Source organism: Chlorocebus sabaeus, chromosome 27, assembly GCF_047675955.1.
Source record: "Chlorocebus sabaeus isolate Y175 chromosome 27, mChlSab1.0.hap1, whole genome shotgun sequence".
NCBI lineage: Eukaryota > Metazoa > Chordata > Mammalia > Primates > Cercopithecidae > Chlorocebus > Chlorocebus sabaeus.
The window spans coordinates 6,681,872-6,826,050 of record NC_132930.1 but is presented as its reverse complement, the minus strand read 5'-3'; positions in this window follow the sequence as shown (position 1 = coordinate 6,826,050).

Genomic DNA, 144,179 nt, shown 5'->3' with positions numbered 1-144,179 from the left:
CTGACGGCTTATCTACTGATCAAAGCAACGTCTACCTCACCACCAGGTACAGAGGCAACTTCTTCCATAGATTTCTTCACCAGTTTTCCTTAGCCATCTTCTTGGTAAGTGACTTTTCTCTGATGCTTCAACCATCTCCTGGAACTTTACTTCACCCACTTTCCCCAGAATTTCGTAAGCCATAAATCCGTCTAATGTGTTTTATTTTATATCACTTACAGTTGTTCCGTGATTGACTCCTAATCCATACTTATGCTAAATAATTAAAAATGTTCATCTAGCAACTATAAATAAATGGTGTGTCGGGAGGAGAAGATGAATGTGGAGAGTAGCAGAAAATAAAGCCAGAAAGAAATCACATTATAATCTATTTTTAGAGTAGGATTTTTATTTCTATTTTCTACAAACCTCATTTGCTGCTTGTGAAGAGGGACTGGAGTGGCTATATCTATAACAGAAAAAAAACAGTAGATTAGACTATTGTACATTCAAGAAGATAATGTTAGAAATCTGTACACAGGTAAGAGGATGGGTGGAGAGGCGGGGAGGGATCAGAGTGAAGTACAAATAAACCTGAATAAATATTTTAAAGCATATTTGGTGCTTGTCTTGCCATCAGTCTTTGCACTAGCGATGGTGTCCCAAACTCAAATCCTTGGTTCTGTTTTTCAAAGTGCCTATAAGTCATAACATAGTGGATGTATTAATTTTATAACTTATTGAATGTGAGTGAGTATGGATAGGCATACTGAATAAAAATATATTTCTTAACTCCTGTTTATCAGGAACATTTGAAATCCTCTGGATCTTTGGCACCAAAATATGAAGGTCATTTCATTGAGGGCCCAACATTTTCATACAGAGCATTTGAGAAGGGAGATCTCAGTAAAATATCAAAAAAAAAAAAAAAAAAGAAAAAGAAAGCTACAGTAAAATAATTATTGCTACTTATATATGCAAATGAAGACTGAGGACAACTATTATCAGCTTTCTACTCTTAAGAAGTATTTAAGTTGCTACTCCTACAGCTACATTTGGACATTGGTTTACCATGCCATTTTTCCTTACATATATATAAAAAAGACTTTAAAATTAAAAATGGTAGTATGCATGTTTTCAGGCCAAATATATATTTCCAAACTGTTCTAAATTTGTTACTATCATGTTTTTACTCCTGAGTAATCAATAACATTGAGTAATAAAGACAGAATTATTTTTGTGTACATAAAAATTCTCATGATAATTTTTGTCTATTTTTCCTTTTCTGAGTTGAAAAGCAGCCATTTTCAACATAGCTAATTGTTGTTACAGTATCATTTTAAATTAATGTGGTACAGTGTATACTGAAATAGCAATGGAAAAATATTTAAGTTTTAACAATGCTCTATTCAGGTAAATATCCCTGCAGGAATCAAAATTAATAAATATTATCTTCAGTAGACATAATAAAATATAATATTTTTAAGAGGAGTTGTTATTGTACCCAATATCTTCCATTTGATGTTTGTGAAAAGTTCGTTCATTGCCATAGCTCAATAATAATCCATTTTACAAATATACCACAATATTAACCTATTCTTCTGTAAATAGACATATGGGTTTCTTTCCTTACTTTACATCATATTAAACTTTTATATTATGAACAGTTCATTGAATCTACTAATCCATGTGTGTAGAATTTATATCTTTATGATATTGATTTTTGTTACTAGAGGTATAATGTGTCTTTCCAATTATTTGAATCATTTTTAATGTTTTAAAATTTAAATACATTTAATTAATATATATGTATGAAAGCTTACTGCAATGCTAAACAGGTAAATATTCAGAACAGCCAGAAAAAATAGTTGAACTGCCACTTTAATTACTGACTTTTTAAAAAATTAATTTTAAGCAGAACTAGGATACTGTTTCCTCTGCCACATTTCTGTCACCCATGGCCATAATCTCTCGAGTTGTATAAGGGAAGTGGTCTGTTCAAATCATGCAGTGTTCTTATGTCACAAACCAAAACCTGAGTCTATTAGGCCGAGCTAATCTACTTTGACCTGGGTAATTTCCATCCTGGGATGATCTGATCTGCCATGGCTGTCAGATTTTGGTGACTTCGACTCCTGAAAGAATTCTCAGAATCCCAAATTGCACCCCATCTCACTAAGAGTGTGGAGAGGAAAAGAGAGAAGGATAGAAAAAGAGAAGGAGGAAAAGGAAGTATCTATTTATCTACATGTTTATATCTATACCTTTATTTATACTCACAGTAAAGGACGTTTGTCCGAATAGCCCCCAAACACTATTGCCACACCAACATCTACTAAAATATAAACCATCTTTAATAAATACTGAGCTGTGTAAATATTTATTTGCATGCAAAGTAAAAGCTCTTTAGTATTCTTAAGCCAGGCTGAGCAATCAACAGATGATTTTGATAAATGTCTGTTCATTACCTGAACATTTCTACTGCAATATAAAACAAATATTTCATCTACATTTTATTTTTGCTCCATGAATGATTCTAATCAGTGTTATTTTTAGGATTAAATTTGGAAAGTAATGTAAATATGGGAGGGGAATGGGTGTCTAAGAGGATTTGCTGGTTCATAGTCATTATAATAGTCTCAATATACAAGATAATTTGAAACTCTAGGTCCCCTTTTGCTCAGGCAGTCTAATTGTTTATGTCTAAGAATTTTGCTCTAAGTAATGTTCTTCATGTTAATAAATATAATAAAAACATACCTTTTTCTTGTAGTTGTTTTCTTTTAATATTAATATGTCCTTTTTCTTCATGATTCTAAAACCAAATACGAACTGCTATGTAAATATTGATCAACAAATACTTCATGACATTCCCTTTTGAAATGTGTATGGCTTTATGGCCACTATTTAGACATTTCATTTATGTCATGGGTTTTGTTTTCTATTTTTGTTGCTGTTCCTGTTTTAAATCAGGGCTTGATATTGATGGGGCCAGATTAGGAAGTAAAGAACCACAGTAGTCCTCTCTCCTTCATCTCTTCCTGTGTTAATAAATACTTCCATGATCTAATAAAAGAGCAAACAGGGAAAACAATAAGAGGAATCAGAAAGTGAAAATAAAACAAACAAATCTAGAAACAAACAAATTTTATCTTGAGTTTTGGGGACTTCCTATAGAGATTTCTCAATTCCTGTTTCTACTCCAAATGCATTCATGTAACTAGCATGCTCAGTGAATTGGGCATCTTCTGCTCTTTAAAATCACTCATTTAAGAAAAATTTATTAATACTCTGATCCTCTTAACTCTATTGTATTTGCAGGTTCAGCATGGCCTCTGCTGCTGAAAAGACTGTGTGTAATGTAAAAAGTGTGTTTAATTCAACCTTATATTAATTCATCTATAACTTTGAAATCCAGATTATCATTTTATTGACTAGTTAACATCTGCAAGTCACCGTTAAACACCGCACATGTATTATTTTCTTCACTTTTTACAGAAACCTCATTCTGAATTTACATGTTATAAGTGACATAGCTAAGGTGTAGAGAAGGTGTATGCATGCAAAAAGTTACACAATTCGTATCAGACTGAGCTGGGACACAAATTCTAGTTGCTTCAAACTTCTTAATGTACTGCCACCACAAATTAAGTATCTTATTGGTAATTTACAAGGAACAGAAACTTATTAACTTACAGTTCTGGAGGCTGGAAAGTCCAAGATCAAGGTGTCCCTAGGTTAGAGCCCAGTTTCTCTGATTCCAAGATGGTGCCTTGCATGTGGTGTCCTCTGGAGAGCAGGGGAATGCTGGATTCTCTTGACCCTCTGCAGGAAGGAAGAGGGTCAAGAGAAAAAAACTAACCCTAAAAGCCCTTTTATTAATGCACTAAATCCACTCATGAGGGTGGAGCGCTTGCAGTCGAAACACATCTTACTGGCCCCACATGTTAATATAGTTGCAATGGCAATTAAATCTCAACATGAATTTTGGAGGAGACATTCAAACTACAGCAATCTAATCTGGCCTGACCACCCAAAACTTACACCTTTCTCATATACAAAATACATTTATTCCATCCCAGTAGCCTCTAAAATCTTACATTGTTCCAGCATCAACTCATAAGTCCGAAGTCCAGAGTCCCATCTAAATTAGATATGAGTGAGGCTCAAAGCATAATTCACCCTGAGGCAAATTCTCTCCAGTTATGAGCCCATGAAATTAAAAAGGTTGCATACTTCCAAAAGGCAATACTGGGATAAGAATAAAATAGACATCCCCATTCCCAAATAAAGAAATAGTCAAGAAGGAAGTAGTAACAGGTACTAAGTAAGCCCAAAACACAACAGGGCCAGCACATTAAATCATAAAGCTTGGGAATAGTCTTTGACTTTATATGCCATCTTCCAGACACACTGGGGTGTGAGCTGGACTCCCGAAAGTCCCCAGAAAACCCAACCCCTATGACTTTGCTGGGCTTAACCCAAAATGCAGCTCTCATGGTTTGGAGTCAGGCGCCTTCATCTTCTCCAGGCTGGCGTGGCATACTGGTACTTCTACAGTTCTGGAGTCTCAAGACTCCAGGCATTATCCTAGTAGGTCTCTTTGCAATGTTTCCTCCCCTGAAAAAAAGTTTGTTTGTACGTCAAGGTTCTTTATGACACCCTTTGAAATCTATGAGGAAGAGCCATGCCTCCATAGTTTCTGCATTAAAATTAGATGCAGTTTGTGCCTTAAAATTAGAACCAACTGGATGCGACCAAGGATCACCACTTGCACCATCTGGAGCAGTGGCTCAAGCGTGCCCTGGGCGTACCCTAACCACAGCTATAATGGCTGAGGAGCACTGTGCCAGACTATGGGGAGCAAAGACCCTAGGTTACACTGGACCACAACGCTGAGGTCCCAGGCATACCCTGGGCCCATTCTCCAAAACATTTCTGCCCTCAAGGCAGTAGGACCCAGAGCCTATGATGGGAAGGGCAGCCTCAGACATATCCAAAATGCATTTGAGGGGTATTTTTCCCATTGGCTTATTGCATAGCACCTGGTTTTCTCCTATCCACAGTAATCTCTTTCTCAAACAGTTGGTTGGCCACACATTTGGTATTCCCTCCAGAACACACTTATTCTTTACATTTTCTGGCTGAGAGTTTTCTAGATCTTTATGTTATGCTTCCCTTTAAATCATAAGTTGTCTTTAAATCATTTCTATATGCTTACATCTTAATATACACAATTAAAAGAAGCTATACAGCACCCTGAATGCTTTGTTGCTTAGATATTTCTTCTGACAGATACCTTAGTTCATCAATCTTAAATTCTGCCTTCCATAAAGCTCTAAGTCATCGACACAATTCAGTCAAGTTGTTTGCCACTTTATAACAAGGATGACTTTTACTCATTCATCTGAGAACTCCTCAGAATTGCCTTTACTGTCTATATTACTATCAATATTGTTTTCACCAACTTAAGTAATCTCTAAAAAGTTTCAGACTTTTCCTGTAACATTCCTCTTCTTCTGAACCCTCACCAGACTTTTCCAAGCATTAGCTTAAAAACTGTTTCAGCTTCTATTCCACCATCCAGTTCTAAAGCCACTTTCCCATTTTGAGGCTGTGTTATAGAAACACTCTGCTTCTCTGGTACCAATTTATTTGTGATGCTATAATGGCATACTGGAAATTGTGCAATTTATAAGAAACTGAAATTTATTGGCTCACGATTCTCGAGGCTGGGAAGTTCAAAGTCAAGGGATCAGCAGGTCATGGCCTAATTTCTCTGCTTCCAAGATGGTGCCTTGCATGTTGGAAATGCTGGATTCTCACATTTCAAGATGGAAGGGGGCCAACATAGAGAGTCCACACCAAAACTATCTTTTATTAAGACATTAAACTCACCTATAAGAATGTATCTCAATGGCCTAATCACTTTGTAAAGTTTCTATCTTTTAATGCTGTTACAGTTGCAATTAAATCCCACCATGCATTTTGGAGGGGATGAATATTAAAACAATAGCACTCATATACTGTCCTTATTGTTAAAGTACATATTATAATATTTATTTCACAAACTTCTTAGAAGGAGTAATTCCAAATAATTGTAGGCACAATTCAAAAATAAGGACAAAAATAATCACTGGAGGAGTGATTATTCAAATACAATCTTATGGAAATTCAGTAGTAAAATAGCCAGAGCAAGATAATACCATTAATTACTAATGTTTGGAATATTAATTGCTTGGCTTTTAAAAAACTTTCCTGTTCATTTTTACTTTTGTTTACTTTTCTGTTCATGACCCACTATTTGTTAGCCAGAGACTTCCACGTGCCTTTTAGAAGAATTAGGATTGCTGCAAAAGAAACAAAAACAGAAGCAATGCCCAGTTTATGACTTCTAAAACAAGCATTTATGTACTTATTTTTTAAAGTCAAAGTTTTTTCTTGTTTTTGTTTGTCTGTTGGTTTGTTTGTTTGTTTTGAGACAGAGTCCCACTTTGTCTTCCAGGCTGGAGTGCAGTCGTGCGATCTTGGCTCACTGCAACCTCCGCCTCCTGGGTTCAAGAGATTCTCCAGCCTCAGCCTCTTGAGTAGCTGTGATTACAGGCACTTGCCACCATGCCCGGATAATTTTTGTATTTTTAGTAGAGACAGGGTTTCACCATTTTGGTCAGGCTGGTATCAAACTCCTGACCTCAGGTGATCCACCTGCCTCTGCCTCCCAAAGTGCTGGGATTACAGGCGTGAGCCACCATGGCTGGCCGAAAGCCGAAGTTTTTAATTGCATTTATGTTCTCTATGATTTATCAAGACATGGAGTAAGAGAGAGTGTTTATGAAATGATAATGGAATTCAAGAAGAGATAGCATCCCCTTTTCTTAAGAAATCAAATAAAAATTACCTAGAAATCAAGTAAGAAAGAAGAGCTGGTTTGGGCTTAGCCTTTGTAAAGTTCGCAAGGAACATCCAGGATGCAAAATGGTGGCACTGAGTGAGGCTCACTTAAATTTCATACAAAATACATTCAGGGTTAGGCTACTGCAGTTATCTGACTTGTTTTATTTGTGAACTTCAGGTTTCGCACTTGCCCATGTTATAACCACATTGCTATCTCTCTGCCTCTTTCAGCTAGGCGCAGTGAAATTGGTGGCAGGCATTTTTTTTTTTTTTTAAACAAAAGATAGCTCAAGCCAGCCACCTAACTTTACAATTCAAGGAACCAGAAAACATAAACTATGCTGAAAAACAGCAGAAAGGAGGAAATGATAGAGACTAGAAGATAGAACAATAAAGTAGGGAAAACATCAATAGAAACTATCAAGGAAACCAAAAGTTGGTTTTATAAAAAGACTGTTAAAATGTAAAAGCCATTACTTAGATAGACTAAGAAAATAAGAGAGAAGGTTCCAATTACTAAAATCAGAAACTGCCACCAATTCTACAGAAATAGAAAGGATTATAAAAGCACTACGAACAACTGTACACCAACAAACTGAACTTAGATTAAATGGGCAAACTGCTATTAACACAAAACTTACCAAGGCTAAATCACAAAGAAATTTAAAAATCTGAATATGCCTATAGCTAATAAGGATATTGAACAAGTAATCAAAAAATACCTTCCAACAAAGAAAACCCTGGGCCTGATGGCTTAACTGGTAAACTCTACCAAACATTTAAAGAGCTAACACCATTATTTCATTTTTTTTAAAGAAATTGAAGAGGAAATACTTACTAATTTTTTTTTTCTCTGAGGTCAGTGTGACCCTGACACCAAAGTCAGAAAAAGACACTATACAAAATATGAAAATACAGACCAATGTCCCCTATAAATATTAATGCTAAAATCCTCAACAAAATACTAGCAAATCAAATCAGCAGCATATTAAAAGGAATATATACATCATGTCAAGTGAGATTTATTCCTGGAACACAAAGATGGTTCAATGTATGAAAATTAACCAATATATCATACTGCAGTAACAGAATGAGGTAGAAAAAAAGACATGATCATTTCAATTGATGCAGAAAATGCATTGACAAACTACAACACCCTTTCATGATAAACACAGTCAACAAAGTTGGAATATAACATAGCTGCCTAAATATATATATAAAAAAAGTTATGTATAATAAAAAAACACAGTAAATGTCATATGTGATGAGAGAAAAACCTAAAGCTTTTCTTCTAAGATGAGGAATAAGGCAAGGATGTCTGCTTTGGCACCTCCTGTTCAGTGTAGTACTAGGAGTTTTAGTGAAAACGACTGGGTAAGAAAAATTAAAAGACATTTAACTAGAAAAGAATAAAAAAAAAAAAACTGTCAGTGTTTGCAGATGATACGATCTTATATGCAGAAAACCATAAAGAATCTACAGAAAAACTTTTACAACTAATAAATTCAGCAAAGTAGCAGGATACAAAGTCAACACATGCAGAAATCAGTTTCATTACTATACACTGACAATAAACAATAAATAAGCTAAAAAGAAAATCAGGAAAAGAATTTTGCATCCAATAGAATAAAAAAGAACAGTGTTTTGCAATTAACTTAAACAAGAAGGTACAAGACTCGTGCAATGAAAACTTGAACATGTTGCTAAAAGAAATTGGAGACATAAATAAATGGAAGTGTATCCCATAATTACAGTTTGGAAGAGTTAATATTAAGATGTCAATACTGCCCAAAACAATCTACAAATTTAATGCAGTCCCTATAAAAATCCCAATAATGTTTTTTGTAGAAATTAAAATAAAATCTTAAAATTTGTTTGAAATCCCAGGAGACCTAGAGTAACCAAAACAATCTTGAGAAACAAAGCTGGAGAACTTAAAACACAACAAAACAATGCTATAATAGTCAAAACAGTGTGGTACTAACATAAAGACAGACATATAGACCAATGAAATAAAATAGAGATCCCAGAAATAAACCCTTACATATGTATCCAAATAACTTTTGACAAGGGTGCCAAAAACATTCAATAGGAATGACCAGTCAATTCAACAAAAGGTGTTGTGAAAACTGGATATCCACATGCAAAAGAATGAAGCCAGACCTTTATTTAACACCATATATAAAAATTAATTCAAAATGGATCAAAGACTTACACTTAAGAGTTAAAAATATAAAACTCTTGGAAAAAACAAGGCAAAAGCTTCAAAGGTTGAATCTGTCAATGATTTCTTGCATATAACACCAAATTTTGTTTTCCTTTTGGCAAACAAAATTTGGCAAACAAAAGAGAAGCTAGAAAATTTGGACTTCATGAAAATTTGAAAATGTTCTGTGTTAAAAACCACAAAAAGCAGAACAAAAAAACAACCTAGAGAGTGAAAAATGTTTGGAAATCATGTATCTGATAAGAGATTAGTAGCCGGATATATTAATAACTCCTGAAAACTCAACAAAAAACAACCAACCTCAAAAAATCTGATTCAATAATGGACAAAGGACTATTAAAAGTGATGCTTGGCCGGGCGCGGTGACTCACGCCTGTAATCCCAGCACTTTCGGAGGCTGAGGTGGGCAGATCACCTGAGGTTGGGAGTTCAAGACTAACCTGACCAACATGGAGAAACCCCATCTCTAAAACTACAAAATTAGCCAGGCATGGTGGCACACATCTGTAATTCCAGCTACTCAGGAGGCTGAGGCAGGAGAATCACTTGAACCCCTGAGGCAGAGGTTACGGTGAGCTAAGATTGCACCATTGCACTCCAGGCTAAGCAACAAGAGCGAAACTCCGTCTAAAAAAATAATAATAATAAAATAAAATAAAGTGATGCTCAACATCACTAATAATTAGGGAAATGCAAATCAAAACTGCAGTGACATAATACATCATAAACATTAGTATGGCTGCTATTAAAATAACAGAAAAGTGTTAGTGATAATGTAGAGTACTTGAAACTCTTGTGCATTGGTTGTGGGAACGTTAAATGGTAGTCACTGTGGAAAACATTATGGCGGTTCCTCAAAACATCTAAAAAAATTACCATGTGATCCAGCAATTCCACTCTTGGGTACATACCCGAAATAATTAAAATCTAGGTCTCCAAGAGATATTTGCACCCTCATTTTCATAGCAGCATTATTCAAAATAGTTAAATTGTGAGAACAACCCAAGTGTTCATCAATAGATGAATGAATAAATAGAATGTACTATATACGGAGACAATGGAATATTATCCAGCCATTAAATAGAAGCAAATTTTGACATATGCTACAACATGATTGAACCTTGAGAGCATTGTGCTAAATGAAATAAGTCATTACAAAAAGATCAATCCTTATGATTCCACTCCCATGAGGTAGATACTTAGAATAGTCCAAGTCATAGAGGCTAAGGGTAGAATAGTAGTTATCATGGACTGGAGGAAGGTAGAAATGGGGAGATCTGCTTAATGTGTACAGAGTCTCAGTTTTGAAAGATAAAATGATTTCTGGAGATGGATAGTGGTGATGGTTACACAGCATTATGAATGTTAACACAATACAACTCCACTTAAAAATGGTTAAGATGGTAAATTTTATATTATGTGTATTTTACCACAATAAAAAAATTGAAAAAAGAAATATAGATTCAGCCATTCCCAAAAACCAGCTGACACTTGGTACCCAGCCCATGGAAGGGTTGAGGTGATGGCTTTGGATACCAGCAGGGGAATGAGGTGTTGTGAACAAGGTAAAGGATGCCTGTTTGGGTAATGTGGTGTGGAAAACAGGGATTCAGCCAGCATTATCAGATCACAAGCTAGGAATATAGTAATTGTGGCCTAAAGAGTTCTAGAGAAGATATGGCTGAACAATGTGTTTTTCTGTGTGTACAGTATTACATTAAAAATAAATTTAACATAGTCATGAAATGAATTATTATTTATCTTTCCCTGCACAATCTAGCTAAGACTTGAATTTGTTGTTGCTGTCAATGAAGCATAGTAACAACCTTTGAGAGCCATTTGATGCCAATAGTCATGGGTGTCATAAAGGATGATGCTGTGCCATGAATAAAGATGTAATCTGCGTTACATAAATGACATTAGGAAACCACAGAAGCAAGAAGACCAAATGTTTTAATACAAATAGATTCTGACAGGCCATGGCATTGTAATAGTGGCATTGTTACATTTTTCCTCTGGGTTAAAGATATGAAATTAGCCAGGTAGATTGCATATGAAAATAAAGAATGTGAAAAGATGGCTCCTGGACAATAACAGAAAGTAATGGTGACTGGACATTATAAGAATATTTGTGTGTATTCACTGGAAAATAAACAAATACAAAAGTACCTCTCTCCACCCTCAATTTTTTTAATCTTCATTGACATGGACCTTAAAATTATAAAATATTTTAAATCAAATTGTTTCTGTTTTAATTTTTGTTTTGAGATGGATTCTCATTCTGTCACCCAGGTTGGAGTGCAGTGGTGTGATCTCTGCTCACTGCAAGCTCTGCTTCCAGGGTCCTGATCCAAGCAATTCTCCCACCTCAGCCTTGCAAATAGCTAAAATTACAGGCATGCACCACCACGTCTGGCTAATTTTTTTTTAATTTTTAGTAGAGAGGAAGTTTCACCATTGTTGGCCAGGCTGGTCTGGAACTCCTGACCTCAACTGATCCACCCGTCTTGGCCTCCCAAAGTGCTGGGATTACAAGCATGAGCCACCGCCCCTTGAGCCACAGCCCTATCCACCAAATTGTTTATATAAAAAGAGCTCCACAAAAACAGTTGCTTATGTAGTGAGCCATTATCGCGGCATTGAACTACAGCCTGAGTGACAGAGTGAGATTCTGTCTAAAAAAAAAAAAAAAAAAAAAAAACATTGCCTAGTGTCTGCACACCCTATAGAAGATGTTGGTCATATAATCAAAATTATTTCTAATACAGATAGAGGTATGGTACAAGTTAGACTTTCTAGTACTTAAAAACACTCTTGTTAATTGCTTTTAATTGTTATATATCACTGGATTTCACTGGATAGTTGGAAATTTGGACTTTATGATTCTACACTACTTTTTAAAAATCAACAGTAATGAAAACCCAAATTATTTTTATATTACTTGTTAATTGGAAAGACACAACTTTTTGTTATTAATTGGACATTGTGTCAATTTTTATTGGACTATTACATATTTACTAGTTAGTTTCAATAATATTTTATATTGATTTTTAAAATAGCATGTGATCCTTAAAAAATTATTTAAAAAGAATAAGAAATAAAAGAAGTTAATCCTCCCTGCCAAGTATTACTACCAATGGCATATTGCACTTTATTTGATATTTTATTTTATGCATTATTTGGATGCTTTTTAAATTTTTTTAAAATAAGAATGAATCGCAGATAGAATGTACCTAATAATACAATTGTACTCTATTTAATAGCATGGTAATGATATTTTGTTAATATATATCATAAACAGTCAACAAACATTCAAACTCGCAAGGAAGTTGTCATTGGATCTCCAAAGACAGACAAAGTTTATGTTTAAGGATTTCTAAATTCAATGTAAATATGATATTTTAACAAGGAAGTACAATATTTACATTATTTCACCAACGCATGGATGTGACAATAGACAGTAGTTACATGTTTTTCCAAACAAATTAAAACCAGCTATTCAAATACCCTCTGAATTTTATATTCGACTTCTTAATGCAAAGATGTGAAAACCACAAAAATTAAAACAGTTTTAAAAAATAGCATATGCAGAAATTATTTTCTTTAATTATTAAACTCCTTAAATAGCGGGCAATTTAACATATTTATTGATCAATAAGCAAATCCATTGCAAATTTTAAAACCATTTCAAAATATTTCATATTTTTAAGGTACTTTTTTTTCACTATACATCACCTATTTCTACAAATATGTAAATTAAATAATTCAAGGTAAATCTCTTTTTTCTACCAATAGGTGGCACTAAAAATGTGTATATGTCAATAATAAAGTATGTTCACCGCCATGTCGGTTTAAAATGACTTTTCCTATAAGGCAATTTCAGCTGTAATTTGAGTTAAGAACACTTATTAACAGTAAGATTACTCTGATATGAACAGGAAGATTTTCATTAGACAAATACAATATAAAATGATTATAATGATTGACCATTACATGAATATTTTACTTTGCTGGTAATATAAACTTTGTATTGTGATCAACTAAAATTACATATTATTTAGTAAATTAGATATTATATTTTCCTTTATTATTACGTTATTATTATTGGGTAAGTTTGCCATTTTCACCTTACTCAATGTTGTTAATGTTTATCTGAGTAAACAGTGCATATAAAAGAATTCTACAGGATTTAGAAGCATCTTCTATTTGCTTTGACTATTTATAAATATATTCTTTGTTTTGTAATATTTAGTAAAACTAGGAGGAAAATATCTAAGTATTCATATTTGTATTAATTGCTTTACTAGCACTCTTCATTTTACCCATGTTTATATACTTAAAATTATTTTCATCCTAGTATTATAAAAATCTATAGGGCCAGGCACGGTGGTTCATGCCTGTAATCCCAGTACTTTGCAAGGCCAAGGCAGGTGGATGACTTGAGGTCAGGAGTTCAGCACCAGTCTGGCCAACATGATGAAACCCTTCTCTACTAAAAAATACAAACATTAGCCACGCATGGTGGCGGGCGACTGTGATCCCAACTACTTGTGAGGCTGAGGCAGGAGAATTGCTGGAATGTGGGATGTGGAGTTTGCAGTGACCCAAGATTGCACCACTGCACTCCAGCTTGGGCAACAGAGCGTGATTCCGGATTAAAAAAAAAAAAAAAAAAAAAATCCTATATCTCAGTCTTTTAGAATACTTTTTAATGTAGCTTGTGCAAGAAGTTTATTTCAAGAACTCCTAGGGGGATATAAAACCTTATGCTATTCAGTGTGCATTGTTAACAGCATTTTTATTAAAATGATTTATTGCTATAAGACAAATTCTAATGATATTCTTATAACTGTATTTTATTCTGGGCCTGGTTGGTGTGATTTATTCAGATTTTCTCAGAAAGTCTGAACCACTGTGTAGCTGTAGCTATTAAATAGCAAATGTGTTTTATATTATAATAATAAACATGCATTTTTCATTGTTCAACTTTCCAATAATCAGATATTCTTGAGTAGTTTTAGTGCTTTTATTGGATCCCATTGAAGTCTTATTATCTTTTACAATTTGTCTCCACTGTACTTCTGATTCCTATTTTCTGCTCTTAAAGCCTACGTGGGAAAATAAACTTAACATGACATACAGTTTGCTTTAATTCGATGTCCAGTGTCTCATCTCTGATCAGAGATAGATCAATATGAAACACCTTTATTTGTCCTCTTTGCTGGCAGGAATTCAGCTTACTTTCATTTCTTTCTTGAGCTGCACAAATCTTATTTCTTAATGCCCTCCACCCCACTTGACTACTTATAGAGACTAACACACACTCCTGAGTTCCCTCCCTTGATCATCCTCTTCTCTTCAAATCGCCATAACTGGATTTTGTGTTTTTAGGTTTATAGAATAAGGAAAAACAAACAAACAAACAAAAACACATTAATCACTATAGGGGACAAACAAACTTAAACCAGAAAGATACTTGTTACTTTAACCTTTAAATGCAGGGAAATATTCAGGCATATTTAAAGATGGATGTATCTAGGGCTTTGGAGTAGTCAGTTTCCAAGGTAACTCCCAGTGATCTTTGACTCTTAGAATTCACACTTCTGTGTATTCCCCTCCCACATTGTACCAGGGTTGGCACGTGTGACCAGCAGTACATAGCAGAAGGGATGTTACTTTCAGAATTATGCTATTAGAAGTCTGTGGTTTTGTCTTAGGCACTCACTTTCTTGCTCACTGGGTCTCTGTCATTTGTTCTGAAGGAAAGCAGATACCATATTATGGAAATGCCATGAGGAAAAGAAGTGAGGTCTCCAGTCAACAGACCAGATGGAATTGAAACCTGTCAACAAACAAGTAGTGAGTTTGGAAGCAGATCCCCCAACCCCAGCTGAGCCTCATAAGAGACCCTGGGACTAAAACACAAGCTAAGCCACTTCTGGATTCCTGACAAACAGAAACTAAGAGGTAATAACTGCGTATTGCTTCAAGCTGCTACTTTTTAGAGTAATTTGTTATGCTGCAGTAGGTAACTAACACAGATCTCAAACAACATTATCAGAGTCTGCATCTCTCTGGTTTTGGCTGTGATAACATTAAGTTGCATCACATGCAAATAAATAGAAATGAATTCTGGTGCTCAAATAATACAATCATGATCTATCTCTTTATCATGTGGATTCTAAATCAGGAGTTTATAAAGTACAAATTGCTTATCAAAAACTTACCATCTGTTTTTGTAAATAAAGTTTTATTAGAACACTACCACTTCATTTACATTTTGTCTATGGCTTTCATGCTACAGTTGCAGAGCTGGGTAATAAAGACAGAAAGCAAATGGCCCACAAAGTCCAAAATGTGTGCTGTTTAGCTCTTTACAGAAAAGTTAGCCAACCCTTGTCTACATGGTGGACAGTATACACATTGACTTGCATGATTCCTGATTAGTAGCAACTGAAAAATAAAAAATAAAAAAATCCATAACTTGACAGAGAAAGCTTAAGAGAGAACTCTAAATTACCTGTCTTGGACCATGTGCCTTTGTGCCAATCATGTGGTCATGTGGAAACGTTCCTGTATTGGCCAAACCAGTTCATGTGGTCATTCTTACTCTTTAAAGAATAGGATAAGATACATTCCAGCCAGATGAAATTGGTTCCCCCAGAAAAGATGCATGTTGTTACTAGAAGAAATGTATTTGTATCTAGGTGTACTTAGGACTAGATGGGAAGTTGAGTGAGATGTTCACATTAAAACACTATAGAAATACACTAAAGAAAAATATTACTATAATGAAAATGGTAAAGTAATAGAGATTTCAGAAATTCTCCAAAGAATCAGGTCTCTCTGGCATTATTACATTTTGTAATAATGTTACTATATTATGCAAAACAGGAGCATCTTTTATTGCTGCAGGAAAAGAATGTCCTCATGCCTGTCATGGTGATGTGGGAACAAAGAAGAAATGACATCTCCACCCTCAGTTTTTATAACAATAGTCTCTCAATTTGATTTCTAGATAATCCTCCTCTAGATTTCATGTTCCCTCCATAGGCTTCTTGCTCTCTCTTGAGGCTTTAATTTGCCTTCCCTAGGTTTTTTATGACTTTTGAACTACCACCCTCTATGATCCTCAGCACGGAGCTCCTCTCTGCTCATGGTTTTGGTCATTCTCGGTATGCTGACAGCTACACAGGAAACTCTGGGGCTCAGATATCGCTCATCTTTCCTAATCTTCTCACCTGTCTACCTATATCTCTGTTTAAACACATGATAAAATCTTAAACCAATGTATCTGAGAATTATAAAGCATCTACAGAGCTTACTGTCCACATAGGTATGGTTTTACTATTCCGTTGTCTTCATCAATATGACTTTACTTTTTGAGAAAATTCTTGACCAGGAAGAGAAATGTTGCAAATAATGTTAATGTTTTACTACAGGAAAATTCTGGAAGACCCGTCAACTCCCCTATGAAAAGCTAGAAAAACAGTTTATACTTCAAGATTCTTTAATTTTTGCTTTCACATCCTCAACTTGCTGTGTCCCCCAATCGTTAACTATTATATTATGATTCTCACCCACTCCTAAGCATGCCCTGCACCTCCTCCACTGCATCCCTGAACTGAAAGATTCACCTTAATCCAGGCTCTAAAATCGCTTAAATATGCCAAGTTTGCCCTTTCTGCTCTAAGATGCTACCAAGACTGTGGTAGTGTTGTTCTCCCTTACTGTAGTAACCAATAAACTCACCTGTCTCATAAACATGCTTTTGGTGATATTTTATTAATCCAGTATTGAGCTTATCTAAAAGCAAGTATTTCTCCTTTGAACAGCTCCTGCTTCTCTTTGCTATCACAATTCTATTAATGAAAGATTTGCCTTTAATTTCATAGTAACTGGCTTTTCTCAGGGTTTGAAGAACTAGTGCACTAATTATGTTCATAATGAAAATCAAACCAGATCACTTTTAAAGTTCATCTTCTTAAAGGTACTGCACTAAAACTGTACCTTTCATAAATAATTCAAATATTATTCTTTTCTTCTCTCAAACTGGCATGCTGTAACTTTCTATTTGTCTTCTATTTGTTTATAATATTGATATCAACATTCACTAAGAACAGACAGAAGAGGAAATATCCTTGCCATCTTTCTCTCCTTAACCATCTATGTGCAATCAATGCTCAGATTCTGTCATTTCTATTTTGGAAGTATAATTTAGATCTTTTTCCACTTTCACAACAGCTTCAGTAAATTTTACCCAAACTAATGACAATAAATTCTTAGTTTTCCATGTCTGCCTTTAGTGGTCATTGTTAAAAATAGTAACACCACAGTGAGTTTTTATAAGAAACAAAACCTTAATTTTTACTTATATGTATAAATATCAGAAGTGTTTTATTGATTTTGAAAGGGTAATAAGAAAAAATACTTACAATTTGATAAAGAATAACATAACATAATAAATAACATAACAGTTCCAAATCCTGGTGCCATCAATAAAAAGTATGTGCACAGTACCTGGCCCATAGTAGTAGTTTAATAAACGTTTGTGGAAATGAATACAAGAATTGCTCTTCTGGCAGACATTGTCTACCTTACCATCAACAGTGCCCTTTCCTCCTTATTACTCTCACTGTAACACATCAGTCATGACCAGGAAGAAAGGTCTTCCTTTGCTTAGGACATTGTTGGCCTTGTGACTAAATTTCACTCAAGGGTATACAAGTATCTATATATTCATATAAGTTTCAACTTACAATTTAGACTCTGTTTGTGTATTTATTTTGAAAAATTATATATCTATGTACACACACAGACACATATAATTTTACACAATATAATACAATTATATATTTATTTTAAACAATTATATATGTACACATATGTAATATAATATATGTGTGTTTAAAATAAATATAAGATTATATTATATTTTATAGTATATATTATATTTGTATAATATAATTATGTCTAAAAAGAATTATTATAGTCACATTTAATATGTATGTATTAATATAATATAATTATATATCTATGGACACACACTATATATTATATTATATGTAATATAACATATACAGATACATATAATTTACAGAAGTGGTCCTTGGAAATGAGTGACACGGAATGAGCAAAATTTTATATAATATATAATTATATATTATATTATCATATATAATTATATTATCATTATATATTATAATATATGATATAATGTATATATGTATTTAGATATATATCTGTATATATAATACATAATTATATTATAATATATAATAACATATGTGTGCATACATATACAATTATATTAATACATGCATATATTAAATATGACTACAGAAATCCTTCTTAACACCTGGAATTCTTTTTAGACATAAAGTAACCTAAAAGCTAATAAAGCTTAAGCTTCAGGATCTCTCATTTGCGAGAAACACTTCTGTAAATTACTTCTTTGTAAGTAAATTTTCAAATTATCTAGATTTAAGTGTACCATTTATTTTATACCAGGATCCTGACTGATACTATATTTTCAAACAGAGTTCATAATTTGTCATCTCTTTCTCTCAGGTTTATCTCTGAATGAGTTTACCTAGTTTAAACTGAACAGCCGTTGCTTTCAATTCAGCTTCAGTTTATAATATTATAACTTTTCAGATATGTTCTATAATTCAAAACAAGCAACGTTTTATGCCTATTATGTTTGAAACTTGTGACAATTTTGCTCATCTAGTCTTATTAGAGACATTAAATGGATTATTTTTAAGCAATTATATTCTATAATTCTGTGAACATTTCAATAAAAAATGCTGATGACTAAGCTCCGAATCAAACAAACATGGTAGTATCATCATGTTGACTAATTAACAGTAAAATACAACCAGTAGAGGGTACTACACACATCACAGTACAATATATTTCAAGTGGTCCATAAATACAGCAGTAATAGAGAGTGAATTATAGAAACCAAGTAGTTAAGTACGGATGTCCTGAGAGATCCATGAGGGAAGTTTGTGGCTCCAGAGCTAGACTATTCCTACACTGAACAATTAATCAATTACAAACTGATAATTGCTGAGTCAGATAAAGTCGAATGCATACGCAGAGCCTACAACATGAAGCATTTAAAAGACATGAGGCAAATATAAAATAGAGCTCCCGCCCTGAGGATTTTAAAATCTAGTTAAGATGAAAGATATTTAAACAGATGGAATATGAATTACAGTATATAAGCAAGACTATTATATTGTGATAGACATTAATCATATCAGTTAAATGAATGTAAGAATATAAAAAACAGACTCAAGGAATTATAGAAAATAAATGAGAACAAAGATGAGAGAAAAAAATGAGCTTTTCGTAGTGTAAGGAAAAGTTAAGAAAAAAATATGGATTTGTAAGTAAAGAAAACATTTTGTTCTTAACTTGCTTTACTGATTCCTTAAATTAATTGTTTAAGTAGATTAAAGGAACACTTTTAAAGTTTAAACAATGGGCAAGAGATGCTAGGAATAGTTGAGACGTAGTCTCACTCTGTCACCCAGGCTGGAGTGCAGTGGCTGGATCTCAGCGCACTACAAGCTCCCCCTCCCGGATTCACTCCATTTTCCTGCCTCAGCCTCCCCAGTAGCTGCGACTACAGGCGCCTGCCACCACGCCCCGCTATTTTTTTCTGTTTTGTAGAGACGGGGTTTCACCGTTTTAGCCAGGATGATCTCGATCTCCTGACCTCGTGATCCGCCAGCCTCGGCCTCCCAAAGTGCTGGGATTACAGGCGTGAGCAACTGTGCCTGGCCAATGTTTATTTTTCTAAAACTCTCTTATCTGGAGTTTAATATTAGGAGTTATTTTTTATTTACAAGTGTGTGAGTTAAATTTTTCTTTTTTTTTTCTTTTTTCAAGAACAAATTTTATTTATGTTTTATTTATATTTTTAGTCATATCCTAGGCATTGCAGCTTAGCAATTTATTCATGGGGTAGCACCTTCTAAATGGACATTAAGGGTTTAAACTTTTTGTCTTTCTTCTTTTTTTTTTTAATTATACTTTAAGTTCTAGGGTACACGTGGATAACGTGCAGGTTTGTTACATAGCTATACTTGTGCCATGTTGGCATGCTGCACCCATCAACTCGTCAGCACCCATCAACTCATCATTTACATCAGGTATAACTCCCAATGCAATCCCTCCCCCTGCCCCACTTCCCATAATAGGCCCCGATGTGTGATGTTCCCCTTCCCAAGTCCAAGTGATCTCATTGTTCAGTTCCCACCTATGAGTGAGAACATGCAGTGTTTGGTTTTCTGTTCTTGCGATAGTTTGCTAAGAATGATGGTTTCCAGCTGCATCCATGTCCCTACAAAGGACAGAAACTCATCCTTTTTTATGACTGCATAGTATTCCATATGTATATGTGCCACATTTTCTTAATACAGTCTGTCACTGATGGACATTTGGATTGATTCCAAGTCTTTGCTATTGTGAATAGTGTTGCAATAAACATATGTGTGCATGTGTCTTTATAGCAGCATGATTTATAATCCTTTGGGTATATACCCAGTAATGGGATGGCTGGGTCATATGGTACTTCTAGTTCCAGCTCCTTGAGGAATCGCCATACTGTTTTCCATAATGGTTGAACTAGTTTACAATCCCACCAACAGTGTAAAAGTGTTCCTATTTCTCCACATCCTCTCCAGCAGCTGTTGTTTCCTGACTTTTGAATGATTGCCATTCTAACTGGTGTGAGATGGTATCTCATTGTGGTTTTGATTTGCATTTCTCTGATGGCCAGTGATGATGAGCATTTTTTCATGTGTCTGTTGGCTATATGAATGTCTTCTTTTGAGAACTGTCTGTTCATATCCTTTGCCCACTTTTCGATGCGGTTGTTTGTTTTTTTCTTGTAAATTTGTTTGAGTTCTTTGTAGGTTCTGGATATTAGTCCTTTGTCAGATGAGAAGATTGCAAAAATTTTCTCCCATTGTGTAGGTTGCCAGTTCACTCTGATGGTAGTTTCTTTTGCTGTGCAGAAGCTCTTTAGTTTAATGAGATCCCATTTGTCAATTTTGGCTTTTGTTGCCGTTGCTTTTGGTGTTTAAGACGTGAAGTCCTTGCCCATGCCTATGTCTTGAATGGTATTAACCAGGTTTTCTTCTAGGGTTTTTATGGTATTAGGTCTAACATTTAAGTCTCTAATCCATCTTGAATTAATTTTCGTATAAGGAGTAAGGAAAGGATCCAGTTTCAGCTTTCTACTTATGGCTAGCCAATTTTCCCAGCACCATTTATTAAATAGGGAATCCTTTCCCCATTTCTTGGTTTTCTGAAGTTTGTCAAAGATCCGATGGTTGTAGATGTGTGGTAATATTTCTGAGGACTCTGTTCTGTTCCATTGGTCTATATCTCTGTTTTGGTACCAGTACCATGCTGTTTTGGTTACTGTAGCCTTGTAGTATAGTTTGAAGTCAGGTAGGGTGATGCCTCCAGCTTTGTTCTTTTGACTTAGGATTGTCTTGGCAATTTGGGCTCTTTTTCGGTTCCATATGAACTTTAAAGCAGTTTTTCCAATTCTGGGAAGAAACTCATTGGTAGCTTGATGGGGATGGCATTGAATCTATAAATTACCTTGGGCGGTATGGCCATTTTCACGATATTGATTCTTCCTATCCATGAGCATGGTATGTTCTTCCATTTGTTTGTGTCCTCTTTTATTTCACTGAGCAGTGGTTTGTAGTTCTCCTTGAAGATGTCCTTTACATCCCTTGTAAGTTGGATTCCTAGGTATTTCATTCTCTTTGAAGCAATTGTGATTGGAAGTTCATTCATGATTTGGCTCTCTGTTTGTCTGTTACTGGTGTAGAAGAATGCTTGTGATTTTTGCACATTAATTTTGTATCCTGAGACTCTGCTGAAGTTGCTTATCAGCTTAAGGAGATTTTGGGCTGAGACAATGGGGTTTTCTAAATATACAATCATGTCATCTGCAAACAGTGACAATTTGACTTCTTGTTTTCCTATCTGAATACCTTGATTTCTTTCTCTTGCCTGATTGCCCTAGACAGAACTTCCAACACTATGTTGAATAGGAGTGGTGAGAGAGGGCATCCCTGTCTTGTGCCAGTTTTCAAAGGGAATTTTTCCAGTTTTTGCCCATTCAGTATGATATTGGCTGTGGGTTTGTCATCAATAGCTCTGATTATTTTGAGATACGTTCCATCAATACTGAATTTATTAAGCGTTTTTAGCATGAAGGGCTGTTGAATTTTGTCAAAGGCCTTTTCTGCATCTATTGAGATAATCATGTGGTTTTTGTCTTTGGTTCTGTTTATATGCTGAATTACGTTTATTGACTTGTGTACATTGAACCAGCCTTTCATCACAGGGATGAAGCCCACTTGATCATAGTGGATAAGCTTTTTGATGTGCTGCTGGATCCGGTTTGCCAGTATTTTATTGAGGATTTTTGCATCGATGTTCATCAGGGATATTGGTCTAAAATTCTCTTTTTTTGTTGTGTCTCTGCCAGGCTTTGGTATCAGGATGATGTTGGCCTCATAAAATGAGTTAGGGAGGATTCTCTCTTTTTCTATTGATTGGAATAGTTTCAGAAGGAATGGTACCAGTTCCTCCTTGTACCTCTGGTAGAATTCGGCTGTGAATCCATCTGGTCCTGGACTTTTTTTGGTTGGTAGGCTATTAATTATTGCCTCAATTTCAGAGCCTGCTATTGATCTATTCAGGAATTCAGCTTCTTTCTAGTTTGGTCTTGGGAGAGTGTAAGTGTCCAGGAAATTATCCATTTCTTCTAGATTTTCTAGTTTATTTGAATAGAGGTGTTTATAGTATTCTCTGATAGTAGTTTGTATTTCTGTGGGTTCGGTGGTGATATTCCCTTTATCATTTTTTATTGCATCTATTTGATTCTTCTCTCTTTTCTTCTTTATTAGTCTTGCTAGGGGTCTATCAATTTTGTTGATCTTTTCAAAAACCAACTCCTGGATTCATTGATTTTTTGTGTCTCTATCTCCTTCAGTTCTGCTCTGATCTTAGTTATTTCTTGCCTTCTGCTAGCTTTTGAATGTGTTTGTTCTTGCTTCTCTAGTTCTTTTAATTGTGATGTTAGAGTGTCAATTTTAGATCTGTCCAGCTTTCTTTTGTGGGCATTTAGTGCTATAAATTTCCCTCTACACACTGCTTTAAATGTGTCCCAGAGATTCTGGTATGTTGTATCTTTGTTCTCATTGGTTTCAAAGAGCATCTTTATTTCTGCCTTCATTTCGTTATGTACCCAGTAGTCATTCAGGAGCAGGTTGTTCAGTTTCCATGTAGTTGAGTGGTTTTGATTGAGTTTCTTAGTCCTGATTTCCAGTTTGATTGCACTGTGGTCTGAGAGACAGTTTGTTATAATTTCTGTTCTTGTACATTTGCTGAGGAGTGCTTTACTTCCAATTATGTGGTCAATTTTGGAATAAGTGTGATGTGGTGCTGAGAAGAATGTATATTCTGTTGATTTGGGGTGGAGAGTTCTATAGATATCTATTAGGTCTGCTTGGTGCAGAGATGAGTTCAATTCCTGGATATCCTTGTTAACTTTCTGTCTCGTTGATATGTCTAATGTTGACAGTGGGGTGTTGAAGTCTCCCATTATTATTGTATGGGGGTCTAAGTCTCTTTGTAAGTCTTTAAGGACTTGCTTTATGAATCTGGGTGCTCCTGTATTGGGTGCATAAATATTTAGGATAGTTAGCACTTCCTGTTGAATTGATCCCTTTACCATTATGAAATGGCCTTCTTTGGCTCTTTTGATCTTTGATGGTTTAAAGTCTGTTTTATCAGAGACTAGGATTGCAACCCCTGCTTTTTTTTGTTCTCCATTTCCTTGGTAGACCTTCCTCCATCCCTTTATTTTGAGTCTATGTATGTCTCTGCATGTGAGATGGGTCTCCTGAATACAGCAAACTGATGGGTCTTGACTCTTTATCCAGTTTGCCAGTCTGTGTCTTTTAATTGGAGCATTTAGTCCATTTACATTTAAGGTTAATATTGTTATGTGTGAACTTGATCCTGCCATTATGATATTAACTGGTTATTTTGCTCGTAGGCGATGCAGTTTCTTCCTAGCCTCAATGGTCTTTACATTTTGGCATGTTTTTGCAATGGCTGGTACCAGTTGTTCCTTTCCATGTTTAGTGCTTCCTTCAGGGTTTCTTGTAAGGCAGGCCTGGTAGTGACAAAATCTCTAAGCATTTGCTTATCTGTAAAGGATTTTATTTCTCCTTCACTTATGAAACTTAGTTTGGCTGGATATGAAATTCTGGGTTTAAAATTCTTTTCTTTAAGAATGTTGAATATTGGCCCCCACTCTCTTCTGGCTTGTAGAGTTTCTGCCGAGAGATCTGCTGTTAGTCTGATGGGCTTCCCTTTGTGGGTAACCCAACCTTTCTCTCTGGCTGCCCTTAAGATTTTTTCCTTCATTTCAACTTTGGTGAATCTGGCAATTATGCGTCTTGGAGTTGCTCTTCTCGAGGAGTATCTTTGTGGTGTTCTTTGTATTTCCTGAATTTGAATGTTGGCCTGCCTTACTAGGTTGGGAAAGTTCTCCTGGATGATATCCTGAAGAGTGTTTTCCAACTTGGTTCCATTTTCCCCCTCACTTTCAGGCACCCCAATCAGACATAGATTTGGTCTTTTTACATAATCCCATACTTCTTTCAGGCTTTGTTCATTTCTTTTTCTTCTTTTTCCTTTAAGTTTCTCTTCTCGCTTCATTTCATTCATTTGATCCTCAATCGCTGATACTCTTTCTTCCAGTTGATCGAGTCGGTTATTGAAGCTTGTGCATTTGTCATGTATTTCTCGTGTCATGGTTTTCATCTCTGTCCATTCGTTTATGGCCTTCTCTGCATTATTTATTCTAGTTATCAATTCTTCCACTTTTTTTTCAAGATTTTTAGTTTCTTTGTGCTGGGTACGTAATTCCTCCTTTAACTCTGAGAAGTTTGATGGACTGGAGCCTTCTTCTCTCATCTCGTCAAAGTCATTCTCGGTCCAGCTTTGATCCGTTGCTGGCGATGAGCTGCGTTCCTTTGCTGGGGGAGATGCGCTCTTTTTTTTGAATTTCCAGCTTGTCTGCCCTGCTTTTTCCCCATCTTTGTGGTTTTATCTGCCTCTGGTCTTTGATGATGGTGATGTATTGATGGGGTTTTGGTGTGGGTAGCCTTCCTGTTTGTTAGTTTTCCTTCTAACAGTCAGGACCCTCAGCTGTAGGTCTGTTGGAGATTGCTTGAGGTCCACTCCAGACCCTGTTTGCCTGGGTATCAGCAGCAGAGGCTGCAGAAGATAGAATATTGCTGAACAGCGAGTGTACCTGTCTGATTCTTGCTATGGAAGCTTCCTCTCAGGGGTGTACTCCACCGTGTAAGGTGTGGGGTGTTGGTTTGCCCCTAGTGGGGGATGTCTCCCAGTTAGGCTACCCAGCGGTCAGGGACCCACTTGTGCAGGTAGTCTGTCCATTCTCAGATCTCAACCTCCGTGTTGGGAGATCCACTGCTCACTTCAAAGCTGTCAGAGAGAGTCATTTGCGTCTGCAGAGGTTCCGGCTGCTTTTTGTTGTTGTTGTTGCTGTTGTTGTTGCTGTTGTTGTTCAGCTGTGCCCTGTCCCCAGAGGTGGAGTCTACAGAGACAGGCAGGCCTCCTTGAGCTGCTGTGAGCTCCACCCAGTTCGAGCTTCCCAGCCCCTTTGTTTATCTACTTAAGCCTCAGCAATGGTGGGGGCCCCTCCCCCAGCCTCGCTGCTGCCTTGCCAGGAGATCCCAGACTGCTGTGCTAGCAATGAGGGAGGCTCCATGGTTGTGGGACCTTCCCAGCCAGGTGTGGGATATAGTCTCCTGGTGTGCCCGTTTGCTAAGATCCTTGGTAGAGCTCAGTATTGGGGTGGGACTTACCCGATTTTCCAGGTGTTGTGTGTCTCAATTCCCCTGGCTAGGAAAAGGGATTCCCTTCCCCCTTGCGCTTCCCAGGTGAGGGGATTCCTCGCCCTGCTCAGCTCTCGCTGGTCGGGCTGCAGCAGCTGACCAGCACTGATTGTCAGGCACTCCCTAGTGAGATAAACCCAGTACCTCAGTTGAAAATGTAGAAATCACTGGTGTTCTGTGTCGCTCACACTGGGAGTTGGAGACTGGAGCTGTTCCTGTTTGGCCATCTTGCTCCACCCCCATTCGAGTTAAATTTTTCTAACTTCTTTGCAGCACATAAATCATAACTTTTTGGGGTTTTGTTTTGAAAATATCCTAGCAATGTACTTACTTTATAAATTTGTTTATTTTGAAAAATTTCATCCCCTGAAATCCAGATAATTTTCTTTTGCATAGTTTTTAACCGTTATTCAAGTTAAAACTAGGTAGGTTTAAATATCATTTAATTTAAAATTTAAGTAAGAATAGAATACATGTGTGATTGATTATATTGAAGATTATACTTTTACTACAAAAATGTAATTATATCAGCAATGAAATTCCATGCTGTGCACAAAATTAGCTTTTATCACAAAGTTATCATTTAATGTATGTCCAACACCAGAAATTCCGAAGGCGTGAAAAGAAATATACATTTCTGACAGGTAATAGACCACAAGATTAATTTTGGAGGGTACAAATATTCAAACCATAGCTGATACCATAGACCCACTAGACTCATTTCTCCCTGGTCCACCCTGTTAAGTACAGCTATACATCCTGAACAGAATGGAGTCGGCAGACAAAAGGGAACTATTAAAGGTGAAAGGAGGGAGGCAAACTGGATTGGGAGTTCATGTCTGAAGGAAAAACACAGCAACAGAGTGTCATGTGTCCCCTACTCTAAAGAAGGAGGTAACCATCTATAGTCAGCATTTTCAGAACCCTGTTCCAACATGAGAAGTTAGCAGATATGACAGAGGATAAAATGAATGAATGTGAGAATGGGTCAATAATGTTACCCACTCTGAGCGATGATGTGGTAGGCAGAATGGGAATGGATTTAAGGAGGTATCTATATTAAGCAGCATGTAAGTGTGGGAGACAGACTAATGGTCCCCAAAGGACATCCACGTTTTAATACCTTGAATTTGTGGATATTTTACCTTTCAGGGAAAAGAGATTTTGTGGATGTGATTAAGTTAAAGATTTGAGATGGAGGAATTATTTTAGATTATTTAAGGTGTGCCCTATGTCACAAGAGTCCTCATAACAGAGACTTAAGAGAGTCTGAGACAAACAAGGAAAAGTGACAATAGGAACAGATATCATAGTGGTGTGACTGCTGACTTCGAAGATAAATGATGGAGCTGCAAGCCAAGAAATAGAGTTGGCCTCTAGAAGCGAATGAATTCTCTCCTACATTCTCCAGAAAGTGTACAATTCTGCCAACATCTTGATTTTAGTCCAGCGAGAATTCTGTAAGGTAACACATTTGCATCATATACTCTAAAGTGTGTAGTAGTCAGAATAATGTCTCCTCAGAGTAGTGATTTGGTATACCAGTACTAAAAAAACCAATAGAGGTTTTGGAAACTGAAATTAAGATGCTGCTCTAATATGTATCTAAAATGTGGAAGTCATTATGGATAGAGCCAAAAATGATTTTGAGGAGCCTAAGAGAAAAAGCCTAGATTGCCTTGATCAAATTATCAGTAGAGATAAATGGTCATTAATTACTTTACTTGAAAGAACTCAGAAGGAGGGGAGGGGGAGTGGGAAAGAGAAAACATACGTCATCATGGGAAATACCAAAATCATCAGGAACAGACTGTGGTAAAAATATGGTTGTTAAAGGCGCTACCAGTGAGGGTTCAGATTGAAATAAGAAACATGTTACTGGAAACTCAAGGAAAGGAGGTCTTTGATATACAGCAGTGAAAAGTTTACCTGAATTGTGCCCTTTAGTTATTTGGAAAGCAAAATTTATTTAACAACCAACTTTAATATTTAGCTCAAGAGGCTTCCAAGCAAAGTTTTGAAGGCTTGGCCTGATGTCTTCTTCCCTCTTACGGCAAAACAGAAAACAAAGATAAATTGAGAAAGAAAATCTTAAGCAAAAAGGATCGAGTAATTCATTATTTGGGAAATTTTCAGCCTATCTAAGCAGCAAAAGATGCTAAAATTGAGAGATTCACTAAAAACATGCTCTGGAGAAAAAGCAAAGGGTGTGACTCCCCCTGCACCTTTTTTTTTTTTTTTTTAGCTCTTTCTAGTACCTTGGGAAAATCAAAAGTTCAAAGTATTCCTCACACAAACATCTCTTTGAAGAGATTAGGCATGTGACTCCTGAACCTTTTCAGCAATCTCAGCAAAGGCCAGAATAAAGATGGGATTATACAGGAAAGATCTGTGTAGGACCACTCTCTTCTCTAATTGACTGACTCGCTGTGACATGCATGAGAGATCCGCAAGGTCTTTGAGTTACTATGCAAGCAGAAATACCGCCAGCTTGGACTGAAAGAGGCAAAGAAAAAAAAAAAAAAAAAAAAGGACCAAATAATATAGGCAGGAGGAAACAGCCTGATAAAACTAATCAGCTGCAAATGTGCTACCTTTCATTAAAAGGAAAGGAGACAGGTAGGGTGTGGTGGCTCATGCCTGTAATCCCAGCACTTTGGGAGGCTGAGGCAGGTGGATTACCTGAGGTCAGGAGTTCGAGACCAGCCTGACCAACATGCAGAAACCTTCTCTCTAATAAAAATATAAAAATCAGCCGGGCATGGTGGTGCATGCCTGTAATCCCAGTTACTTGAGAGGCTGAGGCAAGAGTATCTCTTGAACCCGGGAGATGGAGGTTGTGGTGAGCCAAGATTGTGCCATTGCACTCCAGCCTGGGCAAGAAGAGCTAAACTTTGAAAAACAAAAGAAGAAAGAAGAAAGGAAAGAAAGAAAGAGAGAGAGAGGAAGGAAGGAAGGAAGGAAGGAAGGAAGGAAGGAAGGAAGGAAGGAAGGAAGGAAGGAAGGAAGGAAGGAAGGGAGAGAGACAGAAAATGAAGCCGGAAGCTATGGAAGATTACCTCCAGACTTACAGGAATTTGCCACTTTTGATTTCAAAATTGCTGAATACTGGTGATTTTTTTTCTTCCATTTTCTTCCTTTTGAAATAGACATTCCCATAACTGGTATCCTGTGCCTGGCTCACAATTGTATTTTGGGAGAAAACACCAACATTTTTCTAGTTTCAAAAACTTACACTTAGAAAAAAATTTTGTCTCATGATGCATTATACTGAATCTTATTTATAACTGATTTAGAGTATGAGATTTGGGAATTTTGAACTGATGATATTTACATGAGATCTTTGGACTTTGATGCTGTAATGGGTCAAAACTTTTGGGAATGTTGGAATTGGGTTGTGTGAAAACATTTTGCATGTGGGACAAATAAAAACATTTAGTGGCCAGTGAGTGGACATTAACAGACAGAATAATGGTCCTTCGTTCATGTCCCAATCTTTCGAACCTGTGAATATGTAAATTTACATTGCAAAAGGGACTGTGCACAAGTGATCAAATTATGGATCTTAAAATGGAGAGATTATACTAGATTATCTGGGTGTACTCAATATAATCACAAAGGTCCTTATAAAGGAAAAAAGGAGGCAAGACATTCAGGTTCAGAGTAGATATGATGGAGAGAAAAAGTATTCCTCCCTAGAGCTTCCAGAAGAAACTTAATCCTGCCAAAACCTTGATGTTAGCCGAATGATATTTGACCTCCAAAAACGTAAGAGAATAAAACTGTGTTGTTTTATTCTATGAAATTTGTGGAGATTTGTTACTACAGCAATAAGAAAATAGTGCAAGCAGATAAAAATGAACACAACCTCAGGGACCTGTCAGACAATGACAAATGGACCCACATTTATATTATCAGAGTTCCTGAGGAGTGGAGAAAAAAGATGAGTTAGAAACGTATTTGGAGTAATAATGGCTGAAAACTTCCAAAATTTGGTAGAAGACATATAGCAACAGAGTCAAGAAGCTGTGTGAACCTCAAATACATTTACATCAATATAATATTATAATTAAACTTCTGAAAACTAAAAACAAAGAAAAAAGTCTTGAAATTATTGAGAGAAATGACCCATTACTTATAGGAAACAAAAAATCTATTAATTTTGAATTATCTAAATGGTAAACAGTAGGAATAAAAGGGAAAATATATTGGATACAAGAAAACTAAAATAATTCGTTGCCGTAAGACTTACTATTAAAGATTGGCTAAAGAAATTTCTTTTAAAAAAAGAAATGATAAAATAAGGAAATTTGAGAGTAAGACAGATCAGTGGAAAGTGGAGAAATATTAATATAAAAAATAAATTTATTGTATGAGTTTTATAAATCATACCTAATCAAAATCTAATCATAGGTATACAAATTACAATACCATCTGATACTCAAGGTAATGGTATTTAAAAGTTGGAAAGGTAAAGAAATCTAAAGGGAAGTAAGCTTTTCCCACTCCACTTGAACAAATAAAATGCTGATACCAGTAGTCTCTGATAATTCACACATATACATTGCAGTACTTAGAGCAATCACATTCAAATATAGAATAACAAAATCAAGAAAGGATCCTGGAAAATGTTTAGGTAATCTACACAATGGGGAGGAAAAAAAAAAAAAAAAAAAGGAATAAGAACCAGAGAAAACAAATAATACAAAGTAACAAAATCAAGTTCTAATATATCACTAATTGCCTTAAGTATAAATGACCTGAATATGCCACATGACAAGAGATTGACAGAGTGGATTAAAAAAAAAAAAAGAAGAAGAAGGACATAACGCATGATGTATCCATTTACTGTCTACAAGAAATTGCCTTCAAATTCAATTACGTGGGTTTAAAATTAAAGGGTGGAAAGTCATATACTAGCCAAACACTAATTTACAAAAAGCAGAAGAGGCTACGTTAATAAATTAGTATAGCCATTATGGAAAAAAAAATTGACAGTTTCCTAAAAACACTAAATATGCAATGACCATACTACCCAGTAATTACACACTTGGCCATTTATCCCAGAAAAATGATAATTTATGTTCACACAAAAATCTGTGCACAAATATCCATAGCTTTTTTCAGAATAGTTAAAAAAAAACCCAAAACAGCCAAAATACTTTAATTAGTAAATATAATTAAGTGGAAAAAAGTTAACTTAAAAAGACTGCATATTGTATTATTTTATTTATATAACGTTTTTGAAATGGAAAAATATATATAGAAATGGAGAACTATGAGCTAGAGGTTTACCAGTTGTAAGAAGGAGGAGGGGAAAACAAAAGAGAAGTGGATATGATTATAAAAGGGCAATGCAAGGCATCCCTGTGGTGATAATAGTGTTTTGTACTTTGATTTCATGGTGAATATATGAACCTACACATGAGATAAATTTGCATAAACACGTAAATGATTAAAAGTAAAACTGGAGAGAGTTGAGTAACATGTGCATTCTGACATTGTTAATATCCTAGTTATGATACTGCACTATAGTTTTTCAAGATGTTACAAATGGGGGAAACTGAAGTCTAAACAAGGCTCACCTGTATTATTTGTAAAAACTGCATATGAGTCTACAACTTTACAAATAAATGATGTAATTAAAATTAAGTGGGCATATGTGTATATTTTAAAAATTCTCCCATTTGCCTTATTGATTCATGTACCATTTAAAATTCTGATGTTTAATTTTAAAACAATTGAAAGTTTTGTAGGTATTTTAATATCATTGATTTCTAGCATATTTTATGTTATTTCAGTGTTTTTAAATATGTTGAGATTTGTTTCATGGTCCAGTTTTGCTTTTTTATGGCAGGAGGACCAATCCTTCCCATAATTTGAGCTAATATGTTGTTATTCAAGAGTTCTCTTTATAAGTACGTAATTTCAGAAGCCTTTTTCAGAATTTCTAATCAACTAAACTGTCATAAGAAAGAGTCAGTACGCTGCAATAAGCAATTGGATATAAATCCTGGTTTCATCATTTTTTAGGTGTATAGATATAGCTTACGATTTTAAGGTGCTATATTTTTTTCTAGTGAAAAATATATCACTACATTTACAACATGAAGAACATGATTTTGAAATGTATAAAACAGTTACACTAAGCATGTAGTGTTCCTAAAGATGTTCCTAAACAGACAGCTAAATGAGAGTCTCTTTTGAGGTATTAATTTCATCTCACAAAGCATTAATTTGCCACTTTAGGATACTAGATGCAAGATTCTATGCACTTCTTTTGTCATCTGGGTTTTGAAATACCTTGCTTTTCTAAAATTCTATTCTGATTTGATTAAACCATAACTCTAATGTGTGTTTCTTATTATATGTCTGTCTTCATTTTCATTTATGTTGTGGAAGGCTGACAGATTTTCTTTGCACACATCGATATATCTCACTACTAGCATTACTGCTGCTTATCCATTTTGCTCCAGTACTCATTGCTGTTGCACTTTTCTCATCTGCTTCCTTCTTCCTTCTGCTAGTACTGCTGATTCTCCCTAATCTTACCAATGAGTTACATCCTCAAGGTGCTGCCATATTTCACATGACTCTACCTTATTCAAGACTTTTCAATTTTATAAATTTTGATCAGCCCTACTTAACTTCATAGTGGGCAGGCTTTAACTGGCTCTTATAAATGTCTATCTTTCAGATGAGAAACACAGGTTCCCAGACAGCACTGCCAAAAAATCAACCAGAAGTCAAATGTAATTATATTTATTATTTCAAATTTTTATTATAAACATTTTTAAAAACACAAGTAGCAGAGAATAATGTAGTTAAATTCATATAACCTTCACCCAGCCTCAACAAATTTAAACAACTGACCAATTTTGTTTTATCTGTTATCTACATGCACCAAATTATCCTTGTTTCCCATTCAATTTGTTTAAAACAAATTCTAGCCACTATATCATTTTACCCATAGTACTTTAGTATGAGAACTATTGAAGAAAAAAAACTTTTACTTAATATAACCCTATTTGGATTAAAACAATTTACAATAATCCTTGAATATAATCAATATAATCAATATATGTTATATCATCCCTGATTATAAAAGCGTAAGATATAACCAAGGGAAGCATATATTATCATTTTTAATTTTAAAATTTGTACTAACCTATTATAATACATTTTATACACACTTACTGTATTCAATTTCAAATCATGGGGTTAGTATTAAAATGTACCAAATATATTACAGACACAAATTCAAGTTTTGTAAAAGATTTCACATCACTATTTTAATTTTGTGAGGTGAGTTATATATAACTAAGAAAAATTTAAAGTCAATCTAATTTTATCTAGGCTTGCATTCATATTCATCTTTCACTCTTAACACCACTTGGTAGCAAGGTCTTTAAAACGTGTATTTCCTTAGTATCTTAGTAAAGGATATGTTATTTGTTTCATTTTGCAGATGAAGAAACTGAGGCTCAGGAAATATTTGATATAAGTCATAAATGGAAAAGCCAGCTTTTATGTCCTGATGTCTTTTCAGCCCATTATGATGACTTTTTCCTGTGTAATTGTGATGGTAATATTGAATCTCATTGTTTCTTCTACACTAGCCATGGTACCAAATGTCACCAGAGAGAAATTAGAGATGGTCATAATTTCAAAGATAGAAACTCTGAAGTTAAAGCAAAATTCTTCATCTCATTTTACCTTCCACTATTTTTTCCTTAAAAGTATTCAGTAGAGACGTTAGTCTATCACCCAAAACTCCTTGATTCCGCCTAAACTCTATTAATGACAACAGTGATCAGTGCATACTTTTCCTCACAATGAGGTGTTTAAACTGATTTTAGAATCAACTCTGATGCATCTCCAAGGAGTTCCTAAATCTTCTCAATTACATCTTTTCTACGTCTTATGAATACATCCCCCATTTCAGTGAAGTTTTTAAAAAACAACTCTATGCAAAGGAAAACTATATGTGTTACGTGGTACATAACAATGATTAAGTATTTTCAGTGCTTTCAAGAGAGTTCACAATACAAGGGTTAAAGAAATGTGTGTACATTATTACAATAAAAGTGAAAATGAAATGATGTTAAGAAAGACACACACAAAAAAGTAATATGGGAATTAAAGAGGCCCTGTAACATTCAAAAAAGTATAGAGAAGAGATATAAGACTGAAGAGATACACCTCTCTGGTCAGGCTCAGCAAGTGACATGGGGAACCCAGAGTTTAAGAGGCAGATTTTCAGCATATAAGAAAGATTTATATGTTTAACCTATTCCACCCATGGCCTTGCTCCAATGTTAGTCCCAATACCTCTACTTTTCCCATAGGACTCTTGACATTTAAAGTAGAGTGTTTAGTCATGCTAAACAACTCTGATCTCAAGTGGTCCTACTAACCTATTTGTATTTTATGCATAGTTCTGCATGTAAACTTGTTCAGCAGCATTTATACATTATTGCAAGTGCTTTCATCAGTTTTCCAGTATAGTTAATGTTGTATGTCTGCCTTTCTTTAATATAGCTATAAAATCAGCTTCTATTTCATAAGATGTTTTAATCTGCATTAAGATTCAAATACCTTCCTCAAGTTCAGTGTCTAGCCAGGTAGTACTTTCTTTGAAAATTGTAGAGAGAATTATGCCAACACATTCCTCATTTCTGGAGATGAGTTCGTGAGTTAATATGCCATTTTAACATTTCCCAAAAAATACTTGCTCAAATAGACGTGAGAGAGGGAGAGAACAGGTGGTATCAATGATTTGCATGTCTCACAGACAACTGTAAGTCGGCATGCAAGGAAACCCTCATGTCTTTTATAGTGGAATTTTTTAACCCTGTCAGCCTGATCTGAGCACCATTCTACTGTGGCTCCCCAATCACAATAGCTCTTTAAGTAACTCTGCCAACATATGGGTCATTTATCATGACAGACACAACGAATACACATATAAATAGGTAAACAGAGTAAACCTGTGGCTTATAAATTGTTTACATATTACTTCAAGCAGCCTTTAATGTTTAGCATACATTTTTCCAAAACCTATTCGTGGAGCTTTAATCTTATGATTGAGATTAAAATTTAGAAGAATAGCTATATGCTAAGACCTAAGCAAATAAAATATTCTCTTCTTTTTAGAGTTAAATTTAATTTGTTTGACCTAATAGTTTCATCATGTATTGTTTGATGGGATAACCAGTGATAAATGTTAGGACTATGGTACTTTTTAATGGATAATAATTTTTTAATTGAAAAATTTTGATAATGAAGCACAGGATTCATGATATTGGATTAATTCAGAGCTCATGTTGTTAACACAAAGGAAATTTTTAAATACTCAGTTCAAGAGTTTTCTTGCTTTAATTCTGTTAAACAGTGTTGATTACTTGAGACTTTAATTAAAAGCACTGCTTTGATTTTTCTTCATGGAAAATTCAAATGGCAGAATAGAAGCGTCATTACCAAACAGTTGTTCCCAAAATGATGATTCTCTTAGTTCTTCCCTTAGTCATCCAGAGATATATCAAATTGGACAGCTTATAATAAAGAATTCACTTTATGAGACCTAATTTTAAAACTTCTGTCTTCTGCACCAGACGTGAAGTAAAATTTTATTGGGATAATAATTTTTTTAAAAATTAAAGACTCTTCTTAAAATTATAATTGTGCTATTAGTAAGCTTGCCACATGAGTACACCTGAAAAATTAAATTTCCATCTTGAGGAGATGAAGACTTGAGAATGTATATAACTAAACACTATTAACCTAACGAAAGTCACATTGAGCAATAGTTTCAGAATTTGAGAACAGCTTTAATTTTATTCTCCAGAGCCTCACATATTATTGTTAAAATGTTAAACCTAAACCAAGTATGAGGGAAAAAAAATTAAACAATAATTTTAAATTAGTCTAATAAATTATTGCAAATCAGAGAATAAAATAATTCTATAAAAAGTAAAATATTCAAAAACCAGTTTAAATTGTTCACATCTGACTGAATAAAAGGGGATTAGACATATCAAATAATCTGATCAAACATTTTCCAAGCTATACATTCACTATTTTCCCTTGAGCCATTTCTCTCTATTTGACAGCCATTGTCTCAGTGTAGTCGTTTAACATTTAATCCACTTTACGGAACATCTGCCAAATTATAACCTCTTCCTCATTCACCTCCCCCCCACACTGAATGTTTTCAGTCAATTATTTAATATTTCCAAAAACTTTTCCCATGGGAAAAAGATCTTTATCTCTGTTCCTTCTGTCCTTTGTCCTAGTCCCTTGATCTGGGGTCACAGAGATTATGAATTATCCTACATCTATGGCATTAACATTGAGCTTGAACACAATTACCTGTTCTCCAAGTCTTCTCAACTAAATCTTGCTCAAAAAGTGATTAGACAGATTTTTAATTAATGGTTCAATAGAAGCTTGAATTTTCATTTTTGGGATGAGGTGGTTCACCTATTGATATTACAGAGAAGAACATACAAGGAAGCCCTTGGTGACAATGTTGGAATCTAAATACTAACCTGAATGAATCATTAGTCTGACTCAGCATGGCCTTTCTGATGGCTATAAACAAATCTGCTCTCTGAAAATAAAAATATTCCTTTAGAGCTCAATCTAAAGCAACTGTTGGTTATACTTAATGATTAGTAATAGTTACTGAGACACTTATGCCGGTCATATTGTTTGGCATAAAGAAACAGTTACATATGATGCTTCTTTTTTTTTACAGTATTTTAATTTTTAAGCCTAGACATTAAAAATTGTGTTTTAAAAGGTTATACATATCTTACAAAAATAAGTTTTTCATGATGTATTTTTTTTTAAATACGGTATTAGCTCAAGTCTTTATTAGGGTAAGAACTAAAAAAGAATAATTCAGCTACTTGTTATATTTCCCCTGGGGGTTCAGTTCTATAAAACTTTTCTAATTTTATGAATACCAATGTAATTTAATGTCCATGTTTCCTAATACTTTCAGTGTTCTTTTTCAAACTATGAACTGAAAACTATTACTTCTCTGAGAATAAGAAGTAAAAGAAAAGAGGTTTCTATTCCTATTATTTAAAGGATGGTTTCTATTCCTATTATTTATAGCACAAAATCTCCAGCTTGTACTATAGCATGTAAAGCATTTTACAGTCAACTTCCGAAATACTTTTCCAGTTTCATCTCCATGTTTTCATCATATTCCCTCTTGCACAGGCCACTGTCTCTATAAAACATGCATCTTCCTTTTCTGTTTGCCTAACTCATACACACGCTTGTGAGATCCAATTCAAACTTCCCCACTTTTCCCTATGCATAAACAATCCCTCTCTTCTCTGATCCCAGAGATTCTAGCATTCGCATCCATAAAGAATTAATAATACAGTTATATTACAGTAGACTGAGATCCCCTCAAGAGTAGGGAATGTGTGTCATTTATCTTTGTATCCTTCGGGGTGCCTGATACTATGGAGGAACTGGACTTGGAGGTTTTTAATCTCAGTATCTAATCCTATCTTTGTCTTTACAACTAACTCTTTAATTTTGGTCAAGTCCTTTCAGCCCTTTTGGGCTGCGAGTATCATGATCGTAGGCGTGTGTCCCTTCAGGCAAGAAGAAGACAATAAATATGATAAAAGAACATACAGTTTAGAGGAAGAGAGTCATGTAATGAAGATATTAATTTATTGTTAGATAAACTCTCTTTTATCCCAGTTATCTTTAGAGCAAATACAAAAGGGATTAATAATAACTACATCATGGTTTTGTGGTAAGGATTGAATGAAATACAGCATGTTAAAAGACATCTTGCATAAATTTGACTAGTTATCTTCTAAAATACATTAGGAGCTCTACTAATCTATGGATTAAAAAAAGCTTTTAGAAAGTTTTTCTAAGTACAAGAATAGCTGAATTTTTATCCTAGTTACTTTTTTATCAAGTGAAAAAGTGGTTAAATTGAAGTTTGTCAAAGCAAAGCAATAAAAATTCTGAATGACCGAAAGGACAGGATCTTGAATTGAAAGTATTAATTGGAATTGTATAAAAATTTGGTTCTAATGGGGATGTTATTAAATGCCTTCAGAATTTTAAAATTTAAGTAGGATAAAAGAAGAAGAATTTATTCAAAGTTTTACATCTGAATAGCACTATAGGACAAAAGAACATTTTAAAAAATACTGCGGTGTGAAAATTGAAGTTTCAGACTGGAAATGGAATGTCAAGGAAGAAAATAATGTTTATCAGAGATCTGCGTAATTTTTTAAACAATGTTATGGAAGGCGAGACCTTAAATAACTTTAAAATTCTTGTAGATTTAATTTTAAAGCAATGAATTACAAATTCATTTATTTAGATTAAATAAAACAAATTGCTAATGTATTGCTTAAAATTTGTGAATTAACATTGAAAAACAGTGACTTTTTCTCATGACAACAGTTTTGTAGTTTTCACTTAAAAAAAATCAATTCCATTTACAAGTGATTATTTTTGTTTCTATTTAAAAATATATTTAAACTGTATTTCAGAAGTACATTTATGAAGTGCTTTTCTGAAATCAATAATGTAACTATGGTGATTGAACTCATCTTATTTCTGTTGAAATTTATTTCAAAGACCTAAACATTTTTTCCTGGTGTTCTTATAAAAAAAAAAAAAATTCTAAACATTTATGTCTTGAATTTTTGGTTAAGAGAACAATTGTGTGTGTATGTATTAGCATATGTGTATAAACATCGTGTTTACAATGCACACAAACACATATCTATTTTTGATTTTTTTTTTTTTTTCTTTTGAGACAGACTCTCACTCTGTTGTCCAGGCTGGAATGCAGTGGCTCAATCTCAGTTCACTGAAGCCTCCACCTCCTGGGTTCAAGCAATTCTCCTGCTTCAGCCTCCTGAGTAGCCAGGATTACAGGCATGGGCCACGACGCCTGGCTAAATTTTCTATTTATAGTAGAGACAGGGTTTCACCATGTTGTCCAGGGTGGGCTCGAATTCCTGACCTCAGATGACCTGTCCGCCTTGGCCTCCCAAAGTGCTGGAATTACAGGCATGAGCCACCACACCCAAACTGATTTCATTTCCAAACATATTATGGTATCGAACAATCTGGTCTCTGAAAGACATTGATACATTATTGATTTCAGCTCCACCAATCTACTGAAAGTGTATAATAGCGAGATATCGGCCAACAGTAAGCATATATTCAAAACAAAATTAAGTATCCTTTTCATCTTTTCAGGAGTCCCATCAAATTTTAGTCACAAAATTAAAGGGTAAAGGAAAAAGGAAGGAGCAAAATGGTGGAGTAGAAGACTCCACTGTTCACCGTCCACCCCCGACAAGGACACCAATTTAACAACTACCTACACAGAAGAAATTTTTAAAAAAGAAAGAAGGAAGGAAAGAAACACCTTCATGAGAATCAGAACCAAAAATCAGATGAGCACTCATAGTCGCTGGTTCTAACTTCACAATGTTGAAAGAGGCACTGAAGAGTAGAAAAAACACTGAACTGCCTATGCCACCCCACCCCTGCCCCCACCTCCTGCAGTGGCAGCATGGGACGGACAGTGTCTCTGGGCCCTGGAGGAGACAGAACACAGTAATTGTGAGGCAATGAACTCAGTGCTATTCTGGTAGATCAGAAAGGAAATCTGGACCAAACTCAGCTAATGCCCATCCACAGAGGGAGGATTTAAACCAACCCTAAGCAGAGGCGAATTACTCATCCCAGCTACCTGAACTTAAGTTCCTGAAAACCTCCCCTCCAAAGGCTACAGTGCTCTGTGTCTCCAAGTAAACTTGAAAGGCAGTCTAGGCCACAAGAACTGCAACCTTTAGGTGAGTCCTAGAGCTGAACTAGGCCCAGAGACAGTGGACTAGGGGACACATCACATACTGAGACATAAATTGGGGCCAGCAAGGGAATGTTGGCATTATCTCTCCCTAACCCCAGGCTGCACAGCTTGTGACTCTAAAAGAGACCCCTTTCTTCTCTTGAGAAGAGGACAGGGAAGGACTTTGTCTTGCATATTGGTTACCAGCTCAACCACAGCAGGATAGGGCACCAGCCAGGGTCATGAGGAAACAGTTCCAGGCCCTAGCTCCCAGGTGCCATTTCTAGACACACCTGCTGCCTTTAAGGAAAGGAGTCAGTCTTGGCAGCATTCAACAGCTGCTAACTGAAGAACCCTTGGACCCTGAACAACCAGCCTGGATACCCAGGTACTATGTCAAGGGTCTTGGGTAAGCCTCTGAGACTTGCTGGCTTTAGGTACAGCATGGCCACAGGTGGGTAGAGCACAAAAGCAGCCTTGTGGTATCCCTGATTCCAGGACCTGACCCTTGGATGACATTTCTGGACCTACCCTGAAGCAGAGGGGAACCCACTACCCTGAAGGGTGAGACCCAGACCAAGCAACATTCACCAAAAGATGACTAAAAAGAGCCCTTGGGACTTAAGAGAACATTGGCAGCAGTCTGGCAGTACTCCCCATGGTGAGGAGTGGCAATGGCTATGCGGTAAGGCTCCTCTGCCTTTGTAAAGGGAAGGGAACAGTAGAAAGGACTGTGTCTTGTCATTTGAGTGCCAGCTCAGCACAGTAAAATAGAACACCAGATACACTCCTAAGGTTTTTGACTGTAGTCCCTGATTTCTGGATGGCACTTCTGGACCCAACTGGGGTCTGGGAAACATTGCTGCCCTGAAGGGAAGGACACAGGCCTGACTAGTTTTCCCATCTGCTGATTGTTGTCCCAGGGCATTAAGCAAGCATAGACAGTAGCTAGGGAGTGGTTACAAGAGGTCTTGGTTGAGACCCAGTGCTGTGCTGGCTTCAGGTCAGACCCAGCACAGTCCCACTGGTGGTGGCCACAGGGATGCTTGTGTCACTTCAACCCCAGCTTTAGGTGGCTCAAAACAGAGAGAAAGACTGTGGTTGTTTGGGAGAATCTAAGGGAAGATTACAAGAGTTTCTGCCTGATATTCCAGAGAATTCTCCCAGATCTTTTCCAAGATCATCAAGGTGGTACCTCTAATAGTCTATAAGAACCACAGCATTACTGGGGCTTGGGGTGCCCTCTAAAACAGATATAGCTTAGATCACAATACCCAAGTCCTTTAAAATATTTGGAAAGCCTTCTCAAAATGAATGGCTACAAACAATCCAGACAGTGAAGACTAAAATAAACCTCTAAATATTTAATGCCCAGACTTTAAAGAACATCAGCTAGTATCAACACCATTCAGAAAAACATGACCTGACCAAATTAACTAAATAATTCACCAGAGACCAATCGTGGAGAAGCAGTAATGTGTGAAATTTCAGAAACATAATTCAAAATTCTTCAAACTGTATTGGGGAAGCTCAGAGAAATTTAAGATAACAAAAAGTATTCAGAATTCTATTAGATACATTTAACAAAGAAATTGAAATAATTAAAAGGAATCAAGTAGAAATTCTGGAGCTGAAATATACACTTGGCATACTGAGGAATGCATCAGAGTCCTTTAATAGTAAAATTGATTAAGCAGGAGAATTTATGAGTTTGAAGATAGGCTATTTGAAAACACATAGTCAGAGAAGACAAAAGAAAAATAATTTAAAAAATGAAACATGCTTACAGGTTCTGAAAAAGAGCCTTAAAAGGGAAAATCTAAGAGTTATTGGTGTTAAAGAGGAGGTAGAGAAAAAGATGGGGATATTAACTTTATTCAAAGGGATAACAGAGAACTTCTCAAACTTAAAGAAAGAAATCAATAAGGACCAAGTACTAGAATGTACACATACTAGAATGCTATAGAACACCAAGCAGATTTAACCCAAAGAAGAGTATCCCAAAGCATTTAATAACCAAACTCACAAAGATCTAGGAAAAAAAAAAGAGAGAGAGAGAGAGAGAGAGAATTCTAAAAGCAGCAAGGAAAAAGAAACACAAAACATACAATGGACTTCCAATACATCTGGCAGCAGACTTTTCAGTGGAAGCTTAACAGATTAGAAGAGAGTGGTAGGACATATTTAAAGTGCTGAAGTAGAAAACATTTAGCCTGGATTTGTATATCTGGCTAACATATCCTTCAAACATGGAGAAAGAAATACTTTCCCAGACAAACAAATGCTGAGGAATTTCATCAACACCAGACCTGTATTTCCTATAAGAAATGCTAAAGGGAATACTTCAATTAGAAAGAAAAGGACATTAATGAGCAATAAGTAATCAACTGAGGGTACAAAAACCACTGATAATAGTAAGTACACAGAAAAACACAAAGTATAATAACACTGTTACTGTGATATATAAACTAAGTAGAAAGAAAAAATAATGAACCCATCAAAACTAATAAGTATAACAAAGTTTCAAAACATAGTACAAAAAGATACAATAGAAACAAAAAAGTTACAAAGTAGGGAAGTGAAATTAAGGCATAAATTAAACTTCAAAAGTTAAAGCTAAGTTTTTATTAGTTTTCTCTTTGCTTATTTGTGTGTTTGTTTTTGTAAACAGTGTTAAGTTGTTATTAAGTTAAAATAATGGGTTATAAAATAGTACTTGCAAACCTTATGGTAACATTAAACAAAAGAAATTCAATGATTACACGAAACATAAATGTTAAGAAACTGAATCATATCATGAGAGAAAATCGCCTTCACTAAAAGAAGACAGGAAAGAAAGAAATAATAAAGAGAAGACCACAAAACACCCAGAAAACAAATAACAAAGTGACACAAATAAGTCCTTATTTGTCAGTACTAACATTGAATGTAAATGGACTGAACCCTCCAATCAAAGACACAGTTGCTGAATATATGAAAAAACAAACCCAATGATCTGTTGCCTATCAGAAACACATTTATCCTATAGAGGCACACATAGACTGCAAATAAAGGTTTAGAAAAAGATATTCTAAGTAAATGAGAAGCAAAAAGAAAAAAAAAAAAGAAAAAAACAACAACCAAAAACCAAAAACACAGGGGTAGCCATACTTATATCATACAAAATAGATTTCAAGACAAAAACTATAAGAGATTAAGAAAGTTAGTATACAGTGATAAAGGGATCAATTCAGTCAGAGGATATAGCAATTTCAAATTTATATGAAACCAACATCGTAGCACCCAGAAATATAAAGCAAATATTATTAGAGCTGAAGAGAGAGATAGGCCTCAATGCAATAATATCTGAGGACTTCAAAATTACACTTGCAACATTGGACAGGACTTTCAGACAGAAAATCAACAAACAAACATTGGACTTAATCGGTGCAATACACCAAATGGATCTAATAGACATTTTCAGAACATTTCACCCAAAGACTGCAGAATACACATTTTTTTCCCCAGTACATGAATCATTTTCAAGGATAGACCATAAATTAAGTCATAAAACAATTCTTAAAACATTCAAAAAATTGAAATAACATGAAATAACATCTTCTCTGACCACAATGGAATAAAAATAGAAATTAATAATAAGAGAAATATTGGAAACTGTATTAGTCCATTCTCACACTGCAATAAAGAAATACCTGAGCCTTGGTAATTTATGAAAAAAAGAGGTTTAATTGTCTCTTGGTTTTGCAGGCTGTCCAGGGAGCATGGCTGGAGAGACCTCAGGAAAGTTGCAATAATGGCAAATGGTAAAGGGGAAGCAGGCATGTCTTATGTGACTGCAGCAGGAGGAAGAGCAGAGAAGCAGGAAGTGCTACACACTTTTAAACAATCAGATCTCATGTTGACTCCCTCCCTGTCACAAGAACAGCACCAAAAAGAACATCTACCCTCATGATCCAATCATTTCCCATCAAGTCCCACCCCCAACATTGAAAATTACAATTTGATTGAGATTTGGGTGGAGACACAGACTCAAACCACATAGAAACGACACAAATAAATGAAAATTAAACAATACTCTCATGAATAACCAGTGGGTCAATGAAGAAGTTAAGAAGAAAACTGAAAAATTTATCAAAACAGACAATTGAAACACAACATACCAAAATCTATGGGATACAAAAGTAGTACAGAGAGGGAAGTTTATCCTTGTAAGTGTGATACATTAAAAAGAGAAACCTTAAACACTCTTTCAGTGCATCTTAAATAACTAGAAAAGCAAGAACAAACCATATCCAAAATTAGTAGAAGAAAGGAATAATAAACATCAGAGCAAAAATAAATAAAATCGAAATGAAGAAACAATACAAGAGATAAATAAAACAAAAAGTTGTTTTTGTTTTGTTTTGTTTTGTTTTGTTTAAGTGAAACAAAATTGGCAAACCTTAGGCAGACTAACTAGGAAAAAAGGAAAGAAGATACAATTAATTGCCATCAGAAATTAAAAGGGAGACATCGGGGGCACGCCCAAGATGGCCAAATAGGAACAGCTCCAGCCTCCAGCTCCCAACTTGAGCGACACAGAAGATGGGTGATTTCTGCATTTTCAACTGAGGTACCAGGTTCATCTCACCAGGGCGTGTCCTGTCAGACAGTTGGTGCTAGTCTGAGGGTGCAGCCTGACCACCGAGAGTTGAAGCAGGGTGAGGCATCACCTCACCTGAGAAGCCCAAGGGGGAAGGGAATCCCTTTTCCTAGCCAAAGGAAATTGAGACACACAACACCTGGAAAATCAGGTAACTCCCACCCTAATATGTGCTTTACCAAGGGTCTTAGCAAATCGCACACCAGGAGATTATATCTCACACCTGGCCCAGAGGGTACCACACCCACGGAGCCTCCCTCATTGCTAGCACAGCAGTCTGAGATCTAACTGCAAGGCAGCAGGGAGGCTGGGGAAGGGGTGCCCACCATTGCTGAGGCTTAAGAAGGTAAACAAAGCTCCCGGGAAGCTCAAATTGGGTGGAGCCCAACATAGCTCAAGGAGGCTGGCCTGCCTCTGTAGACTCCTTCTCTGGGGACAGGGCATAGCTAAACAGAAAGCAGCAGAAACCTCGGCAGAGGTAAATGCCCCTGTCTGACAACTTTGAAGAGAGTGGTGGATCTCCCAGCAAGGAGGTTGAGATCTGAGAATGAACAGACTGCATGCTCAAGTGGGTCCCTGACCCCTGAGTAGCCTAACTGGCAGACATCCCCCACTAGGTGCAGACCGACACCTCACACCTCACACCTCACATGGTGGGGTACACCCCTGAGACAAAGCTTCCAGAGTGAGAATCAGACAGCAACACTCGCTGTTCAGTGAATATTCTATCTTCTGCAGTCTCCGCTGCTGATACCCAGGCAAACAGGGTCTGGAGTGGACCTCAAGCAAACTCCAACAGACCTACAGCTGAGGGTCCTGACTGCTAGAAGGAAAACTAACAAACAGAAAGGACACCCACACCAAAACCCCATCAGTACATCACCATCATCAAAGACCAAAGGCAGATAAAACCAGAAAGATGGGGAAAAAGCAGTGCAGAAAAGCTGGAAATTCAAAAAGTCAGAGTGCATCTCCCCCTCCAAAGGAACGCAGCTCATCACCAGCAATGGAACACAGCTGGATGGAGAATGATTTTGATAAGTCGAGAGAAGAAGGCTTCAGTCGATCAAACTTCTCAGAGCTAAAGGAGGAAATACGTACCCAGCACAAAGAAACTAAAAACCATGAAAAAAGATTTGACAAATGGCTAACTAGGATAACCAATGTAGAGAAGTCCTTAAAAGATCTGGTAGAGATGAAAACCATAACATGAGAACTACGTGGCAAATGCACACAAGCTTCAGCAATTGACTCGAACAACTGGAAGAAAGAGTATCAGCAATTGAAGATCAAAGGAATGAAATGAAGTGAGAAGAGAAGTGTAGAGAAATAAGAGTAAAAAGAAATAAACAAAACCTCCAAGAAATATGGCATTATGTGAAAAGACCAAATCTACATCTGATTGGAGTGCCTGAAAGTGACGGGGAAAAGGGAATCAAGTTGGAAAACACTCTTCAGGATATCATGCAGGAGAACTTCCCCAACCTAGTAAGGCAGGCCAACATTCAAATTCAGGAAATACAGAGAACGCCACAAAGATACTCCTCGAGAAGAGCAACTCTAAGACATATAATTCTCAGATTCACCAAAGTTGAAATGAAGGAAACAATGTTAAGGGCAGCCAGAGAGAAAGGTCGGGTTACCCACAAAGGAAAGCCCATCAGACTAACAGCAGATCTCTCGGCAGAGACTCTCCAAGCCAGAAGAGAGTGGGGGCCAATATTCAACATTCTTAAAGAAAAGAATTTTAAACCCAGAATTTCATATCCAGCCAAACTAAGTTTCATCAGTGAAGGAGAAATAAAATCCTTTACAGACAAGCAAATGCTTAGAGATTTTTGTCATCACCAGGCCTGCCCTACAAGAGATCCTGAAAGAAGCACTAAACTTGGAAAGGAACGACAGGTACCAGCCATTGCAAAAACATGTCAAAACGTAAAGTCCATCGATGCTAGGAAGAAACTGCATCAACTAGCGAGCAAAATAACCAGCTAATATCATAATGACAGGATCAATTTCACACATAGCAATATTAACCTTAAATGTAAATGGACTAAAAGACACAGACTGGCAAATTGCATAAAGAGTCAAGACCCATCAGTTTGCTGTATTCAGGAGACCCATCTCACATGCAGAGACACACATAGGGAGAAAATTTTTGCAATCTACTCATCTGACAAAGGGCTAATATCCAGAACCTATAAAGAATTCAGTCAAATTTACAAGAAAAAAACAACTCCATCAATAAGTGGGTGAAGGATATGAACAGACACTTCTCAAAAGAAGACATTTGTGCAGCCAACAGACCCATGAAAAAATGCTCATCATCACTCGCCATCAGAGAAATGCAAATCAAAACCACAATGAGATACCATCTCACACAAGTTAAAATGCAATCATTAAAAAGTCAGGAAACAACAGGTGCTGGAGAGGATATGGAGAAATAGGAACACTTTTACGCTGTTGGTGGGACTGTAAACTAGTTCAACCATTGTGGAAGACAGTGAGGCAATTCCTCAAGGATCTAGAACTAGAAATACCACTTGACCCAGCCATCCCATTTCTGGGGATATGCCCAAAGGATTATAAGTCATGCTGCTATAAAGACACATGCACACGTATGTTTATTGCGGCATATTCACAATAGCAAAGACTTGGAATCAACCCAAATGTCCATCAATGACAGACTGGATTGAGAAAATGTGGCCCATATACACCATGGAATACTATGCAGCCATATAAAAGATGAGTTTGTGTCCTTTGTAGGGACTTGGATGCAACTGGAAACCATCATTCTCAGCAAACTATTGCAAGAATAGAAAACCAAACACCGCATGTTCTCACTCATAGGTGGGAATTGAGCAATGAGATCACTTGGACACAGGAAGGGGAACATCACACACCAGGTCCTATTGTGGGGAGGGGAGTGGGGGAACGAGAGCATTAGGAGATATAGCTAATGTGAATGACGTGTTAATGGTTGCAGCACACCAACATGGCACATGTATACATATGTAACAAACCTGCACGTTGTGCACATGTACCCTAGAACTTAAAATATAATAATAAAAAAAATCTACTGTCAGTTGACCTTAAGTATATAATAAAGATATTATTATATTCAATGAAAAAGAAAAGAAAAGGGAGACATCACAACAGATACTGTGAAATTTGAATGATTATTAGTGGCTTCTATGAGCAACTATATGCCAAGGTATTGAAAAATCTAGAAGACACAGACAAATTTCTAGACACTTACAACCTACCAAGATTGAACCAGGAAGAAATACAAAACATGAACAGACCAATAACAAGAAATGAGATTGAAGCTGTAATAAGTCTCTCACTAAAGAAAAACTCAGGATCCAATGGCTTCACTGCTGAATTCTGCCAAACATTTAAAGAGAAACTAACATGTATCCTACTAAACTATTCTGAACAATAGAGGAGGTGATACTTCCAAACTCATTTGATGAGACCAGCGTTATCCTGATAGCAAAACCAGACAGACACATCAAAAAAGAAAACTATAGACAAATATCTATGATGAATATTGATGCAAAAATCCTCAACAAAATATGAGCAAATTAAATTTAAAAATATATTAGAAATATCATTCATCAGGACCAAATGGGAATTATCTCTGGGATGCATGGATGATTCAACAGGCACAAATGAATCAATGTGATTCATCATATCAATAGAATAGAGGATGGAAACCATATGATTATTTAAACTGAGGCTGAAAAAACATTCGCTTAAATTCAACAATCCTTCATAATGAAAATGTTAAAAAAACTGGGGATAGAAGGAACATACCTCAATATAATAGAAGCTATATATGACAGACCCACAGCTAGTATCATACTAAATCAGGATAAACCAAAAGCCTTTCCTCTAAGATCCGGAACATGAATAGGATGTCCACTGTTATGACTATTATTCAACATATTACTGAAAGTTCTAGCTACAGCAATCAGAAAGGATAAAGATATAAATGGTATCCAGGTTGAAATGGAAGAAGTCAAATCCTTGTTTGCATATTATATGATCTTATATTTGGAGAAATCTAAACACTCCACAAGAAAGCTATTAGAACTGACAAATTCAGTAAAGTTGCAAGATACAAATTCAACATACAAAAATAACTAGAATTTCTATATACCAACAGTGAACAGTGAGTAAAAAAAATTTAAAAATATCTTGTTTACAATAGCCCCACATAAAATTAAACACCAAGGCATTAATTCAGCCAAAGAAGTAAAACATCTCCCTAATGAAAATTACAAAACAGTGATGAAAAAAATTGAAGAGGCCTCCAAAAAATGGAAAAAAATATTTCACGTTCATTAATTGCAAGAATGAATATTGTTAAAATATCCATTCTACCTAAAGCAATCTACAAATTTAATTCAATTTCTTTTGAAATACCAATGACATTCTTCATGGAAATAGAAAAAAAAAAAAAAAAGGTCTTAAAATTTATATGGAATCTCAAAAGGCCCAGAATGGCCAAGGATGTCCAAAGCAAAAAGAACAAAGCTGGAGGAATCACATTACCTGCCTTCAAATTGTTCTACGGAGCTATAGTAATCAAAACATGGTGCTGGCATAAAAACAGACACATAGACCAATGGAACAGAATAGAGAACTCAGAAAGAAATCCACATAACTACAGTGAACTCATTTTTGACAAGAACACATGTTGGGGAAAAGACTGTTTGTTTAATAAATGATGCTAGAAATACTGGACATCCATATGCAGAAGAATGAAACTAGACCCCTATCTCTTGCCTTATGAAAAAAATCAAATCAAAATGAACTAAATACTTAAATCTAAGACCTCAAACTCTGAAACTACTACAAGAAAACATTTAGGAAAATCTCTGGTACATTGGTCTAGGCAAAAATTTCTTGAGCAGTACTCCACAAACACAAGAAACCAAATCAAAAATGGAAAGTTTGGATTATGTCAAATTAAAAAGCTTCTGAACAGCAGAGAATACAATTAACAAAGTGAAGAGACAATCCACACAACGAGAAAAAATGTTTTCAAACTACCTATCTGAGAAGGGATTAATAACCAGAATATATAAGGAGTTTAAATAACTCTATAGGGAATAGTCTAATAATCCAATCAAAAACTGGGAAAAAGATTTGAATAGACATTTCTCAAAAGAAGACATACAAATGACATACAAGCATATATAACAAGATGTTCAATCTCGTTGATCATCGAAAAAATGCAAATCAAAACTACAATGAGATAACATTGTAATTTTGAATATAAGCCAAAGTAGCTTATATTCGAAAGACCTGTCTTTTACCTGTAATAAAAATGCTGGCGATGATGTGCAGAAAATGGAACCCTCATACACTGCTGATGGGAATGTAAATTAGTACAGTCACTATGGGGAACAGTTTGGAGGTTCCTCAAAAACTTAAAAATAGGGTTGCTTTATGATCCAGCAATCCCACTTCTAGTTATATACTCAAGGGAAAGAAAACCAGTACCTCAAAGAGATGTCGGCACTGCCATGGTTCTGACAGCACTAGTCACAATTGCTAAAATCTGGAAGTAAAATAATTGCACATCAAAAGACAAATTGCTAAAGAAAATGTGGCACATACATAAATACACAATGGAGTACCATTCAGTCATAAAAAAGCATGAGATCTAGTCATTTGAGATAACGTGGATGAACCTGGAGATCATTGTGTTAAGCGAGACAAGACAGGCACAGAAAGACAAACATCACATGTTCTCATGTATTTGTGAAATGTATAAATTAAAGCAATTAAACTCCTGGACACAGAGGGTAGAAAGATGGTTACCAGAGGCTGGAAAGGGTAGTGGGGAGCAGGAGGTGGTGGATATTAAGGATGGTTATTGAGTACAAAAAGTAAAGACAATAAATACGACCTACTATTTGGAAGCACCACAGGGTGACTATAGTCAGTAATAGCAATTGTACACTTTAAAATAACTTAAAGTATATAATTGGATTGTTTGTAACTCAAAGAATAAATGTTTGAGGGGATGGATACCCCATTCTCCATGATGTGCTTATTTCACGCTGCATGCCTGTATCAAAACATCTCATGTAAGCCATAAATATATACATCTACTATGTACCCACAAAAATTTTAATAATAATAATTAAAGGGTAATTAGGCTTATAGGAAACCCTTTTTAATGTCCTACTTGTTTAAGTTGTAGGATGACAACAATAAAATAATATTTTATTTCTTTCTTGCATATATTGTGGTTTAAACTATTTATCATGTGACTATTTAATCTAATGCCATCCTAAGGGTAGATGATCTAAGACCTCATTATAAATATTATTAGATCAATACATAACTACATAAATAAATTATATTGACTGTGAATTGTCTTAACTCTTAAACATGTAAGACAAGTAGAACTAAATTACTTCAAATGATAACTTTGGTGATCATTTTATTTCACTCAATTATGTAAATTTTGTGTAAGCTAGATTATGTATAAATGTAAAACCTACTTTTTATAAAGAGAATGTTCTAAAATTTTTTTAAATTCAATTTACTTATAGTTTATAATTTTTGGAATCTATTGCTGCACTTACATTTACATATTACATATCAAAATATTGATTTCTTGACATGTACTAGAAAAAATAATGGCAAAATATAAATTACTTGAGAATTGGAAGTTTGAGCATAAAAAGCTATCGTAGGTACTATGTCAACAATACTGACATCTTATTAGGGAGACTTTAAAGCATGAGTTCCATTTGACATATCTTCTAGGCAATTCAGTTGAGAGTGTCCTCTGGGGTATTACTTTGTGTTTGTATGATATAGTAAGAAAATTATTTCGTAGGGCAAAATAGGTATAGTTTAAATGATTTTATTAAAAATCTTATAAACTAAGGATTACATTTAAATCTTGGAAAAATCACTCTTTCCAAATGATATCTACATAATGATGTAATTTAGAAGTTGAGAATTCAATGCCGTCATACCAGTGACTTTTGGTCAACCAAATAGTGTACTTAACCAACCTCTTTCACATTGTTGTGATACAGAATCTGCCAGAGGTAAGGATATACATTATTATATTGAAAAATAATGTAGCATATTTTACTTTTTTGTTTCAGAGCTTTTAGGAACTTATTTGCAAAGAAGTCCATGCCATAAAGATCTATAATCTTTTCAACAACCTATTTGGGAAAATGGATGATTGGGCCATGAAAAACATTACGTTCTAAGACAAAGGCCTAATATTATCATGAGCAGCCTAGAGTGGTGGAGAGAACACTAAATGTTGACTGCGTGCTGTTTGCAGTTTGATCATCAAGTGGCCATGTGACCTTCAATGCATGGTAGCTTTCCATGAGGCTCCAACTCCTCATTAGCGAAACAGCAAAATAATACTTACCTCAACTTCTTTCTAGGGCTATAGAGAAAAAAATTGCTTGGAAAGAATGTAATATTTTAAGAGAGCATATTGTTCTTTACTGCCATAATAAAAGTAATCATAATCTACATTATGAGGATCACCTTGGTATAGTATTAAGCATGACACTGAGAAACAGGCGATGAGAATTTCAGTTATGCCTTCTGAATTTATTATTGGTTGACCTTGGAAGAGTTCCTTAACTTCTCTGCATCTCTTTTGCTGCTTTTGTAAAAAGCAAATGAAAAGACAACACCTTAATCATGGCAGGAAACTGGAAATTACAATCTTTTCAGGTTGAAACCACATGTTTTGAAATAAAATCTTTTAGTCTAAGATTTTTTTAAGATAATGAATAATGAATTTTCAATAATAATAATAATAGCCTGTTCTTAATAATAATAATACTTAAATGTATTGAACCTCTACATCATTTGGGAAATATTCTACTTTATGTGTACGTTATTTAGTCTTCAGAAAAAAACACTCTGAGAGATATTACTGTCATTTCACCACTAAGGAACCTGAATTTGAAAGGTTAAGTAATCTTATCAGACTCATAGAGAGAGTAGCAATACGTTTGAGATTTAAATACAGTATGATTCTAAAGCACAGGTTTTGAACCATCATGTTCCAATCTTCTCAATATAATATAATAGCTCTGGGTATAAATAAAGAGTTTCAGTTTGAGTCTGTAAAAGTTCAGTGGTAATTCAAGAACAAAAACAATTTAGTCTTTATTTATAACACACAACAGTTGTGCCCTACTTGATATTTTACCCCTCTTTATACTTTATTTGCTCTGTGCCCAGCATATAGGAGCTGGATGTTTTATACTTGAAACAGGGTTAATAGCACTTGGTTATATGATTTGACAGTCAGCTTGTATGTCCATTCATCTCACTTGAGACTTCTAGACCACACTGTCAAAATATCCATTTTAGCTATGAGAAAAAATATATTAGAGAACTATGGAGAGAAGGAACCAAAGTCAGTGTAGGCATGAAATTGTTCTAAGCTAAGAATTTTGCCCCTAGGAATTTTAAGCAAATATGGATCCACTCCTCTATGAATTAGAAACATTTGTAGTTTTCTATATAGTGCAGACTTGAGGATTTCTTTTATTCTTTTGTTCTTTATTCTTTAATTAGAAGAATTAAATTGAATGGATTTTGCAAGACTTATGGCAGATTGTATTTTCCAATATAGCTACAACAATATTTCCCAACACTCACACTCAACTGCAATGCAATCTTGTCTTTTTGGAAACTGCAAAGGATGGGAAAATAGGCAGAGAAACAGTTGTATATATTACATGTTACATGTTACATGATTCAGCCATTGAGTGAGGTGACAGCAGAACACAATTTATTTTTTCCTTAGGAATTTGAGACCTGACTCTACTTCTAAAAACGTTTATTCGTAGAACAAGCAAAGCAACCATAGAGAACTGACAACAACCAAGACTTGTTCTAAGAAGTGTATTAAAAAGTCTTCACCTCCTACATTCAGCTGGAGCAAGAACAAGGACATTTTCTACTTTGGAAATAGGAGCGAGGGTTCTGAGGGAAGAGCAACTGGTGCCATTGCTCTCTGGTCTTGTCTACTAGCTCAAATTGTGGGCCTTTCTCCTATTCACATTTAATGTCTATGGGTTGAAAAACAAACAACTTAGTTCAGCTATGTGGATGGTCCAAAAAAAATAATGAAAGAGCATAATTAAATATGTACTGAAGTTACTTTAGAAAATATTCAGCAGCAGTTGCCTAGATTTCACTTTTTGTTGCACTTATTTATTTTCCTAGATAGAAGTGTATACTATAACAAATAGCTTTTTGACACTTTTGTTAACTAGTCACTGTACTAGATGGCAATGAGTGAATCAGGAAGACCTTCCCTACTCTCATGTGGCTGACATTCTAGTAGAAAACATAAACAAATAACATTAAATTACATTGCAAGAGGTATTTGGAAGGAAGTACTGAGTTCTCTAAGAGTATAAAACAGGGAGCCATAACCTAAAATGGAGTTTAGAGGCACATTTTTTTTAAATGACAGTGATATGTAATCAGGGACAAAGAAGATGAGTAACCATTGACAGGGTCAGGTTGAGAGGAAGACCACAATAATTTCTGTCCGTGGGAAGAACAAGTAAAAAGTTCTTTCAGTGGTGGGAAGCATGACACATTTGAGAAAATGAAAATTATTCAATGGTTCTGTAAGGCAGAAAGCCAGAGGAAATGATCAGAAATGAGTGTAGAGAGGGAGGGAGGATCATATGCAGGGATTTTTAGACTTTGTTAAGAGTTCTGCACTTTATCCAAAATACATGGAGAACCCATTAAAGAGCTTTAAACTGAAGACGAGTAAAACGGGATTTGGTGCGTGTGTGTTTGCTTTGTTTTGAAAGATCATTGCAGCTATGCTGTGCATAGTGGATTGGGGAATAAGACAAAATGCTCCTAAACCACCATGTTAGGAGGTTTGGTAGAACAGTTAAGCAAAAAAGGTAATGGTGGCTTTGATTAGGATGGAGAAAAGATAAAAGATTCTAAAGTATATTTAGGAAGTAGAATAAAAACGACTTGACAATGAACTGAACGAGGAGTGAGAGTTATTTTGATACCAAAGATAAATCTCAGGTTATTTGCATGCAGGTTGGTGTCTTTTGCTGAGACAAAATATCAAGAAATTTTTTGTGTTGTTGGGTTTGAAATAACTAAAGACATCTAAGTAGAGACTGTGAGAAATCAGTAGATAGAGACCATTTTATAATATTTTATGCCAGAGGAAAAGTTGGGCATGAAAAATAAAATCTGAATGGGGCTTGAAACAAAAGCCTGTGGATGCACATATAAAATATATGTGCATATATTCACACATATGTATTTCCCGCATGATTGTTTCTAATAAAGTTCTCACCAAAAATTCCTATTTGTTATTTGCTTTCTGTAAAATTTCTTTTAATGATTGGAGATTTTTAAAGACTAAGTTTGGAGTGACTGTGAGAGATCATAAGGACGAGTATTTTATGAACTATAGAAATTATTCTCGTAATCTTGGGAGGTGCTGATTAAGCGTCTGTTTCCATATTCCAGATAACAAGAAACGTACTACATTAGGGAATGGGCTAGTTCATTATGGAATGCTTTACTGGGGGGATAAAATCATCTCTTACATACATGGCTGATAGTTTTTTTGTATAAAACACCATTAAATAGAAACTTCTTTATTTTTATGATACCTTTTCAAACACTATGACTGATACTGTGTCTGTCCAAATACTATTTCTTGAGCTAAAAACTCCTCATTTTTTCCCTTCACTTTCTCGCCAACTTGTAACATGGTTTTCTGGTTCCTCTGGGTAGTTTTTCAATGGATGCAGAGTGATTGGTAAGTATGCTCCTTAAAATGTGGCCAGGCGTAGGGGCTCACGCCTGTAATCCCAGCACTTTGGGAGGCCGAGGCGGGTGGATCACGAGGTCAGGAGATCGCCTGGCTAACACGGTGAAACCCTGCCTCTACTAAAAAAAAAAGTACAAAAAATTAGCCAGGCCTGGTGGCGGGCGCCTATAGTTCCTGCTACTCAGGAGGCTGAGGCAGGAGAATGGCGTGAACCCGGGAGGTGGAGCTTGCAGTGAGCCGAGATCCCGCCACTGGACTCCAGCCCGGGCGACAGAGTAAGACTCCGTCTCAAAAAAAAAAAAAAAAAAAAAAAAAAAAAAAAGTTTTTTTTTATATATATATATGCAGAAGTGGTCTCTCAGGCACATATAATTTTACAAAAAGTTAGAAAGAATCCTATAGAAGAAAACAATAATGGATTAATTCCCATTAAGTTAGAGTACATAGTACAGTAATTAGGAGTGCGTAATCTAGAATCAGATTACTATGTTTTAAATTGCTTTGCCAGTATTTACTGTGCGTAACTGGAAAACTATTTGATTCCTTGTAACTACTATATTTTAATTTGTAAAATGAGGGAAATAATAGTATCTATTTATATAAAGTTTTTACATAATTTATTATATGCATAGGTCCATACAGTGCCTGGCATGTATCAGTTACTTTAAAGGTGGTAGATATTATTAGGGTAACTATTTTTAAAATGATTTCTTCATAAACAAGAACTTTTTGAGTTCTAACTATATCAGCCTGAAGGCTGAATGCCAAGGATAAATTGTTGACTAAAATAAACAAGTAAAAACAAGTTCTTACATTCGTGAATTTTATACTCTACTCAAACTATAAGTTGTTTGATGTGTTATTTGGTTTTACTGATATTAAAAAGAAAAATGGCAACATATGCCTTAAGGACTTGTATTAATCTGTTCTCATGCTGCTACAAAGAAATAATCGAGACTGGGTAATTACAAAGAAAAGCAGTTTAGGCCGTCTGCAGGCCGGGAGTGGTGGCTCATGTCTGTAATCCCAACACTTTGGGAGGCAGAGGCAGGCAGATCATGAGGTCGGGAGATCGAGACCATCCCGGTCATCATGGTGAAACCCTATCTCTACTAAAAATACAAAAATTAGCTGGGTGTGGTGGCATGCTCCTGTAACCCCAGCTACTTGGTAGGCTGAGGAAGGAGAATGTCTTGAACCCAGGAGGTGGAGATTGCAGTGAGCCGAGACCCCATCACTGTACTCTAGCCTAGCGACAGAGCGAAACTCCATATTAAAAAAAAGAAAGAAAAGAAAAGATGTTTAATTGATCCACAGCTCCACATGGCTTGGGATGCCTCAGGAAACTTACAATCATGGTGGAAGGCACCTCTTCACAGGGCAGTAGGAGAGGGAATGAGTGCAGAGCGAAGTGGAAAGCCTCTTATAAAACCGTCATATCTCATGAGAGCTCACTCACTATCCTGAGAACAGCATGGGGGAAACTGTCCCCGTGATTCAATTATCTCCACCTTGTCCTGCCCTTGACACATGGGGATTACTATAATTCAAGGTGACATTTGGGTAGAGACACAGAGCCAAACCATATCAGGACTTTAAAAAGGTAATGTTTTCCTCTAAAATCCAAATTAATACCAGTGAAGGACACTAACAATAAAAAACATATAACCTAGTATTATCCAAGAGCTTATCTCACTATCCTTGCTTAACCCCAAAATCACAACAAACGCACAGCAAACCTCCAGGCAGTCCTCTCTTAAAGGCCTTTTTCAACAAGCCAGTTCCTACAAGCCCATCTTTCTTTGTTTTCTATATCTGTTCCATATGTAATTATTGATATATAATATTTTGTGTATTTATAGAGTACACATGATATTTTGTTCCATGCATACAAGGTATTATGTTCAAGTGAGGGTATGTGAAGTATTCACCACCTTGAGTATTTATCATTTCTATGTATTGGAAACATTTCAAGTTCACTTCTAGTTACTGTGAAATATGCACTGCTTCAATAGAGTATGTGATGTTGTGATCTGTCTCAGTCAGTAGAAATTATTATTTGCTTAACTATATTTAAGTATTGGGATGATCCTCATTATTTCTTTTATGTATCCAAGCACATTACGTAAGGTGTCTAATGTTTGCAAATACAAATTCTGCTCTAGCTCCATGAACATTTATTGATATAGAATAAACATATCCTCTTTCTAAATGCTTTTAAAAAGCAGTCATAATTGATATGTAGTTTAGCCTTTCAAATTTCAAATAGGCTTTTCCAACTTGATCAAATGTAAAACATATTTAAAGTGCCAGTTATCTTAAACCTGAGATTTATTGTAATAATGTGTGATCTGCTTCATCTCACTTGATTAATTAGACCAGGCTTGTACATCCATAATAATGAATAATTATACTCTGTCATTGTAAGCTAATTCTCAATGATTCTTTACATGGAGATAATCCCACCTTTACCCTTCAGAAAAACAAAAACAAAAACAAAACAAAACAAAACAAAAACCACTGTGACTGAAATAAATTAGGGTTTTACTATTATCACATAAAACGAAGTCATAAGATGGGCCATTCAAGACTGGTATCATCAAGGACCTACACTCCTATCTTTCTGATCAGTCATCTTTAGATTGTCTTTATTACCTTATAGTCATGAGATAGTAGATTCATATTCAGCTTCTTGTCAGTGAAAGCCTTTGGAAGAAGTAATATCTGAGCTCAGAGCTCCTAAATTATGAAAGAGTTAGCCACGTAACTTGTTGGAATAAGAGAATTGAAGGCAGAAGAGACAGAAAATGGAGACAATGATAAGCAGAAATGTTCAAGAGGAAGAAAGCAGGCCAGTGCAATGGGCTATGGTGATCGATGGTAACATGGCATAATAAGAGATCAGAAGTCATTTGGAATCTTGGAGTCATGAGAAGAAGGATGATTTCTGTCCTAGAAATCCAGTAAGATTCCTAGGCATGGATTGACATGTTCTAATTTACCATATTAAAGAGCATCTTGGATTCCATGTAGATAACATAAGATAAACCATTAAAGACATTACTGACCTAAGAAAATCAAATAAAAATTTAGTTTGGCCATTGTGGAAGACAGTGTGGTGATTCCTCAAAGACCTAAAGACAGGAATATCATTTGACCCAGCAATTTCATTACCGGGTATATACCCAAAGGCATAAAAATCATTTTGTTATAAAGGCACATGCATGTGTATGTTAATTGTAGCACTATTCGCAATAGCAAATACATGGAATCAACCTAAATGCCCATCAATGGAAGGTTAGATAAAGAAAACATGGTACATATACACCATGGGATACTATGTAGCCATAAAAAAGAAAAAAAATGGGATCATGTCCTTTGCGGGGTCTTGGATGGATCTGGAAGCCATTATCCTCAGTAAATTAACACAGGAACAAAAAACCAAATATCATGCTCTCACTTATACATGGGAGCTAAGTGGTGAGAATACGTGGACACATAGAGGGAAACAACACACACCAGGGCCTTCTGTAGGATGGAGGATGGAGGTTGGGAGGAGGGAGAGGATAAGGAAAAATAACTAATGGGTACTAGGCTTAATAACTGGGTGATGAAATATTCTGTACAGCAAGTCCCCATGACACAAGTTGACTTATGTAGCAAACCTGCTCTTGTATCACTGAACTTAAAATAATGGTTTAAAACAAACAAACAAAAAAGTAGCCCCGCTCACAGGACAGTCATATCTGTGCTAAACTGTTAACCTTCTTGTGATAGCAAATGAGGCATCTTTCTTGCCTCCCCTTAAATTAATATAGATATTTCCCTTCATTGTTTATAAGGACACCAATACATAATTTTAATATAGACAAGACAAGGACATAGAGAAGATGATCTTCAATCCCATTTGTTATCTGTAGTTCTTTCTTTTCATGTGGTGCTACTTGCTCATGTAGTTTTACAGTAAAGCTATCATAACTGGAGATAAATGAGAAACCCAAGTCTTAATGATCTCCAAAATAATTTTGACTTGGGATAGGTAGTAAAATCTCCAAGCTTGTTCTATGCTTCCTTTTGTTTTGGTTTGGTTTTTTGAGATGGAGTTTCACTCTTGTTGTCCAGGCTGATGTGCAATAATGCGATCTCGACTCACTGCAACCTCTGCCTACCAAGTTCAAGCGATTCTCCTGCCTCAGTCTCACGAGTAACTGGGATTACACGCCCAGTTAATTTTGTATTTTTAGTAGAGATGGGGTTTCTCCATGTTGGTCAGGCTAGTCTCAAACTCCCATCCTCAGGTGATCCACCCGCCTCAGCTTCCTGAAGCGTTGGAATTACAGGCGTGAGCCACTGTGCCCGGCCTGTATGCTTCTTTTAAAAAGGCCTTTCTGTCTTAATAAATGTCATTTGTTTTCACAGTTTTGCAGATTTGTAGGTTTTTTTCAATATGAAATACATTCTTATTAAAAACTAATAAAATAACCATAATTTCCACTTATTAAGTAACTACAACATGCCAGACACTGTGAGAAAGGCTTTATATTTCTCATCACATTTAACCTACTAGAATATAAGTCCCTTGCAGATAGTGAGGTCTACCTGTTTTGCTCATTCTTGCCTTCCTAGTATATATAATAGTCTTCAAGTCAGTTGCCACTTCACCATTATTCGTTAAATATGAGATTAATCCTCACCAAAGCCCTATGTATGGGCGTTGTTTTCCCCTCTTCGCTTGTTGAGAAACTAAGGCTTAACAAGTCTTAGCAGCTTGCTGAAAACTGTATAGCTAGTGACAGAGTTCATAGCCTGGCCATAGCCCTCTGTTTCTGGAGCCTGTATCTTTTTAGCTTTTCCTGCCTTCACTTTTCAATATGTATTCTATTAAATATTTTAAAACCCTGAAAACATCTTTGAAATAAACGTATGTTCACATGTGGCTCATTTTACATTTTAAGTTTGCCATATAATTATCAGTAATAAATAGTAGATTTAAAAATACATATCTCTGGACCTGAAGCATTTGGGTCATTCCTTTGGTTAAATGGTATTGTCAGTAATTATTTACTTTGAAATGTAAGTAACAAATAACTCTGAAGATCTGATGTTCCCCAAAAAGACTTTTTTTTTTAACCAATTGGTATATTTACATTTCACTTGAAGAGATGATTTTTTTTAAAGAATAGATATTTTCTTCAGAATTTATACTTTCTTTTCTGCCTAACTCTCAAAAGTAATCCAAAAAGTATAGCATAACATATCAAAGCCTAAATTTCTCCCAGTACAGTACCTAAGTTCATCTTCCAAAAAAGCAATACATCACCCACACAAAGTTTTTATTTTAACAAATGGCTTAACCCCCCAAAAATACTACTGGGGTGTCCTTTAAGTATTCACCTCATTTATAGACACATGGACCAATGTGAAGCACGTTTTCCTTTCCCTTTCTCTTCTCTCTCTTTCTCTCTCTCTTACACACAAAGACACACACACACACACACACACACACACACACACACACCCCTCAATGCCATTATTAGGGGAGTTACGTACTCACCTTCTTTATAGAATGTTGGAAAACCTAGTTGATTTTTTTTGCAATGTTTATATGTTTTAAAATGCATAACTACCTTTAGAGATTCTAAGTTCACTTTTTTCTAAAGTTACCAGTGGAGCATAATGCTTGCTAGAATGATTCTACCTCCAAATGAAGAAAGATTGAGCATTATGAAGAGGTGATGTTTTCCACATCCATCAATCACAAACTCTTCTACAACTTGAAAATTTCACAGTATCTAATTTCAATAAAGCAGTGTTACTGAGGCATACAGTTTTGTGATTTTTAAATTGAAAAAGACACTAGACATTCTAAGCTGAAATATAATTTCAGTGTTTTTCTGGAATAAATAAGTATTTCAAGGCTCAAAGATAGTGTTTCCTCTGCCCTTCTCTTGAAAGCTACAAGATACATGTTCAGTTCATTTTCTTAAAAAGGACCTCATATTTATTTCACTATTATTTTGTTAATATTCACATAACTCCTAGGCACTGTAAAACTACTGCATATAAAGTTTCAAATATGTTAATTTACTATATTTTATTGCAGCTCAGATAACTATTACCCTACAGTCAATAATTATTTTAATAGAATTCTAAGGGTGTTGAAATAAAATGGCTTTCTGCTACAATCCATTTCTCTAGTAAACCCATTAGCTGAATTATGTCAACGAGGTAATTATCTAAATTTCAAAGAACTTTGAGAGAAGTACAGTCTGTATCTTTTGCTAACCAGGCTTTATATATGTTTTCTCTAAGAGAAACTATGTAATATTCCTTTCCAACTTTCTTTATAGTACTTATTTTCCATTTGATAAAATCACAACTTTTTATATCATCTCAAAAAATGAAATCATAGAACAAAGGTTTTTTTTTTTTATAATTGTATCTATTTTCCAATCTCTTTTCATAAAAGATATAGTATTACTTACATATAATACAAAAGATAAAATGAATAGAAATTGAATTTTTTTTTTTTTAACAGGTTCCATTTTTATTTATTCAGGGTGAACATTTCAAAAGGGCATTCTTTGCCACTTGTGATGAAAGTATATTTTTTCTTTTTTTTTAATTTATTTATTATTATTAAACTTTAAGTTATAGGGTACATGTGCACAATGTGCAGGTTTGCTACATATGTATACTTGTGCCATGTTGGTGTGCTGCACCCATCAACTCGTCATTTACATCAGGTATAACTCCCAATGCAATCCCTCCCCCCTCCCCATGATAGGCCCCGTTGTGTGATGTTCCCCTTCCCGAGTCCAAGTGATCTCATTGTTCAGTTCCCGCCTATGAGTGAGAACATGCGGTGTTTGTTTTCTGTTCTTGTGATAGTTTGCTAAGAATGATGGTTTCCAGCTGCATCCATGTCCCTACAAAGGACACAAACTCATCCTTTTTTATGGCTGCATAGTATTCCATGGTGTATATGTGCCACATTTTCTTAAACCAATCTGTCACTGATGGACATTTGGGTTGATTCCAAGTCTTTGCTATTGTGAATAGTGCTGCAATAAACATACGTGTGCATGTGTCTTTATAGCAGCATAATTTATAATCCTTTGGGTATATACCCAGTAATGGGATGGCTGGGTCATATGGTACATCTAGTTCTAGATCCTTGAGGAATCGCCATACTGTTTTCCATAATGGTTGAACTAGTTTACAATCCCACCAACAGTGTAAAAGTGTTCCTATTTCTCCACATCCTCTCCAGCACCTGTTGTTTCCTGACTTTTTAATGATTGCCATTCTAACTGGTGTGAGATGGTATCTCATTGTGGTTTTGATTTGCATTTCTCTGATGGCCAGTGATGATGAGCATTTTTTCTTGTGTCTGTTGGCTGTATGAATGTCTTCTTTTGAGAAATGTCTGTTCATATCCTTTGCCCACTTTTTGATGGGGTTGTTTGTTTTTTTCTTGTAAATTTGTTTGAGTTCTTTGTAGGTTCTGGATATTAGCCCTTTGTCAGATGAGTAGATTGCAAAAATTTTCTCCCATTCTGTAGGTTGCCTGTTCACTCTGATGGTAGTTTCTTTTGCTGTGCAGAAGCTCTTTAGTTTAATGAGATCCCATTTGTCAATTTTGGCTTTTGCTGCCATTGCTTTTGGTGTTTTAGACATGAAGTCTTTGCCCATGCCTATGTCCTGAATGGTACTACCTAGGTTTTCCTCTAGGATTTTTATGGTATTAGGTCTAACATTTAAGTCTCTAATCCATCTTGAATTAATTTTCGTATAAGGAGTAAGGAAAGGATCCAGTTTCAGCTTTCTACTTATGGCTAGCCAATTTTCCCAGCACCATTTATTAAATAGGGAATCCTTTCCCCATTTCTTGTTTCTCTCAGGTTTGTCAAAGATCAGATGGCTGTGGATGTGTGGTATTATTTCTGAGGACTCTGTTCTGTTCCATTGGTCTATATCTCTGTTTTGGTACCAGTACCATGCTGTTTTGGTTACTGTAGCCTTGTAGTATAGTTTGAAGTCAGGTAGCGTGATGCCTCCAGCTTTGTTCTTTTGACTTAGGATTGTCTTGGAGATGCGGGCTCTTTTTTGGTTCCATATGAACTTTAAAGCAGTTTTTTCCAATTCTGTGAAGAAGCTCATTGGTAGCTTGATGGGGATGGCATTGAATCTATAAATTACCTTGGGCAGTATGGCCATTTTCACGATATTGATTCTTCCTATCCATGAGCATGGTATGTTCTTCCATTTGTTTGTGTCCTCTTTGATTTCACTGAGCAGTGGTTTGTAGTTCTCCTTGAAGAGGTCCTTTACATCCCTTGTAAGTTGGATTCCTAGGTATTTTATTCTCTTTGAAGCAATTGTGAATGGAAGTTCATTCCTGATTTGGCTCTCTGTTTGACTGTTACTGGTGTATAAGAATGCTTGTGATTTTTGCACATTAATTTTGTATCCTGAGACTTTGCTGAAGTTGCTTATCAGCTTAAGGAGATTTTGGGCTGAGACAATGGGGTTTTCTAAATATACAATCATGTCATCTGCAAACAGGGACAATTTGACTTCTTCTTTTCCTAACTGAATCCCCTTGATTTCTTTCTCTTGCCTGATTGCCCTAGCCAGAACTTCCAACACTATGTTGAATAGGAGTGGTGAGAGAGGGCATCCCTGTCTTGTGCCAGTTTTCAAAGGGAATTTTTCCAGTTTTTGCCCATTCAGTATGATATTGGCTGTGGGTTTGTCATAAATAGCTCTTATTATTTTGAGGTACGTTCCATCAATACCGAATTCATTGAGCGTTTTTAGCATGAAGGGCTGTTGAATTTTGTCAAAAGCCTTTTCTGCATCTATTGAGATAATGATGTGGTTCTTGTCTTTGGTTCTGTTTATATGCTGGATTATGTTTATTGATTTGCGAATGTTGAACCCGCCTTGCATCCCAGGGATGAAGCCCACTTGATCATGGTGGATAAGCTTTTTGATGTGTTGCTGAATCCGGTTTGCCAGTATTTTATTGAGGATTTTTGCATCGATGTTCATCAGGGATATTGGTCTAAAATTCTCTTTTTTTGTTGTGTCTCTGCCAGGCTTTGGTATCAGGATGATGTTGGCCTCATAAAATGAGTTAGGGAGGATTCCCTCTTTTTCTATTGATTGGAATAGTTTCAGAAGGAATGGTACCAGCTCCTCCTTGTACCTCTGGTAGAATTCAGCTGTGAATCCATCTGGTCCTGGACTTTTTTTGGTTGGTAGGCTATTAATTATTGCCTCAATTTCAGAGCCTGCTATTGGTCTATTCAGGGATTCAACTTCTTCCTGGTTTAGTCTTGGAAGAGTGTAAGTGTCCAGGAAATTATCCATTTCTTCTAGATTTTCCAGTTTATTTGCATAGAGGTGTTTATAGTATTCTCTGATGGTAGTTTGTATTTCTGTGGGGTCGGTGGTGATATCCCCTTTATCATTTTTAATTGCGTCGATTTGATTCTTCTCTCTTTTCTTCTTTATTAGTCTTGCTAGTGGTCTGTCAATTTTGTTGATCTTTTCAAAAAACCAACTCCTGGATTCATTGATTTTTTGGAGGGTTTTTTGTGTCTCTATCTCCTTCAGTTCTGCTCTGATCTTAGTTATTTCTTGCCTTCTGCTAGCTTTCGAATGTGTTTGCTCTTGCTTCTCTAGTTCTTTTAATTGCGATGTTAGAGTGTCAATTTTAGATCTTTCCTGCTTTCTCTTGTGGGCATTTAGTGCTATAAATTTCCCTCTACACACTGCTTTAAATGTGTCCCAGAGATTCTGGTATGTTGTATCTTTGTTCTCATTGGTTTCAAAGAGCATCTTTATTTCTGCCTTCATTTCGTTATGTACCCAGTAGTCATTCAGGAGCAGGTTGTTCAGTTTCCATGTAGTTGAGCGGTTTTGATTGAGTTTCTTAGTCCTGAGTTCTAGTTTGATTGCACTGTGGTCTGAGAGACAGTTTGTTATAATTTCTGTTCTTGTACATTTGCTGAGGAGTGCTTTACTTCCAATTACGTGGTCAATTTTGGAGTAAGTACGATGTGGTGCTGAGAAGAATGTATATTCTGTTGATTTGGGGTGGAGAGTTCTATAGATGTCTATTAGGTCTGCTTGCTGCAGAGATGAGTTCAATTCCTGGATATCCTTGTTAACTTTCTGTCTCGTTGATCTGTCTAATGTTGACAGTGGAGTGTTGAAGTCTCCCATTATTATTGTATGGGAGTCTAAGTCTCTTTGTAAGTCTCTAAGGACTTGCTTTATGAATCTGGGTGCTCCTGTATTGGGTGCATATATATTTAGGATAGTTAGCTCTTCCTGTTGAATTGATCCCTTTACCATTATGTAATGGCCTTCTTTGTCTCTTTTGATCTTTGATTGTTTAAAGTCTGTTTTATCAGAGACTAGTATTGCAACCCCCACTTTTTTTTGTTCTCCATTTGCTTGGTAAATCTTCCTCCATCCCTTTATTTTGAGCCTATGTATGTCTCTGCATGTGAGATGGGTCTCCTGAATACAGCAGACTGATGGGTCTTGACTCTTTATCCAGTTTGCCAGTCTGTGTCTTTTAATTGGAGCATTTAGTCCATTTACATTTAAGGTTAAGATTGTTATGTGTGAACTTGATCCTGCCATTATGATATTAACTGGTTATTTTGCTCGTTAGTTGATGCAGTTTCTTCCTAGCCTTGATGGTCTTTACATTTTGGCATGTTTTTGCAATGGCTGGTACCGGTTGTTCCTTTCCATGTTTAGTGCTTCCTTCAGGGTCTCTTGTAAGGCAGGCCTAGTGGTGACAAAAATCTAAGCATTTGCTTATCTGTAAAGGATTTTATTTCTCCTTCACTGATGAAACTTAGTTTGGCTGGATATAAAATTCTGGGTTTAAAATTCTTTTCTTTAAGAATGTTGAATATTGGCCCCCACTCTCTTCTGGCTTGAAGAGTTTCTGCCGAGAGATCTGCTGTTAGTCTGATGGGCTTCCCTTTGTGGGTAACCCGACCTTTCTCTCTGGCTGCCCTTAAGATTTTTTCCTTCATTTCAACTTTGGTGAATCTGGCAATTATGTGTCTTGGAGTTGCTCTTCTCGAGGAGTATCTTTGTGGCATTCTCTGTATTTCCTGGATTTGAATGTTGGCCTGCCCTACTAGGTTGGGGAAGTTCTCCTGGATGATATCCTGAAGAGTGTTTTCCAACTTGGTTCCATTTTCCCCCTCACTTTCAGGCACCCCAATCAGACGTAGATTTGGTCTTTTTACATAATCCCATACTTCTTGCAGGCTTTGTTCATTTCTTTTTCTTCTTTTTTCTTTTGGTTTCTCTTCTCGCTTCATTTCATTCATTTGATCCTCCATCGCTGACATTCTTTCTTCCAGTTGATCGAGTCGGTTATTGAAGCTTGTGCATTTGTCACGTATTTCTCGTGCCATGGTTTTCGTCTCTTTCATTTCATTTGTGAGCTTCTCTGCATTAATTACTCTAGCCATCAATTCTTCCACTTTTTTTTCAAGATTTTTAGTTTCTTTGCGCTGGGTACGTAATTCCTCCTTTAGCTCTGAGAAATTTGATGGACTGAAGCCTTCTTCTCTCATCTCATCGAAGTCATTCTCCGTCCAGCTTTGATCCGTTGCTGGCGATGAGCTGCGCTCCTTTGCCGGGGGAGATGCGCTCTTATTTTTTGAATTTCCAGCTTTTCTGCCCTGCTTTTTCCCCATCTTTGTGGTTTTATCTGCCTCTGGTCTTTGATGATGGTGATGTACTGATGGGGTTTTGGTGTAGGTGTCCTTCCTGTTTGATAGTTTTCCTTCTAACAGTCAGGACCCTCAGCTGTAGGTCTGTTGGAGATTGCTTGAGGTCCACTCCAGACCCTGTTTGCCTGGGTATCAGCAGCAGAGGCTGCAGAAGATAGAATATTTCTGAACAGCGAGTGTACCTGTCTGATTCTTGCTTTGGAAGTTTCCTCTCAGGGGTGTACTCCACCCTGTGAGGTGTGGGGTGTCAGACTGCCCCTAGTGGGGGATGTCTCCCAGTTAGGCTACTCAGGGGTCAGGAACCCACTTGAGCAGGGAGTCTGTCCCTTCTCAGATCTCAACCTCCGTGTTAGGAGATCCACTGCTCTCTTCAAAGCTGTCAGACAGAGTCGTTTGCGTCTGCAGAGCTGCTGTGTTTGTTATTGTTTACTGTGCCCTGTCCCCAGAGGTGGAGTCTACAGAGACAGGCAGGTTTCCTTGAGCTGCTGTGAGCTCCACCCAGTTCGAGCTTCCCAGCAGCTTTGTTTACCTACTTAAGCCTCAGCAATGGCGGGCGCCCCTCCCCCAGCCTCGCTGCTGCCTTGCCAGTAGATCACAGACTGCTGTGCTAGCAATGAGGGAGGCTCCGTGGGTGTGGGACCCTCCTGGCCAGGTGTGGGATATGATCTCCTGGTGTGCCTGTTTGCTTAAAGCGCAGTATTGGGGTGGGAGTGACCCGATTTTCCAGGTGTTGTGTGTCTCAGTTCCCCTGGCTAGGAAAAGGGATTCACTTCCCCCTTGTGCTTTCCAGGTGAGGCAATGCCTTGCCCTGCTTCAGGTCTCGCTGGTCAGGCTGCAGCAGCTGACCAGCACCGATCATCTGGCACTCCCCAGTGAGATGAACCCAGTACCTCAGTTGAAAATGCAGAAATCACCGGTCTTCTGTGTCGCTCGCGCTGGGAGTTGGAGACTGGAGCTGTTCCTATTCGGCCATCTTGCTCCGCCCCAGAAATTGAATTTAAAGCAAGATAAGCTTAAGAATATAAGGTGGATAATAGAATTAGCATAGAGAATCAGAGAATTAAGAGCAAGTGATCCTCAACAATGGTTAAAAATAGTTGACAACTGTGTTCCATACTTCAAAGATTGAGACTAGGAAAACATGACTTTACATTTTCTAGTTTCCAATTATTCTGGTCATCACTATGCTATTTGGTAGACAGAATTCTAAAATAGTGTTGGCCCTGGTATACCTACAACTACTTCCCCTTCCACTTATTCAATCAAACAGTAGCCTAAGTATTGCGGTGAAGAGATTTTACAGAAAAATTAAATTCCCAATTCAGTTAACCTTGAAATAGATAGATTATCTTGGTAAGCCTGACCTTACCACATGAACCCTTTAAATCTGGGTCTAAATGTCAAACATGGAGATGTCAAAGATTAGAAATGTGAGATGAATTCAATGTGAGGAAAATTTTCTGTAGCTAGCTTTGAATGCAGAAGCAATCATGTTGCATGGAATGTAGTCAACTTGTAGGAGTTCAAAATGAACCCTGGCAGATAGCCAGAAAGGGAATGGAAACCTCAGATCTACAGCTACAAGAATAGAATTCTGCCTACCTACATGAACTCAGGAGCTTATATTTATCTTGAGCCTTCAAACACAAACTCAACCCACCCAATGCCTCATTTCAACCTTATGAAACATTGAGTAAAGATTATCACCATACTGTACTAGATCCACAATATTTGAGCTAATGAATGAGTGTTATACACATTTTGTGGTAATTTTTTACACAGCAATAAAAATTAATACACTGTACAACTCCCAGTTGACAACCCACTGTTCATTATATGTATATATACACACACATACACGCACACATACACACACACATAGATCCCTCCCCTTATCTGCCACCCCACAATAGGCCCCAGTATGTGATGTTCCCCTCCCTGTGTCCATGTGTTCTCAATGTTCAACTTCCACTTATGAGTGAGAACGTGTGCTGTTTGGTTTTCTCTTCCTGTGTTAGTTTACTGAGAATGATGGTTTCTAGCTTCATCCATTTCCCTTCAAAGGACAAGAACTCATACTTTTTTATGGTTGCATAGTATTTCATGGTGTATATATGCCACATTTTATTGATCCAGTCTATCATTGATGGCCATTTGGGTTGGTTCCAAGTATTTACTGTTGTAAATAGTGTTGCAATAAACATATGTGTGCATGTGTCTTTATAGTAGAATGATTTATAAGACTTTGGGTGTATACCCAGTAATGGGATTGCTGGGTCAAATGATATTTCTGGTTTTAGATCCTTAAGGAATTGCCACACTGTCTTCCACCATGGTTGAACTATTTTACACTCCCACCAACAGTGTAAAAGTATTCCTGTTTCTCCATTCCTATTTCTATTGTTTCCTGACTTTTTAATGATCGCCATTCTAATAGTTGTGAGATGGTATCTCATTGTGGTTTTGATTTGCATTTCTCTAATGACCAGTGATGATGAACATTTTTTTCATATGTCTTTTGGCCTCATAAATGTCTTCTTTTGAGAAATATCTGTTCATATACTTTGCCCACTTTTCGATGGGGTTGTTTCTTTCTTGTAAATTTGTTTAACGTCCTTGTAGATTCTGGGTATTAGACTGTTAATAGATGGATAGATTGCAAAAATTTCCTTTCATTCTCTAGGTTGCCTGTTCATGCTGATGATGGTTTCCTTTGCTGTGAGGAAGCTCTTTAGTTTAATTATACCCCATGTGCCAAATTTAGCTTTTGTTGTCATTACTTTTGGTGTTTTAGTCATGAAGTCTTTGCACATGCTTATGTCCTGAATGGTATTGCCTAGATTTTCTTCTGGGGTTTTTATGGTGTTAGGTCTTACAGTTAAGTCTTTAATCCCTCTTGATTTAACTTTTGTATAATGTGTAAGAAGAGATTCAGTTTCGGTTTTCTACATATGGCTAGCCACTTTTCTCAACACCATTTATTAAACAGGGAATCCTTTCTCTATTGTTTGTTTTTGTCAGGCTTGTCAAAGATCAGATGATTGTAGATGTATGGTATTATTTCTGAGGCCTCTATTCTGTTCCATTGGTCCATATATCTGTTTTGGTAGCAGTACCATGCTGTTTTGATTACTGTAACCTTGTAGTATAGTTTGAAGTCAGATAGCATGATGCCACCAGCTTTGTTCTTTTTGCTTAGGATTATCTTGTCTATACAGACTCTTTTTTGGTTCCATATGAAATTTAAAGTAGTTATTTTCTAATTCTGTGAAGAAAGTCAGTGGTAGCTTGTTGGGAATAGCATTGAATCTGTAAAATACTTTGGGTAGTATGGCCATTTCCACTATATTGTTATTTCCTATCCATGACCATGGAATGCTTTTCCACTTGTTTGTGTCTTCTCTTATTCTGAGCAATGGTTTTTAGTTCTCCTTGAAGAGATCCTTCACATCCCTTGCAAGTTGTATTACTAAGTTTTTTATTGTCTTTGTAGCAATTGTGAATGGGAGTTTACTCAAGATTTGGCTCTCGGGTTTTTCTCTTATTGGTGTATAGGAGTGCTTGTGATTTTTGCACATTGACTTTGTATCCTGAAACTTTGCTGAAGTTGCCTATCAGCTTGAGATTTTGGGCTGAGATGATCGGGTTTTCTAAACATACAATCATGTCATCTGCAAACAGAGAAAATTTGACTTCCTCTCTTCCTATTTGAATACCCTTTATTCCTTTCTCTTGCATGATTGCCCTCGTTGTGTAACATACACCAAGTTGTTTTCTGCAGAAAAGTCTTGTCCGTGATGTCCATTGTCTCACATGAACCTCAATATGGGCATATCTCCTTAGATTCTTCAACTTTCAAAAGAGATACTAGCCTAAATATTCTTCCAGTTGACTTCTATGTGCACATAATTCTGCATTTAAACAGCAGCATAGAATATCTGCATTCACAGACTTATCAAGGAAAAAAATCATAAAATTTCTGCCTCCCAACATTCAACAAAAGATGACTTGAGAGAAATAGTACTCCTGAGGATTGCCTGAAGTCTTGACCATCCTTCTCTACTTTCGAGTTTCTTAAAGGTGTTTACAAACTAAGCTAAACATTCATTTTTTACATAGCCAGACTATATGATTCTGAACCTTCCATACTCAATAATCACTTTTAATAAGATGTGCTTTGTGCTTTTGCTCTAGTTGATTTATCTTGGGCAATTTTAGCACTATTTTTCTTGTGTTTTGTATTGTATTTATAATCATTCAAAGACTTGTATTGACAAAAGTTTGTACATTTGCAATTCTTGGCTTTTAAGATTGCCTACTAAATCAGCACAAGGCCATTAGATTGGGCAAGAGAATGTGTAACAGTTGAAAAGTAAGGCATTTATGTTCCAGGCTTGAATTGTCATATCTCACTTATCTTCACATTCTATTGGTCAGACCTCTGTTTCCTGTCCACATCTCAGTTCAAGAGCATATGATAAATATATTTAACTGTGTACTCATGGATAAAGAGATAAAGTGAAATGAGTTTCACAACTAGTTCTTCTCTGTTCATCTCTTTAAAGTGAACAGAAATACAGAGCATGGCTTTGTCTTCTTTTTCTCATGCACATTTTTAAATTACACTAATTTTACCTTTTATTTTATTTTACCTTTTTGTTTGTTGTTTATTTAGGTTGTCTTAAGTTTTTAAGAATAAGTTAGCATATTAATCAATCATCAAGTAAATATTACAACTGTGTAGTCTGGGAGATAGAAATAATAGTTATTTCAGAGGGTTCCTGTGAAAATTCAATATATTATTACATACAAAGCACAAAGAACAGTGCTTAATCATAGTGAATAAAGAAAATGTTAATTTCCTTAAGTCGCAATTGTTATTTGCAGTACTATAATGGAAAAAAATTAAAATAACTGCTTAGGAGAGAAATGACTCCTCTTAGAGTTAAGATCTAAGATATACTGTGTTAGGTCATTGTTACATTGCTATAAAGAAATAATTGTGACTGAGTAATTTATAAATAAAAGAAGGTTATTTGGCTCACAGTTATGGTGTGCTGTACTAGCATAGTGCCAGCATCTGCTCAGCCTTTTTGGAAGCTTCAGGGACATTTTATTCATGGCAGAAGGTGAAGCGGGAGAAGGCATGTCACATGGGAAAAGAAGGAGCAAGAGGGATCAAGTGGGAGGGAGGAAGTTGCCACAAACTTTCAAGCAATCAGATCTTGAGAGAACTCACTCACTATCTCAAGGACAGCACCAAACCATGAAAGATCTGCTTCCATGACCTAAACACCTTCCACAAGACCTCACCTCCAATATTGGGTATATATTTCAACATAAGATTTGGATGGGACAAACATCCAAACCATGTTATTCTTCCCCAGGTCCCTCAAATTTCATATCCTTCTAACATTTCAAAATACAACCATTCATTCTCAATAGTCCACCAAAAGTCTGAACCCAATTTAGTATCATTTGAAAGTCCAAAGTCCAAAGTCTTATCTTAGTTGAGTTCCTTCCACCCATAAGCCTATAAAATCAAAACAAGTTATTTATTTTCAAGGTACAATGGGGTACAGGCACCGGGCTGACATTCCCATTCCAAAAGGGAGAAATCAGCCAAAATAAAGAGATTGCATGTGCCACACAAATCCAAAACTCAGCAGGGCAGTAATTAAATATTAAAGCTCAAAAATAATTTCCCTTGACCTTATGCCCCACATATTTGGCACACTGGTGCAAGAGGTGGACTCCTAAGGCCTTGAGCAGTTCCACCCTGTGGCTTTTCAGAGTTCACCCTCTATGGCTACTCTCAGGGGCTGCAGTTGATTGCCTGTGGCTTTTCCAGGGTCAGGGTATAGGCAGCCAATGGCTCTACCATTCTGGGAGGCTTTAGGATGGTGGTTCCTTACCACAGACTCATTAAGCAGTGCACATTGGGAACACTGCTGGAGAGTTCCACCCCCACATTTTGCCTTGATATTACCCTAGTAAAGGTGCTCTGTGAAGTCTCCACCCCTCCAGCAGGCTTCTGCCTGGGGACCTGGGCTTTCCCATATATCCTCTCAAATCTAGGTGCAGGCAGCCAAGCCTCCTTCACTCTTGCACTCTACAAACCCACAAGCTTAACACCATATGGATGCTGCCAAGGTTATGGTTTTCACTCTCTGCAGCAATGGCCCAAGCTATACCTGGGGCCCTTTTACTCACAGCTGGTATTGGATTGGCCAGGATGAAAGAAGTGACCTCCTAGGGTGGCTCAGGACAATGGTGCTCTGGATTTGGGATCTGAAACCATTTAGTCCTTCTGGGCCTCTGGGTCTATGATGGGAAGAACTGACTTGATCTCTGAAATGCCTTTAAGACCTTGTTTCCATTGTATTGACTCTCAGCACCTGGCTCTCTTTTAGTCATGTAAATATCTCTAGCAAGTGGTTTCTTTGCAATCTACTCTGATTCTTCCCTGAAAATGGGATTTTCTTTTCTACCATATGGCCAGACTGCACATTTTCTAAACTTTTACACTCTGTTTCCTCTTTAAATATAAACTCCAATGTTGAGTTATTTCTTCGCTCCTGCCTCTGAGTACAGGCTGTATATAGGATATATAAGTATATAAGTATAGCCACAAGGCAATATCTTGAATAATTCACTGCTGCACAGAAATTTCTTCTACTGGCTGGGCACAGTGGCTCACACTTATAATCCCAGTACTTCAGTAGGCCAACGTAGGCAAATCACTGGACCCAGGACATCGAGACAAGCCTGGGAAACATGATGAAACCCCATCTCTAACAAAAATTATAAAAAATTAGTCAGGTGTGATGGAATGTGCCTGTGGTTCCAGCTACTCAGGAGGCTGAGGTGACAGTATAACTTGAGCCTGGGAAGCTGGGGATACAGTGAGCCATGACAGTGCCACTCCACTCTAGCCTTGGTGACAGAGCAAGACCCTGTCTTAAAAAAAGGAAGAAGGAAAGAAAGAAAGAAAGAAAGAAAGAAAGAAAGAAAGAAAGAAAGAAAGAAAGAAAGAAAGAAAGAAAAGAAATTTCTTCCTCCAGATATTTTAAATTATCACTCTTAAATTCAAAGTTCCACAGATCCCTAGGGCATGGACACAAAACAGCAAAACTCTTTGCTAAGGGATAACCAGGGTGACCTTTGATCCAGTTCTCAATAAGTTCCTCATTTCCATCTGAGACCCCATCAACCTAGATATCACCATTTGTATCACTACCAGCATTTTGGTCATAATCATTTAACCAGTCTCTAAGGAGATCTAAACTTTCCCTCATCTTCCTATTTTCTTCTGAGCTCTCCAAACTCATTGAACCTCTGCCTGTTACTTAGTTTCAATATCTCTTCCATATTTTCAGGAATTTTCATAACTATACCTCACTCCTGGTACCAATTTTCTGTGTTAGGACATTCTTGCATTGCTATAAAGATTTATTATAAAAAATCTTTATAAAATATTGCAGGTTGGGTAATTTACAAAGAAAAGATATTTAATTGGCTTATGGTACTGGGGACTGTACAAGCATGACTCTATTATCTGCTCAGCTTCTGAGGCGGCCTTAGGTAGCTTTTGCTCATGGTGGAAAGTTAAGTGAGGGCATTCATGTCACATGGTGAAAGCAGGAGCAAGAGGGAGCAAGTGGGGATGGTGGGGAGGTACCACACACTTTCAAACAACCAGATCTCAAGAAAACTCAGTCCCTGCCTCAAAGACAGAACCAGGCCATAAGAAATCCACCACCATGACCCAAACACCCCCCACCAGGTCCCACCTCCAACATTTGGGATTATATTTTAACATAAGATTTGGGTGGGAAAAATATTTAAAGTACATCAAATATGTTGCTGTTCAGTCTTCATAAAATCTGTATGGTATTCTTGGCAATGACACATATGGCCATGAGTTTCACAGATTTCTTATTCATAACACTGTACATTGTAAGTCAAAAACAAACTTGAGCCCATTCTGTTGGATGCAATATTAATTGAAGACCAAGCAACGAGATTCAGTTTTTTCCTATTCTAGTTTCGTCTTAGGATGAAATTTTGAATACCGATGGAAGTGGATCCCTCCAGGAATTCTGCCATTAAATGAGTTCTCACAACTAGAATTTTGGTAAGTTGGGCAACCAAAACTTTAAAGTTTTTTTTTTTTTTTTTAAGAATCTGGAAAGCATATATTTTATGTTACTACTTACTGCAGAATTCTAGTCTTTAATAATCAACCAAGAACAGATAGTTTGACCTCATATATGTAGATAATTATTTCATAGTTCTTCATCAGTTATTGGGTTTTAATCATAAATGTTTCCTATGACACCAATAAATTCTAAACTAGAGAACAATACAATGATTTGTATTAGAAATGGGGCAGCACGAACTATAATAATGCAGATATGGTAAGATATTACTGAAATTAATCCTTATTCTCTGACATTTCTAACAAAATTCATGCAGAGTTATTTGAGTATAGATATCATCAACTAATCTGAATGGGGCTAAAGGTAACAATGTATTAGTTTTATAGCATCTGGGTATAACTTCTGTCATTGAAAAGTTGAAGCACCATTTGAGTTATTGATCCTGCAAAAGTAATGACTATAGGGGTTTTTGCAACTTTCTTAAAGTTTCCTTTATTGTGGTGCACTGAGAAGAGAAATCCCAAAATAGCTTTTTAGAATAGCGTCTTCTAAAAGAAAAGGGAGATATGAATCATAAAAATATCTTTCTTGTAAAAGTTACAATTCCTCCTATTGATCTTCCTGAGTATTTTCAAATAAAAAGTGCCGAGTAGAAAATGAGTTCTGGAAAAATGTAGTGCACCCCAACATAAACTGTCCCCAAACAGACATTTGCGTAAAAACGAAGCAAAACAAAACAACACAACTAAAGAACTAAAACAAACAAACAAAAAAATCCCAGTACCATTAAAAATAAAAGTTGTTCGCTGATCTTATTCTCCTCACCAAAATATTAGTACCTGATTAATGTCAAGGCTAACTACTTGTAAGTTCAAATTGTGCTTTCCTAAAGTTAAAAGTAAAACCTTAGACAGATTAATTTTAACAGAGTTTTAATTTGCAAATCAGGCAGCTTCTCAAGCCAGAATAGAATCAAAAAGACTCCAGCTCAGCCATGTGGTGGAAGATTTAGAGACAGAAAAGGGAAAGTAACTACAGAAAACGGAAGTGAGGTGCGGAAACAGCTGGATTGGTGACAGCTGGTGTTTGCCTTATTTGAACATGGTTTGAACAGTTGGCCCCCTTTGATTGGCCAAAACTTGGTGATTGGCACAAAAGTAGGTTACAGTTTATTTACACCTCCATTTAGGTTATAGTTCACTATGTACAGAGAAATCTTTAGGCTGAAATTAAAATATGTAAAAAGGCAACTTTAAGCTAAACATGATTTAACACCTAGTCAGTGTTTTGTTTTGTTTTAATACAATTAGTTAATTTAGCTCCATAATTCATAAAGTGACTTTGTAAAATATCCAATCTGTTACAGTTAACATTATCTGTATTCATTTAAATTGGCTCATTAAAGCAAAATTAGTATTAAGATTTTATAATATGCAATATAATTTAAGTGAAAAGTAAAGCTCAATTGAGTTTTTATTTTTACAGGTAAGGGCATTCACTAAAATATCCAGTGGCTATTTATTGTAATGTCAGTTAACATTCATTGAACACTTTCAACTTGCCAGGTGTTTCATATGAGTCATTTAATATAATGCCCATGGCAGACTTCTGAAGTATTAATAGCGTAATGACCACTTCACAGAAAAGGAAACTAAAACTTGCTCAGGACTGCAAATCTATTAAGACGCAAATGCAGGGTTTGCACACGAAGAGTCTTGATGAAAGCCTTCTATTTTTAAGCATTACACTAAATTGCTGCCCACCACATTCAAAATATTGACCAGTGGTCTCCCTATTTGCAGTTAGTGGAAGAGTATAGATAAAATATGTCAATGCAGGGCATATTTATTTATTTTGACATGGAGTCTTGCTTTTCAATTCAGGCTGGAGGGAGGTGGTATGGTCTTGGGCTTAAGTAATCCTCCCATCTCAGTCTCTGAAAGTGCTGGGATTACAAGTGTGAGCCACTGTGACCAACTGTAAATATTGATTGAGCGTCTACTAAACACAAGACATTTTACTAAACGTTGATGATAAAACCTAGAGGTGTATGGTCAAATTACAGTAAATATCTATGTCAATCCATTTCTGGGAAGTTTTGATTGACATCTACCTTAGAGGCTCAGAAAATGTGACCCTGCTTCTAAGAAATATTAAATATTCTTGCCAGGGTAGAACATCTCTGCCTCAATCCACCTTGCAAGTTACTTCCCCCAGCTCTGTCTAATTGGCTCAGTGTCATGAAGCTAATCCACCTGGGCTGATGAGTGGTATTCTGTAGAAATGTAAATTTGGAGTTAAGGGTTCTGGTTCTTTGCTTAAAGTGATGACATACACTCAAGAGACCTTGATGCTGCTATTTTTCTGCTATTATTATGGGAAACAGATTTTCTGCAGATAAAAAATGAAGTGGACCAGTAGTGAGAAAAAATATAAAATATGGAGAGACTTGATGACTTATTCCAAATTGTTTCTGACACCCAGCTATATCTCTGTCCTTCAGTCACGTGAAGCATCCTTGTAACATGAAAAAATAAATACTTTTTGCTTAAGTGAGTTTTGCTTGTGTCCAAATTACTGTCAATCCAAAAGTTTTGAAATGTAAGAGCAGAAAAAATATGGCTTTTTAAGCCATTAGTACCTTCATAACTTTGAAGGATTTTCCCAATTTTTGTTTCTGATAGGACCATAGTGAATGTGTGAAAATATAGAGCAAACTTTTAAAAAAAACTGTTACTATTTAGTAGCATTCTAGATAAGAAAATAATAATTACTAATCACATCTCTTAGAATTTTCCACAAAGCTTTCCGACTCTGGGACTCAATCAATGTGCATCTTCTTTCATTCTATTGCATATCTCATCCCCAGACAAAATAATTTGTGTTCATCACAGGACAGCATTCCTCTCCACTAGGTTGATACTCAGCTAGTATGCACTGGTATAGTGATTTGGTCAGTGTCCAATCCGATTAGTCAGAAGTTCGTTCAGATCGGTCAGTGTTCGTGTCATAATGTCATGTCATAAATGAGAACTATTTTAACCTTTATCTTCAGTTGTATAAGTATGATCTCTGACACATGTGTTCCTTCAGCTTCGTATGTCGTTCCCCCACCCGGCTCAGTGGCAAATTCCTACTCATTCATTCATTCAGCAAATGTTGAGCACCTAAAATGAAAGATGCAATATTTCATGCTTTGGGGAAACTTATTTTTAAAATTTTATTAAAAATAGACTTCACTTTTTTCCAGCAGTTTTAGATTCACAACAAAACTGAGCAGAAGCTTTCTCATGTACTCCCTGCCTCCACACATCCATACCCTCCCCCAGTATCAACATTTCTCACCACACTAGGATATTGGTTACAACTGATGGACCTGTTACACATCAGCGAAAGTCCATGGTTACTTTAGGGCTCGTTCTTGGTGTTGTACATTCGGTGGGTTTGGAAAAGTGTAATGGCATGTATCTACCATTATACTTACAGAATAGTTTCACTACTCTAAAAATCCTCTGTGCTCTGCTTATTTATTTTTCCCACTCCATTGACCTCTGGCAACCACTGAACTTTTTACTTTCTTCAAAGTTTGCCTTTTCTACAATGTCGTATAGCTGGAATTACATAATGTTAGCTCTCTTCAATTTGGCTTCTCTCACTTAGTGATATGCCTGTAAGTTTCTTCTATGTCTTTTCATGGGTTGGTAGCTCATTTATTCTTAACATTGAATAATATTTCATTGTTTAGATATTCTATAGTTTATGTAGCCCATTCATCTGCTAAAGGGCATCTTAGTTGCTTTCAAAAGTTTGGGCAACTAATAACACAGCTTATACACAGAGAACAAAAACAAAAATAGACAAATAAGACTATATTAAACTAAAAATCTTCTGCACAGAAGAAATAATCAACAGAGTAAAGAGATAGCCTGTTGAGTGGGAGAAAATACTTGTAAACTATCCATCTGGAAAGGGACTCATATCTACAATATTCAAGGAACTCTAACATCTCAACAGCAAAAACAATCTGATTAAAAAGTGAGCAAAGGATGTGAATAGACATTTATCAAAGAAGATCTACAAATGGCCCCCGTGCATATGAAAAAAAAAAAAGTTCAATATCAGCAATTACCAGGGAAATGCAAATTAAAACTGCAAGATAACATCTTACACAAGTTAGAATGGCTAAAAAAACAAAACATGCCAAGGTAGGTGGATCATTTGAGATCAGTAGTTCGAGACCAACCTGGCCAACATGTTGAAATCCCATCTCTACTAAAAATACAAAAATTAGCCATGCGTGGTGGCGTGCACCTGTAATCCCAGCTACTTGGGAGGATGAGGCAGGAGAATCACTTAAGCCTGGGAGGCAGAGGTTGCAGTGAGCCGAGATCACACCACTGCACTCCAGTCTGGGTGACAGAGTGAGACTCTGTCTCAAAAAAACAGACAAAACATAATAGATTCTGGAGAGAATGTGAAGAAAAGACACCATATGTACTGTTGGTGAGAATCTAAATTAGAACAGCCATTATGGAAAACAACATGGAGATTTATCGAAGAACCAATAATAGAACTACCATAAGTTCCAGCAATCCCATTACTGAGTATCCAAAGGAAACTAACCTACTATATGAAAAAGATACCTGCACCCCTATGTTTATTGCAGCATCTATGTAATTAGTGTCTTTGTCTCTTGGTGGTGTTAAGGTAATTTTGTGTTCATACAATTAAGTAGAAAGTATTTCCTCTGCTTCTATTTTCTGAAAGAGAGTGTAGAGAACCGGTATACTTTGTTTCTTAAATGTTTAGTAGAATTCACCAGTAAAAATATCCAGGCCTGGTTCTTTCCTTTTGGAATATTATTTAGTTTAATAATAATAAATATTGGCTTATTCTCATTGTCTATTTCTTCTAGTGTAAATTTTTGCAGATTGTCTCTTTCAAGTCATTGATTTCATCTAGGTGGTCAAATTACCTGGCATAGAGTTATTCATAGTATTTCCTTATTATCTAATGAATATCCATGTTATATATAATGAGGACCCTTCTTTCACTTCTGATGTCAATAATTGGTGTCCTCTTTCTTTTTTTCATAGTCAGCCAGCCTAGAGACTTGCCAACGTTACTAATTTGTCTCAAAGAACCAGCTTTTGATTTCGTCACTTATCTAGTAATTTTGTGTTTCAATTCATTGATTTCTTCTCTAATATTTATGATTTATTTTCTTTTTTTATTTTGAATTAAATTTTCTCTTTTTCTAGTTTTATAAGGTGGAAATTTATATTATGGATTCTGGGTCTTTTTTCTTTTCTAATATATGCCCTCAATGCTAGAGATTTCCCTCTAGGCACTGGGTTTGTTGCATTTTACAAATTTGGATAAGCCATGTTTTCATTTTCATTTATTGTAAAATATTTTTACAGTTCTTTGGACAGTTCTTCATTGACCCATGTATTATTTAAAAATGTGTTGTTTAATCTCCAAGTATTTTGGAATTATCCAGCTATATTGGAATTATTAACTCCTAGTTCAAATTCTATTGCAGCCTGACAGCAGATTTTGTATTATTTCAATTCTTTTAAATTTGTCAAAGTGTGTTTTATGGCCCAGATGGGGTCTATCTTAGTGGACGTTCCATGTGAGTTGAGAAAAATATGTAGTCTATTATTTTTGGATGAAGTAGTCTATGGATATCTATTATGTCTTGTTGATTGATGTTGCTGTTGAGTTCAACTATCCTTAACTTTCTGCCTGCTAGATCTGTTTATGTCTAATAGAGGGGTGGTGTAGTTTCTAACTACACAGTAGATTCGTCTATTTCCCTTTATAGTTCTATCGGTTTAGCCTCACATATTTTGACCCTGTTTTAGGTGCATATGTATTAAAGATTGCTATGTCATTTTGGAGATCTGACACCTTCATCACTATGAAATGTTCCATTTTATCCCTTCAGAGTTTTCTTGCTCTGAAGTCTACTGTCTCTGAAATTAATATAGCCATTTCCATTTTGTTCTGATTAGTTCAGCATAGTGCTTCTTTGTCTATCCATTTACCTTTAATCTACATATATCTTTATATTTAAAGTGAATTTCTTATAGACAACCTCCAAATGGAATTTCTTTTTGTGTAGTCTGACAATTTCTCTCTTTTAATTGATATGTTTAAATCATTGACATTTAAAGTGGTTATTAATATAGTTGGATTCACATCTATTGTGTTTGTAACTGTTTTCTATTTGTTTCTCTAAAGCCCATCAAATGTGTTCTCCACTTCTGTTATAGCGTTTACTGCTTCCATCGCCCATTTTACATTGCTATTTACTTATTCATGAGAGATCTTAGTATATTCATCCCAGTTTTTTTTTAATTCCTGGTCTAGTAATTTCTAGAAGAAATAAAGCAAGCATCAAAACCAGATTCATATATGGCAGAGATATTGTTATTCTTCTAGAAGCAAATATTCTTCTAGAAACAAAGCAAGTGTCAAAACCAGATTCAGATGTGGCAGAAATATTATTTTGCCTTTTAGTATGTCTTGATATTTTCTCTTGGTAGCATGACAAGGTGTAATGGTTAAAGTAACTGCTGTGAATAGGCCTTTAATAATGTGGTGATACGTTGCGGGGGATAAGCATCTTACAATCATATGATTACGTCTCAGTCTTTTGAGTGAGTTAATGTCTCTGGACTGAACTACACGAATGTTTCTCAGTTTTTTTGTTGAATTTCACTCATCTCTCTCTGTCTCAGGTGGGACAGGATAGTTAGAGTGGGTTGGAGTTGGGTATTTCTCTTCCCCTTCCTCTAAGCCAGTTTGATTCTGATAAAACTCCAGCAAGTTAGGCTCCAGTTAAATAATAATTTCTCCTGTGTGAGACTTGTTAAGAACAGAATCTTCTGTCAGATTTCAAAAGTGGTTTCTATTCCCCTCCCCATGCTGGAAACAGGAGGATATTTTTCTCCAACATTTATTGTCAGAAACTGGTCAAATCCTGGAGGTAAATCTCACAAAATTATGACGACCCCCTTCCCATTACTGGGTGCCCTTCAGTTTTGGACTCTCAGATTCAACCACACTGAGTCATCAGTAATTCATCAATTTCAGTTTAAGTTTTCCTACTGGGCACTGGATCCAATGAAGGTTTCTGCTCCTGGGTTTCTGCATCAGTAACTTGCGATTCTTTGTATCCAACTGCCTGTCTTTTCTGGTTCGGAGGCAGCTCTTTGCCCTGTGGCCTCACTTTTCATAGTGACCTAAGAGAGGTTATTGATTTTTCTGATTGTTCAGCTTTTATTTGCTGTTGAGACGGCATGGTGATTTCCAAGATTATTATTGCCAGACTAAAAACTGAAAGTTGGCTTATTTTTTTAGGGTCGTGTTATTGTTTGAGAAAGACTCCAGGGGCAGTAAAGAGGCAGGAAGTTGAGAGGCTATTATGAGAGCAGAGACACTGTATCAGTCTGTCCTCACCCTGCTAGTAAAGACATACCCAAGACTGAGTAATTTATTAAGGAAAGAGATTTAAATGACTCACAGTTTAGCATGGCTGGGGAAGCCTCACAATTATGGCAGAAGGCAAATGAGGAGCAGTCACATCTTATATGGCAGTAGGCAACAGAGCTTGTGTAGGGGGAGCTCCCATTTATAAACCCTCAGGCATGGGAAAGATCTGCCCCATGATTAAATTATTTCCCAATGGGTCCCTCCCCTATCATATAGAAATTATGGAAGCTACAATTCAAGATGAGATTTGGGTGGGGATACAGCCAAACTATATCAGTCAACATTTGATGATCTCTAGAATGATGAAAATAGCAATGTAGAAGGTGAAAAATAGTATATTCCAGAGTCAATACATTTGGAATTTGAATGTTACCTTTCATAGAAAACACTCCCTCTGTATCTCTCCAAGTAGAGTTATTTGCTCTCTTACGTGAGCTTACATCATATTCTATTAACATCTCTGCTCTAGCTTTTATCAAATTTTAATATAAATGACTTGTAAATTCTTGACTTTCCACCAAAATTTTGACCTCTTTCCATTCAAACATCTTATTCTTTTTCATCTTTCTTTCTCAATGTCAACACAATGCCTAACTTTCACTAGGTAATTAATCTTTCTCAGGAGAGAAAAAGAGAGCAATTATGTGGAAATTATTCTTTTTATAAATTATTTATTTATAAATGTATAAGTTTTAATACATTATATGTTTATAATAATTTATACACTAATAAATTAAGAATAAGATGTGTATAATATTTGGGTGTACTCTCTGGCATCCATTAAGTTAATTCTTACCTAATTCTTAGGGTTAGTCTACTAATAATGTATAGAAGAGCAAGAATTTATAGACAATGATTCATAGATGACAAATAGATAGAGAAAATATCAGGCTCCCATGGCTGGTTTTGCAATGATTGTCAATGCATTGCACTATGTTGACTAAAAGGCACAAATAAAATGAAAGGTTTGATGGGAAAAAATCTCAGAAAAATGTATGTTGAAATTAAGTACATTTGTAAATTATCTTCAACCTACAGTCAACGTTTTGCTCTGTAGTCATGTTAGTTTTCAAAATTCATGTTTGGTTGAAGTGGCAGCATTCAATAATTAAAGTAACTTTATTTGGCTGGTCTCAGAAATGAGTAATCCGGAGAACAGAATTTGTTATGTAAAATAGTTGTTGTTTTACTTGAAAAAATATACAGCAGCACTATGCTATGGTAAAGACAGGAAGCATTATAATCTGTAGGCCCCTGAGACGTGGCCGCTTGATAGGGGTATCTAAGTTTCCCCTTTTCTGAAGGTGTGACTTATTTCTCTAACTTAGTTCAGCTTTTGACAGTGAAGAAACATGGGCTTCCTCAGTTTAAAAGGGTCACCAAATACAAAGAACTAGCAGAAATGTTTATATCTGGGGTTCAGCTGAGCAGAAATATATGCCTGCAATCATCCAGTGCGTCTCAGATAAAGCCCCAGAGAAAGATTCTGATAGCAGAAACAAACACACAAAAAACACCTTAGTGTATTGTAATTTCCTACTACTGATTTGTCACTTGAGACATTAGCATATTATACAAATTCACAGTCTCAAGAACTAAAATAAATTTTTAAAGTTAATGAAAATTGAGAAGTCATGAAGTATTTTTACAGCAAACAAAACTGGTTGCCCTTTGAACAGATACTAAATCACTTTGGCCTGATACTGGAGATTCAAAGTATACCACATAGGCAAAGTTAATCTTGCTGGAGAATTTTAACATTTGTTGGAACTGTTTTCAACTACAGCTCCTGATGCCTCCTGTGGTTGCCAGTGGGAGGCCTTGAATAAACAGTTCACATATTTGTAATTCCTTTGGAAAAACCACTTAAAATTGTATCCATTAGTCTGTTTTTGATATGAAAAACAGAAACATCATACCCTTATATCAAAAATATATTGCATACAAAGAAGTATTCTACCCGCCTACATGAATCATTATAACATCTGGATGATATAATTTTAGACTTTCCTTGTGCATATATAATGATATATGTATTATATTTTTAAAAAAATAGGGTCATAATCTAGCTTTTAAAACAGTATATTTTTAATAGTATAACTGTTTTAAGAACTACTCTTTAAACATAGTACATTATAATTTTATATCAATAGATATTTATGGCATCATTTTAACAGAAAATTTGACTACAATTTTAAATTTCAATAATTAATACTTACTAATATCAGGCATTATTTTAAGCACTGAGTATAAACTGCATTATAAACACACACACACACACACACACGATTCATCTTCCCCTTTCAATTATTTGGATTAATTTAAAGCCTCTAGATTATAAAAGAAACAAGCTGCCTGGAAATATTAATGAGAGAAATAATTCCCACAGTAGAAAATAGTCTCCTTAATATTACTATAATTTGTTGATTTCATTAGATATGGCACTGGGTTCTTCTATTAGCTACTCCTTTATTATATAAAGAAAGCTTTTTGTTTTAGGAAAGAATTTGTGATCACAAATGTTGTTTTTATAAAAACACTCAAGGCAGCTCAAAATTTGTTAATACCTGAAGCGAGTTTTATGAGCCAACACACACACACCACACACACACACACACACACACACACAACTCCTCTAGGTTCCAATTGTAACGTGTGCCCTCAGCCGTTATCATTGATTTTTACTGCTTTGAAACTTATTACTCAGCTTTATTAATAATCCTTTACTCATTTTTAAGCACCCATCTGTCATTGATCATTTGTCATTGATCATATGTACTATCAAACCTCTTCACATCAGTGGTATTAGCCAGAGTCCAATTTAATGTAGGACTAGTGGTTGAAAAGTCCACCTTTATTGTGGGTTTTTCTGTTGAAGCATCATTACTTCTATAATCTTTTAATTCAGATGAACTCAGAGTAAAGCTGTACATCTTCTATAAACTTTCTAGACTAAAGAAAGCACACATACACTTTATAAAAAACAACTTTATCATATTATTCTTAGGTAAAGTAAATGAAACAGTCTGTATATTTTCTTGTTCTTCAGTTTATCATTGAATCCAGTGCGCATGTCTATGAGTGAAGTTTTTGTGCTTATTTTAGTTGAGCGTAGCTTTGATCAATTAAAAAAAAAAACACTGTGGAACAAATTAAACCTCAAAGCAATTATGACACTGTATGCCTTACTCTACAGTTACACCTATAGTTATTTTGGCCTTTTAACATTTACATAGTATAACCATTATGTATTCAAAATAATTTTTTTTAAATCTTAAATTTTATGTAAACTCAACATCTGGATAACATAATGGGGAAGTTTAGCTGCTAAGCATTTTTAAACCATAAAAGCCATAATAATCAGGATAAGATATATTTGCTATTCATTAGGATAATTTAATTTTCTCTAAATAAAACAAAAGAGACAGTTGTTCTAATTATTATGTTTTAAACTGTTAATGAATTTAAGACAATTGTAAAAATAAAATCCTTAAAATCTTTATAAACCAATAAACCGGACAATCTTTTCTTAGAGATAAACAATGGATAGGATTGATGAAGAACTCTTATGTAACTAATTATAATACAGCAAAAGTACTAACTCCCTTGTCTGGGTTTTCCACCAATAAAAAAAAAAAAAAAAGCAGATAAATTACCTTGTCTAGTGAGTCACTAAGAAATGTTTCAGGTGTGCAATTAGCATCTCCTACTTCTGAGATGGACCAAATACATTGTATTCTGCTTCATGAATATAATATTTTATTCATCCTTGTGGTCAAAAGTTTTATTTTCATTATAAAATTCCTTAAAATTTTAATAAATTACAAACAAATATTTAGTGTATTTATTAAAAGCAAAGAAACTGGAATCAGGTTTCTTTGTTTAAAATATTCTCTCCCAGTTACACGTTGTCTGATGTATGAGAAGTGATTTAATCTTTTTGTGACTCAGTGTCCTTGAAAGGAAAATGACAATAATAACATTTAGCTAACACAGTTATTGTGAGAATTAGACAATATTTTTCAATTCATGTCACTGGATATATAAATTCAATAAATATTTTATGAATAGCTCTTGTAGTAATTATTTTCAGGAAGAAAATTCATTTGTGTGAAAAATACATTGATAAAACTTTTGTGAAATACTGACAAGGTACTCTTTACAAACTGGGAAGTGAATTTGCTCTGCTCTGAAAAGCTAGAGAAGAGAAAAACAAATTATCCAAGAGAGGGAGAAAGGAAAAGAGCCAAAGAAGATGTGAGATATAAAACTATATAAGAAATAATCAGGGGAGTTTCCTCTGTAGCATGTATTCAAAACTCTTTAGGACAAGGAATGAATGGTGCTAAATTTGAAGTGATTCAATTGCTGTGGTGTAAATCTTTTTCCAGGAGACAATCCCAGCAAAATTTCACTAAAGTCTACTACTCTCATTGTATTAGTCTGCTGATAGAGACATACCCAAGACTGGGCAATTTACAAAGAAAGAGATTTAACTGGACTTACAGTTCCACGTGGCTGAGGAAGCCTCATAATCCTGATAGAAGGCAAGGAGGAGCAAGTCACTTCTTATAGGGATTGCAGCAGACAAAGACAGCTTGTGAAGAGCAACTCCGATTTTTAAACCATCAGATCTCGTGAGGCCCATTCATTATTAGGAGAGCAGCACAGGAAAGAACTGCCCCCATAATTCAATCATCTCCCCCTGGGTCCGTGCCACAACACGTGGGAATTATGGGCACTATAAGATGAGATTTGGGTGGGGACAGAGAGTCAAACCACATCACTCATGAATGCTTTGTATAACGTAGTTTCCTATTTTGTTTTGTGAAAAATGAGAAATGGTTCAAATGTTGAGACATACACAAAATGAACTGCTAATGGTTTTACAGAAGAATAATCAAGTAGGTATCCATCTCTCAGGTACCGGAAAAAATCCTGGGAACTTCTTTAGATTTCCATGCAATATCTTATGGAATTCGAACTAATTATGTCTGGATATAAAGGGGCGTAACATACCTCAGTCGGTGTTGAATTTATGGAGATACCCATAACTTTTGCATTGTTAAAGTACTCTATAATTTTCAAAAACTTTTCATGCATTATGTTGCTTGTTCTTCACAAAGTTCTATGAGGCAGGCAGGGCAGGGATTCTTCATTGCAATTGCACATTAGGAAGCTGAGCCTGGGTGGATTAACTGACATGCAAAAGGTAGAACAAGGAAAGCTTAAATTTCTCTAGGCTTCTCCTTCTCTCATGTGCAGGATAAGAATCTCCAGATTGAAGAAAAGTACTTTGGATGCTATGATCTTTTATTTTAGTTTAGGTAGACAACAGATATTTCTCTAAAACTCAAGGAAAGGAAAATATGTGTGTCCTCTTAGAGAAAAGAAATCAAAGTATATTATTTTTTTTCAAAATAATTGTTGCGGAAGCTTTTCAAGAAAATAAGTTTTTGAAGTTATGCTATAAGTAAAATAAATGTCTCAATTAGATTAAATAAGGTCTTTAAATAGAAATCAATCATTTTGGTGACAATCTGTGTTTGATTTTAAATGCCTTGAGTCATACTAACCATGACTTTTATTTTTTCTGTATTCTGATGCTTTAACATTTAGAATCTTGGCCACCCTGGAGGACCTGCCCCAATTTCTAGAGATTCTTAAATAGCCCAGTAATGCACTTTTCAATTGCAAACCAACCAATCTAGAGTTTATACTCATAAGCAACTCCTTTATCAGGATCTCATATTATGGGCCACTATCCATCTTCCCTAATTACTCTAAGGGCAAGGACCAGAAACTAGCGGCAGCCCCTATCCCCAGGCCTATCTGAAATTATTGAAATCAACCAATCCTCATTTGACTTGTCCTGACTTGCCCTTTCCTTCCTGTGAAACCAAAATAAAGTCTCTGGCTCCTAATCGATGCTGGTGCTTCCCCACATTCCCCCTACCCCGACGCTTCACCCTTTGGCTTGCCATGCCCTCTCCTCTTGGAATCTGTAAGTATAATAAACTTTCCTTTCAATGGCAGTCATCTTCTAATCTGTTGGCCTTGCCATACCTATATAATGATAAAACCTATTTTTAAATAATAATACTTATTATTATTATAGTAATAAAAACTTCTTGCTCCTGATGTATACTTGTGAGTACACACACATTCAGAGTTCTTTCTCCCTCTTCCCTCCCATCCAACTTAGAACCAGTAGAACCGCAGTCCGGAAGTCACTCATCCTCACCTATGACTAAAACCTGAGCAGAAGATGAGATTATTGGTGTATTGCATGTCTCAGGGTGCTGTATAGACAAGACACTAGAATAAACAAAAGAACATCACATTGTGATTCCAAGCACAGGGATTTTGTTTTCTATGGGGGATAAAAATGTGGCACTTGAAAGGAAGAGTACTGAGGAGTGACAGAAAGAGTGGGAGTAATTAGGAGTCAAGAGAATGTTTCCACCTTCTGAAGATATTAGCAGTGAAAACCTGCCTACTAGTGAACAGAACAATCAACACCTTATTTCTTTTTCTGCACAAGATATCAGATTTTCAAACTAGACTCACTTGAATTATAGATCTTACCCAGGATCAAGCTTTACCAATAATTTTTAAGATAACAAGCAATTAAAAGGCACAGAGTACACAGGGAGAGGTTAGACACAATGAGTGCATCTCTTCAGTTTTGTCCTTTCTATATTGGACTCGTAGTTTTGCTTCAGGGTACATTTAGGTTAAGAAACATCTTCATTCTCTTTTATACCAGATAGTGTGCAATTTACATGGTGGTTTTCATTCTTCATGTTTACGTAAGCAATCGTAAAGAGAATATCCCGCTAAAAGCATTTCATAGAAGAGGGCTTTCTTGTAAATATCATTAGTCTGTTCAATAAAGTCAATTTTCAGCATGTTTACAAGGAGATTAGACTGAGTTGCCTGATTTCTTTTTTGTTTGTTTGTTCGTTTTTTGTGAGCACTGGTCTGGTAATGATATAAAAATGTATTGTGGCTGGGCGTGGCAGCTCATGCCTATAATCCCAGTACTTTTGGGGGGCCGAGGTGGGCAGATCACCTGAGGTCCAGAGTTCAAGAACAGCCTGGCCAGCTTGGTAAAATGCTGTCTCTACTAAAAATGTAAAAATTAGCCAGGCATGGTGGTGGGCACCTCTAATCCCAGCTACTCGGGAGGCTGAGACAAGAGAATTGCTTGAACCAAGGAGGCAGAGGTTGCAGTGAGCAGAGATCGTGCCACTGCACTCCAGCCTGGGCGACAGAGCAAGACTCCATCTCAAAAAAAAAAAAAAAAAAAAAAAAGAAAAAGAAAAAGAAATGTATTGTAAGCCTACTGACCTACTGCTTACCTCCTTCCTTCTTATGACCTTTCCTTGTATCCTCCTTGTCCAGTTGCCATGCTTTACAATGCAGATCACCATATGGTGTTATGTAATTATCAAAAGTCTTATTTAATGTACTTTTTATAACTTCAGGTAATGTACTTTTTATAATTTCAAAGTTATGTTTTTATAACTTCTCCCTTTCAACTGCCACATTTTTCTCCCCTATAGAAAGCAGAATCCCTATGCTTAGCATCACAATGTGGTGTCCTTTTATTTATTCTAGTGTCTTGTCTATACAGCTACCTGAGACATGCAATACACCAACAATCTCATCTTCTGCTCAGTTTTTAGTTGTAGGTGAGGACGGGATGATTGTATACAGCACCCTGAGGTAATTAACAGCATCTTAGAAAAAGACTCCATTTTACATTTCCTGGGGCACTCTGTCAACAAGGATAAGATGTTTTGTTTAATAAACAAATAAAAAAATAAACACTGTGCCCAACCAGGTGAGGACACAAAGAAGCACACCCTTCCTCTATCAGTTCTCACCAGAGGATCCTGTGTCTATAAAAGACCAGGCTTTCAGTAGCTCAAAATAACTGCCTTAACTGACATCATCTTGCAGTCACTCATGATAAGAACTTGGCATCTGCCACCAAAGGCTCTGCCACATCAAAAGCTCTTCCTCACAAGACCAATGGAAAGCCAGCTGGAAACATGACAACATCTTTCCTGCTAACCTTCCCCTCCTCTGCGTACAAAGGGAGGTGATTCTACTACCAAGATTACAGTAGTAAATGGTATTGCTATCACCGAAGTCAAACTTAATAATGATGCCTAATAGGACACAACATGAAATCATCTGTTCAAGTATTTATTGAGCATAGATGGAGTGTGTGGTAACCCGGGGCTAAGAATATTCATTGCTAAAGAATAGAAGGGGCAGAAATTCTATCATGCTCTATACTAATAAGATTTTTTTCACTTGTGGAACATTTAAGAATAAATATATGATAAGAAATACAGTATCTTAAAAAAGGTTAGGCCACAACTTTTGAGAGGATTAGATTTCATTGGTCTAAAAGAGGCATATACACCTGTATTTACTTTTTTTTAGATAATGACATGGTATCTTACACATAATTCTACAGTAAAATGTTATTTACTCAGAAATATAATGGCATATGTCTCAATTACATTGGTTTGAAGATATGATGAAGATAATTTAAATCTGGATTTTCAAATATGTGTACCACAGTTGATCCTTGACTAATACAGGAGTTAGGGTCACAACTCCACATACAGTTGAAAATACACTTACAAAATTGGACTCCCCAAAACACTTAACTACTAATAGCCTACTATTAACTGAGAGCCTTATGGATTACATAAACATTCAATTAACAAATATTTTGTATGTTATATGCATTACATACTATATTTTTATAATAAAGCAAACTGGAGAAAGGAGAATGTTATTTACAAAATCATAAGAAAGAGAAAATAAATGTACTATTCATTAAGTGGAATAGGTCGTCATAAAGGTCTTCATCGTCTTCATATTGAGTAGGCTGAGGAGGAGGAAGAGTCAGGGTTGGTCTTACTGTCTCAGGGGTTGTAGAGATGGAAGAAAATTTACATGTTTTCTGAACCTATGCAGTTTAAACCTGTGCTGTTCAAGGGTCAACTATATCTACTTTTGCTGATACCTGATCGTTTCTAGTACTCTTTAGATAAAATTTATGTAGAATAAACAAGAAAGCTTAGAAAGTGTCCCTGTACTTCTTTGGGTTAAATTCAACTGGTAGCAATTTGTCCAAAAGCCCATGGCTATAAGATAATCCATCAAAATAAGTAAATTGAAGGGAAATAGGAAAAGCAAGATATTAGCAGTAATATTAAAACCCTGGAGATCAGGAGGCAAATGGCTTCAACGAGGACCCGTGCATTTGCCTGATGCAAGAGATCCTAGATTTTGGGCTTTCCATAGTCCCAGTCCCATTTTATACTGAGACTTTTAGAGATACACAAAATAGAGGGAAGGCAAAGTTTAACTATTAGCAATAGTATTATTAATATAAGATACTTAAAATGAAATGCAAAGTCATCTTTCTTCTGGCCCACACCATCATGAACATCATGTGATATTCAGGATTCATTATTAAGTCGCTTCATGACCTATTATTTCCCTCAGCAATACTGTGTAACAACCTAAGAAAAAACTCCAATGGCATATGACAAAAATCTTTTCTTTTTGTTTATGAGTCTGGCTTAGCCAAGTGGTGCTTCTGATCTGCTGCATTTAGTCTATTGTGGCTAAGCTTGTTCATTTGTCTGTGGGCAGCTTGCACATCAATTGAGGGTTTGCTAATTTAGGATGATCTTGGCCTCACTTTCTCATTTGTGATCTCTACAGTCTCACATTCTCTAAGTTAGCTCAAGTTTTTTCATAATGTCACAGGCAGGGGCTGAACACAGGCAATAGAAGTGTGTGGGTTTTTTTGAGGCCCTGGCTCAGAAATGGAATTTCAACACTTGGGCTTCATTCTAGTGGTCACAGTAAACTCTATCCTGAATTCCAAGTGTGAGGCAATTAAAAGTTGCAGGGGAAATGTTGGGTGCAGGGAGGCTAAAAATTAGAACCATTGAGTAATCAGTCTACCACAGTGGCCACATAGGAAAGTACAAAAATTTACATAAGCCTCAATATATAACCAGAGATCAGGTCTATACATGATTATTTTTCTCCTTGAGAAGTCCTGCTGTATAACATTGTCTTAGTCTATTTGGTCTGCTGTGACAAAAATTCCGTAGATGGCTTATAAGCAACAGAAATTTACTTCTCGTAGGTCTGGAGACTGGGAACACCAAGATAATAGTGCCAGCAGATCCAGTGTTAGGCAAGGGCCCACTTCCTGATTCATAGATGCCAGCTTCTCACTTTGTCCTCACATGGAAGTTCTGTAGTGCCCCTTTAATAAAGGCATTACTACTATTCATGAAGGCTCGGCCATCATAACTTAATCACCCACCAAAGGCCTCACCTCCTACTGCTTTCAAATTGAGGGTTAGGATTTCAACGTAAGATTTTTGGAAGAACCCACACATTCAGTCCACAGCGATCATATTCTGCTATAGCCAATATTTAACATTTCTTTAAGGCAAAATTTCTAAGATTCTTGGTATGTTAGAAGTGTTGTTACCTAAATTCACTGCCGGTAGTAAACAGCAAGAGGAAACCACAACTCTTCATTTTGGAAATACACCAGGCAGCCGCAATAAGCAACAGGGTAAGAACCGACTGAAACAGATGTTAATGGGAGAGAGATACACATTTTGCAATGAATCGAAGCACAGGTGATTCCTCCTACACCAGGTAAAAAAAGATAAAAGCTGCAGTTTAGAGGAGACAGCATCCTCCCAGCAGAGTCGTGTGATTTTTGAGCTAAAGCCAAAAAACATAAATTGAGTGAAATTTTGTATAAATGTCAGGTTGTTTTGATTTATTAACCACTCTTATTTATCCAAGTTAAAATTCTCATGAAGGAGCTCATATTTCCTTTTTGTAGTTGATGTGAGAACACATTAAGATGTGGGAGAGGGGGAGAAATGAAAAGTAATTATCCAGTCTATCCCACAAAATAAATCCCTTCTTAAATCCATGTCAGCAAAGCCATCTGGTAAAGCCATCACTTGACATGTTGTTTTTATTATCATTATCTCGGTGAATAAAGATAAACATATATAAAGCATAGGGAAAAAACCCAGCTGTAGAAAAAGCCCACACACTAGGTTTTAAAAATACGTATGATCAAAATCATTGGAAAATCTGATTCATTAAAAAGGTACCTTATTTTCTGTCAAAGTTCACATCTTATTAGAATATTAACTTCTTAAAAATGTAGCTATATTCAGAATAATTCTATTAACATTTTAGCTTCATCAAGTGTGATGGTGTCTGTCATTTCCAACCCTCTGATTTTCTCCTGCCTTAAACTTTCTGTAGCATACTTCAGATTCTGGGTTTCATCTTTCAGATTTGAACCCACTTTTTTGTACATGGTTAGTGGTAATGATTTTAGATACTCTCGTCTCTGCACCTTATGCCTCCCAGTCAATAAAAGAATTTACAGTGTTATATAAATGCCTCTTTAATATTTTTAGAGGATGGTAAGAATAGTAGTTATTTCAACAGCCTATTAGCAGGTTCTTGGAGACAAAACTTATATGAACCCCCTGCACACTGCTATCACCAACTGAAACAGAAGACTAAATTTATTTCCATATTACTGCAAATTAATTGGTCTATTATCCTTGAATATATTGTATTTGCCTATCCTTGAAAACCCAGAAATAGTTTTATAAACTTATTATCAGTGCCTATTACTTTCAAGAAATCACCAAAATTCTGTTGATTCAACTCTAAAATATGTCTCAAATCTATTAACTCTTTTTCACACTCAAGCCTACCACCTTTGTTGAGGCCTAGATTTTTTTCCCCACAATGTTCACCAGTCTGTTGCCTTGATATCCAGCTCTTTGTACTGCTCCCATCCCAAACTCCAGCTTAGTACTCATACTTCCATCTATGTTACCTCAACTTCTTTTAAAATTACTTTAAGGGCCCCTTCAATTCCTCAGAGCCCATTGGATAAAATGCAAACTCCTTGGATATGGGACGCTAACATGCCTTATTGAACTCTGCAGTTGCATTTTCTACTTTGATGCCTGGCACCGAGAAGATACTCAAGGTATGCTTGAGAAATGAAACAAATGGTTTAAAAATTGGAACGGATGACTGTTTGTTGAGGGGGTTAAGAAGTATTGCACTATTGTTATAGAAGCAGGGAGTCTTATTTGCAGAGTTAACTTGTATGTGAATTAGCAGATTCACAGATCATGTGAGTAGTTGAAGGAAGCTCATTTTCATTTTGCCGATCATATGCGAAAAATCAGTACAGGTGACAAAAACACAGAGAAAAAATTTCCTACTGTTTTTTAAATGTGAAATTTAAGAGAATTTCAACAGATTTCAATTTCAATTTCAATTTCAACAGTTGAATTCTCAAGAAAACAATGATGACAAAGTACAAGGGAATTGACAAGAGTTTTTATCTGCAGAATATAAATATGACAGAAGAACATTTAGACACATACTGTGAAACCACCTAACGATTTGAAAGAATGGCAGAAAATTGGCTCCATTGACTAAATGTATTTCTGGAATCTCTTCATGTGGCACTACCCTACTTTTGCCTTCTCACTAACTTCTGAAGACGTGGCTATCAGCAATAAAAAAATCAATTCCTATCAAGTAATTATCAGCAGATGATGTTTTTTCATACCTAAGTCGATAAGACTGATAATATTTTGTACATAATTATACACAAAATAGTTATTACCACCAATCTCAGAAATGAGTTCAATAAAATAAGACATTTTGTTTGACATTTTATATCCTATGATACTTTTAAAGTAGGAGTGACTTATGTAATCCTCTCTCTGATTTAATTAAGTAGAATAATCAAGATTATGGGGATATAGAGATGGATTATCACTTGTTCTAGATATTTTCACTAAATACGTCATGTACAAATGATTCACCTTCTCATTAAAAGAATCTCTTTTCTATGAGAGTGAGAAAAATATCTTGTGCCAAATGTGCAGCTTACAGAGTTTCTAAAAGTATTAAGGGACTATGGACTATGTATTAGAATATTTAAATCCTTGTTAGAGATTAATTGAGGAAACATGTTAAGTGATCTGGGCCAATCACCAACTTGCTTTTGTGTTCATGAATGGACCTATCGGAAAAAAAAAAAAATGGTTAAATATTCAGGAAGTTGGACTCTTTTTTTTTTTTTTTTTTTGAGATGGAATTTAACTCTTGCCCTCCAGGCTGGAGTACAATAGCACAATCTCAGCTCACTGCAACCTCTACCTCCCGGGTTCAAGGGATTCTCCTGTCTCAGCCTCCTGAGTAGCTGGGATTACAGGCACCCACCACCATGTCCAGCTAATTTTATTGTAATTTTAGTAGAAATGGGGTTTCACCGTGTTGGCCAGGCTGGTCTCAAATTCCTGACCTCAGATGGTCCACCCGCCTGGGCCTCCAGAAGTGCTGGGATTACAGGCGTGAGCCCCTGCACCCAGGCTGAATTCTTTTTTTTTTTTTTTTTTTTTCCAATACTTTAAGTTCTAGGGTACGTGTGCACAATGTTTGTTACAGAGGTATACATTCTGCCATGTTGATTTGCTGCACCCATCAGCTCGACATTTACATTAGGTATTTCTCCTTATGCTCTCCCTCCCCCAGTCCCCCACCCCCACCCCCACCCCCGATGGGCCCCAGTGTCTGATGTTCCCTCCCCTGTGTCCATCTGTTCTTGTTGTTCAATTCCCACCTATGAGTGAGAACATGCAGTGTTTGCTTTTCTGTTCCTGTGTCTGTCCCTATGATAGTTTGCTGAGAATGGTGGTTTCCAGTCATCCACGTCCCTGCAAAGGACATGAACTCATCCTTTTTTATGGCTGTATAGTATTCCATGGTGTATATGTGCCACATTTTCTCAACCCAGTCTATCATTGATGGACATTTGGGTTGGTTCCCAGTCTTTGCTATTGTGAATAGTGCCACAATAAACATACATGTGCATGTGTCTTTATCGTAGCATGATTTATAATCCTTTGAGTGTATATCCAGTAATGGGATTGCTGGGTCAAATGGTATTTCTAGTTCTAGATCCTTGAGGAATTGCCACACTGTCTTCCACAATGGTTGAACTAATTTACACTCTCACTGACAGTGTAAAAAGCATTTCTATTTCTCCACATCCTCTCCAGCATCTATTGTTTCCTGACATTTTAATGCTCGCCATTCTAACTGGCATGAGATGGTATCTCATTGTGGTTTTGATTTGCATTTCTCTAATGGCCAGTGATGATGAGCATTTTTTCATGTCTTTTGGCTGCATAAATGTCTTCTTTTGAGAAGTGTCTGTTCATATCCTTTGCCCACTTTTTGATGGAGTTGTTTGTTTGTTTGTTTTGTGAATTTGTTTAGGTTCTTTGTAGATTCTGAATATTAGCTCTTTGTCAGATGGGTAGATTGCAGAGATTTTCTCTCATTCTGTAGGTTGCCTGTTCACTCTGATGGTAGTTTCTTTTGCTATGCAGAAGCTCTTTAGTTTAATTAGATCTCATTTGTCTATTTTGGCTTTTGTTGCCATTGCTTTTGGTGTTTTAGTCATGAAGTCTTTGCCCATGCTATGTCCTGAATAGTATTGCCTAGGTTTTCTTCTAGGATTTTTAGAGTGTTAGGTCTTACGTTTAAGTCTTTAATCCATCTTGAATTAATTTTCATATAAGGAGTAAGGAAAGGATCCAGTTTCAGCTTTCTGTTTATGGCTAGCCAATTTTCCCAGCACCATTTATTAAATAGGGAATCCTTACCCAATTTCTTGTTTTTGTCAGGTTTGTCAAAGATCAGATGGCTGTAGATGTGTGACATTATTTCTGAGGACTCTGTTCTGTTCCATTGATCTATATCTCTGTTTTGGTACCAGTACCATGCTGCTTTGGTTACTGTAGCCTTGTAGTATAGTTTGAAGTCAGGTAGCATGATGCCTCCAGCTTTATTCTTTTGACTTAGGATTGTCTTGGCTATGTGTACTCTTTCTTGGTTCCATGTGAACTTTAAAGTAGTTTTTCCAATTCTGTGAAGAAAGTCAGTGGTAGCTTGATGGGGATAGCATTGAATCTGTAAATTACCTTGGGCAGTATGGCCATTTTCAAGATATTGATTCTTCCTACCTATGAGCATGGAATGTTCTTCCATTTGTTTGTGTCCTCTTTTATTTCATTGAGCAGTGGTTTGTAGTTCTCCTTGAAGAGGTCCTTCGCATCCCTCGTAAGTTGGATTCCTAGGTATTTTATTCTCTTTATAGTAATTGTGAATGGCAGTTCACTCATGATTTGGCTCTCTGTTTGTCTGTTATTAGTGTATAGGAATGCTTGTGATTTTCACACATTGATTTTGTATCCTGAGACTTTTTTGAAGTTACTTCTCAGCTTAAGGAGATTTTGGACTGAGAAAATGGGGTTTTCTAAATATACAATCAGGTCATCTGCAAACAGAGACAATTTTACTTCCTGTTTTCCTAATTGAATGCCCTTTATTTCTTTCTCTTGCCTGATTGCCCTAGTCAGAACTTCCAACACGATGCTGAATAGGAGTGGTGAGTGAGGGCATCCTTGTCTTGTCCCGGTTTTCAAAGGGAATGCTTCCAGTTTTTGCCCATTCAGTATGATACTGGTTGTGGGTTTGTCATAAATAGCTCTTATTATTTTGAGATACATTCCATCAATAATTAGTTTATTGAGAGTTTTTAGCATGAAGCACTGTTGAATTTTGTCAAAGGCCTTTTCTGCATCTATTAAGACAATCATGTGGTTTTTGTCGTTGGTTCTGTTTATGTGATGGATTACGTTTATTGATTTGCATATGTTGAATCAGTCTTGTATCCCAGGGATGAAGCCGACCTGATCGTGGTGGATAAGCTTTTTGATGTGCTGCTGCATTCTGTTTAACAGTATTTTCTTGAGGATTTTTGCATTGATGTTCATCACAGACATTGGTCTAAAATTCCCTTTTTTAGTTTTGGCTCTACCAGGCTTTGGTATCATGATGATGCTAGCCTCATAAAATGAGTTAGGGAGGCTCCCCTCTTTTTCAATTGATTGAAATAGTTTTAGAAGGAATGGTACCAGCTTCTCTTTGTACCTCTGGTAGAATTCGGCTGTGAATCCATCTGCCTGGACTTTTTTGATTAGTATGCTATTAATTATTGCCTCAATTTCAGCACCTGTTATTCGTCTATTCAGAGATTCGACTTCCTCCTGGTTTAATCTTGGCGGGGTGTATGTGTCCAGGAATTTATCCATTTCTTCTATATTTTCTAGTTTATTTCCGTGGAGGTGTTTATAGTATTCTCTGATGACAGTTAGTATTTCTGTGTGGTTGTTGATGATATCCCATTTATCATTTTTTATTGTGTCTATTTTATTCTTCTCTCTTTTCTTCTTTATTAGTCCTGCTAGCTGTCTGTCTATTTTGCTGATCTTTTCAAAAAACCAACTCCTGGATTAATTAATTATTTTGAAGGGCTTTTCATGTCTATATCTCCTTCATTTCTGCTCTGATCTTAGTTATTTCTTGTCTTCTGCTAGCTTTGAATTAGTTTGCTCTTGCTTCTCTAATGCTTTTAATTGTGATGTTAGCGTGTCAATTTTAGATCCCTCCTGCTTTCTCTTATGGGCATTTAGTGCTATAAATTTCCCTCTGCACACTGTTTTAAATGTGTCCCAGAGATTCTGGTACCTTGTGTCTTTGTTCTCATTGTTTTCAAAGAACATCTTTATTTCTGCCTTCGTGTTGTTATTTACCCAGTAGTCATTCAGGAGCAGGTTGTTCAGTTTCCATGTAGTTGTGCAGTTTTGAGCAAGTTCTAAATCCTGAGTTCTAATTTGATTGCACTGTGGTCTGAGAGACAGTTTGTTGTGTTGGCCTGAACTCTTAATAACCCTTTAAGATACCAACTAAATGTGTCATTAGGCTAAATTTGTTGTTGTTTGATGGAGTCTCGCTCTGTCTCCCATGGTGGAGTGGAGTGATGGGATCTCAGCTCACTGCAGCCTCTGCCTCCCGGGTTCCAGCGATTCCCCTGCCTCAGCCTCCTCAGTAGCTGGGATTACAGGCATGTGCCACCACCCCTGGCTAATTTTTGTATTTTTAGTAGATATGGGGTTTCACTATGTGGGCCAGGCTTGTCTTGAACTCCTACCCACAGGAGATCTGCCCGCCTTGACCTCCCAAAGTGCTAAGATTACAAGCGTGTATCACCGTGTCTGGCCTAAGATAAAATTTAACCCCAAAATGGCTCCAGTTGTTCCTAGCTCTTGTTCAACGCCTTACAGAGGCACTGATGTGGGTGAAAAGGTGTATTCCAAATTAAACAAGCATCCAGGCTGAAGATGTGTTTCAGGGATTCAGTCAAGGAATCATAAAATATTGTAACTACGATGGAACTAAATCATATTGGCAAACACTTCACCTTACAAGTGATAAAATTCGGGCAGAAATATAGGCCTTTTGATACCAGAGCAGCTTGACTTTTTAGTATTGATAATATTTGAAGGTTTGCATTCTTTCCAAAATTCATGTTGATATTTAATCTTCAATGTAACAGTATTAATAAGTATATTAACAGTATGAACCTTTTGGAGGTAATTAGGCAGAGTCCTAAATGGTAGGGATTAGCAACCTTATAAAAGGGATGGTGGGAACTAGCTACACCTCTTTTGCCCTTTTTTCCTTCCACCCTTCTGCCATGTAATGATACAGTAGGTGTCCCCTCTGTAGATGCAGTAACAAGACTCCAACTTGGAAGCAGAGACTAAGCCCTCAGCATAAACCAAACCTGCCAGTACCTTGATCTTGGGCTTCCCATCCTCCAGAAGTATGAGAAATAAATTTCTATAATTTATAAATTACCCTGTCTAGCATATTTTGTTACAGCAGGATGAATGAACTAAGACACGTATATAATGATGCCTTTCTTGATATTTAATCATACAGCTCTAGAACCCTGAGAAATAATAATTTAGAGGTAGCAATTCCATTTTTGATCTTTTAGAATATGAGACAAAATTCTCACATTTTCTCAAAATTGGTTGCTTGAAGTGCTGAGGCAAGAAAGATTATGAAATCTCAACAGGTGTAGGTAAATGAGTGCTGTTGGGGAGTGGTGGAGGCAGTTATACAATACTTACATTTCCGGTTTTAAAGCTTTTGCAAAGTAGATAGGTCTCAGAGGACACTTCTGGGGCTATTAGGAAGACAACTGAGCTAGGGATGGAAATTTAAGACAATAATTCTGGAGGAAGAGTTACCTTTAATTCACGTGTTTGTTTATAGCCTCGCTAGTCATTACAACTTTAAACATATAAATTAATATCCATAAGCATTCTGGGCATGAGAGTTTTATTACTTCTAGGAATACATTTTATTTTTCTTATATGTGTAGGGATCTGTGCTAGGGAGTGGTTCCTGACTACAGAAAGAGTAACAGACTAAATCTGCCTCCACAGAACCTATAATCTTGTAGATGACCAAAAGGTGATCTCAAACGTCAGTGAGTTGACATGAGTGCTGGTCTTTGGGGAAGCTGCCTTTTCATGTTTCCTATTAAGTTGATGCACAATTTTATATCTTCTCTGAAATGAGAGTGTTAGTGGTAAGGGAAGAGAAATGACATTTACTATGCATTATCCTCAAGGATTTTGTTAGGTGGCTTATGAAATGTTTTTTAAAATCTTTTCAACTATAGTTCTGCAGGGTACCTCTTACTATCTCCATGTTCCTGATAAGAATTGTTTAAGGTTACCTATTAATAAATTGTACCCCACCATTTAGAAAACCCAGAAATCTAAATTATTTCAGTTAAAGGTATATAAGGATATTTAGGAAGAGGGGATGAGGCATATCATGTTTATTGGTTAGGAAGTAATATTTTCCAAAACAGTTTTAAAAGAAGTATGAATCCTTTGCAAGTTTTTACCTAAGATTTGGAAAAGTATCTCTACTTCTCCCAGCAAAGAATGTTCATTTCCCAAATACCTACAATGGTATTATCTATCACTCTACTATGCACATTGAATGTTGTGGAAATTAACATTATTTCCATTTAAAGTACATAAGTTTAGTTAGAATAAATTTAAAAGCTAACGTCTGTAAATAGAGCCATGGTTTATTTTTAAAAGTACCAGCTATATCAAATGCCGGCTATAAAAATTGTTGTAGAGATGCATTAAGAAACTTAATTATTGAAACAAAATTAGAAATAATATTAAGCCTAGCTCCAAGAGTCAACAAACTAAATTTAAGAGACGTAGTCAAGAGTTCATGAATATCTCCTTTAATTGGAAAAAGCCATTCAGGGAAATTCATTGCACTACACAGCTGTGGTCTTTCTCTTACATCTGTAGCAGCAGCAGGAACTAATATGGTTACCATAGAGAGAAACCTAAATCTCTCTCACATCAGAAGTTAAAGGCTAGAGACATGAGTTATCACTAACAAGCAAAAACAAATGTGGATGCATTTAACTACACACACTCAAAAGCAATCAGATAGAATGAGAAAATATGAAGATCGCATTTAAAAATTATCAAGATTTTTGTTTTAATTTTTTTTCAATTTATGTAGACTATATAATGTACATTTTGTTCATTTCAAATAGGGTTCTGACTCCATATAAAAAGGAGTAGTGGGAAAGTATTTTATATTGTCTTTATTTCAGCTAACACCAATGAGCATTCAAGATAACTGGATTATTAGGTCACATATAAAACATAAATTTATACATTGAGACAGTCTATCTTAAGAGAATACGACGGTGTATAGAGCATTAACATTTAAATTAATCTATATATAGATGGGGCTTACAGCAATAATTACTACATCTGGCACAGGAATTATACAATGTCAACTACCAAATGTAAAGTCTTGATGTTGAATTCATATAGGGAGGTAAAGGAGGTTTGGGAGATCTGGATATATTCTCTTCAAAAAAAAAAAAAAGCTAGAATCAAATAAAAATAACTAACATTAAAGGGGAATTCAGCAGATGCAATGGACCATGCCTATAGTCCCAGGAGTTCTGGGCTGTAGAGCATTATGCTGATCAGATGTCCAGACTAAATTCAGCATCAACATAGTGACCTTGTGGGGAGCTGGAGGACCACCAGGTTGCCTCAGGAGGCATGAAGTGGTCCAGGTTGCAATTGGAGCAGAATAAAACTCCCATACTGATCAATAGTGGGATCATGCTTGTGGATAGCAACTGCATTCAAATCCTGGGAGCATAGCAAGACCTCATTACTTAAAAATACAAATAAAATATTTTAAAAAAAAGAAAAATTCAATGCAAAAAAAAAGAGCTTTAAATATGACAATTTGACCACCAAAAAAGAAAATATAAAGTAGAAACCACTTCATATTTTAAAGTAGAATCCACTTTATATTTTAAAGTTTAAACATTGATGTTTAACATTGATGGGCAGAGAAGAAAAAACAAAAACACCATTGAGAAAATATCCATTGCTTATCTTGATATCAGAAATAAGAACTGTTTTAATTTATATTATGTATAATTCTCAATTTTTAGATATTCATTTAAAAATATTTTTGAATGCAAAGTTATTTCCTAACTAAAACAACACACAAACACATACAACCGCACAAACAATTTGGGTCACATTTAAGTGCTTTAAAAAAGCAAAAGCTATTATTATGTAAGTTATATTTTTTTAATTTATTAGTAAAATGTGAAAATTTTTGAATTAGATTAGTTTATCTATACTGGGTTTTTAACACAAGCCCAGTATAAAAATTAGTTGCAGAATCTAAGAAGTAGCTCACTGAAAAATGAAAATCAACTTGGTTGCCTTATTGTACTCACTATAATCTCTGAGATAATTTCTTAATTTATGGATTACCAAAATCTAGAGAAAATGTTGTCGCAAATCTTTATTGACACTGAAAAAAAATATACGCAAAAAAAGGACGATGAATGCACAAGCAGGACTTTCTTCTGTGTTAAAGTAAATATTTTTTTTTCAATCAAGTGTTTCAAGTCCATCCTCAATTTTCTTAGTAATAGTACAAATTTAAACTTCTAAAAAATTAGACCTCTAAAAATATAATTAGATTAGATCTTGCATCATCTTATGTCTGTTTTTAATTAGATTTAAGTTGAAAAGGGTATTTTTTCTCCTTCTTCTTGACTCCTCTTCCTCTAACACCCTTTAAGCATAAGTGAAAGTAATAATTTATATATATATATACAATTTACATATATATAGCTTTTTAGCATTTTTACAAAGTACATTTACTGATATATGAAATTCAATAACATTTTTCATTGGCTTTCTTGTTTGAGAATACTTTCAGATTGCTTGTTTTTCAATGTTTCAAGTGCATCTCTATCAATGATATGCTATTCTAAATCTCTTCTTTTGAACCCATCCTTAATTCTGTAGTAGTTCTGGTTAAAAGAACTTTCTGTAATGTTAGAAATTGTTTCTATCCACACTGTTCAGAGTATCCACTAAGTATATGTGGCTTTTGAGCACGTACAATATGGTTAGTGCAGCTAAGAAACCAAATTTTAAATTTAAATGGCCACATGTGGCTAGTGGGTACAGTATTAGACAATACAGTCATAAAGGTTTATTCTGAAGTGACTGTTAAATTTCTTATGGATATCACAGAAAACTCTCAATTTTAATATATCCGAGTCTAAATATTGATTCTCTGTCAATGCACCCACTCATCCCTCACCATCAAAAACTATACACACATTAACTGCTTTCTATCTGTCCCTCCCTGTCTCTTTCACTTTTACAGAAATACACACAGGAATGATGACAAACTTGTTTTTTTTTTTTTTTTTCTTTTCAGTCTTACTCCTTAAATAGTTGTTCCTCCATCCTTGTCATCATCCAGGTTTGATACCTCAGACAACTTCAATCATTCTCTGTTTCTCAATCAGCTTCATTAATTTCTGTTTCTCAGGCACTATATCAAAGTATACACCATTCCTCAATTATGTTTTCCTCAACCTTATACTTAGTGCAAACTTTCGATATTTGTCATATTTCAGTGATCAAGTCTTTATTATTCAGAACATCATCACCTCTGCTTGGACCTCTGAAGCATTACATTTTCTTGGAAGTTTAAGAGTAGAAGTTCTGTCTGCCTAAATTATATACTTCAAGGTATATTAATTATCCTCTTGCCTAATATGAATTAAAAGGAGGTAAACAGAATTATTCCTTCCCTTGTCATTGTTTCTTAAACTATGTTTATTATTACTTAAACTATGTTTAATAAGCAACATGAAGTTCCTTTGTGTTTGTTTGTTTTGCTACTGTATTCCCCCTCTCTAGTCTCATGTAGTCTTGCTGGAAATATCAATTAAGGCTTTATACTCCTCTGGCTTAAGGGTGACCGTGTGACCCCTGGGATTTGGGTCAAAGGTGGACAGATACAATGGCAAAAGTGTTGAACAGAATTACAGAATTAATTCCTCAGGACCATGAAAAGATAAATATTTAATTCTTATCCTTTTTTAAGCTTCATCATTAGTTTTTCTTTTAATTCTGTGATTGCAAAGCAATCTTTAGAAGTTCTTATTAAACTTAGGCTCGCAGTATTCCTACTAATTAAAACACATACAGGCACACACACACACAGACAGAGAGAGAGACAGAAAATGAGATTACAATTAAACATTAAAATCATATAAGGAGCAAAAACACCAGGAGGATTATTCCAACTCTAAAGGAAAAAAAAAAAGAAAAAAGAACAAATTTGTATCCTAAGTGGGAACATTTTAATAAAACGACATTGCATCGAATATAAAAAGAATAAACAAAGTAAAAAACAGATTCCCAAGAAATGTCAGTTAGTTAAGCAGAGAACTTCTGTAATTGTCAGAAAAAAATAATATCATCATCTTTGTAGGGTAAATAATTTTCAATCCATATTCTATTACCAGATGAATTTTTAGTAGGTAAATTCTATAACCAGCTAAGAGTGAGGAAAAAATTAATGACTTTTTAAAAAGAACAAACACAATTCAAAACTTACTTTATAGACTTCCAGATTGTTTTTTTCTCCTCTAATTCATTACCTTAGAAAAGTATTGAACTCTCTGTCTCCCTGATTATTTTATGACCACAGGTGCTTATAATGACTGAAACTATTGTATATCATTATATTGTGTGGCTAGTGATTTTGAACAGTGCTGCCTCTTCTTAATAGAGTTCTTACTGCTTATCTGTGACTTATTTTGTAACAAATTCTTCCCAACCTTCCCAACCCCTGTTTGATCATCCTATAATTGTCCCCATGTCAGTGAAGGCAATTCAATTTTTTCAGTTGCTCAAGCTGGTGTCATCCTTTTCTCCACACCTAATAACCTAATCTATCAGCAAATCCTTCCTGCTCTGCTTTGAAATATATCTAGAATCGGCCTGCTTTTCACTACCTCCATCACAACTGACCTAGTCACATAATTTTTTATCTAGAACTTTGCAGTGGGCAATAACTGGTCTCTTTTCTGTCATTATCGATCCCACACATGACTGTGAGAGGGATCCTTTTAACCTGTGGCTTGATGGTTGAATCAGTTTGGACAAAATTCTCCCAGAGCCCTTATCTTTCAAACACAGTTTCTGCTCAATAATTTGTGACTCCAAATTATGCAAATGTTAGAAGTTTTCTTCATGTCTGTAAAGTCTCTTATACTCATTTCAATATTTTCTATCTTCTTGATTCTTCAGACTTCCACCTGAACATTTCAACTTGTCTTATAATCATGTTGAGTAACCCTCTCTTCCTGTTGTTAATTTTCTGGTAAATCCTTCATCAGGATCTTAATTTTGATTTTAACTATAACATTTTTTTCTGTTGTAAAAATTTAATTTTTTAAAAATAATAGTTTTTTAATTGTGCAATTCTTCCACTTGTAATCTATTTTTTGAATATAAAAAATCACAATTATTTTTAAATTCATACACTGTAAGTCTAATAACTGGGTCCTCTAGGAACCTGATTCTTTTGTCTGTGTTTTATTTCTTGGTTTCTATTTCTAGATATGCCTTACAATTGTTTGTTTGTTTGTTTGTTTGTTTGTTTGTTTGTTTTTGAGACAGTCTCACTCTGTCGCCCAGGCTGGAGGGCAGTGGCGCGATCTCGGCTCACTGCAACCTCAGCCTCCTGGGTTCAAGCGATTCTTCTGCCTCAGCCTCCTGAGCAACTGGGACTATACGCGCGTACCACCACATCCGGCTAATTTTTGTGTTATTTAGTAGAGACGGGATTTCACCATGTTGTCTAGGCTGGTCTCAAACTCCTGACCTCAGTTGATCAGCCTGCCTTGACCTCCCAAAGTGCTGGGATTACAGGCGTGAGCCACTGTGCCTCGCTGCAATTCTTGATTAAACACCGAGCATTGTTTATGAAAATTTTTGAGAAGCTATATGATTTTATGTTTTGGCAGGTATAGTTCACCTCGTGATCCAGTAAGAACTTTGCAACGTTTATTTCCATCTGATTCACTGACCTCTAGAAATTCCATCAGAGAGCTTGCAATGTTTAATAGTACCCTTCTTTTATGGGGGTGAGGTGCAGGGCCTATTTCATTATCATAGACAGTCATGTATCTGCTCTGCTTTTTAGTGGTGTCTTGCATTTTATCCTCATGCCCTGCAGCTGAAGAATCTGTCAAATATCTTCAGTGAAAATGGCACGAGGTCATTTTCACTCTATGAAGTGTTTTTCTCTCTGAGACCATAGTTTGTTGTTGTTGTTTTTAACCGAATTTTTCTAGTTTTTCATGATAGAAGTCTTGTCTCCTACAAGGATTTCTATCTGAAGAAGTGAAAGTCTTCTTCATGGAGCCTTTTAAAATGCATATAACACCATTCTTTTGTTCAGCATCACTCAATGACTTTCAGTTTCACTCAGGGTAAAACCAAACTATGGAGCACATCCAAAAAGCAAATGCATGAAATTTTCCCTGGCTACATTTTGACCTCATCTACTGCTTCTTGATCTACTCTGTGACAGCCACTTTAGTTTCCTGCACTGCCAAAACACTAAGCACACATCTACATTAAATCCTTTGCATTCATTATGCATTTGTTTACTATACTCAGATTTCATGATATCAGCAAAGAGTTCCCTTGTCACCTCCAATAAGATAGCAATACATATCAGTCAGAGTTCATTTGGAAAAGCAGGGTACATGCACTGATTCAAATATATACGCATCTCCACAACAAAAAAGTTGTTATGGGGATTTGGGTTTGCACGATTGTAGCATCTGGTTAAACAGTTTATGTGAGGTTTTTGCTTCTGTACCTGGTATTAGATTCTGAAGTTAGCAAGGCAGTCAGTCAGAAAGGTAAGGTGGGTGTGAAGTGAGGCAGACAAGAACCAGTTGGAACCTATGAAAATGGGCAAGAAACCAAAAGATAGACTGGAATCTGTGAAGACAAATTACAACGTGTTTTAACACCTCCAATCTTCCAACTTCAGAAATGACAGTGTTTAACCAGAAATACTGGCATCCTTCATCAAATAGCTGAACACAAACCTCAGCCAAAAATTGTAGAACTGAACAGGGAAAATCTGCCATGATCTGATGTTGCTGCAGGAGAGGCTGCTATCCCACATCAAAAGAAACAAGGTAATGACCATATTGCATAGGCTTCAACAACTCCTTGTGTCTTGTACTGCCTCCTGACATGTAATAAGATGTCTGCCGCTATTCCTCTACCTTCCTCATCTTGTGTGCCATGTCTCCTGTGGCCCACATCAACAGTGAGCAATGTGGAGAAGGCAATTCTAGGAAGCGGAGTACCACCTTAGCTAAGTTAACACAATACAAACCTACCATAGCCCATCCTTTGTCAACTTGAACCCATATACATTTATTTTATCAATACTGAACATTTTAATACAGACAATAGCCTCTGCTAGCCACATTTCTACACTCTGTTTCTACGAGATGAACTTTTTTAAGATCCCATACAAAAGTGATATCATACAGCATTTCTTTCTGCACCTGTCTTATTTCATTTAGCATAATGTCCGCTAGGCTCATCCATGTTGTCATAAATGACAAAATTTATTTTTTGTTTAAGACTGTATGTAGTATTCCATTGTGTGTGTCCATATATTTTATCCATTTATCAATTTTTTATCTATTTATCACATTTTCTTTATCCATTTATCCACTAATGAACACTTAGGTTTCTTCCATATCTTGGCTATTGTGAATAATGCTGAAATGAACATGGGAATGAACACATCTCTTCAACATGTAAATTTTAATTCCTTTGAATATATACCCAGAACTGAGATTGCTGGATCATATGATGATAATTCTACTTTTTTTTTTTTAAAGAACCTCTGTGCTATTTTCCAAAAGAGCTATACCAATTTATATTTCCACAAACAAACAATGTACAATTTTTACCTTTCCTTTATACCCTTTTGCCAACACTTGTTATCTTTTGTCTTTTTAATAGTAGTCATTGTAACAAGATGTGAGTTGATATCTCATTGTGGTGGTGGTGTGCATTCCACTGATGATTAAGGATGTTGAGCATTTTTTTACATATTTGTTGATCATTGGTACCTCTTGAAAAATATCTTTTCACATCCTTTGCTCATTCGTTTCATCCAGTTATTTCTTTTCTTGCTATTGAGTTATGTAAGCTCCTTATTTATTCTCAATGTTAGCCCTTTGTAAATATTTTCTCCAATTCATAGGTTGTCTCTTCATTCTTTTCCTTATTTCCTTTGCTGTGCAGAAGCTTTATAGTCTTATGCAATCCTCTTTGTCTGTTGTTGCTTTTGTTACCTTACACAAGGGAGAGCTGCATACATAAGCAGAAGTATGCTTTCCTATTGCTATGATATTGATATTCCAATATCATACAGCTTGTCCCCTCTGTTTTCTTTTAGGAGCTTTATAGTTTCAGATCTTACATTTGAGTCTTTTATCCATTTTGAGTTGAGTTTTGTATATGGTGTGAGATAAGGATCTAACTTCATTCTTCTGCATATGGATATCTAGTTTTCCCAGCACCATTTATTAAAGAGACTGTCCTTTCCCCATGGTGGGTTATTGGCACCTTTGTCAAAACTCAATTGACCATAAATACTAGGGTTTATTTCTAGGCTTTCTGTCCTGTTCTGTAGGTCAATGTGTCTGTTTTTATGCTGGCTGACAAACATGATGGGGAAAGGGAAAATGTTGATGGGAGGGAACAAAGATTTAGTTAGACTAGAGACATATATAAAACATCACATTGTACTATATATACACACACATATATTGTACTATGTATACATTGTACTATATACATAAATACAGATATATATGCATATACACATATATGCATACAGTTATTTGTTAATCTAAAATAAATGTTTTTAAAAGACAATAGCAAAAGCATACTTCTGCTTACTTATACAGTGCTCCCTTATAAAATTGAAAATATGTAAACTATCTCCACCCAAAATGATACAACATCCTTTAATTTGGTGCTGGATGATATTCATTCTTTATCTAGCTGAGACATACTTTGATATTATGCAACTTAAATTTTGAGACCTAAGAGTAACTATTATTAACACATTATATGTTACATGGTAGGGGAACCAAAAAAGGGGAAGACAAAAACGCTGGTTAATACATACACAAATATATCAAGATCAGAATAAGTGAGAGACAATCACAGCTCTTATAATTTTTTAATACAATTAGTTTAGAGCTACCTTCTTCCACTGTCTTTCCATATTCTTTTGCTTTCCTCATGGACTTTGTTACTTGCCTGATGGGGAATGATCCATGTCTTCCTTCCTGAAATGTATGGATCATCGTGGTACCCGCCTGTATTTGGTAACTGTAGTTCTCCCTTTATTTTAATTATGCACATCAAGGTACTAAGAAACAGCCTAGGGGACCTTTTGCATTACAGTTATATTTTTTATTATCATTATTGTATAGGACCATCAAATTCTCACTATGATAATCAAGATCAATCACCACCACCAGTACAGTAACTCCCTTTTCTGCTTCTTTATTTACTGGCCTAAAGAATCCAAAGTAGCCCAGTGGCAGTCTCAAACTTCAGTTTAGTGAATCCATTGATGTTTCCCCTGCTAAAAGCATGCATCCCTTAAAAATGCAGACCCTAAAGTTGCTTAACAAGGAAGTAAAAATTTTGCAAGTGCATCAATAGGGATAAGAGTGAGAGGAGTCATTCCTCTTTCAAACCCTTGATTCCCTGACCTGTGAATCCTACCTACAGGATTAAAGTGTACCATATTGTTTGCTGATATGTTGGAGGATGTTAATGGAGTTTTGCAAGGTGTTGCTACCAGTTGGTGGATAATCGATTCTTCATAAAGACAATGTCAAGCTGCTTCAAAATTTACATTAATTCATATATAAATGGTGATCTACTAATAAGATCAATAACCTCAAGACAAATGAAAATGACACTTGGATTATCTACAGTAGTGAAGAGTGCACCACTCTATCCCCTTCCTCAAGTCTATTATGGTGTATGAGCAATTAATATTATCATTTATTCAGCTGGTAAGTATTTTTCAAACATTTTTCTTTGCAACAGTTGTGCTGAGACTGATGCAAAAAGAGAAGATACACTTTATTTCCTAATGGAGTATACTCAAAGTAATCTTTATTCTTATAAAAGTTTCAGACACTACATAAGTCAGCTTCCCTGGAGAATGGTTCAAAACCACATTGTGAAACTACTGATTTGATTGTAGTACTGATTTGATTCGCATTTCTCTGATGATAAATGATGTTTAGCATCATTTTCATATACCTGTTTGTTATTTGTATATTTCTTTTGAAAAATATCTATGCAGATCTTTTGCCCATACTTTACTAGGATTATTAGATTTTTTTTCCTATTGAGTTGTTTGACCGCCTTACATATTCTGGTTATTGATCCCCTGTCAGATGGATAGTTTGCAAATATTTTCTCCCATTCTGTGGGTTGTCTCTTCACTTTATTGATTGTTTCCTTTGCTAACTTCAAGTTAAAGAAGTTCTTTAACTTGATGTGATCTCATTTATCCATTTTTGCTTTGGTTGCCTGTGTTTTTGATGTATTACTCAAGAAATGTTTGCACAGACCAATGTCCTTGAGGGATTTCTCAGTGTTTCTTTTTAGTAGTTTCATAGTTTATGGTCTTAGATTTAAATCTTTAATAGGTTTTGATTTGATTTTTGTACATAGTGAGAGATAGGAAATGACTTCCGCATATGGATATTCAGTAATCCCAGCACCATCTATTGAAGATACCTTTTCCCAATGTATATTACTGGCACTTTGTTCAAATTAAGTTCACTGTAGATGTATGAATTTACTTCTGGGTTCTCTATTTTGTTTCATTGGTCTATGTGTCTCTTTTAAAGGCAGCACCATGCTGTTTTGTGTACTATAGCTCTGCAGTATAATTTGAACTCCGATAATGTGATTCCTCCAGTTTTGATCTTTTGCTCAGGATGACTTTGGCCACTATGGATCTTTTGTGTCTCCATATGAATTTTTGAATTATTTATATTATTTCTGTGAAGAATGTCATTGGTATTTTGATAGAGATTGTACTGAATCTGTACATTGCAATCACTTGTTACTGATCTATTTTGGTTTTAGAGTTTTTCATAGTTCAGTCGTGGTATGCTGTATGTATATAGGAAATTATTCATTTCTTCTAGTTTTTCCAATTTATTGGCATATAGTTGCTCATAGTAGTCTCTGATAATCTTTTGAATTTCTGTAGTTTCAATTATAATGTCTTCTTTTTTAACTGGGAGTTGAAAAAAGAATTAATGAAGACTACATTAATGAAGACTACAGAATGAAGAATTAATGAAGTCTGAATTAATAGTGAGTTTATTTACTTGGATCTTGTCTCTTAGTCTGAGTAAATGATTATCTGTCATTTATCTCTTCAAAAAACACATTTTTGTTTATTTCTGCTCTGATTTTGTCATCACTTTTATTTCACAAATTTAGTGTTTGGTTTGCTCTTGCCATTCTATTTCTTTACGATGCATTATTAGGTTGTTTAATTAAAGTTTTTCTGCATTTTTGATGTAGGGGCTTATTGATATAAACTTTCCTTTTAGTGCTGCTTTTGCTTTATCCCATGATATGCTGGTATTTTCATTTTCATTTTTTTCTAGACATTTTAAAACCTCTTTCTCAATTTTTTCATTGAAACCCTGAGTCATTCAGAAGCATATTGTTTAATTTCAATTTGCTTTTATAGTTTCTAGAGTTCATCTTGTTATCGATATCTAGTTTCAGTCCATTGTGGTCAAAGAAGATACTTAATATAAATTCATTTTTATGATTTTTTAAGACTTGTTTTTGTCCTAACATATAGTCAATCTTTGAAAAAGAGTCATGTGCTGAGGAGAATAATCTATCATCTGTAATCTTTGGATTAAATATTCTTTAAATATCTATTAGGTCCTTTTGGTCTATAGGGCAGATTAAATCCAATATTTCGTTGTTTATTTTCTGTCTGATTGATCTGTCCACTGCTGAAAGTGGGGTGTTGAAGTCTTCAGCTATTACTGTACTGGAGTCCATCTGCCTGCATATGTCTAATAATATTTGCTTTATATATCCAGGAGGTCCAGTGTTGGGTGCATATATATTTAAAATTATTATAACCTTTTGCTGAACTGACCCTTTTATCATTACATAATGACTTTCTTTGTCTCTATTTATAGTAGGGTCTTGAAATCTATTTTGTCTCATATAAGCAGATTTACTTTTGTTCTTTTTGTTTTCCATTTGTGTGGAATATCTTTTTCCATCCCTTTATTTTTAGTCTATATATGTCTTTTTAAGCAAAGTGCTTCATGTAGGCAATATAGTATTGGGTCTTGTATGTTTTATCCAGTCAGCCACTCTATGTCTTCTTATTGTAGATTTTAGTCCATTTACGTTCGATATAATTATTGAGAAGTACGGACTTACTACTGTCATTTTATAATTTGTCTCCTGGTTATATTGTGGTCTTCTCTTCCTTCCTTCCTTTCTTTTTCCCTTCCTTCCTTTCTTTCTACCTTCCTTCCTTTCTTTCTTTCTACCTTCCTTCTTTTCTTTCTACCTTCCTTCTTTCCTTAATTTAGTTCTTCTGTCTTTCTTTTTGTGAGGTGATTTTCTCTGGTAGTATGTTTTAATTTCTTGCTTTTTATTTTCTACGTATCTGTTTTAGGTTTTTTTATTTTAGGTTATCATTAGGCTTGCAAATAACATCCTATAACCTTTCATTTTAAACTGGTGATGACATTTGATTGCCAAAACAAATAACAAACAAGCAAAGAGAAAACTAAAAAAAAAAACTCAACATTTTCGCTTCTTCCCTCTGCTTTTTAATGTTTCATTGTTTCTATTTATATTTTACCGTACTATGTCTTAAAAAGTTGTAGTTACTGTTTTTGATCAGTTCATCATTTAGTCTTCTTATTCAAAGTATTAGTAGTTTTCACAACACAATTACAGTTGTAATAGTCTGTGTGATTACTACGACCAGTGAATTCTGTATATTCAGATGATTTCTTATTGCTCATTAACATTTTCTTTTAGATTGAAGAACTCCCTGAGGCATTTCTTGTAGGACAAGTCTTGTGTTGATGAAATCCCTCAGCTTGCTGTTTGTCTGGGAAAGGGCTAATTTCTCTTCCATGTTTGAAGGATGTTTCCACTGGATATATAGTTCTAGAATGAAGGTGTTTTGTTTATTCCTTCAGCATGTTAAATATGTCATGCCACTCTTTTCTGGCCCATGAGATTTGTTCTGAGGCCAGATATATTGGACCTTCTTTGTATGTTACTTGTTTCTTTTTTCTTGATGCTTCTAGGATCTTTTCTTTATCCCTAACCATTGGGAATTTGATTATTAAATGCCTTGAGGTAGTCTTATTTGGGTTAAACCTGCTTGATATTCAATAACCTTATTGTACTTGAATATTGATATCTTTCTCTAGTTTTGTAGAATTCTCTGTTATTATCACTTAGAATAAACTGTGTATCCTAGTCTCTATCTTTTTCTCTTTATAATTAGTACCTCTTAGAGTTGACACATTGAGGTGATTTTCTAGATGTTGTAAATGTGTTTTGTTCTTTTTTATTTCCTCTATGTTTTTTCAAAGATCCTACCTTTGAGCTCACTACTTTCTTCTGTTTAATCCATTCTGCTGCTGAGAGATTCAAGCACTCTTCAGTATGTCAACTGAATGTTTCAACTTCAGAATTTTCACTTGATTCTTTTAAAATATTTCAATCTCTTTGTTAATTTTATCTCACAGGATTCGAATTTTCCTTTATGCGTTATCTTAAATTTTGTTGAGCTTCCTCAAAACAGCTAGTTTGAATTCTCTGTCTGAAAGGTCACATATCTCTGTCAATCCAGGATTGACCACTAGTGCCTGATTTAATTTGTTGAGTAAGATAATGTTTTTCTTGATGCTTGTGTATGTTGGTGAATGCATAGACATTGGAGAGTTAGGTGTTTATTGTAGCCTTCATCATCTTGGCTTGTTAGTATCTATGTTTCTTGGGAAGACTTTTCAAGTATTCAAAGGGAATTGAGTGTTGTGATCTAAGTCTTTGGCCACCTCAGCTTTATTTGCATTAGGGGATACCTCGATCGCAGTAATGCTGTGACTCTTACAGACTCATAGAGGCACTGCCTTGGTGGTCTTAGGTAATATCCAGGAGAATTCTGTGAATTAATAGGCATAGACTTTTGTTCTTTTCCCTTACTTTCCCTCAAAACCATCGGAGTTTCCTTCTTTGTGCTGAGCTGCCTGATACTATGGTAGGGGTCACACAAACAATCCTGTGGCCACTACCACTGGGACTGTACTGGGTCAGACTCAAATGTATCAGAAAGATTGTAATAATACTTAGATATGTACTTACAAGCACGTTGTCTAAAAAGACTTCTGTTTTAAAAAATACAGGGCTTAATAAATATACCACCAAGACTAATTAGCATTCTTTGGCCCTCATTGAAATTACTTTTTTAGACATTAACCAAAGAAAGCTCATATCTCTTCTAAAATAGCAACCAACAATATTTTAACCAAATAATGGAACAAAATTTAATCACTTTTAATAATTAAAAAATCATGACTAACATTTGTCATGTATTAATTACTATTCATGAAATTCTTTCACTCATGTGAAATAGCAGACAGCTAGTTAGAAACAGGGCTTTACTGAAGTGACACCTATTCACTCACAGTGAGATTCACTGAATACTAAAAGGAGAGAGGTATTTGTTAAGTAGACAGAGAGCATAGTTTCTCACCTCTGTGGCGTTCTCTCCTAAATTATTCCCAATTCACCTGTTAAGTTTGCTCTTTTACCACCGTCAAACCAAAATCTTTGAAACAGTATTCTAGTCCCTTAAACACAGATTTACACAAATGATCCTCAAGTGTATTCTTCAATCTTGACTAGAACTTTTTTCCCTACAGTAAACACCTGTCTAGTTCACAATACTCCTTTTCTAATAATTTTCCTCCCACCCAGTCAGCTATTGCATTTTTTCACTGCAGTCAACAAAGTTAGCCAATTTCTTGACATCAGTACATAGAAACTCAGCAACTGAATATTAGCCACGTACATCAGCAGAAGCAGAGAAAGTTGCTTTGCAAAGGGGAAGGTGAAAATGAAGAAGATCCTGAGAGAAGCAGAGATAAGGAACATCCATTATCAGAAAGAAAGAGAGTAACCTTAGCTACCAATGTATTTTATTTCCTCACTCTAGTGCTTCAGGAGGCCTTATTGTACATTTTCTCCCTTTAAGTAATAATAATACAAAATTGCATCTTACAGCTACATAATAGTAATTAATATAAACTAGTGCTTATTGAGGGTTTACCAAGAAAAAAGCAGTACTATAAGCACTTCATATACATTAACACATTTAATCTTCATATTAACTTAGTAAAGTAGCTACTCTTATCACCCTAATTTTATACATGAGTAAGTGAGTGATACGGATTCTTGAAAATTGTCTGAAGTTACATTGATGCAGCCAAGATTTAAACACAGGAAGTCCAGTTTCAAGGTTTGTGCTGAGTTTGTATATGCATTTAGTTTTTAATAGGTTCTTTCTATGCATTTCTATTATTTAGGACTGAAATAGACTTTTGCTTCTGGATTAAATGGAGTAATTTTACAAGAGTTTTACCCTTCCACCTGAACCAGTCAAATAATCAGACAAAATGTACAAAATAACCGTATTCAGGACACTGGGCATCAGGCAATAAGACATCTTTTCCTGATTAATAAGAAACAAATGAAAGAAGCCCAGCAATTACCAAGCCATTCTGCCCTGAGAAAGTTTAAAACCAGACAGACCAGTGGGTGCTCTGAGTTGAGGAGACAACACTGTCAGTTCAAGGAGACAAAGAAAGCCACAGTTTCCAAGGAAGACTACTCATGAATTTAAAGCTAAACAGAAAAAAAATTCTTCAGGGTTTTTGCAAAGGATCCCTTTGAAATATTAAGTATAGTACTTCCCAGTACACAGGGGGCTACAAGAGGCCATAGGAAAAAGCCACCCAAATGAACTAGAAGGAATAATAACTAAAGGAATAACAGGTAAAGCTCACAGAATGCAGGAATAGTGCCTGTAAACCAGTCATTGGAAAGCCTCATAGTTTATGCAGAAATGAGTAATATTCAGAAGAACTTTCATCAGTAAGAGGGAGAAATAAGCCCTAGGAAAATTGTTGCTCTTTTCACAAATGAAATAATATTAAAGGAAGGACAAAAAAGAATTCAACTATTTACAAGTAGTTTGAACAAGTCCAGGAAAAAAAAGCTCAAGAACATTTATATGACTACAAAAATATCCACCACGCAGCAAGGCAAGACTAATGTTATGAATGTAATAAAAAATTATCAGACATGAATAGAAGCAGGAAAATATGACCCATAAAGAGGAGAACAGTTGATCAATCAAAACCAATACAAAACTGAAACAAACGGAACACTTCTCAGATAAACATTATAAAAGTGATTGTAACTGCATTTTACAAATTCAAAAGGCTATAAGTCTGATTAAACATGTTAAAATAGAGATCTTCTCTGTACATAGAAGATCTTTTTGAAAACAGCTCAATCTCATTGCTGGAGATGAAAACTAGAATGACTGAGATAAAAAATATTATGGTTGGGTTTGATGAAAGACTAGATATTACAGAAGTAAGTTTAGTTAACTTGATGACATAGCAATGGAAGTTATTAAAAATGAAATACAGGTAGAAAAGTACTTTTAAAAAATGAACAGGCCGGGCGCGGTGGCTCAAGCCTGTAATCCCAGCACTTTGGGAGGCCGAGACGGGCGGATCACAAGGTCAGGAGATCGAGACCATCCTGGCTAACCCGGTGAAACCTCGTCTCTACTAAAAAATACAAAAAAATAGCCGGGCGAGGTGGCGGGCGCCTGTAGTCCCAGCTACTCGGAAGGCTGAGGCAGGAGAATGGCATGAACCCGGGAGGTGGAGCTTGCAGTGAGCTGAGATCTGGACACTGCACTCCAGCCTGGGCGGCAGAGCCAGACTCCGTCTCAAAAAAAAAAAAAAAAAAAAAAAAAAAAAAAAAAAAAAAAAAAAAAATGAACAGAGCACCAGTGATCAGTGGGACAACTTCAAGTAGTCTAATTTACATACAGACGGAGTCCACAAAGGAGGGGAGAGGGAATGGAAAAATGTTTGCTGAGATGTTTGCCACCCAAATTTTACAAATTTGATAAATGCTATAAGTTGACAGATCCAATAAGGTCAAACAAAATCATAAAAAGAAAAAAATATACACCAATGAACATTCTAATCACGTTGCTCAAATTCTAATGGCAAAGAAAAAACATCTTTAGAACAGCCAAATGTAAAAAGAATACCTTACTTACTGAAGAACAAAGAAAAGGACAACACAAGATTGCTATGAAAAAAAAAAATGCAGATCAGAGGATAAATATATCTAAAGTCTTAAAATCAACAACGAATGAACACAACATCAAGCAATGATTCTATACCCAGAGAAAATACCCTATAAATACGAGGTTTCAATGAACACTTTTTATTTATTTATTTATTTTTTGACACGGGGTCTCGCTCTGTCTCCCAGGCTGGAGTGCAGTGGCGTGGTCTCGGCTCACTGCAAGCTCTGCTTCCCGGGTTCACGCAGTTCTCCCGTCTCAGCCTCCCGAGTAGCTGGGACTACAGGCGCCCGCCACCACGCCCGGTTAATTTTTCATATTTTTAGTAGAGACGGGTTTTCACCGTGTTAGCGAGGATGGTCTCCATCTCCTGACCTCATGATCCACTCGCCTTGGCCTCCCAAAGTGTTGGGATTACAGGCGTGAGCCACCGCGCCCGGCCTGAACACTTTCTATGCACATAAGAGTTGAAAGAGCTCAACACCAGCAGATGTGCACTGCAAAAAAAAAAAAAAAAAAAGTATTTAAGATAGAAAAATATGATATCAGATGGAAATCTGAATGACACAAAGCAATAAAGAGCTCTAGAAATGGTATCTTAGTAAATATATATAATTTTTTTCTTTGTGTTAAAGCTGTTTAAAAGGTATTTGCTATTTAAAAACAGATTACAATACAATCTGAGGCTTATATGCAAAAGCAATATATTGTCACAAGAGGAGAAACGAAAAGTTACAATTAGAAATTCTTATATACTAATTGAAATGATATGGTATACATACCAGATGTGTACTCCAAATTCTTAAGCAGCCACTAAAATAACAACAAAAACAAGAGCAACAAAAGAGTTATAGCTCACAAAGGAAATAAAGTGGAATCAACAACAAATCACTAAAAAAAAAAAAAAATCCAAAGCTTGAATAGAAAAAACAAAGAAAAAGGAACATTGAACACATGAGACAAGTAGAAAACAAATATTAAGGTGGTAGATTTAAATCTAAAAATATTCAAAATATGAATAATCACATTAAAAGTAGGTGAACTAAACATATCAAGTGAAAGGCAGAGATTTGCTGAACTTAAAAATTAAGGAAAAATTATATGCTTTCTACCAAAAATAGTTAAAATTAAGATACAAATAGACTAAAATGAAAAAGATAGGAAAGATAAATCATGCTAGCACCAAATAAAATAAAATAATTAAAAAACTGAGCTTCTAGCAGGCTAAGTAAAAGAGAGGAGAGAAAATTCCTAATATCGGAAATGAAAGAGATGATGTCACTATAGATACTATGGACACTGAAAGAATGATAAAATGACACTATAAACAACTCTATGCCCACAAATTTGATAACCTGGATGAATGTACCAGTTTGTAGAAAGATGCAATTTGCTAAAACTCATATAAGGAGAAATAGATAATCCAAATAGGCCTATTATCTATTAAAATTGAATCAGTAATGAACTTCTCTTCAAACAGAAATGACCAGGTTCTGAAGGTTTCACTGATAAACAATCAAACATTTATGGAAGAAATTATACCAATTCTATGCAATCTTTTTCAGAAGACAGAAACAGGAGGTTTATTTCTGAACTCATTCTGTGAGGCAAGCATTAATCTAATACCAAAACCAGAGACAGACATTATAAGAAATGACAACTAAAGACTAATAACTAGCATGAAATAGACACAAAAATCCTCAACTAAAGAAAATTGCAGGCAGGTTACGGGGGCTCCTGCCTGTAATCTCAGCACTTGGAGATGCCAATGCAGGTGGAGCACCTGAGGTCAGGAATTTGAGACCACCTTGACCAACCTGGCAAAACCCCATCTCCACTGAAAATACAAAAATTAGCTGGGCGTGGTGGCAGTGCCTGTAATCCCAGCTACCCGGGAGGCTGAGGCAGGAGAATCACTTGAATCCAGGAGGCAGAGGTTGCAGTGAGCCAAGATCGTTCCACTGCACTTCAGCCTGGGCCACAGAGCGAAACTCCATCTCAAAAAAGAGAAAAAAAAAAAAATTGCAAATTGAATCCAAAAGCATATTTAAAAATATGCACCACAAACAATATTATTTATCTCAGGTTGACCAGGATGGTTTAACATTCAAAATTAATATAACAAATCAAAAGAAGAAGAAGTATATTACCATATCAATAGATGCAAAAAAGCATTTGAAAAAAATCTAACACTTTTTTGTGATAAAAACTAAGAATACAGAAGTTCCTCAACTTGACAAGGAGTATCTACAGAAAACCTATAGGTAACATCACATTTAACCGTGAGAAACTAGAAACTTTTCCAATAAAATCAAGAACAAAGAAAGGGTGTTTCTTCTCACTACTGCTTTTTAATGTCATACTGGAAGTCCTACCTAGTGCAGTAAGACACGAAAAGGAAATACAAGTTGTAGAGATTGGGAAGAAATATATATAACTGTTCATAGATGACATAATCAGTTATGTAAAAAGTCCAAAAGAATTGACAAAAAAGATCCTAGAATTAGTATTATAGCAGAATTGCAGAATATAAGGTAAATGTATGAAAGTGCATCACTTTTCTATATACCAACAATAAACAAGAACAATTTGAAATTAAAAACACAATACCATTTACATTAGCACTTCCCCAAAATGAAAGATTTACATATAATTCCAACAAATTGTGTACAAATCTGATTTGTAGAAAATACTAATCTCTGATAAAAGAAATCAAAGAAAATCTAAATAAATGGAAAGATATTTCATATTCATAGATAGGAATATTCAATGTTATTAAAATGTCAGTTATCCCTACTTAATCATTAGATTCAATCAAATCCCAATAAAAATTCCAGAAAGTTATTGTGTGAATATTCACCAACTGAGTTTAAACATTTATATGGAGAGGGAAAAGACCCAGAATATTCAACACAGTTCTGAAAGAGAAAAACAGCCTGGAGACTAAAACTACCTGACTTCAAGTCTTACTATAAAACTACAGTAATCAAGACAGCTTTGAATTGGCTAAAGAATACACAAATAGATCAGTGTAACAGAATAAAGAACACTGAAATGGGCCCACATGTAGTCAACTGATCTCTGATAGAGGAGCAAAGGCCATCCAATGAAAGAAAATATAGTTTTTTCAACAAATAGTGCTAGAATAATTTGCATGTTTGCAACATCCACATACAAACAAATGAATCAAGACAGATTGAGAAAGGGAGAGATATAAGGAAAAGAGGGAGGAGAGGAAGGAAGGGTGAAAAGAAGGAAGGAAGGAAGGAAGGAAGGAAGGAAGGAAGGAAGGAAGGAAGGGAGGGAGGGAGGGAGGGAGGGAGGGAGGGAAGGCGGGAGGGAGGGAGGGAAGGCGGGAGGGAGGGAGGGAGGGAAAGAAAGGGAGGAAGGGAAGAACATGTTTTCCCCGCCCTCTTAAATTAGATTTTCACATTTGAAATATCTACTTGATATTTCCTTTAAGGTAACTTTTAAATCTCTTCCTGCACATGAAACACATGCGCGCGCGCACGCGCGCACACACACACACACACACACACACACACACACCCCTTTCTCACTCCAACCTCCAAGACTGACCTTCAATTTTCCTATTCCTATGGATTCTAATTTTTCCAGTCATCCAGCCTCTAGTTTTTTCAGCCTAAAAATGAGTCAGTTTATGTTTTTTCTCTTTTTAAATATCTTATATTAATTTATTGAAATTCTGATAATTTATATTTTTCTTGCTTTGAATTCTTCTCTTGCATATCTTTATACTGATATAGTCAACTTAGATTCTTTGTCACTCCTAATGAATGCACAAGGAGGCAGTGATTTCTCTGCTTCCAATTGTGTCCTCCCAATCTGCTTTGCATCAGGTTCTATCTACATTCTAATTCTCAGTCTCTCATTTGAAAACTTGTACTAACTGCTCATTTTCAATAGACTCTTTAGGTGGATATAAGTCCTCCCCAGTTTATCTTAATTTATTTTTCCAAAACTGCCTCCGAATACTTACCATCATAATCCTTTTATTTCACCAGGCTGCTTTTCTTATTATTCAATATGCTGTCTTAAATCCTGCCTCTAAGCCTAAGTTCACACCATTTCCCCCACTTTATTCCACTTCAGTCACGCAATTTCATTCACTGCTCAGTTTCAATCACAGCAGCATAAGCAATTTAAGAAGTGGAATTAAAATGAAATTCAAGTCTCTGGCCATTTTCAAATTATGGTCAAATCGCCCTTCCTATGTGATGATTTAAACTGAAAAATGTTCTTTTAGTTTAGGATTTTTTTTAGTCCCAAAAGAAAGATTTTATTAGAGCCACAGGCAGTTGATATGTTTTAATAGTAATAAAATCCACATAGCTGTTACCTGGTTAACAGCTTCATAGATAATAGAATTTTGTAGGAACATTCAGAATTAAAATGATATTAAATTAAAGCACTATAGTATTATCTGAGTAAGATATGGAATGCTGTGATGGAATTAAGTATTAGAGCTTATTATTTTAACTGACGTATTTTTATGGATAATATTCAATCTATTTCAATATGAAAAACAGGTTGCATATTTGAGGATTATTGACATGCAAGTTTCTTCTACTCATTCAGTTGGTTAAAAAATTGCTGCTCTTTCACAATTAAAACATAATCTTTCACTTAGATCTCACTTTGTCAAGTGATGTACATTCCTAAAAATGCTTCAGTACATTGAAGAGGTTAGCCACAGGAGGTGATCTGTTAGAAAATGCTGAGAAATAACTTTTAAAATGGAGCACCTCACCTGTAATCACAGTAAACTTTTTCTTGGTAATTTTATTAATTTCAAAGTCTATTCTTGTCCAGATAGCAATGAAATATGTAGGAATGCTAGGAAGATTCCTTAAAATTTATGTTTATTACACAAAGTTAGATTTAACATAAGAAGTAATTAGTTCAGCATGCATTGAATGAAAACATATTAAAAATGAAAAGCATTTAAAAAGTGAAGATCTTGTAGTAATGAAGTGTATGTGGAATTTCATATTATTCATCAGAATATTTCCTGCCCAGGAGAGATTTATGGCTCCCTTCACCATTAAAAAGGTTTTTCTACAGAAAAGATATACCCCTTTTCTATAGAAAAATTGTCTTGTTAAATTTGGAAGTGGCCATGTGACTTGCATTGGCTGAAGAAATGTTGGTAAGTAATATGTATCAGTTTTATAAAGCTTTAAGAGCTTATGATTCACAACCTCATTCTTTTCCTTCTGCCATGAGACTCCTAGATGAGAGTAGTTTCATCAACATTGACCTGGAATGCAGGTAACATGGGAAAGAACTTAAGTACATCCTTAAAGGACTTAAAATATGAGAAAGAAATTTGTTTTATAGGACATCGAGATTTTTAGAGTTGTTTGTTACTGCAACATAACTTAGACCAGGGCTCCCCAACCCCAAGGCCAGGACCAGTACCAGTCCAGTTTGTGGCTTGTTAGGAACTGGGCTGCACAGCAGGAGGTGAGCAGCAGTCCAGGGAGCTCCTCCTTAGGCAGTAATGATCGGCAGAAGCATTAGATTCCCATAGGAGGGCAACCCCTATTGTGAACTGCACATGTGAGGGATCTAGGTTGAGTGTTCTTTATGAGAATCTAATGCCTAATGATCTGAGGTGGTACAGTTTTATCCCAAAATTACCCTCCCAACTCCTACCACCCCACAGAAAAATTGTCTTCCATAAAACTCATCCCTGGTGCCAAAAAGGCTGGGGACCACTGTCATAGCCCTGACAAATATAATCTGCCTTAATCATTGAATTATTTAAAAAAAAAAAAAAAACACTAAAATATACTGTTTTATTAGTGGGATTTGTGTCAATTTACATATTATGCAGATACAAGAGTTGAATGATCCCACACTTTCAATTTTATTCCAATAATATTTGATGAAATCTCTATTCATTTAATTTTCCCATGGATAATATATCTATAAATATAAGATGATAACACAACGAAAAGTCTTCCTCCTTTCCTGCTTGTTTCTTTCTTCATTCCTTCCTTTTAACCATGAAAATTGTTGTCATTAGATTCTTACATATCTTTTCAGACTTTCCGGGGTGAACCCCGAGTATCTGAGACAGGTCTTAGTTAATTTAGAAAGTTTGTTTTGTCAAGGTTGAGAACGTGCTCCTGTGACACAGTCTCAGGAGGTCCTGACCACATGTGCCTGAGACAGTAGAGGCATAACTTGGTTTTATACATTTTAGGGAGGCATGAGAAATAAACTTGTTTTGTGAGACACAGATTTTGGAGTTGTGTGTTAAAATATGTATACGATGTAAATCCGTTCAGTCTGGAAAAGTGGGACAACTTAAGGAGGGAGGGGTCTTCCAGGTCACAAGTAGGTGAGAGACAAACAGTTGCATTCTTTTGAATTTTTGGTTAGCCTCTCCAATGAGGCAATCAGAGATACACTTATCTCAGTGAGCAGAGGGGTGACTGTGAATAGAATGGCAGGCAGGTTTGTCCCAAGCAGTTTCTAGCTTGACTTTTCCCTTTAGCTTACTGATTTTGGGGCCCCAAGATTTATTTTCCCTTCATGCAAGTAATCTTTTCAAGTAAACCCAGATATCAATACTTATTTTTTCTGTATTTTTACACAAAAGGCAACACATTATATTATTTGTCCTGAACATAATTTTGTATTTACAATATATCTTGGAGGATTTTCCATACAGCTACTCGTGATTTCATTAATTCACATTTCATTCATGTATGGATATAATCATAATTTAATGCAGGCTTCTCTTTTTGAAGGACATTCAAGTGATTTTTGTCTTTGGCCACTACAAACAATGCTGTAACAAATAAACTTATCTTATTTTTCATATATACAACCACATGTGAAGGCTAAATTCCCAGAAGCAGAATTACTTGGTCAAAAGTATGTGTGTGTTTGAAATTTGGTAGATATTGCCAAATATCTAATCACAGGAATTGGAACAATTTATACTCCCATAACAATGCATTAAAGTATCTGACTCCCCAACTGCCTTGCCAATAGAGTATGTTACCAAATTTAGGGATTTTTACAAATTTCATAGGTAAATAATGGCACCTCAATGTAGCTTCAATATGCATCATTCTAATCAAAAGCGAGATGAGTATAACTACCAATAATGTAATTAATCCTTTTTATTCACTGGTACCCTAGACACCTGCTTGAATCAGGTTCGGCTTCAGTTCATTTCTCCTTTCTTTCATTAGTTGTTATTTGGAATACCTCTCTGTGATTCTAATTTCTAATTTCCATTTCTGTAGTATTTTCTTTTCTTTGGTGCAGTGCTTTGTTGACTAACTAGAATATAAATACCTTTATAGAAGAGTAATTTACAACAAATCTGTTTCCCATAAAATAAAGTTAATAAATCCATTGGCATATTTTCTAATAAGGTTCTAAACACAAAAATTCTGAGTGTCAGAATTATACCTGGAAAGAAGATGGAAAAAGGAATATAGAAAAGATGCTCGATAGTACCAAGAGAAACCTCTGCCCCAGGAAAATTGTTAGTAGAACTGGGTCTATTTAATATTCAACCAACCTCATACTTAGTTCTATCTTGAATTGAAATCTGTATCTTCTCTCTTTCTCCCTCCCTCCTTCTAACGGACAAAACAATGTCTCTCACACAAAATGAGGAAACATAGAGACAATTAATTGGGAGCTTAGCTGAATATAGCCTTTCCTGGGGAAGCATATCTAGGGCAAGAACTGGAGGAAATGAAATGGCATTTATAATCAGTAGGTGTGGAACTGAGTTTCTCTTTGTAAGTTGTACCATGGTTTTATTATCATGTGCTCAAAGATCGTACTTTCTTATTTATTTATCAATAATTCCTGACTGACAGTGTTAGAACACATAACAAACCAGTTCTTTCTATTCTGCCGAATAATTGTTCATCAAATTGAATTATGAACAAACAGAATTTTTTCTAAAGAAGCAGTCTTACATTTTCTGCATAGCTGTTACATAGTCAATATTCAGAAAATCGAAATCTCCCATGAGCAGCGTTCTGACTTTTCCAGACCTTTTCTGATCTATACAAATATTTTACAATTTGATTTCACTAATGGTTTTCACAAATCAATAGGAAATCAGAAGCATTTTATTCCTTTTTTCAATGTTAAATTTTATCTGAATAGTAAAGATATTCTGTCACAGCAGGATTATTTTGATAATTAAATGAAAGTGAAAATACAAGGCACTAGGCAAACTAAGGTGTTTTAAAAATCATTGTACTTTTGTACTTCTCATAGTACTTGGAATTAACATAAAAACACTCAGGGATAAAAAGAAGGTATCATGAACAAAGCACACAAAACAAAAAATGCTTTGTAACAGTCTTTATCCAAGTTTTCTTTAAAAACATTTTTGAAAATCTCTCTCATCTTAAAAATCATTTTGAGAATAATCCTAATTTATATGAAATTTAAAAGATGATTCCATAATAAAAAGTTCTTCTTAGATTTTGTTTACACTTAATTAAAAATACAACATTGCTTTGAATATTATGCTAAGATAATAGTATAATATTGTGTGGCTGTTGCGGCTGCAGTTTATTTGCTAACTGAATTTGAGTATGATAAAACATAGTCAAAGATGGCAAAATTTATACTTAGGTTGCTTAAGACTCTAAGATTAGTGGATTGAAGCAATCATACATTAACATATCTATTTCACAGAAGTTTTAGAGCATTTGATTTTTAATAGAGTTTAGTTTTAGCACCGCTCTAGATTCACAGCATAGCTGAATAGAAAATGCAGAGTTCTCATATATCCCCAGTCTCTACACATGCGTAGCTTCTCCCACTATCAGCACACCGTACCAGAGTCACATATTTATTATAAAGGATGAACTCACATTGGCACATCATTAGCATTGGAAGTCTGTAGTTTACACAGGGAGTCTCTTTTGAGTTTGTACATTCTATGGATTTTGACAAACATATAATGGCATGTATCCACCGTTATTGTATCATACAGAAGGATTTCACTACCCTAAAAGTCATCTGCGCTCTGCCTATTCACACTTTCTTCCCTTCAACCCCTGGCAACCACTGATCTTTTTCCTGTCTCTTTGGTTTTGTCTTTTTCAGAATATCATATAGCTGGAATCATACAGTAATAGCCTTTCCAGATTGGCCACTTTTATCTAGTAATATGCACTTAAGTTTGTTCCATGTCTATTTACACTTTGATAGTTCATTTCTTTTTTTTTTTTTTTTTTTTTTTTTTTTTTTTTTGAGGCAGAGTCTCACTCTGTCGCCCAGGCTGGAGTGCAGTGGCCAGATCTCGGCTCACTGCAAGCTCCGCCTCCCGGATTTACTCCATTCTCCTGCCTCAGCCTCCCGAGTAGCTGGGACTACAGGCGCCCGCCACCTCGCCCGGCTAGTTTTTTGTATTTTTTTTAGTAGAGACAGGGTTTCACTGTGTTAGCCAGGATGGTCTCGATCTCCTGACCTCGTGATCCGCCCGTCTCGGCCTCCCAAAGTGCTGGGATTACAGGCTTGAGCCACCGCGCCCGGCCAATAGTTCATTTCTTTTTAGCACCGAATAATATTCCATTCTGGATATACTGTAGTTTATTTATCCATTCCCCTCCTAGAGGACATGTTGGTTGCTTCGGAGTTTTGAAAACTATGAAAAAGGTTGCTATAAGCATTCCTAAGCCTGTATTTGTGTGGATATAAGTTTCTACTCCTTTGGGCAAGTACTAAGGAACACTATTATGGTATCATATGGTAAGATTATGTTTAGTTTCATAAGAAACTGCCAAGCTATCTTCCATAGTGGCTGGCTTATTTTAATTTCCATCAGCAATGAATGAGTACTTCTTGTTTCACATCTTCACCACAACTTGGGGTTGTCAGTGTTCTGAATTTTGGCCATTGTAACAAATGTTTAGTGGTATCTCGTTGTGGTTTAATTCCTATTTCCTTGATGACATATGATGTGGAGGATCTTTTTATCGCCTCATTGACATATGTATATTTTCTTTGATGAGGGTTTCAAGATCTTTGGCACATTTTTTAATCAGTTTGTTTTCTTATTGTTGAGTTTTAAAAGACATTTTTGTTATTTTGGATAATAATCAATATGTAATACGACTTTGACAAGTGTTTTCTTCCAGTTAGTAGCTTGTTTTCTTATTCATTTGACAGTGTCTTTTGCAGAGCAGATGTTTATAATATTAGTAAAGTCTACTTATCAATTTTTTTTTCTTTCATGGATAGTGACTTTTGTATTGTATCGAAAAAGTCATTGTGAAACCCTAGGTCATCCAGATTTTTTCCCTGATATGTTCTAGTTTTATAGTTTCACATTTTACATTAAGTTTAAGATACATTTTGAATTAGTTTTTGTGAAAGGTGTAAGATCTGTGTCTAGATTCTTATATGTGGATATCCAGCTGTTTCGGTAGCATTTGTTGAAAAGATTATCTTTTTTCCACTGTATTGTCTTCGCTCTTTGTCAAAGAACAGTATACTATATTTCTATGGGCCTTTTAGGTAATTTGATTTTTATTATAAAAAATTAGTTTCTTTAAAGGTGTTGTTCTTTTTGTTTGTTTGTTTTGTTTTTTTTTTGGAGCCTCGCTCTGTCACCAAGGCTGGAGTGCAGTGGTGAGATCTCGGCTCACTGCAACCTCTGCCTCCCAGGTTCAAGTGATTCTCCTGCCTCAGCCTCCTGAGTAGCTGCGATTACAGGTATGTGCCACCACACCCGGATTATTTGTGTATTTTTAGTAGAGACGGGGTTTCGCCATATTGGTCAGGCTGGTCTCGAACTCCTGACCTCGTGATCCCCCTGCCTCGGCCTCCCAAAGTGCTGGGATTATAGGCGAGAGCCACCGCGCCTGGCCAGGTGTTGGCTTTTTTATCTGACTTTCTTAATTACAGATGAGAATGGTTTGGCCTAGAGATTTTCTATTATTATTCTCATTCATATTTTGGAAGTTAATTTATAATAAATGTTAACAATTTAATATTACAATGCTTTGGTTAGTGACCAATGATTTCAAGAGTATCAGTCAGACTTGCATTAAGAGCTTCAGTATTTCTAATATATCTGATTCCATAAAGTCTCTGATAAAGAAGAGGGAAGTGCGGGTCACAGATCTCATGAGAAAATGCCTGGCACCATCCTTTCTAGTCACTGTCCTACCTCTGGCTTCCATTTTTTCTGATCACAGTATATGAATTTCAACTCTTTATTAATCTTGTCATTGAAAAATAGCAATTCTGTTTACTTCTCTTGCTTTGTCTTTGAATTATTAATTATCTCCAAGGCAACCAAGGCATTTAGATTAATACAAATTATGTAGAGAACCTATGCAAAAGAAAGTTGCATGTATACAGGTATCCCTTTTATGCAACCCATATTCCATTTCAGTGACTTCTACTCTGGAACTTTGCTTTGTCTCAAACTTCTCCACTTGTGAAATCTAAATATTCCAATATCTGACAGCATCGTTGTAAAGTATGTCTTATACATACAGCCTTCTCTTTGTTTTTATTCTCTCTGATGGTTGTCTTTAAATTGGAAGGTTCAGTATATTTACATCCAATGTAATTATTGATATGGGTGGTCTACTGAATTACTCTGCTTTATTTTTTGTACTATTGTTCCTTTGTTCATTGATTTCTCTTTCCTAACGAGAATAGTGCATGGTTCCTAGTTGGCATTTAACTCTTCTTCATTCCCATTTTGAAATAATCACTAATTCTGTCCAATATAACTGTTTAATAGTTATACACTATGTTACTTATTTCCATTATTATTAGCACATTTTTGTTCAATTTGTAGTTTACTAGGATAGACATATCACTTCCTGAACCTATCACTGTCTGAATTCAATATATTACAAGTTGAATGATCTTTCTGAAATCCGAACTTGTCAGCATCTTATGTAATTATTCAATGGCTTTGCCACAACTATTTTGGAAATACTTGAATTACTTAAGTATAGCTCAAAAGCTCATCTTCCTCCCATAATCTCTCTATACACCATGCAATAAATATACTGAACTATATGATATTCTCCAAATAGCTCATATTAGTTCTATTTTGAGCCTGTAGATACCTTAATTTTCCTTGAAAACAAAGAAAAAACAAAAATAAACGACAAAAAAATTCTTCTATGTAACATTCCCCAAATCCACTTCCAAAACATAGCCGATCATTTCTCTTTGTTCCAAACCCTTTCTTTCCACAGATATCTATGTTAACATGCTTTGTTTAATCTCAATGCCTTGTCTGTTCTTTTTCTAAATAATGGAGTTCTTCAGGGCTTGGAAACAAATTTTATATGTGGAACACTTGAAACATAACAGGTATTATGTAAATGTTGCTGTTATTTCATGTGTGTAACAAAAGCATAGCACCTAACAGACTTATTTTTATGTGAGATAAATGTTTCTACGTGTGCTTGAAAATCAGTAAAGGAAATAATGAGTGTATGAATGTGTAAGTTAAAATATGAAAATAAGCTAGAAAAAAGAAGACTGAAGCAGATGGTAAATAATATTTTACTTCATCATTTGGAGTCTCAGAGACTGTATTAATGTCAGCATGTTCTCATGGGAATCTTTTATACTTTTCATAGTTTATGTTGAGAATGTCTTCAACAGACTAGAGTTAGAAGGCAGCATAGAGCTCATGATTGATTTGGGAGAAATAATGGCAGTTATATGGAACTGAAGGCTTATTAAGAACATATGCCAGTTACATATAAAAAGAAATACACTTGACTTGGCTGAATATATTAAAGTAATGTTTTTGTTAACAAAATAGATTTTTTAAAAAAGGTGAGCTACACATTCATTTAGTACCTGCATACATACATATATACGGTTTCCCTCATGATAGAGTTATTAGACTTTTTTATTGTTTTTAATGGGCTTATTTTTGATCTTTGCAAAACCATGAACAGATGGGATTTCATTCGTATTTTAGAACTTACTTGTTGAATGTGAGCACAATTTAGAATCTGTAAACATGATTTTTCAGTCTAGGCCCATACATCTCTAAAATCAAAATTATCTTCCTCATTTTTGTCTTTAATAATTCAATTTCTCTAACAGACTTAACAAGTAGTTTCTTATTTTCCAGATCAAAATATTTATGGAAATTCAAAGTTGCAAACATTTATCTCTGCTTAAATTTTGAAAGAATTATAGGTTTCTATTCTATGATTAAAAAGGAAGACATCGTAAAGAAAAAAGTTGATGCTGAAGTAGATGCCCCAAACTAATGGAAAATTGAAGGAGCTAGACTATGAAGTCCCCTCAAATAGTTTAAATCCCACTTCTGATCTATGCCACTCACTAGCTATGTTACATAGAAACAAATGCAGCACTCCTGTGGGCTTTGGTTTCCCTATTTTGAAAGTCATCATAAAGCTATGAACTTGTTAAGATTATATATTTTATCACAGGACTACTGAGACTAGTGGTCTAGAATCTCCATAAGAACAGAGATGATGCCTGTCTCACTTGCTACTATAAGTCCAACACTCAGCACATAAATAGTGCTCAATAAATACTTAATAAACAATAAATTTGGAGTGTTTATTGAAGACTGGAATGTAAACTGATGAAAATATTTGTAGGTACTTGGTATTAGTACACATTGTCCTTTTAATTTGAACCGGCCCTGTAGAGGAGAAAAAAGCAGTATTTTTCTTTCTCCCTCATCATTAGGTTCATGGCTGAGATCCCTATAACAGAAAATAGATTAACAAGAAAAAAGCATAACGTTTATTTGATATAAGTCTTACATGTTATGAGGGCCTTCAGAAATGAGGACCCAGTGTTAACTGTTTAACTGGACTGAACTATTTCTGGGACTGAGAAACTTGTTCCAAAATGGCTTTTGGTAACAGCTTGGCATCTGAGGTAACAGGAGAAGCAAGAAGTTCACACTCACCTTCCGCTTGCATTTCTACTCTAAAGCAGGCTAAAAGCAGGTCAACATTTTGACCTTCCTCTAAAAGAGATCATAAGATTCTCATTCCAAAGAGGTTCTGTTTATACTAACAAGAAAAAAATGTCACACAGAGATGCCAAGAAGAATCTAAACAAAAAGGCCTTGCCAAGTTGCCCTCGGCTCACTATGATTAGACCATATATTTTCACCTCCAATTATACTTTTGCACAGCTGTCCATGAAGACAGTTTTCTCTGTTTCTTTGGGTCTTCATTTCTGAAGGCTCTCATATAAAACTTCTATTAAATATATTTATATGTTTTGCCCTTGTCAATTTGTCTTTTCATTTTATTTATTTTATTTTATTTTATTTTATTTTATTTTATTTTATTTTATTTTATTTTATTTTTATTTTTTTGAGACGGAGTCTCGTTCTGTCTCCCAGGCTGGAGTGCAGTGGTGCGATCTGGGCTCACTGCAGCCTCCACTTCCCAGTTTCTTTATTTTATTTTTATTTTTTTATTATTATACATTAACTTCTAGGGTACACATGCACAACGTGCAGGTTTGTTACGTATGTATACATGTGCCATGTAGGTGTGCTGCAGTCATTAACTCATCATTTACATTAGGTATATCTCTTAAAGCTATGCCTCCCTTTTCCCCTCACCCCACGACAGACCCAGTGTGTGATGTTCCCCTTCTTGTGTCCAAGTGTTCTCATTGTTCAATTCCCACCTGTAAGTGAGAACATGTGGTGTTTGGTTTTCTGTCCTTGTGACAGTTTGCTGAGAATGATGGATTCCAGCTTCATCCAAGTCCCTACAAAGGACAAGAATTCATCGTTTTTTATGACTGCATACTATTCCATGGTGTATATGGGCCACATTCTCTTAATCTAGTCTGTCATTGATGGACATTTGGGTTGGTTTCAAGTCTTTGCTATTGTGAATAGTGCCACAGTAAACACACGTGTGCATGTGTCTTTATAGCAGCATGATTTATAATCCTTTGGGTATATACCCAGTAATGGGATGACTGGGTCATATGGTATTTCTAGTTCTAGATCCTTGAGGAATCACCACACTGTCTTCCACAATGGTTGAACTAGTTTATGGTCCCACCAACAGTGTAAAAGTGTTCCTATTTCTCCACATCCTCTCCAGCTCCTGTTGTTTCCTGACTTTTTAATGATTGTTATTCTAACTTGTGTGAGATGGTATCTCATTGTGGTTTTGATTTGCATTTATCTGATGGTGGGTGATGATGAGCATTTTTTCATGTGTCTGTTGGCTGCATAAACATCTTCTTTTGAGAAGTGCTTGTTCATATCCTTCGCTCCCTTTTTGATGGGGTTGTTTGTTTTTTTTCTTTTAAATTTGGTTTAATTCTTTGCAGGCTCTGGATATGAGCACTTTGTCAGATGAGTATTTTGGAAAAATTGTCTCCCATTCTGTAGGTTGCCCGTTCATTCTGATGGTAGTTTCTTTTGCTATGCAGAAGCTCTTTAGTTTAATTAGATCCCATTTGTCAATTTTGGCTTTTGTTGCAATTGCTTTTGATGTTTTAGACATGAAGCACTTGCCCATGCCTATGTCCTGAATGGTATTGCCTAGGTTTTCTTCTAGGGTTTTTATGGTTTTAGGTCTAACATTTAAGTCTCTAATCCATCTTGAATTAATTTTTGTATAAGGTATAAGGAAAGGATCCAGTTTCAGCTTTCTACATATGGCTAGCCAGTTTTCCCAGCATCATTTAAAACAGGGAATCCTTTCCCCATTTCTTGTTTGTGTCAGGTTTGTCAAAGATCAGATGGCTGTAGATGTGTGGTATTATTTCTGAGGGCTCTGTTCTGTTCCACTGGTCTATATCTCTGTTTTTGTACCAGTACCATGCTGTTTTGGTTACTGTAGCCTTGTAGTATAGTTTGAAGTCAGGTAACATGATGCCTCCAGCTTTGTTCTTTTTGCTTAGGATTGTCTTGGCAATGTGGGCTCTTTTTTGGTTCCATATGAACTTTAAAGTAGTTTTTTCCAATTCTGTGAAGAAAGTTATTGGTAGCTTAATGGAGATGGCATTGAATCTACAAATTACCTTGGGCAGTATGACCATTTTCACTATATCGATTCTTCCTATTCATGAGCACGGAATGTTCTTCCATTTGTTTGTGTCCTCTTTTATTTCATTGAGCAGTGGTTTATAGTTCTCCTTGAAGAGGTCCTTCACATCCCTTGAAAGTGGGATTCCTAGGTATTTTATTCTCTTTGAAGCAATTGTGAATGGGAGTTCACTCATGATTTGACTCTCTGTTTGTCTGTTATTGGTGCATAAGACTGCTTGTGATTTTTGCACATTGATTTTGTATCCTGAGACTTTGCTGAAGTTGCTTATCAGCTTAAGGAGATTTTGGACTGAGATGATGGGGTTTTCTAAATATACAATCATGTCATCTGCAAACAGGGACAATATGACTTCCTCTTTTCCTAATTGAATACCCTTTATTTCTTTCTCCTACCTGATCGCCCTGGCCAGAACTTCCAACACTATGCTGAATAAGAGTGGTGAGAGAGGGCATCCCTGTCTTGTGCCAGTTTTCAAAGGGAATGCTTCCAGTTTTTGCCCATTCAATATGATATTGGCTGTGGGTTTGTCGTAAATAGCTCTTATTATTTTGAGATACATTCCATCAATACCGAATTTATTGAGAGTTTTTAGCATGAAGGGCTGTTGAATTTTGTCAAAGGCCTTTTCTGCGTCTATTGCAGTCTGAGCTGTGAACCTAGTGATGGGTGAGAAAATATATTACTTTTTTTCTCCTACAGCCCTTCATGTTTTTCACTTGTGTAATTTTCTTATAATTGTTTTTGGTTATTGTCGCTGAGGCTAATATCTTGCTAAAATTATTCCTGTATTTGGATGTTACTAATCATTTTAATGGATAAATATATTTTATTTATTTAATATTTCCTACCTATTCGTAAATTGTCTATTGTCACCAGATCTTCGATACAAAATTCGATAGGACAAGTAAAAGCAACAGAAAGAGGTGTTCATGACATTTCATTGAAATTACTGCTTGGTGGCTCAATATAAAGCTGCTCTTATCATCTTTCAATTTCTGCAAGCCATGTGACGCTTGCAAGTCTCCAGGCAGATTATGACTCTTGTGTAAATGAAGACAAGAAAATTAAAACTGTGAGAGGTTTTTCACCCCACAAGGAGCCCAGTTTAAAGAAAAAATAAAGGGCTTTTCTTACTTGCATGTCAGAGAGAAACAGGTTTAAATCACTACAGCAATGTAATGTGAGGCATGTTTAGGAATTCAGCAAAGCATAAGAAGGAAAAGTCTTCACTGGTTAAGTAGCAGGATTTAACTGACACAGCTGTCTTTTTAAAAATTCTAAATGCTTCTTTTGCCTTACAGTGTAGTTCACATCACTCAAAAATTAAAAGAAAAAAAAAGCAGAAGAGAGCTTGCTGTGACATGAATCCATAAGGATTAGGTTTAGATTCAGTTCCTCTGGTAAACATAGTTATTTGGCTTCTTTTTGATTTCTCTTGAAAAGGTATGATTTCTTTAAGTTTGAAGGAAATGGACATGTATCACAGCATTCTGGGACAAAAAATATTAAAAACAGTATTAAACCCATTTGCCGACAGATTTTTTAATGGACTCTACAATAAAAGCTACATAAATGTAGGACAAGTTTGCTTACCTCTAATGAGGGCAAGCTCGTGACCTGTTAAGGAGACCCATTCCAGCACTGGACACTCACTTCTAAAAGAAGATAAAACTTATATTGAATTGAATTTGGCTCCTTAGAATTGCCAATCACTACTGAATTCTTCAATTTGTAGACATCTATCACAAATCTAATATTTTTCTCTATTACAGAGATATATTCATTTCACAATATACAGTAGTATCTTGATTGTTAGCCTAAATTAACATAACAGTTATTTCTGCTTGATGTTAAATGTTATATAACAGAAATATTACACTCCAGGGTTCTCTATAGTACACAGGTGAGTATGAGTAACAAAAATTGTATCTATAGTGAATTTCCCTAATTAATTAGCATATTTTTCAAAGGTGGTGGTTTGATTTAACTTTCCAATTTATATTAACTTGTGATGAATAGAAGCAAACATGGACTGATTATTTTCAAGCAATGCTGTAGTACCTATTTATGCCAGGCACTCTTCTAATAAGTTCACAAGAGTTAATTCTTAAACCTACAAAGTAAATACTTTAATTTTCCCTATTTTATGAAAGAAAAAACTGAGAATTTGAGAATAAGGTATTGAAGATCATATAACTAGTAGGGTTGATATCTGATTGCAGGTAGACGGCCTCCAGAACGCTTTCTCTTAACTAAGCAATCTTATAAAACAGCTTTTACTAGAAATGTAGAAACTGAGGTAGAAAGGAAATAATTTTCTCATGATTATAGATAAGTAGAAATCTGAGATCCAAACTCTAAAAGAAGAGGAAAACTTAAAATGTAAATTACTATGAATTAATATAACATGAAGATAAATGAAAACTAAGGCTTTACTAAACTTCATCAAATGCAATTGATGAATTCAATCTGGTGATATTGTAGATAGGCTATTTAGCAGTTTATGCTCAAATCCACTAACTCAATAGCTTTCGCTTTCCAAACAACAAAATTTAAGCTCATCTTTTTTTTTTCTTTTTTTCTAATCTCTGAGAGTCAGTGGGATCCACTAAAACACACAACTGACATTCATGACATTACCTCTACTTCACATCTGTTTCAACTGCTGCTTCAGATACCTATCTTGACTGCTGGCAGATGTTGCTTTTCTTATTTCTTTAATGCACCACTCTGCTGGGCTCCCTGATGCTTTTGTTCAACCATGCACACAATGACAATGGCTTCCTCTGATTTTGATTCACCTAGAAATGTCTTTTTATTTCTGGGCTTCACCAATTACAGCTATGTTCCTAAATGCTTCTGATTTAGAAGTTTGAAGCAGGAAAATGCCTGTTCTATCTCTGATGGTATTTTATAAGAGATCAGCTTGTGTCCGATGTAGATAACAAATGTTGACTTTGCAGCAGCCACTCAGACTTCTTCTTACAACCAAACTTCAATTTCCCTCTGGTGAAACATCACCGCTCTCACTTTCAGGCCATTAGAGTTCAAGTCAAGCTGACACCAATTCTAACACAAGGAATGAGAACATGTCTTAAGCTAATATTACAACAGTGTTTGGTAATTTGATAGAAATATGACTCAATCAGGACAATTACATTAAAAGTATATTGGCAGTATGTTGTATGAAAAGTTCACTTAGTTTTGCTCTGAGACCTGGAATTCAAGAACTAGATAAACACTATCATTTTGTTGTTAAACGAAGCTGCAGAATAAAGACAAGAAATTGCAAAACAGAAGCAAGAAATGGATAGAAATCACATCCTGCTGATAATGTTTGTGCCCTGAATTGATTCATCTCTAAAACTTGCATACCACCAGGCATTTCTGGTTTGGATGTTCTGCAACTTGCAACAGCAACAACAAAAGTTTGAACTGAGTATCTTAACCTGTGACTCTTAGAAAGCCAACTCTCAGGAAATATTTTATTTGCTACTACTTCATTAGGTTGTTCAATCCAAGGAAGCAAACGTGAGGACAAAGAAAATCACAGGCAAAGACAGAGAGCCAATTTGAGGCCATCAGGGATGACTGATTCTTAGTCACTTAGGATCTTCTTCTGAGAAGTCAATATAGTAGACAAAGAAATAGTCCAGTGATGGAAGGTGATGGAAGGTGTGGAGAAACGGAATGGTAAATATACCCATTGGCTCCTATTCTCATTGGTGAAATGCTAAACCCATAGACAGACTGCTATGTCTCCCCCTATTTCTGGGTTGAAAAACATGGGTGCTCAACAGGGTCCCAAGGTGTCCTGAAAATTTACATTGACAACGACTCTCTCCAAACTCTAGTCAGGCTTCTCTCCTCCCTGCTTTGACAAGTCTCTGTCCTTGGGCCTTATACTCAAGAGCAAGAATTCTGCTAAGTCAGTTTAATAAGAACCCCGCACCATTCATAACTGATCACTCTCCATATCTTACCGGCTTTCTCATCCTCCAGCATTCCCCAGGTGATACCTAATCACCCTCACTTGCCTTCAGCAAGAATTATGTTAGGTAGGTTTTGCTAGAAATTTTCCTGATGTTTCCACTTAGTAATTTTCTATGCCCTGACCCCCAGTCTGCTTATTGGCTGTAAATCCCCACTTGTCCATGTTGCTTTCAGAATTGAGCTGTTTTATAGTGAGGTCTCTTTTCCCCTGCTGCAATAGAAAAATATGTTTTCACCACTTTACTGTCAGGCTCTGGATTTTCTTTTAACAACATCAAAAGAAAGTCTAGAGTGGGAAGTAAAAGGCTGAGGTATTGTCAGATGCACCTTTTTGGCGCTGATCAGTGCCCAGAATAGGCTGATCATGGTAGTGGTAGTTAGAACAAAAGGAGGCTGCATGAGGATCGAAAGTGCTTCACAGCAGGTGCCTAACAAACTGATGCACCCTAGTGATTTAGTTCTTGCCATTTTATTACATGGCGCTGGAAGGGTCCCACCAAAGAATTTCAAGAGCCTCTAAAATCTCCATTCTTTCCATTTTACTTCACACACATCTCTTTTGTAGGTCACATAGGAATGTTCTTTGACAGAGGGTTGAGTTGGAGTTGATTTAAGTAAATATCTACACTGTATTTAAATTCTCTGATCTCTTACAACATAAATATACTAAAGATCAAGCACATCTTTCCTCACTTTTGTCAATTTTCGTGTTATGAACTTCATTGTTCAGTAGTTTCCTTTAGGATCTATCCCCTGGTCTTCAAACTCAGTAAGCATATCTGTATATAACTGGAACCTGAGTATAGACATGGCATATTATTGTTTTATCCATGGACTCTGGCTCCATATGAAAATCAGATGAGGTTAGCTGTCAGTGAAGTTTCTTCCTATGAAGACTAGACAAACAGACCAGCCATTGCACAAAATATTCTAAATAGATAAAAATCCAAATATAAAAATATTTACAACAATGAGAGAAAATCACAGCAATATAATAACAAATACATTAAATGAATAAAGTAATTGATAGTAGACAAGACATAAGAACTAATTACTTAAAAAGAATTAGAAAGTCAAGTAAACAGAAGTATCATATATAAATAGTTATATATAAAATAATATACAGTTGATTCTTGTTATTCTTGGTAGTTATGGTTTATAAAGTCATCCTAAATGCTAAATTAGCACATACTGAATTATTTCTCCTAGGGAAAATGCAGGGTTAGCTTCCTGTGAGACTCTGTTCACAACAGTTTTGTTAATGGTCAATACATAACTTGGTTTTATGTGTGTCTGTTTAGATATCTTATTTAATATATATTTTGAATAATTAACATTGAACTCACAACCAGCAGCAATATAACTCATACATCTAACACACTTATTTTCTCAAGAAGTCCTAGTGTTATAGAAGAGGCACAGGGAAGTGCTGGGAGGAGAAGGACGGGTCCCTGGCGAGGGCACCACCCCATCACAAATGTAGGTGAGGGCAGGCACTCCTGCCTTCACATTCAAGTGTTACATTTCCCAAGAACACCCTGGTCCATCATGCCCCCATCCCATGCCTATAAAAAATCAAGACCCTAGCAGGCACACACTCAAGCGGCTGGACATTTAGAGGAGCAGATCGGTGGAAGAAGACATAAGTGGCTGGACATCAAGAGGACGTCGAGGGAAGCATGCCGGCAGAAGAGCACATAACAGATGCTGGCACGTTGACGGGCCATTGACCAGTGGAATGAGGCAGAGTTTGGCCGGGGCAGTCAGAGGAGAGCCCGGGCTGCAGAGCAACCTGACTCCAGGGGAATATCATCTCCCTTCTGTCTCCCCCATCTGCTGAGAGGTACTTCTACTCAACAAAACCTTGCACTCATTCTCCAAGCCCACATGTGATCTGATTATTCTGGTACACCAAGGCAAGAACTCTGGGATACAGAAAGCCCTCTGTCCTTGTGATAAAGCAGGGGTCTAATTGAGCTGACTAACACAAGCCACCTATGGATGGCTAAACAAAAAGAGCACCGTGTAACACATGCCCACTGGGACTTCATCTCTAAATGTTCACCCCTGGACACTGCTGTGGAGTCGGAGCCCCACAGTGCCCGTCTGTATGCTCCCCTAGAGATTTCAGCAGCAGGGCACTGAAGAAGCGAGCCACACCCCCATCGCATGCGCTGCGAGGGGGATAAGGGACAAGAGAACTTTTTTCTGTTTCAACTGTGGGCCTGTTTGGGATCTCTGTAGATGAGTGTGAGCAAATGCAAAACTGTCAGGTCTGACTTTCTTCCCAAACCCTGCTGCCTCTCTCTCTTTCCTGCAGGTAAGAGGCTCTGTTCCCCTTCACAGAGTTTTAAACTGCCCTCACTGGGCATGTCAAAACCCCTGATTTTGTCTCTTTTCTCTCACAGTTTGGAATGGCTCTTATCTCTTTCTTTATAACACTGAGAGTTTGGCTACTGGCTGAGGCAATGTTACTAAGTAAAATGAGCAACTGGCTCAGCCGTCAAAGGTGCAAATCAGACCAGCTGTTCCTAGAGGTGCCATATACATCCCCGCCTCAACTGACAGCTGCAGGCACATACAGCTCAGGGCACGTCTCCTTATCCTTTCTCCTCCCAGCATGGGTGCCTGGGCGTGCCCATGGCAGGCTAAGGCCAGCCCAGCAGCCACAAAGGGGGAGGGAGAAAGCCAAGGCAGTAGCCAGGACCCTACAGGGTGCTTCTTGGCTGCCATGCCGATGGAATCTTTCCTTCCTTGGCCAAGGAATTCCACCTGGTCTGAACTAGGGGAAGGATGGGAAAGTTATAAGGATTAGAAGGGCCCACTTGCACTAAGCAAAAGATTCCCCCCAGAATCCCCCTATTTTTGGCCCTTTAACTGTTCTCTCTCTCTCTCTCTCTCTCTCTCTCTCTCTCTCTCTCTCTCTTTTTTTCCTTCTTTAAGTGAGAAGGCTCTCCCTCCCAGCTCTGTTTCTGATAGGGAAGTTAATGGACGAATGACCCTTGCTGACTGAGAACTGCAAATTCAGCCGGGCACATTTGAGAGACTCTACACGGACACAAAGGGCCTCTGAAATACCTTTTCAGTCCCAAACATGATTCCAAGCTTCAGGCAGAGGCCCTAGAAAGAAAAACCAGGTCTGAGGGATCCAAAGGCAGGCAACAGGCACAATGTAAATGGACAGGACCTATTCCTGCCAACCGAGCCCCACCACATGGAAGGAGGCCATGCTTCATGGCATAAACAGGCTCAGAGAACTCAAGATTTGCCTATAGCAGGGAGAAAGGGAGGCATGGGTGAGGGTGGTTGATTCCTATTCTCCAGAATTTCCCTGCTTCATGGGTGCATACTGTATTGGTACCTATGGCTGGCACCTGCCAATGTCACTGGGGCTTACGGACAAGAGGTAGAAGGTAAAGGAGGTTGTTCACTTTCTCTCTCCATCACATCCTGAGTTTTTCACTGAAAGAAGGAAGGGAGTGACGGACACGTCTATTCCCTGCCTTTCAGAATGGGCAACCAGTTCTCTTCACCACCCGCAGCTTATACTCCTCTGGAGTGTATCCTGAACTATTAGGACTGCTTTGACCCTCTGAATCTGGAGGAAAAGCACCTCATAGCCCTCTGCACAAAGATTTGGCCAAATTATGATTTACTGGAAGAACTGGCTTGGCCTTAGGAAGAGACCATTCATTTTGATGCCGTCCGGCAATTGGAACTTTTCTGTAGACATGAGGACAGATGGTCTGAGGCCTCTATGTTCAGGCTTTCTATACCTTGCAAGGCAATCCAGCCCTTTGCCGACAATGTAGGGCTGATCCAACCCTCCTGTTTGTTGTCTCAGGGAAGTCTGCAAGGGACAAGTCAAGTGAATTAAAGATACAAATCCCAGAGGCATTCCCAGCAGAGGAGCCAGCTCCCTCCAGTCCTGTTCCTCCAGGTCCACCCCGACCTACCTATTCAGCTTCAGCCTCTCACATGCTTCTTCCTAAAAATCCTCACCCCAAAAAAGCCCCAGTCTCACTCTTGCCCCTCCAACAAATGCCCAGTGAATTTGGGTCCAGTAAGGTCCAGGTCCCTTCCTCCCTATAGGACTTAAAGCAAATTAACGGGGATCTTGGCAAGTTTTCAGATGACCCTGGTAGGTAGAGGTTTTCCAGAATTTTACCCAAATATTTGAACTATCCTGGAGAGAGATTATGTTACTTTTGAATCAGACCCTAACAGACAGGGAGAAACAGGCTGCTCTGCAAGCAGGAGGGAGATTTGGGGATGAGCTTTGTATCACATGGAGTATCAGGAAAGGGGACGATTAGTGTCTAACTGGAAGAGAAGCAGTACACCAATGAATGACCCTAAATGGGATCCAAATGACAAGATGGAAGACTAGAAAAGGAGATGCTTTCAGGTGGAGGGCTTACCTAGGGCTAAGACCAAGCCTGTCAATTATACTAAGTTGTCCATTATCGACAAGGGATTTGATGAAAATCCCACTGCCTTCCTAGAAAGGCAAAGAAAGGCATTAGTAAAGCACACCTCTCTATCTCCTGATTCAGCTGAGGGATAGCTAATCCTAAAGGATAAATTTGTTACTCAGGCAATTCCTGACATCAGGAGGAAGCTGCAGAAATGAGCCCTGGAACCAGATAGTACATTAGAGGACCTCCTGAAAGTGGCCACCTCGGCCTTCTACAATAGAGAAAAGGAGACACAAGAAAGACACAGAAGCGTTAATGGCTACTGTGCAAGCCCACAAACCCCCAAATTCCAGGGGTACACCTATTAACTGCTAAAGATATGGCAAGAATAGTTATCTCTCTTCTAAAGTTTAACTACTCTCACACAAGGTTTAATTTATTTCACTAGGGTGAGACAGCTCAGGGTAAAATGCTGTTGTTAGTATATTTTACTTCTTATCTCTGTAATTGTTGGCACTAAATTCTTTCCTCGTATAATACACATGCAATTTAACCTTATGACACAAACTTAACCTTATGAAACTTTTTTCTCCATGCCTAAGAAGCATCAAACTCCAAAAAGGCAATCCAAGCATTGGACGATGTCTCCCCTTTGCTAGGAACCCTTAGATAGACCTCTGGGAGGAGTCTGACTGCTGTTTTCCCCAAAGCAATGTCCCCTGTCAACAGCAAGCAGTTAAGACCAGTCGTCATCCATATTCTAATGGCAGTTAGATACACTTTATCAGAGGGAGGAAATGATAAGGAAGAGGGGCAGGGAAGTGCTGGGTGGAG